The sequence below is a fragment of the Phascolarctos cinereus genome, unplaced genomic scaffold (assembly GCF_003287225.1).
Source record: "Phascolarctos cinereus isolate Bilbo 61053 unplaced genomic scaffold, phaCin_HiC Scaffold_7;HRSCAF=346, whole genome shotgun sequence".
Taxonomy (NCBI): Eukaryota; Metazoa; Chordata; class Mammalia; order Diprotodontia; family Phascolarctidae; genus Phascolarctos; species Phascolarctos cinereus.
Genome location: NW_027556180.1, coordinates 166,262,177 through 166,384,072, shown reverse-complemented (window position 1 = coordinate 166,384,072; position 121,896 = coordinate 166,262,177). Strand labels below are relative to the sequence as shown.

Here is a 121,896-nt window from a genome sequence, read left to right as displayed (position 1 = left end):
ATTACTAAGCAATCAGGCACTGTGATGCTTAGAAAGCTAGCCTCCAAATCAAGAAGACTGGGTCTGACATAACTGTTTGTGTGACCATGAGCAAGTCAATTGACTTCTCATTGCCATAAGCCAGAGGTGTCAAACTCACATAGAAATGGATCTCTGTGGGTCACATATTAACTTAGAAAATTTCAAATTATTGTTATCTGTTATGTATTTAATTAATTTTGTTAAATATCTCTCAATTACATTTTAATCTGGTTTGGGCCCATTTGCAGGTACATGGGAGAGGAGTTTGACACCTCTGATCCAGGGAGACCTAATGCTGTTATATAAGCTCCAGAGAAGGTACTGAACTGCACAGATAGAGGGAATTTCCTAAATCATTGCAATTGCAAATCTAGTCCACATCCTTAGCCCTATTGTCTTAGTCTAGTAACAGGCTTCCTCCTAAGGATCAAGTTTTCTCTCTTACCCCTTCTTCCCCGCCCTGCTGAGTGGTATCCTGTTTGGTTTGGCTGTTGGTGAGAGTTGGGCTTCTCCTTTGTATTTTCTGGATGGGATCTTTCCTTACTGGCTCCTCTCCACCTCTTTAATAATCAAATTTTACATTTCACTTTTGTAGGAATTTTAAGACCAGAGGACTTCACTTAGTGAACTGATGTGGAAAAGTTCTAGGCCATCCCACCTCATCAGCTTCCCCTCCCCAGTTTACCTTTGGATACTAAATGGCCTTGAAGTCAGTAGAAGTGCCCTTCTTTCTCCTCTGGCTAGGTTAGCTGCCTCTACCATTTTGGCTTGCTTCCAGGGTTCGGCTGTTTTATCAGATGTATCTGGATCAACTACTGGGAAGGTAGAAAGACTGGGGGAGATAAGGATCCATATAGGCACAGGCACAGCCTTAAACTCAGCAAAGTGACTAGCTGCCTATTTGGTGGGATTTGGAGGACTGAGGAAGGCCTGCCTGATTAATTGTGCCTCCCTTTCCTGCCCACCAGGTTGTCATGCTTCCCTCATGTTTTACCTTAAAAATTCACTATGATGGGGCAGCGAGGTGGTGCAGTGGATAGAGCACTGGCCCTGGATTCAGGAGGACCTGACTTCAAATCTGGCCTCAGACACATAACACTTACTAGCTGTGTGACCTTGGGCAAGTCACTTGACCCCATTGCCTAGCCACAAAAAAAAAATTCACTATGAATCACTTTTTAGGTAAGGCCACAAATGCTCGCTAGAGACACTTGCGAAGGTGGGGGGAGGTTAAGGGAGGAAGATTAGGGGAGTTTCCTCCAGCATTCTTCTATTATCAGGAATTCATTGGTCATATTAACTAATCTAGTCACTTGAGGAAGGAGGGCAGTCCCGTGAGGTGCTCTGGAAGGCAATTTTTCTTGATAAATGATCTGTATGGTTGGGGAGGGCTGAGGAGGAAGAGGCTATAGATTGTTGTGGTTTCATGGTGTGTTGTGGTGGGGCTGTCTCAAAGAATTCAGTCACATCACCTTTAATCCAAGTATAAGCATTTTTTGGAATGACATCTCCAACCAGATGAATTTCAAGAGAAGCCAGCAACTTAGTAACACAGGCAAATTTATAGTGTAATGATGCTGATTATACAACAGAAATTATGAATATTAAAAAGGCAGAAGGAATTTGTTAAGGGATATAGTAAGGGGGAAGGGTCTCAGCCTAGTTGGAACTGTGCATGCAATTACCCATAATACATACAGAAAAACTCATTTGGAGGGGCCCATATGTATGATAATGATATTATAATAAGCCTCCCTATGCCCTAAGTTTATCTAACAAACAGTTTTTGCTATTACTGCTCAGGTGCCTACTCAGGAAAAGTCCTTTCTATTGTTATGGGGTCCACATCCTGCTTGGTCATCCTGATGGTGCTGCTTTCTGATTGGCTGACTATTGTGGTCCTGTCTGAGATTAGATGGATGAGGTTGTGGTTGAGTGGGTGGACACACCTGCTGTTTCTGTGGGAAATATGAGGAATAGGTCTGGGGGCAGTGGCTAGCTAGAGGCAGTGGCTGGGATCCCATCACATGGACATGCATGATGTTTCTGTGAGAAATATGAGTCCATGAACACACCTGTTGTTCTGGTGGGGCATATATTAGGAAGTTAGGATATTGAGTCAGATGGGGGTGCAGTGGCTAGGTAGGGGCAATGGCTGTATTGAGTCTGGGGGAAGCTTTATTAGGATTCTATCAAGATGAAGGTGGTTGACCAGTGGGGTGTCCTGGGGACACAAAACCAAACCAAACCAAAACAAAACAAAACAAAAACTTAGTGGGGCTTTGGGGATGAAGGAGACACAATTAGCTGCCCAAGAGAAAAAATAATTTTGCCTGGAGAAATTTTGTTGGGAGAGGTAGCCTTGAAATGAGAGATACTTAGAAGAAAGAATAACAAAATCTTGTAAGACTCTGAAAAGGCAAATCTCCACAATGGATCTTTTTTCTCCTGAGATAGAATACAGCTCTTCCAACTTTAAGCCAAAGTGAATATTTATAGAGCTGAGGAGATCGTTAGAAAGTACTCATTCTCTCTGCAATAAACTGCTGTTTATTGTCTATGTCCCACCATAGACTGTAGATTGAAAGTGATTTCATTGGCATGCAGTGGAGGGAGAAGCTGGCCCTTCTGACCTGGAAAGAAGCTGGGAATACTCCTTCTATTTCTAAGAGGAAGATTGGTTTGTATCTGTGTGGATTCTTAGGTTCAGCTATGAACACATCCTACAATCCTGGGGGAAACATCACTAATACAATACTTTCAAGTAAGCTAGTCACTCATTAGGAAGGTGGGCATGGGGCTGATTTGGGGTTCAGGATAAAAGTGAGCCACTTTCCTTACTCTCTGAAATCCTCAGTGAGTGGTTTTGGGTTCAAATCCTGGTTCTGCTACTTACAAGCTCCATTAAGATGATGGGATCAGAACTGGAAGGGACCTTAGAGGCCATCAAATCCAACCCCCTCATTTTACAGATGAGGAAACTGAGGCACAGTGAGGTTAAGTAACTTGTATGAGCTAGCAAATGTTGGAGGTGAGATTTTTAACCTGCATCTCCCTTCCTGGGTTCTAACCTATTTGGTATTATCCACTACCATAGGTTCCCAAAGTGGGCAATATTACCCCCTGAGGGACACTGAAATATCCAGAGGGGCAAGAAGGCTCAGGTCCAATTAGGGGGCATTGAATAAAAATAAGGGAGGGGGTGGAAGTGTAAGGAAAGAAAAGAAGAAAATTTTGAAAAGCTATTCATACATATTTCATCTGTTGTGTAACATAGTTAAAGTCATAGTGATCACAATATTTTCCAAATACAAAATGTAAGTTATAATCAATCAGTGGTCAAGTCCACCAACAGGTCTTAACAAGCAAGTGTTGGCGGGCAAGTGTGTTTCACATTGATGGGAAGTCCAGCATGTATGGGCAGGAATATGTATGTGTAATGACTTATTTACAATATGATACTATACCTGATGCAGTATTGTGTCATCAAAATTTCAGTGCAGGAAAAACCTCACAAATTTACAATAAATTATTTAGTATAAGATGCATCATTTAAAAATATTTTTATATATTTTTGAAATGATGCAAATTTCAAAAAAAAAATTAAATGGTTAAAGAAAGTAGATTTCCATGGGGGCACTGAATAATTTTTTTGAAAAGCATATGGTAGGCTAGATAAGTTTGGGAACCTCTGCACTATACCACTCTGTGATCATAAATTCACCTATTTCAGCCTCAGTTTTCTCATCTGTAAAATGAAGAGGTTGGGTTAGATCAGGAATTTTTAACCAGAGATCCTTGAATTTGTAAAAAACAAATTTAACATTTATTTCAATATAATTGAGTTCCTTAGTATTTTATGTATTTAAAAAAATGTTATTTTGAGAAGAGTACCATAGGTTTCACTAGATTGTCCAAGGGGTCCAGGCATGTATGAGACAGGTTAAGAACCTTTGGATGAGACGACCTCTGGTTCTCAATCTTGTATAACTTTTCTATTTATATAACCAAGGAAGCAAGCATTTACTAAGTGCCCATTAAGGACCAATGAAGAAACCCCACCCCATTTAGAAACCTGAGCCTGCTTCCTTGAGGCTTAGTTGGGCTGTTAGGAGAAGTGGTTACTTCCAACTTCTGCTGGGACATTCAGTTTCTTTTGAGGCGGGGACATAGTTTCAAAGATAAACAAAACTGTGGCAACAGAAGCCTGTCTTGTGTGCACACTTCTTTAGCAAGAAAGTCCTGCAGCATTCTGGGAAATGGGGGTTCTCAGGTGGGTTGGAGAGAAGATTGATTACTTTGAGACTTGATTCCTCATAACAGATGTGAGTGGGCAGATAAGTTACTGAATGAAACTTTGTTTTGGTTTTGTATCTTGATTTTGTGAATCCATCTGTGTGGGGAGCTCCCAGTGAGAGAGCTTCCTCTCCTGGGTGCCTGGGGTACTGGGTAGTAAGGATGTTTCAGAGCCTTGCCTCAACCCCAGATCTTTCTCTCTCCAATTTGGATTTGGAGTCAGGATAGACCTGGGGACAATTCTCACCTCATATTAGTCATATGACTCTAAGCAAGTCTCTTGGTACCTCAGAGTCACAGCTTCCTTACCTGTAAAATGAAGGGGCTAGCTAGCTGTGATGGCCTTTAAGGTCCCATCCAGCTCTTCGAGATCCTGTGATCTTTTCAAATATAACTCCTCACATTCCCCTCTCTAAGCCTAACGGGTTTGCTCTTCAGCCTTACTGTAAAATGGCATTCATAGGTCAGAGATTCCACGGGCACTCTCAACATCTGTAGGATTTCACTCAATACTGAAGCTTGGTGGTTAAGTTAGATCACAGATTAACTTTTTTTTCTCTTCCTCTTTAATTTACTTAAGACATTTTTTCATGACCAATGTCAAATCAGTTGTCTCCTGTGAAAGATTCTTTGCTTCATACTTTGTCTTCTGTAGAGACTCATTTGCCGGGAAGGTGACAAATTAATCTCAGTGGGAGACTCAGAGAAAGAGTTAGAGGGGTGGGTAACATTTAGTTAACAACCCTTTGGATTCATATATGTATACTCCTCTGTTCCACATGGATGTCCCTCTCTGGTGGTATAGAGAGCTCCTCTCTGCACCTAGGTAGATGATCACCTAGAGTTTTCTGCCACCTTGATGATGAATGTCCTTTACTTGGGATTTGTACAATAGTCATTCAGCTGGAAACCAGGCCTGCACTGGAATCCCTGGTGGGAGCTGCCAGAACTTGTGGTCCGCTAGAATTATCTTCAAGAACTTAGGGTCACCTTCATGAGGACAGGACTGTTATGATCATTTCTATGATGCTCAAGCATTCCCTACTCTAGAACCGCAAGAGTAGGTCAGGCACTGTGGATGAGAGGGAGGAAGGAGTGAAATCCCCTTCTCTTGTTTGTCTGAAGAGACCTTTCAGATCTGGGTGCTGATTTTGTTTTTTCTTTTTCTTTCTTCTTGTTTTTGTCTGACAAGCCTGGGTGTTTTTACAAATACGATCTTGAGAGTGGCTTCACCCTTCTGCCTAGTTTTCATCCTGGTGCTCTTGGACAGGCAGAAGAAAAGAGGAAGTGGAAGAGGAGCCAAGGCAGAAAACTCCATGAGCAAAGGGGGAGGGATGGCTTCTGCCCTTTCTTTTGTCATTTCCCACTAAATATTTTTAAAAGGTATTTAAAAAGACTGTTCTGCAAAGTACTCTTTTTTTTTTAAAGGCAATTGGGGTTAAGTGACTTGCCCAGGGTCACACAGCTAGAAAATGTCAAGTATTTCATCTGAGTCTAAATTTGAACTCAGGTCCTCCTGACTTCAGGGCTGATGCTTTATGCATTGCACCACCTAGCTGTCCCCTGTAAAGCACTTTTTCAAAAAAAAGGAAAATGCAGATATGTGTAGCCTGGCCTACCCTTTGTCAATTGGCATCTGTTTAAAAGATTAGCAGAATAAATTACTATGAAAGACAAAAAACCAACAAGAACCTAGGATCGTTTTCATGCTATAGCTAGGTCATTTAAACAGAACCTGAGTGGAGGTTGCATGTACATATATACATACCTGCGTATGTAATACATTCATTGAAAGAAATAGAATGCTGTCTTTTATTGGTATGTTGCAGTGGATAGAGGGCTGGCTTTGGAGTCAGAAACAAATTAATCAACACTCCTATCTCCAGACTATTGGCATTTTCACAGGTATGGAATGCTCTCCCCCCTTATCTCTGCTTCCTGGCTTCCCTGCCCACCTTCAAATCCCAGCTAAAATCCTGAAGCCTTTTTCTACCTCTCCTAATTCTGGTGCCTTCCCTCTAATTCATTATTTCTAATTCATCTTGTATATAACTCATCTGGATATAGTTCTTTATATTTTGTCTCTCTCATTGAACCTTGAAAGTGCCTCAAAAACAGGCACTGTCTTATTTTTCCTTGTATCTTCAGTGCTAAGCACAGTGCCTGGCACCCAGCAGGCACTTAATGAATGTTTATTGACATACCAAGTTCCTAGTAAGTGCCAGGTGCTGTCCTAGGTACTGAGGATTACTATCCAGTGAAACTTCTGGACAGCTGCATGAGAAATTACTTACATTTGAATGCATTCTATTCAAATAGGTACTACATACAGGGAGTGTATAAGACTATACAGACTTCTATAATAGCTAGAATTTATGTAGCAAAGTACTTTATAACAATCTCATTTTATCCTCATAACAACTCTGGGAGATAAGTGCTATTATTATCCCCATTTTACAGATGAAGAAACTGAATCAGACCGTGGTTAAGTTCTGTGCTCAGGATCATACTTCTAGTAGGCATCTGAGGTCAGATTTAAATCTAGAGGTTCCTGACTCCAGATTCAGCAGTCTATCCATTGCACCACCTAGCTGCCTCATATATGCACATACATTCCAAGAAAACTTGGGTAGGTGTTTTGACTCTGACATGTTAATTATGTGACCGTCTGCTAGTCACTTAATCTCTAAGTGTCCCAGGTAACTCTCAGAGACTTTTTATCATACAGATTTGCATCTGTAGAAGGAATTTATACATCAGGATTTCTTTCTACTCAAGCGTATAGCAAACCATCCCCCACAATCCATATATGCACATATATCCTACATTGTTATGTGACACATACGAATATATACAGTATGTCTGCGCAAAATGTCCCCAAAGTCTTAGTGAAGTTTTCATAGACACCATTTTAATATTTAATAGATACTATTTAATAGACTACTTAATAGTCTATTATTTATAGACACTAATAGTTTATTATTTAATAGACAGTACTTGATGGTGTCGATTAAAGTTTTAGAAAGATTTTGGGGACACTGTGTATAACAAGGGTTCTTAATCTGGGGTCTGTGAACTTAAAAAAAATTTTGATAACAATTTCAATAGAATTGACTTCCCTGTAAATCATATAAAATCCATAGGTTTCAACAGACTGATAGAGAAATCTACGTCATAAAAAAGGTTTAGCATCCTTGCTCTCTGTCTCTCTCTCTGTCTTTCTCTGGACAGGCACCCATGTCTAACTTTAATGTATTTAAATGTGATATGTGACATCTCAAAACACTGTTCTCATGTAGTTGTCGAAAAGCATTGCCAAAAGGTGATTCTCAACTGGAGAGAACCCAACTTTCAGCTCCAGTAAGCAAGCTTCTTCATGAAAGTCCAACAAAAAGCAGAGCCATTCTGGCACAAGGAGCACTAACTGTTAATATACCGAGAGAACATTTAACCTGGAGAGGGTCATTCCACTCCCGTAGAGGTCACTGCTTCAGGTCCCAAGAGGATTGTAATGGGTTTCCCTGCATTTGGCAGTAAAGTCTATTTTCTGTATTTAGAGAAGTTATTTACCACCATCCCTTCCAACACCGGCTGGATTTTTGTGAGCCTGACAGAATGAGACAGGTGAGCAGAATGCTTAATATCACTGGACAGTTGGGTTTAGAGGAAAGACGACTTTTTGAAAAGACAAGACCTGAAAAAGAAAGAAAAAAAACTTTTCTGGGAAGGCTATGATAAAAGCAAACATATGACTTCACTATTATATTCAAGCTTTTAGTCAACCTAAAAGCATTTCTTTTCATTTGAATGATTTTTAAAATCCGCATAACTTGTACTATATCCTCCTCATTCACTCTAGGTTATGTCTTCAGATAGGACATGAGCCTCTGAGGGCAGGCAGTAACTATTTGAGTCAGTCAGTCAATACTCAACGAACATTTATTAAGCTCCTACTTTGTGCCAAAAAAGGAGTAGTTAGCAGGATAGAGTGTTGGGCCTGGAGTCAGGAAGACTCATCTTCCTAACTTCAAATCTTACTATGTGACTCTGGGCAAGTCACTTATCCACATTTGTCTCAGTTTCCTCATCTGTAAAATGAGCTGGAGAAGGAAATGGCAAACCACTCCAGTATCTTTGCCAAAAAATCCGCAAAGAGGGGGCAGCTAGATGGTGCAGTGGATAGAGCATCAGCTCTAGAGTCAGGAGGATCTGAGTTCAAATCCAGCTTTAGACACATAGCACTCATCAGCTGTGTGACTCTAGGCAAGTAACTTAACCCCAATTGCCTCGCCCCCCAAAAAATCCTCAAAGAGGGTCATGAAGAGTTGAACACAACTGAAATGACAACATGTGCCAAAAACCAGTCCCTGCCCTCAAGGAGCTTACAATCTAATGTTTTTGTATGGATAGTGCTTCTAGGAATTTAATAAATGCTTGCTGATTGGCTAATTCATATGTTCTCTTATTCTTTTCCTACATTCCAAATACTTATGAGCCATTTTAATTTCATCTGCATGTAGTTTCTGCATCTCCAGTAAGAATGCACATCTTGTTTTGGCCCAGACCTGTGATTTTTATCAGTGCCAATAAATTCCTGGGCTGGAGATTTCCTACACAGATTAGCAACTTATTTGCAATTTATGTAATCTAGAGAGTTGTTTAGAGCACCGAGAAATGAAAAGACTTTTCTGGGGTCACATAGTGAAGACGTTTCCGAGACAGGATTTGAATTCAGTTTTATTTTGCCTCCAAGGCCAGCTTTCTATCCGCAAACAGGAAGAACACAACCAAAACATCTTGCATTGTATATGTAGCAGATTCTTAACATATGTCTTTGTGTTGGCTTGAGTCACATAGGTACAGAGCGTGAATAAGTCTATTTTCTCTCTCTCTCTCTCTCTTTTGTTCCTTCTTAGAAGCTTCTCTCTTTCTGAAAAAAGGCCAGAAGGGAAAGCTCCATCAATGGTTGCTCTCTTACAATAGATTATTACTCTGTGAATGAATGCTCAGATGAGCTCTTTTCCCTTCAACATCACACTCTCTATAACCTTTCCTCCACTTGATTGTTTATACTGGATATATTTAGCTTGGCAGTTTTCCTGATTCTTTCCCACTGGAACCAAGCTGAGAACTTCTCTTTACTGCTACATAGTTGTCTGCAGAGAGACAAATGACTGTTTTCCTAAGTATTCCCAGCAGACCATTTGCCTGGGATGAAGACTTTGTATCCATCAAATTCAGGGAGTATAGAAAAGTGGAAGATGCTGAATTTGGAATCAGACAAGCTGGGTTCATGTGTCAGCTCTGTCACTTCCAAGTCTAGGTCTGTTTTCTCCCTGTAAAATGAAGATATTCAACTAGATGACCCTTTCCAATTATATCTATAATCCTGAGAAATTTACCTTCTCATTCCTTCTAATATTTTTGTGGTATTTCCCCTGCTAAAATAAATTGACTTCATCACTCCCACGAAATCAATGCTCAAGGCTTTTTTTTTTCTTGCCCCAACCTGTTTTAGATCTTCAGAATGGCAAATAATAAGCAATTGGTTTGTTAGGTGAAGTCAGTAAGCATTATTAAGTGCCTACTATGTGCCAGGCTGGGTAGCTAGGTGGTGCAGGGGATAGAGTACTAGGTCTGAAGTCAGAAAGACTCACCTTAAGTGTCTGAGGCCAGATTTGTATTCAAGATGAGTCTTCCTGACTTCAGGGTCTGGCACTCTATCCCCTTGCACCATCTGGCTTCCATGTTATCTACAGCATGCTTTTCAATTACAATAAATTTAAGATTCAACTTTCAAAGTTGTTCTGCTTGTCTTGTACATGTATTTCAATAGTACCTTCTTTTGTATACCTGCTATACCTGTCATCATCTAGCATATTTGCTGCTCCTGCATCCTGGTTCAGGATCAGTAAGTGGACTTTATTGCTAGTTTTGTGAAATGGATTTGGGAGAAAGAGGTGATTTGAAACTTTGTGAATTTATTCCATGGTAAACATGGCACAAATTACTTAGCTTTCAGGCGGGGTTAACTATCATTCTCAGGGCTTTACTTGAGTGTCGAGATCCTATTCTAGCAAAACTTCATATACTCAAAAACATAGGGGACCAGAAAGACCTGTCTTTTGGATGGCCAGATTCAGATCTTACAAAGTTTTTAATGGGATATTTGGTCCTCTAACACAAGGGTTCTTCGTCTGGGTCTTATGAACTTGTTTTCTTTTTAAAAATATTTTTACAACTGTGTTGTTGTTCAGTCATGTCTGACTCTTTGTGACCCCATTTGGGTTTTTCTTGGCAGAGATGATGGAGTGGTTTGCTGTTTCCTTCTCCAGCTCATTTTACAGATGATGAAACTGAGGCATACAGGGTGAAGTGACTTTCCCAAGGTCACATAGCTAGTAATGTCTGAGGCCAGATTTGAATACAGGAAGATGAGTCTTCCTGACTCCAGGCCAGGCACTCTACCCACTGTGCCATCTACTTAGTGTATTCCAATATAATTTCCTTTGTAACCCGATGCATTTTTTGCATTTAAAAATCTGAGAAGAGGTTCATAGGCTTCATCAAACAGACACAAAAAAGTTGAGAACTTCTAATCTAACAGTTATTTTAAATTTGCATAAACAAGAAGCATAAATTTACAACTTTGGGTCAGTGGGATTTTATTGTTTTAAGTTTACATTTTGTAGTCCAACTCTTTTGTCTAATAGAAGTTCAAGCATAATCTCGATCTTGTGCTTTTGACCTTATGAATTCAAGCTTTAAGGGGGAGACTGCTTTTTGAATGGAGCACTCTTCCCATTAACTATAAACCAAGTCAAATTAACAAGCATTTATTAAGCACCTACTATGAGCCAGCAAATTTGCTAAGAGCTGGACCACAAACAGACATCAAAAATCTAAGAACCAGACAGGCAAAAATGTTCAACCAAATTTTTTTTGTGCCTACTTTAGCTTTAGGGGAAATTAGGAGCAAATATTGTTTTTGATGGGATCCCTTGGAGAGTTGCTCCATCAATTCAAAATATAATGGCAAAGAAGCTTAGTCAATTCCCTTATTTATCTCTCCAAATAGATTTTTTTCTTCGAAGAGATTTAACATAAAGTTTTCTTTCAGAGGCTGAAGATAATGTTCTTTGAAATTATTTCAAAGCATCAGGACCAAAAGAGGCTATCATTAGGGCTGTGTGCCTGGGTGAGTATTTCAATGAAAACTTATTGCAAGGGAAGGCTCTTTTTTTTCCTTCCTTGGGTTGGTAGGAGGTATGATGAAAGAAGCAATATTTTAAAATAGCGGTAATGCATCACTAAAACTTAAAAGAAGGAAAAATAAAAAACTTGTCATGGTGTTCTCTGCAGAAACAACTACTCTGTTTATACTTTTTCAGACTCTTTTATTCCCTCCAATGAATATATCGATGTTATCTGATTTTAAGTTTACATTAATTTCATGTGTATAGTAAAGGGATTAATTAATGACTTTCCATTGCCATAGGCCAGAGCTATGTATAGGAAAGAATTCTGGTGCTAATACGGGGATGGGGAAGCTGTGGCCTCGAGACCACATTTGGCTCTCTAGGTCCTGAAGTGAGGCCTTTCACTGAATCGAACCGCATAGAATAAATTCCCGTTACAAAAGGATTTGTTCTGTAAAACTTGGACTGAGTCAGAAGGCCGCACCCAAGGACCTAGAAGGCCACATGTGTTCTCGTGGCCACAGGTCCTCCACCCTTGTGCTAATAGTTTGGCAGCATATATTCTTTTTCCCCAAAAAATCCACATTAGTAATGGTTAGAGCATTTCTCACAAATTCTAACAAGCAACAAATTTTAACAAGCCCCTCCCCCTTCTCTTTGTCCCTGTCTCTCAGTTTCTGTCTGTCTCAGCCTTCTCTATCTCTTTATCTTTCTCAACCTGTCTCTCTATGCCTCTCAATTTTTGTATCTTAATCTCTCTGCCTCTCATTTTTTCTGTCTTTCATTCTGTCTCAAGCTTTCTCTGTCTCTCAATCTCTCTCTCTTTCTCAATCTGTTTCAGTCTCTCAATTTTTCTGCATCTCAGTCTGTCTCTCAGTTTTTCTCTTTTAATCTCTCTCTCTCTCTCTCTCTCCTCTCTCTCTCTCTCTCTCTCACACACACACACACACACCACACACACACACACACACACACTCATTTTTGTGAATGGTACTATACTGGAATTGATGAGTAGTTTTAAAAGGGGAAAGAAAACTGTGGCCCAGAGGTATACAATATAGTCGAAGCTTGGGTGTATATTGGGCATAAAAGCATGAGAGAGAGAGAGAGAGAGAGAGAGAGAGAGAGAGAGAGAGAGAGAGAGAGAGAGAGAGAGAGTATTCTTAGTAAGCATAGGAGCTTGTTTATAGGCTCACCAGTCTCTTAAAATATCAAATGTACTATGCTGCATGTATTTATGTAAATTTTTTGATCTACAAATATCAGAAAATCAAACACAGTCAACAATTTAGGATTTAGAAAATAAATCATGAACACTTTTATTTTGTTATAGTTACAGCCAAGTTAGAACAATCATAAAAAGCACAAATTACTAAAAGGAATGAAACGCAACATTTTCATGATAACTTGTGGTAGTGGAAGACACAAATTAAAATTGTGGAAGTTCATCCTTCCAAAAGATATTGTTGGTAATAAACATGTCTCCAAGTGGAGAGAATATGGAAGAAAGACTACTGAAGCATTAGTCAGAGTTCTGGATTCCAATCTTGGCTCTGTTGTGTGGTGGCAAAGAATTGGAAATTGAGGGGATGCTTATGAGGGCAATAACTGAACAAATTGTGGTATATGATTGTGAAGGAACACTACTGTACTATAAGAAATGATGAGCATGACGCTCTCAGAAAAACGTGAAAAGACTTACATGAAATGATGCAAAGTGAATTGAACAGAACCAGAAGAACATCATACACAGTAAGAGCAATATTAATCAACTATGATCAACTGTGAATGGCTTAGCTGTTCTCAGCAATACAATGATCCAAGACAATTTTGAAAGACTGATGATGAAAAATACTATCCACCTCCAGAGAAAGAACTGATGGAGTCTGAATGCAGATCAAAGCATGCTATTTTTCTTGTTGTTGTTTTTTTGTCTGTGTTTTCTTTTGCAACATGGCTAATACAGAAATATGTTTTGCATGACTGAACATGTATAATCTATATCAAATTGCCTTCTGAAGGAGGGGGGAGCAGAGGGTGAGGGAGAGAATTTGGAACTCAAAATTTTAAAAAATGAATGTTAAAAATTGTTTTTACATCTAATTGGGAAAAATATATAAAAACATTAAAAAAGTGTGTCCTGTATATTATTTTCCCCTGCAGAGCTGCATTAAACATTTACCAGCATATCCCTGATTGGAAAGGATAGTGAAATCATCTAATCCTGGTCACTTAATTTTTTTCCCTAAGCAAATACTTTGGAGAACAGAGAGTAAAATTCTTGTATCTCAAAACTGACTAAAAATAGCTGTCATTAATCTTGGTCAAGGAAGCTGGGAATTATGGAAAGATCCTTAGGATACGGAACATGAAAATTTTGGCTAGACAGTTTAGATATTAACTCTTATGCTGTGATATCCTCTGATAGAGACTCATAATAAAACTTAATTTTCATTTTTCAAAGAATTCCTAAAAAGTTTTTGTTCCCATGGTCACTTAAACCATTACAACTGATTCTGATTGCTCCAAAAAGAGCTACAAATTTCACTCTGATCTGAAAGCAAAAGTAGTAAGAAACTTTTTGCCAAGTTCAGAAATTTGGGAAAGAATTTCCAAAAATAGTCATATTGTTCTCCTTTGGAATAGAGGTGTAATGTCATTATGTAAACTATCATTCCAATTTTGTTCATTTCACTTTGCATCAGTTTATACAAGTCTTCCAAGGTTTCTCTGATGCTGACTTCTCCACCATGTAGAGGTGCCATGTCAGAAGAGGAAGGAATATTTTGGAGGCATATAAAGATCGGTTTTTTATAGAATTGTAGCATACCATTCAGGACCTCTGAACTCTGCTGCTATGGACATTAAGTATTTTCCCATAATGTACTTCTCACAGGAGTCAAAATTCCTGGTGCATTGGTCTAAAGTTTCTCAAGAAATCTACTATTTTCTTTAAAAAAAGATTATAATTTGAGATGATCCTTTAAAAATTTCTAACCTCATCTAGCCATGTGGTGGCCTGAGCTCAATAATAATAACAATAATAACAATACATATATTTTAATATTCTTCACAAAATAATTTTGAGAGAAGACCACAACTCAAGAGGCTCTGCATCTTCTGGATAGTAGAAAGATATGTTGTATTTGGTGCCTGGAGAATTTAGTTTCAGTTCTGTCTCTGCTATTTATTTAGTGCTTATGTGAACTTGGGAAAATCATGTCACTTCTTGGACCTCAGCTTCCTCCTTTATAAAATGTTAGGTTGGCCTAGATGCAACTTGCAGCCCTAAATTCTAAATTGAGAATTCTTCTCGGAATGCTTCCAGGCCAGACCCAGCTGGTTCTCGTTTCTTCATTAGTGTCTTATCCCATTCTTGATTCTTTTTGCTTCAAGTACTTGGAATGCAGACTATGTTAACACCAATTGGGTAGAAAATGTAGGAAGTTCTATAGACGATGTTTGTTGCTAGGTGGTATAGTGGTTAGAATGCCGGACTTGGAGTTAGGAAGACTTGAGTTCAGATCCTGCCTTAGGCATTCGAATAGTTGAGGGACTATGGATAAATTAAGGACAATTTCTCTGTGCCTCAGTTTCTTCAACAGAAAAAATGGGGATAACTATAGCTCCTACCTAATGGGTGGAGGAGGGGCTGGAAGGAAGGAGGGAGTTTGGAAGGCAAAATAAAAAAGTGAAGGTTAATTAATAAATAAAATAATAGTACCTACTTCATAGAATTATTGTGAAGATAAAAAGAAATAACATATGCAAAGTACCTTCAAACCTTAGAATTCTATTTAAATGCTAGCTATTATTATTGTTGTTACTATTTGATACAGATGATTCTGATTAAATATAAATTGACTGACCCTCCCCCATCTATAAAACTGTTTAAAAAGATTATGGACTGAATTAAAAAATAAATGTTATTCATAGAAAACAGTTATTGTTAACATATAGGTGTAGATTTAAATAAAGGTTAGACTAAAATTTATTATGCTAGCATTAGCTGAAATCTGCAGTTTCAGTGATGATATTGGACAAAGTCTAATTCAAACCATAGAGCATTATAAGAGGTAAACAAGAAAATTATAATTTGCTAAAGGCATGACTGAAAATCAGTTTATAAATTTTGAATATCACTATGTACCAAATAATGTAGCAATTAAATTTATAAAGGGAAAAAATTCACAGTATTGCAAGAAAAAATAGAAATAATAATAGTAAGATATTCAATATCATACTAAGAATATAACAAAAAGATAAGTAAGAATTTATAGATTTAAATAGTATTGAACAAAATGGGTTTAATGCAGAGAAAATTTAATGGTAAATGCAGAAATGTATATTTCCCAAATATACATGCAATATTTGGAAAAAGTGATCATAATGCATGTATTTATATGTGTATGCATACATCCCTATCTAAACTGTTTCTCTCTCTTAGCATTTAACACAATGCTCTGTGGAGTAGGCACTTTATTTAATTTAATTGCTGAATTAATTGTCAAACATTCTCAGTCATAGAGAAGTTTCTCTGGCTGTCTCGCATGGATGTAATGTCCTCCCTCCTCTTTTTCACCTCCCTGGCTTCCTTCAATGTCTAGCTAAAATCTCACCTTCTATAGGAAGCCTTTTACAATTTCTCATAATGCTAGTGCCTTTCCTCTCTTGATTATTTCCAATTTATATTTTATGTAACTTGCATATAATAGTTTGCTTGTGGTCTCCCCCATTAGATTGTGAGCTCCTTGAGAGCAGGGACTATCTTTTGCCTTTTTTTTCATCCCCAGCACTTAGCAAGGTGCCTGGCACAAAGGAGGTGTCTAACAAATGATTACTGGCTATCTAGAAAAATCCTAGCTAAATTTAGAAAGTCAGAAACTTATAGATAAAAGCATGATGCTAGATGTAAACAATAAGGCAAAATAAATGCAGGTCTATATGAAAATTATTAAATTATTACCTGGGTTGTGGACAAAATGATAAAAAAAATTAGACTACCTCCAAGAAAACAACCTAAATGTTATATTGTTTGAAAATATGAAAAATGCTATTGTATGTATCCTAAATAGCACTCAGATTTAAATTTATAGTTGTTGAATGCCAGTATTGACAAGAAAGAAGAAGAGAAACCCAAGGAGTTGAATCTTCATTTAGAGCAATCAGATAGGAAAAAAGCAATACATTAATAACAGAGTATAAAAGAACAAGGGATATAAGGTAACAAGGCATTAAAAATACTAGCAAGTTGATTAACAATGAGCAAGTTTGACTAAGGAAGACAAAGAGAAAATTAAAATGACCAAAATTAGAAATTAATAAGGAAATGTCACAATGAATACAAAACTAAGAAAATGATCAGAAATGACTATGTACAATTTCACACCAACCTGAAAACTTAAATAGGTGAGAATCTACAAAGATATAAAATACAAAACAGGAAATAGATGACTTAGAGATTATGATACAGGCCAATAAATGAGAGGAGGTATAGTGGGAAGAACACTGGATTAAGAGTTGGAGGATGTGAATTCAACTCTTAAGCTCTACTATTGACTATCTTTGAGACATTAGGCAGGTCATTTATTAAACTTCAGTTGGACTTCATTTTTCCTCATTTTAAAATGTAGGAGTTGGACTATATGACCTTGAGTGTCCCTCCCAGCTCTAAATCTATTCCTCCACCTTTGAAAATACTTCAAAGGTCAATTAATATTGAACATTCAGATAATCTTTGGCATTCTTCAAATTCATCATCTACTCATTGTAACTAAGGGATCACAGAGACCCTAGAAATCATTTAGTGTAGGGAGTCTTAGCCCACCAGGAGGTCAAGGGATACATTTCACGAGGTCCTTGAATTTTGATGGGGAAAACCTACATCTTTATTTCCATATAATTGGTTTCCTTTGTAATCCTGTGTGTTATTTTTTGCACCTAAAAACAGTATTTTACTATTGTGCTTATGAGGTGGATGATGTCAGAAAAAAAAACAAGACTTACATGAACTGATGCAAGGTGAAGTGAGCAGAACCAGGAGAAGATTGTACAGAGTAACAGCAATATTGTAATGATGATCAACTGTGAAAGACTTAGCTACTTCTATTAATACAATAATCCAAGACAATTCCAAAGGAACCATAATAAAAAATGCTATCCACCTCCACAAAGAGAACCAATGAACTCCGAGTATAGATTGAATTACACTTTTTTCATTTTCTTTATTTTTCTTGCTTTCTTTCTTTTCCTTTTTGGCAACATGGCTAATATCGAAATGTTTTGCATGGCTTCGCATGTACAACTGATATACTACTTGCCCTCTCAATGGGTAGGGTGGGGACTAAGGAATTGAGAGAATGTGGAACTTAAAATTTTTGAAAAATGAATGCAAAACTAAATAAATAATAAATTGAAACAAAAAATAAAAACACTATTCTGAGAAGGGGCCTATAGGTTTGCTACAAGCCCAAAGTGGTTCATGACACAAAAAGTTTAAATGCCCTCTGATTTAGCATTTTATGGAGAAGAAGTTGATGCCCAGAGAAGTTAGGTAGTATTAACCTTAAGCGTTCTGAATCTATCATAAGCTTCTTGAAAGTAGGGACTATCTTCTGCTACTTTTTGTGTCTCCAGTGCTTAGCACAGTGCCTGGAATATAGTAGGTGCTTATGTTTATTGATTAAATGTTTTATTGATTGATACAAGTTTGGAAAAATAATACCCATTGTTTAAGGATATAAACAATTTTAAAAGAAGGATATTGTTAATTATTTTAAAATGTATTTAAACTATAATAATCTGATAAATGAAATTTAAAACAATGTTAGGTGCCACTTTATGCATTTTGGGGAAAAAAACCTTAAAATGATAAAATTCAATGTTAGCAAGATAGCTAGGAAATAGGTTTTCTATTATATTTTTGGTGGAACCACAAATCAGTGCCATCTTTTTTTTTTAAAGAATTCTGGCAATAGTAAGAATTATAAAAACAGATCATACCAAAGGAGTCTCACTTGCCTTTTTACAGAGGAGATGGATTCTGGGCTCAGAATACTGCATACATAATGTCAGATTTTTTGATACATTAGTTAGTTTTGCTGAATTTTTTGTCACTATGTGCATATAAATAATAGACTAATAACCTTCTAGTATTTCTGCTTCTAATATTTAGCAGTATAGTTTAAAAGTCTATGTACAAACCTTCATCCCTTTGGAATAAGAAAGGAGACATAAATCTACAAATTCCAGAATAATAATCCATGCCAAAAGAATGTTATAAAGATTAAAGTAAAGTTGGTAAAGTACCATGAATCTCAGAGCAGGGAAGGACCTAGACCCTAAAGTAATTTTAGGTGTTAAAGTAAAACTTCAAAAACTGGCTTCTTCTGATTGCACTCAAATATACCATGGGTAGAGCAGCATAATTGTAATAACAGCTGACGTTTAAATAGGGTTTATAAAATAATGATGTATTGATGTGTGATACATTTATTGCCTCATTTGGTTTGCTGTAAAAGCTTGAAATGACATGATTAGCTTGGAAGGCTGGGGGCTTATAAAGGGTCTTGTTTTGTGTATTACTCTTTTTCAATCAACAAACTTTAAAAAATACTTCCCCCCCCAATTTAATGTAATTTAATGAATTATTTTTTTTCTGAATTTGATGAACACTAAAAAAAAAAGGAATATTCCCATACACAAGGTAGAATAGGAAAAGAGGATTGTACTTCATGAAACCGTGAGATATGTACAACTTGCTTTTCAAAAAGTATATAGGGGCAGCTAGGTGGCACAGTGGACAGAGCTCTGGCCTTGGAGTTAGGAGGACCTGAGTTCAAATCTGGCCTTAGACACTTGACACTTACTAGCTGTATGACTTTGGGCAATTCATTTAACCCTTATTGCCTCACCAAATAAATAAAGAAACAAACAAACAAACAAATAAATAAAATATACATATGTATATATGTATATGTGTGTGTATATGTCTATATGTATGTATATGTCTATATGTCTATATGTGTGTATATGTGTGTGTGTATTATATATATATATATATATATATATATATATGTATGTATGAAATTCAGTGTCACTTTCAAAGCTTTCCTGCTTTCAATAAGCATTTATTAAACTCCTACTATATGCCAGTCACTGTGCTAAATGCTGGGGATAAAAAGTGCCTATCCTCAAAGAGTTTATTGTTTCTTGATCTCAATCTCTTTTCATTTCTATTGACAGGATACCTTTTAATAGCCAACAACTTTAGAGGCTGTAGATGCCAGGTTTCAGCAACTTGGAAACAAAGTAAAATGGTCTTTTTTCTGCTGACCAGCATGAAATTGAGAAGGTCCCACTATAGGATTGTAAGCTTTCCTAGAGAAGCTAAATAGGCCTGGCTCCAATCACTAAAGTGAGTCCTTAACCTCTCCTGTGTAATGGATCCCTTTGTCAGTCTGGTGAAGTCTGTAGACCCCTTCTCAGTAGAGTGTTTTAAAATGCACACAACATATAGGATTGTAAAAGTAATCAATTATTTTGAAATAAAGACGTATTTTTTTTTCTCATCTAAGTCCTCCTGAAATGTATTCATGATCCTCTTGGAGGTCCAAAGACCCTAAGTTACTAAGCCCTAGAATAAAGCAAAGGAGAACACTTGTGCCTTAGTGACTGCATGATGGTCACTGTATACAGCTGTAATGCAGAACATTATTTTGCCATTTAGGTAGTAGGGCCCTTTAAGCCATGGAAAGCAAAAGTTGGTGTTTAATCTTGCCCCAGACCTCTTTCTCCTAAATCTAAACAATAGTGAAATGTACTCTCGCATAGCTCAGCATAGCCCGTACCTCCAACGCAAATGGATAAGAAAGCTTGCAATATAATTGCTTTAGATAATCATATTTATACCAGAGACCAGGACACCCGGTCTGGTTTGTGTGATCTCTGACATATAACGATGGGGTGCTCGGGTGCTTGTGCTTGTCCTTGTGCCCCAATTTCTCCCTAGTCTCAGAAACACTGTCTCTAACAACCATTCCCCAGCCCAAGGACACTGTGCCTAGCAGTTATTCATGCATGGGCCTCAGCATGACCCTTATCTCTCTCCCCGGTACAGCTACACAGAGCTGGGCTGCTCAGGCCCCAGCCCTCAGATCATGTCTCTGGAAGCCTCCCAATTCCTTAGGAAGTTCCTGTGTTGTGAGAAAGCTTTCCCTTGTTGCAGAGCATTCTTTCATCAAGACAGAGGGAGAGAGGTGTCCTTGGCCAGTACTCCCTGTACTTTCCCATCCATGGCCCCCAAAGACACCTGCACCTTTGGATTACCTCATCAGTGTTCCCGACGTTTCTTTCCCATGCTCTTTTCCATATAAACCCTAGCTCGGCCCCTGATTGGGGCTGCTTGATTTGGATGTGCATACCCCTTGCAGCGCACTAATAAATCCACATTTTAAATTACGTCTGGGTCTCGCTCGCTGATTTCTCAGTACAACACAGGAAGTGGAGTTTCTTCACCTCCTCTCTGGGATATGCCTTGGGAGAGTGGTGATCCCCCTTAAATTTCTGTTCCTGGGTTCCCCTGGAGCTACAGACTCCATTAGGGCACCTAATGGTACCTGACAAATGGATACAGATATAGCTCTAAATCACCAAGGAGAAAAATGGAATTTAAAGGTATGTTTTCATTTGTTTCTATTTCCCTGTGTAATGCAGGGGAAACAGTGCTAGATTTGGAGTCAGAGGGCCTGGATTCAAATTCTGCTGCTACTCCCACGTGACAGTTAAGTGAGCACGCCTCTGAATTTAATTCCATGTCATTGGTTAGCTGGCAACTGTCCAGTTGAGAAGCATTTTTAGGGCCATTGTCTCTGCTGAATCTTCCCTTTGTAGACTCATCTCTGTTTTGTTATCTGTCTACCATGCCAAGAGTCATTAGTATGCAACAATAAACAGTATTTTGGTCAAGGACAGAAAAAATCACTGGGTAGTTACTGTACAGACAAAATCACTGACGGTTTTAGTATTTAAGACCCTACCACCTAGAAAGGCACACAAAGACACTCACAAATAGAGCAAACAGTAAACTCAATTTATCTACCCGGAAGGTTGACAGAGAATTTATCTGGAGTTCTGGGAATTTTAGGAATTCCAGACCTCATATACCATGTAGCCATCCCCTCCCTCAGCATGTTATCAAAGGACTTTGTAATCTCTGCCATGTCTTATCACTCTATGTTGTTTGTAGAAAAGAACATTCAGTCCGGCTCACTTTATTGGGATGTGTAAGCAGAAGATGAAATGTGCAAATCGTATTAATCTGCTCTAATGATATTAATTTGAAATGTAATTGGTAATGAGAAAAGGGGCTGCTCTGACCTTTCTTAGGATAATATGTAATTAGTCTTTCAGAAGGGAGGAAGCTCATTTGATTTTAAAAGTTTAAAATGATAATCAAAAAAAAAACTTAACAAAACCTGTTTCTTACCTATTTCACAGAGGGTTTGTGGAGGCTGACACCAGATGAAAGAGAAATCATTTTTGGAATTCCTTGAAATTAATATCAAATGATAAGCTCCTTGAGAGGCAGAAAGTTTGCCTTCTGTTGTACAGAACTTTGCATACTAATCACCCTGAACCAGAATGTATCTGTGACATAAGAGTATCAAGACTTGGACCCTCAATTTATTTGCTCCCTAAACAGATCTCCATCCTCATCTAGTTTTGATTAGCTTGGGGCCCACTTCAAATTTTATGTTCTTTGCAAAAAGAACTGATTTGGGGTTGTCAGCACTAAGAAATAAAGAATTACATTTCTTTCCTCTAATCTGTGTTTCTCTCTTCACTGTTAGTTTATATTAATTATATAATTATATATTATTATAATATGTAATATCATTACATAATTTTATATATTATATATGTACATTAACATATATATGTGCTAGATTAACTATATAATTTTAGGAGCAAAAAAAATTCCAGTAGCCTATTCCCCTTTAAGTAGGATCAAAACTGAAGCAGCCAAAGCTGAGGCCTGTCTTTCTGTATCTTACTATTAAAGGTTTGTAGGGACCAAAGGTATCCTCTCCTTCCTGCATAACTTGTTCCAATACAGGGTTATACAGGGGAAACAGGACAAGATTTGGAGTAAAAGAAGGTGGTTTAAACTCTTCCTTCTACTTTCCTGTGCTAGTTAAGTGGGCAAGCCAATAAACTTGTCTAACTCTCACATTTTAGAGATGAGAAAACTGAGAAAGGTTATATGGTTTGCTTAAGATTACTCTAAGTAGGGAAATTGAGGCTCAGACCCAGATCTGATTCCAAACCCTGCATTTCTGCACTCTACCATGCTCTTGCCTAACAACCCACCTAACATTCAGGCAGCTCTTTCAGATGCTTACCTAAGTCCATACTCCAACAGCTGCCTAGCAGGCCAGTTCCTGGCTGCTTCTCTCCTATATAAGAAAAAGCCTGTAAAAGCACCACATACCATGAGAAAGGAGTAGCCAATCCACAGGCTGCGCCACCCTGCAGGACAGTGGGGGATGGAGACATCTTGGCTATGCACAGCAATGGCCATGGCGGGGGCTTCACATACAGAGCAGCAGCTGATGTAGGGTTTGATTTCCTCTTCTGCCACAGGCATCATGGGCAGCGGCGCAGTTGTTGAGAGCCAGTAGGACTTGTCATTCTGGCTGGCATAATGGCAGACGTCTCCAGGGTTGCAGTACAGGAAAGGCATGGTACTGAAACGAGCCAAGCACGAGCCAGCCAGTCCTGCCAAAAGAAAGCCGGGCAGGGAGAGTTCAGGCGACCTGCTCTAGGTTAGAAGAAATTCTTCCCAGGCATGACAATACATGGAAGCTAGGGCTTACTATTCTGCCTTGCTCCAAATTTAAAACATGGTTTAGAGGGACATTGCAATTCTCTCCAAAAAAGTATTCTGTCTCCTGTCTGCCAATCTTCTTTAAATGATAAATTTGTGTATGTTCCACCTTTCCTTGCTAAAATTTATCCTTCCCTACTATGTCATCTTGTTCTCTGGCTCCCTATATCAATAGGCCTACAGAAAATAGTTCCCTGGGGGCAGCTAGGTGGTTCAGTGGTTAGAGCACTGGCCCTGAATTCAGGATGACCCGAATTCAAATCCGGCCTCAGACATATAACACCTACTAGCTGTGTGACCCTGGGCAAGTCACTTAACCCCATTGCCTAGCCCCCCCAAAACAAAAAAATTTAAAAAAAGAAAGAAAATGGTTCCCTGGCAAACATATATGAAAACCCCAAACAAGAGAGCAGGGACAAATTATTTTTAAAAATGATCCATAGTATACCCACTGCCTTATTCATTGGGTCTGCTGACTATTTTCCAAATAGTCTCAGGGGAAGTGATTATTTATATTTACTGTTTAGGAGAGACCCTGTCCAACTGCTTAGGCAGAATGAACACTGTCTGATAGAGGACAAGGATGGAGTAAGAAGGAAGATAATCAAGGTCATTTAGTGAGTCAATAAACACATCTACTACATGCCAGGTACTGTGCTGTGCTAAGGTGCCCCTTTGAAGGATCACTGGCACAATGTGAGACCCAAGCTGAGCACATCATACTGCTAGGATGGTTAAGAGCAGGCCTTGAAATGAAAAGTCACTGTGCCTTTGTATAACATTTTATTTATTGTAATTCTTGTAATAGGATTCATGTTTTTAGTTCTGCAATTCCAATTTGCCTGACTGGCTCTTCCATAGTTTAAGGCCTTTGTTTATGATCTTAGGTTAGCTGATTTAGCTCTCACACTCTTCCGCAGCCTACTAAGCCACACCTGCGGAAAAGGAGGGGTAACTGGAACAATCAGCAGGCATTGATTAAACACCTACTATGTGCCAGGCACTGTGGTAGGTGCCAGGGTTACAAAAACAAAAACGAAAGTCACCGCCCTCAAAGAGGCTATTTGCTACTGGGGGAAGTCAGGATGTGCAGCTGAGCTGGCCTGCCAGACTGGCACTTCCCGACAGCTTCAATCATACTTGATAGGTCTTCCTTTGCGTTTAGGGAAGCTGGTCATTCCTGTCCAAATCAAGCTCTCTTAGCTTCATGTAGCAGGACACTCAACCAGGGAAGAAGGCCACCCCCTAGTGACAATGTATAGTCTTCTTTCTTATTCCTGAAGTCAGCAATGCCTTACACAAAGGGTAAATTCAATTCCTCCTGGGGATATCTGTGGCACTGAAAACTATTTCTCCTGTTACTCATGGCTCATTTGTGGTACATGAGAAAATTTGAGAAGATGAAAAAATGTAAATGGGAAACATTAAAGGTAAAGAAGGGCATAGAGGGGCCACTAGGCTGCTAATGGACCCATAGAAGATGACCTTGGTATTAAAATGGCAGGGAATTATTTTGTGCCCCATTATGTTGTTATGAAATTTAGGATGTTTAAAGATTTTATTATTTTCATGATCAGTTATCTTATTTATTGTTTTAGTTTAATTTTATACTATCATTATTAATTATTATCTTGACCTTCAAATGTTTGTAATTACCTATGAAGATAACTGACAAGTGATGAAAGACCTCATTCAGGTCTCTGACTTGTAGCCCTTCCAGTGCCAAATAATTAAACAGACCACATAAAGACTTTGGAGAAACATTACAGAAATATGGAGACTGGATAGGCCCAGACTGTACCTACCAAGGTCTTGGTTGTGTGATTTTTCCTGGCCTTCAAAGTACAGCAGACTGTACCCACTCCAGAGTTTATTCATTCCAACTGGACACATTGGCTCTTAATCAGTCTGGCTGTGTTTCACCAGGAGATAACCAATGCTAACACTGCAGCCTGGCATGCCAGGTAGCCCGGGACTTCCTGGTCATCCTGGTTCACCTGGAAACCAAAAAGAAATCAGTCCATTTGCTTAGTGACTCTTTGAAAACAAAACCGATCAAATTGACAAGGGAGAAACAATCATGTCGTCTTGTGGGGTGCCTGGAGCACATTCATTGCTTACCTTCTTGGCCTACTACTGGTCCTTGATGACCCATGGGACCTTGGTCACCTCTGAATCCTGGAAGGGCTGATATACCACCTCTTCCTTGGGGTCCTGGTTTTCCAGGTAGTCCTCGTAAACCACCAAGTTTAGTATCAGTAAGAATCAATGGAAAACAAATAACTATGCTAGGTATGTAATAAGTGTGTGAAATCCTCATAGAAATTAATTTTTAAAAGACAAAAATTTCATCCCTCATAGCCCCCATAGTTCAATTCTAGTTCATGTTACTACCTGGATCACCTGGAGGGCCCTGGGGACCCATCTCTCCTTGTATTCCAGGGGGCCCACTCCTTCCATGGGGACCTGCCACCCCAGGCTCTGTGGCAATTCTCAGGGGGACTCCTGGAATCCCAGGAGATCCTATAGCACCAGGAGTGCCTAAGAAGAGGGGGAAAAAGGTACCAACGTATATAAGAAAAAATAGCTATTAATCTAAACCCTAGCCTATGTTCACTGGCAGTTGCTAAATCAGATCTCAAAGCTGTACCTGGAAAAACATGACCTTTTGAGAACCAGGCAGATAACAACTCTCTTTATCTGAGCAAGAACTTGGCAAACAGAATATGAGAACCTCTATCAGATATCATCAGGACTTTTCTCCACAGAGTGAGAGAGCAGTATTACTAGGTATCAAAGTACCAATCGTGTTATGTTTAAGAATGCACAGTTAAAGGGAAATGGCTTCTTAAGCAAAGACTGGGCAAGACTCACTTGTGTTGTTAATCAGATTCCCAGAGGTAATAATAGCATGCTTTTATCTACAGCAATTAATTTCAATAATTTCACCTCTGCTTCCTTTTATTTTAAATCAAATCTTCATTAAGTGCCTATGAACTATAAATGACTCTAAAGTGGAGTCCAAATGTGATCTCCTCTACAGTATTAATATTTGGTTATTTCAGGATGAGCTATTATTCATTGCCTTTTATAGCTATCACCACTGGTGGTCGGAATAGCAAGGCCAACAAGAGATTCTTGGTTTCCAGACTTCCATATTAGGAGGCCTTATCTGGTCTCCCTTGGCACCCCTCACCATCTAAATCACATCATATTTGTTCTGTAAATATTTTGCATATGCTTATAAGTGTACTTGTCTCCCTGCAAAAGAATGTAAATTCTCTGAAGGCAGGGACTTTTTTTGGGGGGGGGTTGTCTTTGTATCTCCATTATCTACATTGCCTGGCCCATTATAAGCATTCAGTAAATCTTGCTGAATTGAAATGAGGAACAATTGAGAACTCAGCAGATACACAGGGATGCCTTAAATTATTTTTTTTCCCCTGTAGGTCCTCAGAGAGTAAACTCACAGAGAGACTTAGGCCTCCGCTGACATTTTCAGTGTCCCTGGAGAAATCATTAGTTGTAGCCCTGACGACACATACAGGGAATCCTCTGTCTCCTTTGTGTCCCTTGGGGCCTCTGGCACCAACATTTCCTGGTATCCCATGGTATCCCATGAGTCCTTGCTGTCCTTTAGGTCCTTCAAATATAAATGGCAGTTTATGTTATGTATGTGTGACCTCTCAGTTGATCAATCTCAACTCCCCCAACCGACATTTTCCCATCTCAGGGCCATAGTACGGCCATGCTTTTGATCTCACTATCAATTCTCCCTCCAAGAATCAGAATTCTGAAATTCCTCTACTGGGTTCACAACCTCCTGTCCTTCCATCCCCCCCCCCCGCCCCATTCCTTGTTGTTTAGTCGTTTCAGTCATGTCTGATTCTTCATGACCCCATTTGGGGTTTTCTTGGCAAAGACACTAGAATAGTTTGCCATTTCCTTCTTCAGCTCATTTTATGGATGAACTGAGATAAACAGGGTTAAGTGATTTGCCTAGGGTCACACAGATAGTAAGTGTCTGAGTTCAGATTTGAACTCATGAAGATGAGTTCATGATTCTAAGTCCAGTGCTCTATCCAATTTGCCACCTAGCTGCCCCATTCCCAAGTCTATTTTTTTATGTCAATGTGACCTCCTTACAAGAAGTAAGGAGACCATCTAGAAGGCTATGACAGTAGTCCCCTGGAGACTTCTTGTATCTCTCTCCTCTTCAATCCTGTTGCCAATACTGTTGCCAAAACAATATTCTTAAAATACAGGTCTGACTATGTTACTTCTCAACTCAAGAATTCTATGGCTTTCTGTTGCCTCTCAGATAAAATACAAGCCCCTCAACTTGTCATTTAGAGTTCTGTACACTCTGGTTTCTGCCTCCCTTTAAAGACTTATTTGACATTACTCCCCTACATGTACCTTCTACTCCAGCCAAACAGTGCCTTGAATCTCCCATTCCTGTGCCATGGTAGACAATCTTTTCTTTCATGTCAGGACTGCATTGTCCCCTTCTATGGGGACTTTTTTTTAATTCCCTTCGCTGTCTGGGTTTTGTCCCTCTTCCATTTATCTGGCATTTGCTCATCTATGCACATGAATTAGTACACATGAAATGTCCCCCAGAGAGAATGCAAGCTCCTGGAGGGCAAGGACTGTTTCATTTTTGTCACTATAGTGTTCTGACAGGCAAGGTGGCCTCAGAGCCAGGAAGACCTGGGCCCAAGTCCTGCCTCTGACACAGACTAGCTGTGTAACCCTGGGCAAAGTCATTAATCTCTCAATGCTTTAGAAGTTCAAAGTTCTTCTAAGTTCAAATCTGGCCTCAGATACTTACTAGCTGTGTAACTCTGGACAAGTCATTTCACCCTGTTTACCTCAGTTTTCTCACCTGTAAAATGAGCTGGAGAAGGAATGGCAAACCACTCCAGGATCTTTGCCAAGAAAATCCTATATGGGGTCACATAGAATTGGACGTGACTGATATAACTGAACAACAATAATACTTCTACCCATGGCTTCATTTAAAAAAAAAATAAGTCTATGGGCTGCAGAGAAGAAACTCACCTACACTGGGAGAGGAAGTTCCTTACCAGCAGCTCTCTATGCCAATAAAATTGCAAGTCCAGTCCCTATCTGCTATCCCCAATGCTCAGAATAGTGCCTTGGCCTTAATCAATGCATAATAATTATTTGCTGAGTTGAATTAAATGTCTTTACACTCATAATGTTAAATAATAATTACCCCAGTTTAATTCTCCCTCTTCATCTGCTCTCCCCTCTTCCTCTCCATTCATGATCAAATCTTATTTGTCACCTAGATAAGACATTCATCCTTTTTGTGGAAAATTACCTTTTTCTCCTGGGAGTCCATACACTCCAGGTCTGCCCCGGGGTCTGGGATCTCCTGCCTATCCTTTGGGTTCCCTTTCTCCCGAAAGTCCTGGACTTCCTACTTCTCCTTTGATTCTGGGGGAAGATGATGGCCCAGGTGCTCCTGGGGGGCCTTGGTAACCTGTGGACATCAGCAATTAGATGTGAGGAAAAAGATAAATGATATTCTCTGTACCCAAAGGTACTCACAGTCACAGAAGTACAAAGACAACCTTGTCGATGATAAATGTTTGATACCAAGTCGACTTCCTTTTGCTACCTAACACATTCCACATCTTGCTGGTTAGCTGCTCAGGAAATGCAGACTAATTTTTAACATGAATCTACATAAGTCACAGTTAGGAAAGACAGATTTACTGGAAGAGTGTTCTAGAGTCTTTTCCAAAGTACGTGATTTTGGGAAGTATCTGCTCCTGGTGTAAATAGTCAAAAGTTGACTCTAACAGAAGAAGTCAGGGGATATCGCGATCACAATAACTGGTAGTCAATACGCTGTAAAAACATGATTAAGGAGAGACTTTTGTACTCTAAATGCACGTTGGGTTGGTGTGAGGTCCTTCTTCAGGTCCTCAAAGGTAAGTGTGGTTAGGAAGAAAGGAAATGACAAGTTTTTTGTTTTTTTGAGCCACATTTTTTTGACAATGGTCAGAAGATGGTGTGAAAATAAAAGATGTGTGAAAGTTTTATACCTGTATCAGACTGGTCAGTTAATAACTGTCCAACGATCTCAAAGCACAAATACAAAATATATAATTTACCTTGTAATCTGAATAGACCTGGTGCTCCTTTGTCACCTGGTAACCCAGAGATATTGGAAGGTGCAGGAAATCCTGGAAACCCTTGAATTCCTGGGCTACCAGAAGGACCTTGTGCCCCTGAGAATAAAAAAAAAGTATGCTTTTCTGACACAATAGTAAAAAAAAAAAACACATCATATGTATTACATTCTGTCAGTTCTATCTCCACACATCATCTCTCATACCTTCCTTTTCTCCATTAACCCTGTCATTGCCTTAGTTTAGGCTAACATCACTTCTCACTGAGGCTATCATACTATTGCTGCTAAAAATAATCGTACTAATGTACTGGCCTGACAATGTCAATCCCTTCTTCAAAAAAACTTCAGTGGCTCCCTATTGCTTATAGGATAAAATACAAACTCCTCATTGAAGGCCATTTCCTAATATGGCCCTTGTTTATCCTCCCCCACTTTGGGCAGCTGGGTGGTGCAGTAGGTAGAGCACTGGACTTGGAATAGGAAGATTCATCTTCATGAGTTCAAATCCAGATCCCTGACACACTAGCTGTGGACAAACCACTTAGCCTTGTTTGCCTCAGTTTCCTCATCTGTAAAATGAGCTGGAGAAGGAAATGATGAACCACTCTAGTATATTTGCCAAGAAAACCTCAAATGGCGTCACAGAGAGTCAGACACAACTGAACAACAAATATAATCCTTTCCATTACCATTTACATACTACATATTCCAGCCAAATAATCCCTGATCTTATCTAAATTTTTCCCATTTCTTTGCTTTCATATAGATGCCCCTCATGCCTGGGGCATACTTTCTCCATGTTGAAATTCTTCTTTTCCTTCAAGGCCCAAATCAGGCCCTGCCAACTCCATAAAAACTTCCTTGATTCCCCATTCGGTAAAAAAATATGTTATCTCTCTGAAATTTTCTTTTTTAAGTTAAATTAAATTTATTTCTGTTATATTTTAAGTTCTAAATTGTCTCCCCTCCCTCCCCACTCTGCATTAGAGAGAGCCACCATGTGACACAGAAATACACGCACACAGACACACACATGTAAAAACCATACTATGTACACTTCTATTTATCAGTTCTTTCTCTGGCGGTGGATATCATCTTCCTTCCTGGGTCCTTTGTAGTTGATCTGAGTATTTATAGTACTCAAAGAACATCACAGTTCTTCTTTGAACAATATTGCTGTTACTATATACAAATTCTCTCAGTTCAGCTCATTTCACTCTTCATTATTTCATGCAAGTCTTTCCAGGTTTTATTAAAAACAACCTGCTCATCATTTCTTATAGCACAGTAGTATTCCATCATGATCACATGCCACAATTTGTTTAGCCATTCCCCAATTGATGGGCATCCCCTCCACTGAAGTTTTCCTTGTCAAGAGTCCTCCTTTGATCTTATTGGGTTATACCTGATGTCATACTTATGTAGTGTCCTATTATGTGCTATTATTATTAATAATATATTATGTGTGAGTGTTGTGTTCCCCCAATAGGAATTAATTAGCTACCCCATTAATTAACCATTCCTCCATTAGACTGTAAGCTCCCTTGAGGACAGTGACTCTTGTTTTGCATTTTTGAAATTCTAGCAGCTGACACAATGCTATACATAGTGTATGTGCTTAACAACTGTTGGCTGAATTCAATTGGTAATAGCATCATTTTATAATGTACCAAGCAGTTAGAACCACTGAGGACTGGTTGATGAATGATGATAGTCTAGTGGGCCAGGATGAAGCAGGGTATACTATGGCTTCATTCCAGGAGTACTTGAACCCTACAGAGAAATCATTCTACATCCTTATTTATGCAAATGAAATGCACACACAACCCATGTTGTCCTCCAATTTTTTCCCCCAACCTTGGATGTGATCTCCTTGTTAGGGTTTCCTCTACTCATGAACATAACCTCCCCCCATTCCTACTTTCTCATACTGGTCTCAGCTAACTCTGTTTTATTCAAGAACTATCATTATTCAGATCCCTGGCCTGAGGGAGTCAGGCCTTGGTTTTTCACAGCTCATTAGCACCTCAACTCTAGAAAGCCCACTAAGGAAAGGAAATAAAACCTAAATGAGCTCTTTTTTGACACGACCACAGCTCTGGGTAAAGTTTTGGTGGAGGAGAAAGTTGAAACAAAGGCGTCAAAAAATGATACCTTGGGATAATCAGGGAATTTGCTTTATCCTTGTTCCTTATTATCCTGGACCAAGGTGATAATAGAGTTGACATGAGTTACTTGCCATTCATTGGGGGAGTGGTATATTGTAGAGATCCCCTTTAACAAGGAAATCTATTAAATCTCTTAAGATGACTCTTCTCCCCTCTCCTGAGCTTCTCACCCTTGTATGGCAACATTCTTCCCTCCTACTCCTTTCTTTTAGGTTCCACAACTAAGGGTAGGGACTAACCTAAAATACTGCCACCCAACTCACCACATCAAAAAATATCACACAAGTGCTATGTTATAATAGGCCTGGAGTTAGGAAGACCTAAGTTCAAATCTGGACTGAGGCATTTACTGGCTGTTTGATCCTAGGCAAATCACTTAATCTTTGTTTGCCTCAGTTTCCTCAACATAAAAGGGGGATAATAGCCCCTATTTCCCTGGGCTTTTGTGAGGATTAAATGGAATAATATTTGCATAGCACTTTGCAAACCTTAAAACAATATGAAAATGCTAGCTATGTGATCAGGCAGCTAGGTGGTAAGGTGGAAAGAGCATGTGGTTTTAAGTCAGAAACATGTGAGTTCAAATCTTGCCTTAGACACTTACTAGCTGTGTGATAACTGAGAAAGTCATTAAACCTTTCTGTGTCTCAGTTTCCTCATCTGTAAAATAGGAAGGGAATAGCACCATAAGTGCCAGGCACTGTGCTAAGTGCTTTACAAATATTATGTCATTTGATAATGTTATTTGATAATGAGGGTAAGAATAGCACCTACCTCATACAGTTGTGTGAGGATCAAATGAGTTAGCCTATGTAAAGTACTTCACAAACCTTAAAGCATTACATAAGTGCTAGCTGTTGTTGTTACTATTATCATCATCATTATAGGAAAGTATCTCCCTATAGGGGCAGCTAAGTGGTGCAGTGGATAGAGTGTCAGGGCTGGAGTAAGGAAGATTCATCTTCCCGAGTTCAAATCTGGCCTCAGACACTTACTAGCTGTGTGACCCTGGGCAAGTCACTTAACCTTATTACCTCAGTTTCCTCATCTGTAAAATGAGCTGGAAAAAGAAATAGCAAACCACTCTAGCATCTTTGCCAAGAAAACCCCAAATGGGGGCATGAACAATCAGACACAACTGAAAAACAACTGAACGATAAACTTCCTATTGTTAGGGACAGGGAGAGAAGACATTGGCATGGCACACTAGAATCTATAATTGAAATTGTGAATTCTGAACCTTGAAAAGCAGTCTGCCATATTTTTCCCTTTTGTCTTTATGACATGCTAACATCTATAACTGCAGAATTAAGAGACATTCAGACTTGTGAAACAAAGTTTCTGTTCAGGCATATTTAGAGCAGGAAGAAGGAAATGCATAATAGGAAGATTAGAAATATCTATACCTCTTCAATATGATCAATTGTGAACAGCAAGTGGTTGGATTTATTGAACCTAAATGTTTAAATGCCATCAGCTGCAGCGGGAGGAAAAAAACAACATCTAAGTCAGTCAATCAACAATCAGTTCTTAAAGCCCTTATTATGGGTCAGGCGTTATGATAAGCAGTGGGGATACAAATGCAAGAAAAAAGGCAGTCTGTGCCCTCAAGGAGCTTATAAAGTAACTCAAAGAGAATTTTAAGCTTCAGAAAATAATGGAAAACTTTTGAGTAAGATGATCTCATGACATCTCTGAACTGGTTGGCATTTAATAAATGCTAATTGCTTGCCTTCCTGGCTTCTTCTTCTTCTCTTCTTCTTCTTCTTCTTTCTTCTTCTTCTTCTTCTTCTTCTTCTTCTTCTTCTTCTTCTTCTTCTTCTTCTTCTTCTTCTTCTTCTTCTCTTCTTCTTCTCCTTCTCCTCCTCCTCCTCCTCCGCCTTCTTCTTCTTCTCCTTCTTCTCCTTCTTCTTCTTTCTTTTTAACAAAAAGGAGAATTAACTACAGTTATTAAGTCTGTCTTAATGACAGTATGTAGCAATCATGAGTCATTTGGTTGGAATTAACAGGAAAACAAAGGCATTTTCTCAAGAATCTTCCTACTGATCTTCATAACTATGGAAATAAGAAAAGCTGGAAAATGAATGCTTGGACTGCATTGAAAATCAAAAGGGAGCCAGACGTTAATGAAATATCTAACATATTTTCAGTAAGAAGAAACTGAATATTGAATGGGAATGTAGCATAATGTTATGAAATCAGAGAATCTGGGTTCAAATCCCATATCTGAGAATTTCTACTTGTGTGATCTTGGGAAGTTACTAAACCTTCTTGGGCCTCAGTTTCCTCAACTGTAAAAGTGGGGTTTGGGATTGGATTAAGTGGCCTCAGAAATCCATTTCTTCTCAGATTGGTGATGCTGTGAATTTAGGGCTAATCCAAGAACAAGCCATTTGGCAAAATCCATAGCTTAACTATCAACTGAATTTGCTTAAATTTCAGCAAAAGCACTGGATGACATTACACTTAGTAACAAAATGCCAGAAATGAAATATGTCAACGTAAAAGACTTGATGGAGTGAGTGGAAATCAGATTCACAATAGTTCCATGATCTTTTGTTGTTGTTGTTGTTGTTTAGCCGTTTTTCAGTCACGCCCAACTCTTTGTCACCCTTTTTGGGGTTGTCTTGGCAAAGATACTGGAATGTTTTGCTGTTTCCTTCTCCAGCTCATTTTGTAGATGAGGAACTGAGGCAAAGTGGGTTAAGTGACTTGCCCAAGGTCACATAGCTAGTGAATGTCTGAACAGTAAATATGAGTGTCACATATAAATTAATGTAAACTTTGAATGTGTTTAAAGAGAGTATCTTTCCTGATGTTATCTGGGCCATTTGGTTCTGTAAAGTAAGCAATTAAAAGATTGGGGTGTGGGGGAGGAGGAAACCCACCATAGAGAGCCTGATTCACTTGATGTTTTAAGAAACCAGGTTAGTCATTGGCTCTACTTATTAGCTACTGTCATTAAATAGTAGGTAACAACAAATACATATATGTCTGTGTGTGTGTATGTGTGTGTATATGTGTATATATATATATATATACACATATATATGTATGCATATACATATAAATGCTCGATAGGTTAATAACTGCAAGTACAGGGTCTACAATACGTCTTCTTATAGGTGCATGCATTAGACATTTGAAAGTTCAGAAAGAAAATGTTTGGTGGAACACTTTTGTGGTTGTTCAGTCGTTTTCAGTCATGTTTGAGTCTTTGTGACCCCGTTTGGGGTTTTCTTGGCCAGGATATTAGAGTAGTTTGCCATTTCCTTCTCTAGCTCATTTTCCAGATGAGGGAACTGAGGCAAACAGGGTTAAGTGACTTGCCCAGGGTCATAGAGCTAGTAAGCATCTGGGGCCAGATTTGAACTCAGGAAGATGAGTCTTACTGCCTCCAGGCCCAGTTCTCTATTCACTGGTAGAATACTGGGGAATATCTAAAATCATAGAATCTTAGAGTTGGAAGAATTAGCCTTTTTATGGAAAGCCTTAAATCCTGAAGCAGCCCATTTCATTTGGTGACTGCTCTAAGTATTCAAAAGACTGAGGCAGACTGCCTTCTTGTAGCTTCTAAATATTGGTTCCAGTTCTATCCTCTGGATCCCTGCATAATAATTCCAATCTTCTGTTCTATTACAACCCATCAAATACCTAAAGACAGCAATCTAGCCTCTTGTCTTTTCTTGTCCTTGAGTCAATCTACCTAGCTCCCACAAAGGATCTAGTTAGTAGTCACAAAGAGTTCATAGATAAGTATTGGTGCACATGTGAACTTTTCTCACTCAATTGCCAGGACTCCTATTAAGTTTCCCTGATCAATCTTCTGTTCATCTATGAAATCCACCCTAAATCAGGCTTGGCTCAGAAGATGTGATAGGACTGTTGCTTGGAGTATCCTGAAACTGAGTAATTAGCACTTTCCCCAGAGCCCTCCTTTGTCTTATCTCTATCCAACCCTCTGTTTACACAGAAAGGCACCTGGGCTTCTTCTCTTGAATTCAACCTATCATCGGGGACAACACATCTTTTGGCAAATTCAATGTCTCACCTAGGGTTCCCCTCTCTCCTTTCTGCCCTGGTGCTCCCAGGGGACCTGGAATTGTGTTAGGCTCTCCTCTCTCCAAAAGCACCAGGGAAGCCAAGATTCCCATAGCCATCTGCACCTATTGTGGAGTTGAAATAGAAACCAGATGTTAATACAACATGGGTATAAAATATTAATTTTCTTAAATCAAGTAAAACCAAGTCTATGCAATGCAGTTAAAAGCAGAGGAACATAATGATGTCTAAGGTTAGTAAATTTTGAATCAGTTCAGCCTCTTAGTTTTGTATTAGAAATTAAAACCCAAGGGGTTGAAATGGTCTAAAATCTAGTCAGGATGAGAAGGTAGTTCTCACCCTAAACCTAGAATTCCTTTTCTACTGTTCTTTCCACCCAGCTTTGTCTCAGTATGTTTATAAATAGAAGTAGCATGATGTAATAGAAGGAAATCAGGAGTTGGAGTCAGAAGAAACCTGGGGTTGAATTCCATCCACTTTCACTTAGTATTTAAGTGACCACAGGCAAGTCAATGGCTTCTTTGAGACTCAATTTCCATATCTCTAAAGTGGGAATAGTAATACTTGTGCTTATCTCAATGGATCTTTGTGAAGATTAGATGCAATTTTACATATGTAAAGCACTTTGCTGCATAAATGCCAGTTGTTATTATTAAAAATAAAGAGAAAATAAAATATTATTCAAAATCTTGTCAGTACAGCTCATCCATAAATTATTTATTATATATTATTTATATAATTTATATGTAAATTACATAAAATTTAAAATATATAAATTATATTTAAAGTATTTATTTATAAATTACATATATTTGTATAATAAATATATTATGTATCATGTATTAATTATTTACATTTATTATATTATTTGTAATGATAAATGCAGTGAAAATAAAATATTATTTGAAACCTTATCAGTACACATTTGAGTCACATTGTGACTATCTAACATCAATTGTTCCTGACTTTGTGACCTGTAATTGAAATGCTATTTAGACATATGCTCTTGTGCCTAGCCCCACATTTTTTTCAGTAACATTAGCCAACAAATGGAAAGGTAAAGGATGGCAATTAGAAAATAAATTAAATTTCCAAATAAGGAAAGTTTTTTCCAAGAATCTCCTCAGTCTTCCAATACTGTATCATGCAGAAATTTTAGTAACAATAATTTCTCAGGGAGAGTGATGGTGGATGGCAGCATTCCATGGTATAAGAAATGACTTCCTTTCTAGGAATAAATCCAACACAAGGAACAGCATTGTGGTGTCCCAGAAGGAACTAACTTGATGCAAATTTTATTCTATTATAGCTGCCTTTAGAAACAATGGGCCTTGCATCATTTTCTGTAATAAATATGCACTGATACTTTCAAGAATGTAGCAAAAGAGTGCTATGAAAAGCAGTTGTGTTTTTTGAGTCCTGGCTCTTAAAGACCCTTTAATGTCTCAATGCCTGGGGACAGATTAGACACCAACTGTTTACTACATGCTACTTTTAAAAAAATAATCAATTTTGGAAGAAGCCAATTTTTTTTTGACAATCACACTGTACAAAAACGTAAAAATGAACATAAAGATACTATTTTTAAAAAAAACATTTATTTTTCTTTTTTTCCCACAGACTCCTCATGAAAGGAACACAGAGAAGGCCTGGTCTTTGCTACCCAAGTCACTGAATACCTTTAGAATGATGAGGTTGATAGGCTTATTTAAAATAATCTCTAAATAGAAGGCTAGTTCTAAGATCTCTAGAAGTCCCAGTTTCTAAAAGCTAAGATAAGGCATCACAACTTGCACCTACAAACATTAACCCACTCAGCAATGACAATTGCTCCACATATTTCAACCCAGCCAAACACTTATATCCAAAAAAACAATTATAATCCCAAACAGAGTTCTTGTAAAATTTTCAGTAGAATTCATAGACTAACTCTACTACTACCATGTATATGTACAATGAGATGGGCAAATGCAGCAGGAGAGTACCTGGAGATCCGGGCAAGCCTTTAGTGCCTGGTAAGCCATGTAGTCCACTGAGTCCTCTGATGCCAGGGAAACCTGTTGGAATTCACCCACAATTATCTCATGTCCAGAAATGCCAATTATGTTTCCAATGACAGAAATCATTTAAAAGTATTTGATCTGAAATAGCTTACATATAACAACACACATTCACATAATGCATTAACCTTTTTTGAAAATATACAGCAACCGTACCATTTATCTTGGTGTATAAAATTACTGTTTTTCCTAAATCTCTATTGTAACTCTTTTATTAAAAAACGTGAAAATGTATTTGACTCACTCAAGTTATACTATGCAAAAACAAATAGCCTGATAGGATGTCCCATCCTTTTGGATTTCTTGAACTCCATATTTCCAAACTAGTGAAATGGAAAAGTACAATTCTTTCAGTGATTGTGGTGGATGAGAATGTGAACGAGAGACTGTATCATATCTACAGCCTTAGACTATGGTATCATGAATGGTGTGCCAAGATAGAGTATGGCTCTGCCTTCTGGAAGAAGTAGCTGATGGGAAACACTCATCTTCATATCCATAATACCCAGTGCAGTGTCTTACCTATAGTAAGTGCTTAATGTTTATTGAATTCATTTCACTATGAAGCTTTCAATTTCTTTTCTCAATGAGGAAAGAAAGTCTGACTTGTCACTTGCCCTTTCCATGGAATAGGAAATCATCAGAGATGAACAAGCAGAGATATTTAGCTCGTTTCTCCTGTTCTTGTCGTGTTCAACAACTAGTTATTTCAATAACTGATATTTCCTTTTGTTTTTATTTGGGAAGAAAATTCTGCCTTGCAAATGACTGTTGGAGTCATTTTTATTGGTCCAGAATAACCGGAAACAGTTCACATATCATTGTTTGCAGGTCTACATTTCACTCATAAGAAGACCAATAGAGTATCTTCTAAAGAGAGGCTAGAATGAACCTATCTCTCTGTCTTGTAGAGGTGGGCGACTACGGCTATAGAAGATGGCATTATACTGCCAGATTCAGCTGATGTGTTGGTTAGCTACAATGAACTGCTTCTCTTTTCCCCACCCCACCTTCTCCTCCCTTTATTTTTATTATTTGTTGCAAGGGATGACTTGCTGGGGGTTGGGGGAAGGAGACAGAGGGAGTGGATATATTCAGAAGGGAAAGTGATGTAAAAATAAAAGATATCAATTAAACTTTTTTAAATTAAGAAGAGGATGGAATGGAAAAAATTGGTTTTAAATAACGTGTGTGTGTGTGTGTGTGCGCGTGTGTGCGTGTGTGTGTTACCTGATAAGCCTGGAACCCCCGGCCATCTAGATTCTCCTTTTTCACCAGGAGGGCCAGCACAACCTGGGTCCCCTTGGGATCCTGGGAGTCCTGTCAGTCCTGGGAAACCTGTGGGACAAGGACATCATTAATTCTAAGTACACAGAGGGGAAAGTGATAGAATAATCACCCTTACATTAGACCAGAGGCTCTTAAATACTTTTTGGGACATCGATGCTTTTGACAATCTAGTGAAGCCTATGGACTCTTTCTCAGAATAATGGTTTTAGATAACTGAAAGAAATGCTAAATCGAAGTTAAAGGTTAGTGAAAATAAAGATGAAAATTTTTTTCCCCATTACGTTCAAGGACCTTTTAAAATCTCTCCCAGGTTAAGATCCCTTGTACTAGACCATTCTCAGAAACTGACATTTGTTGTTTTTTTTTTCCTGAAAGTGGCAATGTTATTAACAAAATGAAAAGAGAGTTCTTTTGGACAGCAGTTGAAAACGTGAGGGGGAGGTGCAGAGAATTATTAACCCTAGTTTAAATTTGGAAAACCCAAATGTCTTGTAAAAAAAATTCTGATTGTAGCAAGATTAGCTTATTTTTTTCTACTGTCTGGAGGAGAAAACACCTTGCACCTTTTCCCTGCTCAACGTGCAAGAAAAAGTCTTGATGTGGACACCATAGAGCTCCTAAAGGATTCTATTATATTCTTTTTCTGTTCAAAAGTTCTTAGATATGAATAAGGAAAAGTAGAACAATTTAATTCATCTTATTATTTGCCTTAGGAAACAGCATAATTAATTTCTGCAAAAGCAATCCATTCAAAATCACATTATTGACTTAGCTATGGGAGATGATTGCTTGGCTACAAAGAAGTCTTAAATATTTTTTAAGCTCTTCCTTGTCACCTTGTTCTTTTTCTAAGATTCATGTTTCCTTTAATCCCCCTGTTGACAACATTAGCAGCAGACAGGAAGAAGGGAATCGATCACTTTTTTGCTAGTACCTTTGAAAGTACTGAAAATGCTCGTATAGGCATGAATCGGTATATTTTGCAGGCCCAAGGTATCATATATTGTTAAGGCAACGTAGTCAGAATAGATATGTAATGGCCGCTTGTTCAGAAACAGGTGAATATTTTCCCCTAAGCAACAGGCGAGCTACCTGTCTGTCCTTTCAGTCCAAGAAGGCCTTGAGATCCTTTTATGCCCATCAATCCTGTGAAACCTTGGTCTCCAGGTGTGCCTTTTTCTCCAGTGAAGCCCTTCTCACCTGCAACAAGAGATTCTCTTTAAATAAGTGCTTGCATTCCTTGTGAGCTGGGTCAGTGGGAGAGGGGAACTGGATGGTAGACAGGCAGGCCTGCTTCTGCACTTTTATTTTCTGACACAGGTTTTTGAATGTTTTGGTGAGTGGCTAGTTTAAAAGTACAACAATTATCTTTTACATCTTTTGAGAACTTAAAAAAAACCTTTCTCACTTTACTTTTTTAATTAACATGCATTTACTTTTCTTCCCTTCCCACCTGACCCAGTAATTTAAGAGAAAAAAAGAAATACGAAGACCTCATGACAAATATTCATAATCAAGCAAAAACAAATTCTCACATTGTTCCTGTACAAAAATATATAAAGGTTGTATTTGTTAGAGAGAAGCAGCATGCTGCAATAGATACAGGGCCAAGAAATCCTGGGTTCAAATTCTGCCTCTGACAAATATGAATTGAGAGAACCAGGGCAAGTTACTTAATCTCTCAGTGTCCTAGGCCATTCACTAAGATTTTTTTTTCTTTCTGATGAGGCAATTGGATTTAACTGATTTGCCTAGACTCACACAGCTAGTAAGTGTTATGTGTCTGAGGCTGGATTTGAACTCAGGTCCTCCTGAATCCAGGGCTGATGCGCTACCCACTGCACCACCTAGCTCCCCCCATTCTCTAAGGTTAAAAGTTAAAAATGAACAACCAGTCCTCCACAGCTGAGATGCTTTTCCTCCTTATTTCTGCCTCCTCGATCATCTAGCTTGTTTCAAGACTCAGTTGAAATTTCCCCTTCCGCAAGACACCTTTGCCAGTTCCCTATTTCCCCTTCCATCACCCCTCTTCTCCACTGCCATTTGTGGTGTCCTTATGAGATTATCTTCCATTTACACTGTAGATATCTTGTATGTAGATAGTTATCTGCATGTTGTCTTCACTAGAACGTGAGATCTTTGAGGGCAGAGACTTTGTTTTTCTTTTTTAATCCCCAGCACTTGGTTCAACAAATGCATGGTGATTCTTAGTCTGTATCAGTGAAGGGGCTTTCCTCACTCGGAAGTACCTACAGAAAAGGTGTAGGTGGTGGCCAAGTGAAGAGAGTACTGGGCCTAATGTTAGGTGGACACATTTTTGTGAGTTCAAATCTGGCCTCAGACACTTACTAGTAATGTGACTCTGGGCAAGTCACTTAACTTTGTTTGCTTCAGTTTCCTCGTCTATAAAATGAGCTGGAGAAGGAATGGCAAATCACTCCCGAAAGGGGGTCATGAAGAGTCGGACATGACTGAAATAACTCAACAACAACAACACACAACTGGAATTCCTCCAGTTCCAGACCACTCCTCTAAGCTCTCCCCTGCCACTAAAATTACAGGCAGAAAAATAGACATCAATTTCTAATGACATACTCCTACCTTCAATTTATTTTTATGGTTTGTCTTTCTTCCCTCTCCCCACATTTGTGAAAACAGCCAAACTGTTGAGTATTCTGGTTCATTCAAGTAAATCTTATCACATTATCCTTATGTCCTCCTCTGCATGCCTTACAAAGCACTTTTTAAAAGAACTTCCTTAAGGTCAAGAGAGACCCCTTCAGTATTCAGAAGAAAATGCTATGAATGTCAGCACTTTGGGAAAACTACTTGGGAAAGTTTGCTTCTTTCTTATTGAGTTTTACAATATTTAGAATTTGCTACAAACAATATTTTTCATTTTTAATCTATTATTGAAAGCTGTTTTATTTTTCTCCTTGCAGACATTATGATTGGCCCAAGCTGTTGCTAAGGACAGTCCTTCACTCTCCATGTTCAATCCTTCACTGTTTTCTTTATGTCTAGCCAATCATTGGATTAAAAAAAATTCACTTCAGTCTCTTTATTTCTTAGCCTTTGCCATGTTTATATGACTCATCTGTCAGAGGAGATAAAGTCATCTCAAGAGAGCAAGTTAAAGAATAATTACCAATCTGTAGAGGCAGAGGAAATTTCCCCACTGGGAATTCCCTACACCATTGAAAGCACAAGGACCAATCTGGGTCTGTCCTTCCCTCTCATGTACTCTGAGCTCCAGATATTATAACCCCTGCTTTTCTGTCTCCATGACTTTGTTCATACTGTTCCCTATACTTAGAATAGCCACTTCTATTACCTCTCCCACCCCTGTTTCAGTCAATCAATGAATCAATGAATCAATCAGTCAATAAAGAAAAATTCACTTAGCTCCTGTCACCTGTTATATAGAATACTGTTCTTGGCTGTGATGATACAAAGACAAAAAATTAAAGTCTCTTCATGGAGCTACACACACACACACACACACACACACACACACACACACACACACACACACATATCTATATGGTAGTAATTGCAAGTGGGAGGGTAAGAGGTGGAGATATCTGGAAAGGCCTCCTGTAGGAAGTAGGTATTTGAGCTAACCTTTGAAAGAAACTAGAACTCTTCATTCTGTTGATATTCTATCCATTCTTCAAAGCCCAGATCAAATACCACTTCCTCCCTAAAGCTATCCCTGATCCCTGCAGCTGGAAATAATGCCCTTTCCTTTGCTCTGTATATATCTCTTCAGCATTTATCATACAGTATGGTATTTATCCATGCACATTTCATTTGTTAGTAGCAAATAATAAGCTTTGTAGTCTATTAAGGGCTCGGCTTTCTGCCTCAAATTTTTCAAATCTTCCCCAGAACCTAGTACATGCACTGCATACAGCAGGTGCTTCATAAATATTTATTGTGTGAATGGAGGAGCGAGTGAATATAAGTTTTTTGATGTTTTTTGATGATGTTCAGATTTAAAATAAAATACGTATCTGCAAGTCCAGATTTGCCCAGTTCTCCCTTCAATCCTGGCCTTCCTGTTAAGTTTATAGTGTCTCCCTTATCACCTGTTATATACATAAAGGATTACAAATAAGACTGGCTTCGATCTATTTAGTTTAAATTTATATATGCTTTTTTCCAAATATATCTAGAAGAACACTCACCAGTATCTCCTATACTTCCAGTCTCACCAAAAAGACCTTCTCGTCCAGGCATACCCTTGTCACCTTAGGAAAAGATTACATATGGAGCTTTCTTAAAACACAGTAAATAGAATGACAATATCACTTTGATCCCTCTGTTATTAAAATGCTCAGTGTACCACCAAAACCCAAAGCCTTGTGATCACAGAAATGATTACTTGGCAGTAGAAGCTTATGAAAGACTTCAACTTAACTTGGGGAAGGGATGATGGTGGTATGTTCATCTTCGAGAAGATAAACATGAACTAGGTGAAATGATTTTTATCACTATGAAAGTAATTCTATACAATTTTTATGTAAAACATTTTTACCTTTGAATATAAATTTTTTCCAGCAAAATGTCTAATGCCAACAATGAGGGGAAAATGACTAGCTGAACCAGCTAAGGAATAAACTTTGTGATTGCACATGAGCTAATGTGGACAGTCAGTTTCAGACTTCTATGTCTAATTGGGCTTCTTTCTTTCAAGTAGAGAGAATGGGCACTACTTGCCTTGTTTCAGGTGGTAAATACTTTGCAAATGACAGTATTTCCTTCAAGGAGACTCTCTTAGACAACCTATTAGCCCCTATTAGGAAGGCTTACCTTGTGCTCTCAAATCACTAATATTTTATCCTTTAGTGAAAGGTACAGAAAGGAGAAATAGAGAAAACCACTTTCACAATGGCATGTAGAAACCTCATGATTTCTTTTTCTCTCTTCTCTTCCCCACCTAGCCTAGAGACTACTAGGTGGCTCAATGGATAGAGTACTGGGTCTGGAGTCAGGAAGATCCAAGTTCAAATCCAACCTCAAGTACCTCCTAGTTGTGTGATCCTCGGCAAGTCACTTAACCTCTTTCTGCCTCAGTTTCTTCAATTGGAAAAAGGGAATAATAATAGAGCTCTTTCCCAAGGTTGTTGTGAGAATCAAAGGAGCTAATATTTGTGAATTACTTAGATAATCTCGCATGTATTGTTGAATTGTGTCCAACTCTTTGTGACCCCATTTGGGTTTTCTTGGCAAAGATACTGGAATGGTTTGCCATTTCCTTCTCCAGCTCATTTTACAGATGAGGAAACTGAGACAAATAGGGTTAAGTGACTTGCCCAGGATCACATAGCTAGTAAGTGTCTGAGACAAGGTTTGAACTCAGGAAGACTCATCTTCCTGACTCCAGGCTCAGCATTCCATCCACTGCACCATCCAGCTCCCCTGCCTGGCACACAGTAGGCACTTAACAAATGCTTATTCATTTCCCTTGTTCCCTTTCTATCTTGATATCTGCCTTTATTTTCTCTCTGCTTCCACTCCAACCCATTTTTAAATCATCAGTGTCTGAACCAGTCACAGGACTGATAGTAATAAGATTGTTGTGGAAGTATTTTTCCCCCTTTCACTCAGGGACTGATGGTTATATCTGAGGCCTTAGGAAAATGATGAGAGAAAAGAAAAAAAAATCAGGGGATCTTGAAGACTGGATGTACACCAAAGAGGGATGAACAGATAGGAGAGATAGGGCCTCATTGGTGAGAGCTGGCAATAAGGTTGCAATATGAGTCACTCCTCAAATGTGCTAGATTTTTCTGTTAGGTTCAACAGTAACATGCAAGCCCACTGCTCAATGTCGTGAAGTGAGAGGACCTTTACATAAAAGTGGGTCATCCTGTTCCAGATGATTTTTAAGTAATGAAGTGGCATGGGGTCCATAACAATTTTGACTTCAAGAAGTCTTAGGGGTCCTTAATGATTACAAAAGCATTGTATTCTCCCACTGCCTAATGAAGTTATCAGATCCCTGTTCACACACCAGCCAATCTTATTCTGAAGTGCTTTAGTCAATAAAACCACATGAACAGGACCTGGCTGTGATGTAGACACGCTGACATCTAAATCACTTTCAGATGCTGGCACAAGTAAACCATTTTCTGATTCTTATTAATGAGTTTATTGAAGACAAATGCCTTTGATCCAAAACTTCTCATTTTTATGATTTCTATCTTAATGAACTCAGAATAGGTCAGGGCTGGGCCAAAAGACTTTACCAACAAGGAATGAGATCTTGTTATTAAGGACAAATTCAAAGTTAAGCCTGGACCAGTACTGAGCAAATTTGCCTCTCTCCTTTCTTTGCAGAAGCCGGACACTGTGGGCATGGAGCACTGCAGATTCCATTAGACTCACTGAAGTTGGTTGGTTTTGCTGACCTGATTTTCCCTTACATTAAAAAACAAAACAAAACAAAACAAAAACACCTTTGATACAGAGGATAGCTTAGTTGGGAGTGAAGTGGGACTGAAATGAAGGTGATATAGAACTCAAATGATATAAAAAAAATTAAAAATAAAGCAGGGTTAACAAGAAAAAAATAAAAATAAAATTAAAGACTGTTATTATAGTTTTTTTTTTAAAGTACAGGACCAGGTGTGGTGATGTAAGCCTATGAGATCCTTGCTCCTAGAGAGGCTAAGGTTGATAAATCATTTAAGACTGGGATCTAAACTAGTATGGTTAAGGTGATCAAGTGTCTATAGAAAATCTGGCACCAAAATGGTGAGCCCCTGAGAGCAGGAGGTCTATTAGGCTTTCTTCCACTCCAAGTCAGAAACAGAGTGGGTAGATGCTTCAATGGTGTTTCAACTGTACTGTTGGCCCATGAATGGCCTCTGCACTTCTGTCCTGGTGAAGGTAGGGAGATCCAGTCTTGAAAAATGAAAAATAAAAAATAAATCCCACAAAGAAATAAATGAAGGATATTGACTTACCCTAATACCTACAAATCCAGGAAAGCCTCTAATACCAGGAGAACCAGTTATTCCAGGGAATCCTTGCAAACCAGGCACTCCAGGAACACCAATTTCACCTTTGGCCCCTTTGATGTAACCAGGCACCCCAGGTAACCCAGGAATTCCTGCCTGTCCAGGAATGCCTGGCATTCCTTGTCCACCTACAAGAAGACTTCAATGTAAAACTCTGGTGACAATGAGAGTGGTGCTCTTGGAAAGCTTTCAACTTGACAGTACAGTTCTCTTGTTGGAGAATGACAAGCAGAAAATGGGAAACTGAACCTGCTTAACAGTGAAATCAAATTGAAGATGTCAGGAGGAAAAAACCCCAGAGAACTTAAATATAGTTATGAAACAAGAGTACTTTTCTAACAGAGATTGAGCATTGCATCTTCTATGGCAAAAATAAAACAAAACTGTCTATTTTGATATCCCTTGCTTAAGGGACAAAGGAAAAGTAGCAGAGGAAATGAATTTTTTCCTTGGCCTTAAACGCACAGAGGAGAAGCTAGCTTCATGATGCTGACAGCACCTTACCTTTTGTGCCCCAATATCCTTTCCCACCAACAGGTCCTTCATCTCCTTTCTCCCCTTTGAAGTCTTTCATTCCTGGCAGGAATTTTGGAGGTGCTCCTGGTGGCCCTGGCTCTCCACGGCTACCTTAATATGAACAGAACACAGACATTTTTGGATGCCTCTGAACTATGATAAAGGAACAAAGGTGGGTACACACTCTAAAACCTTCTCCTGCTCACCTTCAAAGGCACTAAGTCTTGGGAGGCTATGAACTACTGGGCTGGTGTGCTGCCTGCCCTCTCACCAAAGCTTAAATAACTATAAGGTAAGTTATAACAAACCTTCCAGCACTAAAACTCTATTACTCCCATGCTGAAAGGCTTTTCATACAAAAGATGACTTAGGCTACTATTGTAGGCAGAAATGGTCTGTGGATATATACAGTGGACTTTGGCTACTCATATTGAACTGAGAATGCTTGTCATCTTTGCCACGAACCGTACGGCATATAAGAAAGTGGGCAATGAAAACATTCATCTAGGGGTGTACAGAGAAATGTTTAACAATCAGCTCACTGAAAAAAATGCATTTATGATACAGTGTACTTTTGAGTTAAATTTCCATCATTAACATTTTTTACACTACTTTCTTAAGTCTAGACAATCAAGAAAACAACAAATCAAGCCCTGATTTGTGGAATTTGCTTACTTCCAAGGTGTAAATCTTCACACTGAAAATTTAACACTTAGCTCTCAATAGCCAGTAGGTACTGGATCCAGTATACTCCTACATTCAACTCAGTTATTAAGCACCTACTCTCTGCAAGGCATCATGCTAAGTGTTGTAGATACAAACACAAGAACAACAACAAAAACAGTGCTTGCTCTTGAGTTTAATATTCTCTACTACATTGTAGGAAAGTTTTAGAGTGATGGCTGGGACTGAATTCCAGTGTGTTGGCCTGGCCCTGATGTTATACAGTACCTATATAATTCAGTACTAAAAAATACGCACTCAGCCCATAAGGACTTCAAGATTGAACGCAGGGGTTCATAGCCTTTTTTCTGTCATGGAATTCTTTGGCAGTCTGGTGAGATAAATGGACTTTTTTTTTTTACAAATTAAATTTTATTTTTCTTTCCCCCCTTACTGCATTAATAATACAAAGGAAAAAAAAACCAGAATTTTTGTACAAATATGCATAACTAAGCAAAACAAATTCCCATATTGATCAGGTCCGGAAACTATATGTCACATTTTGCACCCTGAATACTGTTTTTCTGTAACAGGGTGGAAAGCGTCTTTCATCATCAGTCTATTGGAATCATATTTGCTCATTGCATTGATCAGAATTTTTAAGTTTTTCAATCTTGTTTTTACAGCATTGTTGTTATTGTAGAAATTGTTCTTGTTCTGCTCTCCATCAGTTCACATATGTCTTCCTAGGTTTCTTGAAACCATGTTTTTTGTCATTTCTTAAAATACAATGATGTTCCATTCCATTCATTCATATCAGGGAAGTATGCTTAGTCAAGCATGGGAAGTCTCAGTGTTGGAAGATGCAGGAATTGAGAAAACCACGTGAGAATAAATTTAATCAGTTCGATCAAAGGAACTGGGAAGGGGCTGCACCAGAGACCACGGTAACATAAGTTGGCACAGACTTAAGGGGAACTACAAAGTCCAAAGTGAGCAGCTTTGGTTAGGGTTAATGTGCTTATCACTGGATGACCTCAACAAGGATAATGACATAGTTGGAGTAAAAGGAATGATCGGTTTGGCAGAGAACTATATAGTGTTTGAGCTAAATGATTGGGACTGAAAAGAGGAGCAGCTAGGGGTGGAGGGCAGCTGGGTATAGAAAACAAAAGGCATAACAGAGGCTGCTTCTAAATTAATTTACAAAAGTGGAAGGAGGCACAGAGGGAAGAGAGGCAGCTACATTGTGAGACAAAGTGATGCTCCAAACTACACCTTGTAGCCAGCCTCTTATGACCACCATTAAATATTGATAAGTACTCTTAGTGAACAGCTAAATGCTACAGAAAAATTTAAAAGGTCAACACGATCCAAACCTGCCAGAAGCCAACTGTGTAATTCAACAGTGCACTTGTGTAATAACAAAGGGTAAGGGAGCCTTCACCTGAGGTTGGCCATATTATCATACATGTGCCATTGTGCCTATTGATTGTGTGTGTGTGTGTGTGTGTGTGTGTGTGTGTGTGTGTGTATTTATTTGTGCTACTTTCTTCCTTCAACAATTAGGTTTGGTAGGGGAAGTGTCTTTATATCCATTTAACGGTGATGAGTCACTGAGATTTCAACTATTTTGGGATGAGTGAGCTGAACAGGACAAGAAAGTGTGCTCTCTTAGCATGAGAAGGGCTTCCAAGAACTGAGTCAATTGAAAGAGATACTTTGGAAGAAGGAAGCTGTGGGTAAGTCATCAGTGAATTATGTAATAAGGTCTTGATAGATTAACTTTCAAATGCACTCAGTTGATGTTTTAGTAGGAGAGGAATTCCTAACTCTGGAAACTGGCAAATCTAGCCTAAACTATTTATATATAACTCAATTTTAAAACTATATTCAAGATAGTTGCTTGGAACATAGCAGTTTACCACAAAAATTGTTTGGAAATATGCATGGTGAATGAAGTGAGCAGAATCTGGAGAATGATTTGTACAATGAATATAATAATACAAAGGAAAACAATTTTGAAATATTTAAGAACTTTGATCAATGAAATGACCAATCATGACTCCAGAAAGCTAGTGAGGCATGATTCTCACTTCTTGGAAGAGAAGTGATGGACTAAAGATACAGAATGAGACGTACATTTTCAGACACAGCCAATGTGTGAATCTGTTTTGTTTGACCACACTTATTTATTATCAGGAGGGCTTCTACTTGCAGAAGAAGAAGAATTGTAGGAGGAGAGTGGGCATGAAGTGATTGTGATGCAGAAAAAAAAAGAAAAAGAAAAGAGTCAATGGAACATTAAAAAATACACAGAAGGAAAGTGACAGAGGCAAACGACTTTTATTAATATTGGGCTAAACTGAATATAAACAAAAAATGAACTACATAATTGGAGTTTACAATTTCACATACATATCTTCAAAGGTTCAAATTTTTTGATGTTTAGTTTTATAATAAAAAAGAGAGACATACATTTTATTTATTTTAAACCCTAAAACTTCCCTGAGAGCTTTGGTCTCAAATTCTGGTTCTGCCACCTGAGTGACCATGAGTAAGTCACTTAATGTTCTGAGACTCAGTTTCATATTTGTAAAATGAGAGGGTACATAGCTGTTCTGTAGGAGCCCTTCTACCTCTAAGTATTTAATACTATGAGTCTTAAAAATAGCCTAGGCTAGACTCAACATTTTGTCATAGATTTGTGAGTCTCATTTTAAATTTTGGAAAATTGTTGTTTGTAGTTGCTACTGTGGTACATTCTTAACGATACAGTTTGAATGAAGTTATTAATATGCTGCTTATTAATGATGAAATGAACAAGGTCCTAAACATTTGAGTGCTCTCAGTCTTCCCTTTAATTCCTTAAATGCCACTGTATGGGCTTAATAATTGTTTTTTGAATTTAATTGTTAAATTGGGTCTTTGAGACAGATTCATTCTAATACTGATATATCCTTTTCTCTATTCATATCAAGTACTCCTAGCAGAAATGTTTCCCTATTCTTTTAGTCAAACTGTGTTTCTTTGCTCCTACAAATTTTTGCTTATAGTTCACCTTAGAAATTGATCTCATGTGGTTCCTTTAGGTTACTATAACCACCCTAGCAATTTCTGTTAACGCTTATAGAAATATCTATATCTCTCTACATGTGTATATACATAAGCACACTACGTATATACTCATATTCATACATATATAATCTTTAACTACAGTGGATTAAATATGGTTTTTACATTTAAATCATTTGTACTTTTACATGCTTTTCTTCAGCTTATATGCTTTCTTAATTTGACTGTCTTTTTTTTTTTGTTAAGGCGATTGGGGTTAAGTGACTTGGCCAGGGTCACACAGCTAATAAGTGTCAAGTGTTTGGTCTGAGGCCGGATTTGAACTCAGGTTCTCCTGACTTCAGGGCCAGTGCTGTATCCACTACACCATCTAGCTGCCCTCTGTAAGTATATTGAGGACAGGGACTATGTCTTCTCTTTTTTTTGGGGCGGGGTGTAACTCATTGGAGTCACTAGTAGTAGTCTGCATGTGTTGAGTGCACAAAAAACAATGATTCTGGTTCATTGTGAATATCATACCATGCCACTGTGAAAGAAACATAACATTGGTTTGACAATAAGTTGACATACCTTTCAAGCCTGGTTCACCAGTTAGACCTTTCAAACCAGGAATTCCAAAATCGCCAACCTCTCCTTTATATCCAATGATTCCTGGTCTTCCTTTGATACCCAACATGCCTTTGAAACCTTCCATACCAGGAGACCCTTTGAAACCCTGGTGAAAAGAATTGAAGTGCTGGGTTAGTCAATACTAAATGGTCAGTCAATACAAAATTCCAAGAGGTCCTAATGAAGATAACCTTTCAAATCATAGGAGAATTATGCATCATTTCCATCTTATAAGCAGTGGGAGTTTGTTTATGAAGAACTCAAGTCTTTGCTCTAACAAAATTCTAATTTTCTTCCTTTCTTTCTCTTTTTTTTTGGGGGGGGGTAGCTTTCTTTATTTACCAACTTGTAGTGAGGAGGTACATGTCTAGTTGCAACCAGAGTAGCCACAGAGGAAAGAAATACTTTTACGCAAAATTAACATAAACTTATAGGCCAGCCAGGAGATAATGAAGAGCTGACGGTAGAAATTAATGGAACATCAACAATACGCCACTCACAGAACTGAGAAGTGGAAAGAAAGAATTACCATTATACCGTCATTGAATTGTTCAAGGGACAAATGTGCTCTGATTCCACATGAAATGTCTGTTTACACGTAAATATCTTTAGAGTAGAAAAGTCCATTTTCCTGTATTTTATTTCTATATTTACTAAATTACTTTCTGACCAGTAATTCAGTCTCCTGAAAAGAAACAGGAAGAAAGTGCCCAATGTCCACAAGCAATTACTCTCAATTCTTGGGTCAGGTATACCTCTGCTGCAAATTTTAAAACTGGCATGTGGTAAAAAGCAGTCTTTGAGGGGTATTAAGTAATAGTAGATGACTCCCTCAGGACTTCAGACCTACTGACCTGACAGAGCAAGACTCTGGGTTGGTGGTGAGCCCACCAAGATTCAATAGCCCTAAGACCTGGTTTGTCTAAATCATCATCCTTATAAATGTTATTCTAGTAAATATATCCTTGGAGGTACCTTTTGTTCCTGGGATGCCAGGCATTCCAGGTATCCCCTGAAATCCAGGTTCTCCTCTTCTGCCTTGCTCTCCTATAAAACCAGTATCACCTCTGTCACCATCCAGACCTTTCATCTCCACAGGGCCAGGGACGCCTACATCACCTCGATCTCCTCTATCACCAGGTAGACCTATAAAAAAAGGGAAATTAAAAAGAAGACTACAAAAATATATTCACAGAGAGCAAAATGCTTTTATGATGATCTTCATGGAACTAGCTAAACATTTTCCAATCTAATTCAAAACAAGTTGTTATGAATGGCTTGCTGTGTGTGCAAGTCATATGCTAGATGTAGAAGAATCTATAAGATGATTTACACACACACACACACACACACACACACACACACACACACACACACACACCCTGCCATTAAGGAACTTACTGATAGTGGCTCCAGGAGAGAGAAAAGGTTTTGTACACAAATTACAATAAATAAGAACGTAATAAGGGAATGGGAAAAGCAAAAGAGTTAGGGATGAGGGTTTTCCAAAGGGAAAACTTCTTAGTAGTAAGATAGGAAACTATGGACATGTTGAGGAAATCTAAAATTAGCATAGAAACCTTCTAAGTTGAAAATTTCTAAGAGAATTTTATACTCACCAGAGGTTAGCAACCCATACTGTGCATGTCAAGATTGGCACGTGAAGTTATTTTGAGTGACGTGGCCAGAGCCAGTCCTGAGACAAAACTATGAAATCGATGAGGTTTATTTTGGGGTATAATTCTACCTCCCTTGTTAGTTTCCTTTCATGTTCTCATGCCACCTCTCCCATGTAGAAATTCAGTTCTCCTACCCTTCCACCCCACATGTAACTTGAAGACTAAAAAGTCTTCAATGATATTATAAATAATTATAGCTCCTCAAGGTAGGGGTTGACATTTATGAATGTGGTGGGGTTGGGGTTGCTGCCTGCTTTACCTGCTAGTCAGGTTAGGTATAGTGGTTCCTCTATGTTGGTAGATGGTACCTTGCCTTCTGGCTGTCTTTCCCCTCCTTCTGACTACCTCATATATGTTAATGGGGGTTAGAGGAGCTCTCCCCTCTGGTTGCCCTGACTTCTGCTTCAGTCCCTTCTCCATTTCTAATGTTATGACCCTGATTATAACCCTTATTTCCTCTCTTGGGAGCTCCGGAGCTGGCTTTCCCTGCCTCTCGTCTCTTTCTATTGCCCTCTCATATCAGAATAATCTTTCTAAAATGTCATGTTGATCATAGACGTTCCCTTCTCAAAAATGTTCAAAAGCTCCCTGTTGCCACCAGAATAAAGTTCAAACTCTTAAAGCTGGATACAACCCCTAACTCTTTCAATCCTGTCATTCATTCTACTCTAAACAGCCTTCTACTCTGGTAAGGCTATTGAGCACTCTTTAAGCATGACTGCTGATTTCTTTGATCTCCCAGTTCCCTTTGACTGGCTTTATCTTTCTTCTCTCTGCTTACCTAAATTCTACTTCTCCTTTAGAGTCTAGCTCAAGTCTGATCACAGATTTTGCACTGGAAGGGACCTCATTTTAACACCGTTTTACAAGGAAGAGGAAATGGAAGTCCAGAAAGATTAGCCGATTTGCTCTGGCCACACAGGCATGATGCTCCGGAGCTGAGATTTGAACCTAGGTACTGTCACTGCAAAGCCAGTGGATCTTCTCATTAATACAGACTTCCTAAATTACTATAGCTCTCAATGACAGCTTCCTTCCCTGAACTCTTGGAATACTTGTTTGGCATTCGTTTGGCTTGTCTCAATGCTGCCTTGCACTATCATTCAACATTTCCTTTGTACATTGGGTGCTAGATTGTGAAAGGATTTTTTTCAGATAAATTTTGTGAACATATTTTTAGTTTTCACTTGCCAAAATTTCCCACTGTACCTTCCTCTTCCTGAAATATAATAAATATAACAACAAAACAAAGGATTATTTAAGAAGAAAAAGAAAAGAGGAATAAGAAGGAAAATCAGCAAAACTATCACTGTATTTTAAAAAATGACAACATGCTCAATGTTTCAGACCCAGGGGCTGCCCTCCTACCTCTGCCAATGAATGGACAGAGGTGTTTTCTCTTATCACTTTATTGGGGTCCAGATTGTTCTTAATAATGTTGCAACATTCCTTTCCAGGTTGTTCTTTTCATTTACGTTGCTGAAATCATTGTGTATGTTCTTTTCTTGGTTCTGCTTATCTCACTTTGCAACAGGGAAGGGCTTTAAATGCAGGCCAACATTGGTTAGAAATAAGAACTTTCACTGCTTAAAAATTGACCAGAATCAGAAAGGATCAACTCTTTTGGTGCAGGAGCCTTCCCAGTTGGATACTTGACCAGAGGACTTTTTGGGGAAACTGATTCCACCATAGTGTGGTCTCCTGTACTCTTATATCTCTGAAGACACACCTATAGGGGACTTTTCCACCTAGAGGCACCAAGAAGCATTTATTTAGAAGAGAGCTTCTTACCTGGGATCCTCAAACTTTAAAAAAAATGACAAATTTATTTCAATATATATATATTTTCCCTTCATAAGCCTGTGTATTCTTTGGGAAAGGAAATGTCAAAACATTCTAGTATCTTTGCCAAGAAAACCCTATGGAGAGAGGTCCATGGAGTCATGAAGAGTTGGATGTGACTGAAACACAGAACAATAGCCAAAAATTTCACGTCCTGCATTTTTTATATCTTTTTTTTTTTTACGCAATTGGGGTTAAGTGACTTGCCCAGAGTCACACAGCTAGTAAGTGTTAAGTTTTTGGTCTGAGGTCACATTTGAACTCAGGCCCTCCTGACTTCATGGCAGGTGCTCTATCCACTGTGCCACCTACCTGCCCCTTATGTTCTGCATTTTAAAAACATTACTCTGAAAAGGGTTTTCCAGGTTGCCAAAAGGGACCATGACCACAAAAATGTTAAGAATCCTTGCTTTAGACCATACCTGCACAACTTGTGGCCCATGGGCCACTTATGGCCCGTGAGCACACCAAAGGATTTTGAGGGGCCCACAAAAAATGCAAAGGATATTTTCCTCTACATTTTTCACGGGCCGCTTGAAATCCTTCAGTGGGCCTCAGGTTGTGCAGTCCTGCTTTAGACTATGTGCTGGGCACAACTAAGTAAAAAGAGTTCCCAGGATTTCATTTTCCATAATGTTAGGTATAGGATTGACGGAGAATCACCCACTGGAAAAAATTCCCTAGACTATACCTTCCCAAGAAGGTTGAATGCTTGGCTTCAGAGTGGTAATGATACCAGAAGAGGATTATGATTGGTGAAATATCTTGAAAAGGGCCAGGTTGAAAAAGTATAGCTGCTAAAGAGGGCAGGAGGGAGGGAAGAATAAGTAGGGATAAGGAGACAAGCTGTGGGTTGTTTTGAGAGTGAGGTATAGAAGAGTCCAGTGGAATGGCATTGCCATGGTATCCTCAAATACAGGAGTCCCAACAAGATCCTGACAACTCCAGATTCAAAGTAAGAGGCATCATAAATCTCCAGCCTGTCCTGAGAAGCCAATGCAGAACTCTAAAAAGCAGACATGTTTGTTTTCTTGGATGAACTAGTGTCCTGAGAGCAGATTGTTACCTACCTGCAAATCTTGAAGGGCCTGGGAGACCTGGTAGTCCTTCTTGGCTTTGAGGTCCTGGAAAACCATGTGTTCCAGGAGGCCCTGGTAGTCCAGGTTGACCTGAAGGACCTGGGAATCCAAGCTGACCCTTCAACCCAGGCATTCCAGACATACCTGGGCTTCCTATAGGAAATCAGAAAAATGGGTTTACATATCAAAACCTGCAAATTATTAATAATAAATTATAATAAATAACAATAACTCATTAATAACAAGCATAATTGTACACAAATACAATGATGTTATAAAAGAAATGGTATAACATATTAATATTATATTTAATATGATATATAACATTAATATAATGATATAATATGTAATTATGTTAATATATACCATATTATTAAATTACTATAAATTATTAATAACAAAATCTTTTTGCCCAATGTTTAACATTTTACCAGATAGAATCAGATTGGTCTCACAGTGGCCATTTGTAGAAGATATGTGACCAAGAATATAATTGCAATCTTACAAATGAGAAAAATGAAGCATGAGGTGAGAATAATATCATGACATAGTGGCTAGAGGGCCAATATTGTAGTCTGGAAAACCTGAGTTCAAGTACTATGTTTGATATGTACCACCTGGGGACTCATGGTACACTTCACTTAACCTCTTAGTGCCTTGAGGAACTCTCAGAGACTCTAAGGTACACTTGTACTTTACAAGTAAACTTGCTTATCTATATTAATGAAGGGAATTTCTACATTGGTTTCCTATACTGGTAAAATCAGAGTTCCAGACCAAAATAAATAAATACATAAAAGTAATTTAAAATGTTAAATTGTGACTTCAGGAGCCTTGTGGTGAAGCATGTTTCCCTTCTCTTAGAGGAGATATGGAATGAAGAAAAGAGATCTGGACACGGCTAATGCACTTATTTGGGGCAGCTGTGTTGCAGCAGATAGAATGCCAGGCCTGAAGTCAGGAAAACTCATCTTCAGGAGTTAAAACCCAGCCTCAGACACTTACTAGCTATGTGACCCTGGGTAAGTTACTTCACACTGTTTGCCTAAGTTTCCTCATCTGTGAAATGAGCTGGAGAAGTAATTGGCAAACCTCTAATACCTCCGCTAAGAAAACCCCAAATGAGCTCACAAAGAGTTGGACATGACTGAAAATGACTGAACAACAACAAATGTATTCATTTTGATTAAGTATATACTTCTTTCTTACAAGGCAGAGTCTTCATACTGGGGTCAAAAGACAGGAGGGGAAGCCACTGGGAAGTCAGAGGGAGAGAACAAAAAAAAAAATAAAAAGAATCGAGGTGATATTGACCAAAAGGACTCCTGGACTGAGAATCTAGCCTCCCTGACACTGAAGCCTGGGCTGGACACGCTGACTCGTGCCTACGCCCAAAGGACAGAAGCTTAAGCAGCTATTTCATGAGTCTATCAGGAGGCTCAGAGGAAATAGTGTACGTAAAATATTTTAGAAGCTTTAATGTGTTACATAAACATGAGTTATTATTACTATTAACATTAGTAGTAATAATAGCATTATGAGCAGAATTCATGTAACTACAGCATACTGTCACCAAGGGCACAGCTCTGCTGCTAAGGGCACCTACTCTTTTATCCTATCCTTTCTCTGTCTTCTAAGTTGATATCTGGGGGGCCATAGGGGAGGAAAAAGAGAATGAATGCTGACAGATTGTTAAATGACTTTTAAAAGTAGGCTGTGCTATGGGCTGTGAAGTCAAGAGGCTAAAACTGATGTCCCCCTGCCTCACAGATATCTGGGTTCCTCTAGAAAACCTGTGGAGTTAAAGACTGATGCACCAGCTTATCCAAGTAACATTTAGAGTTTGGCATAAGTTGAGGGGGCTAAGAAAGAAAGCATAGGCTTTTGAGGAAGATGGGGGTAGTGGTAGTAGAAGACAGCCTCTGGTTTGTAAAAATTTTCTTCTCTGTCTCTGTCCCTCTTTCTCTGTCTCTGTCTCTCTCTGTCTCTCTTCTCTCTCTCTCTCTCTCTCTCTCTCTCTCTCTCACACACACACACACACACACACACACACACACACACACACAGCTCTACAATGAGATGGCCCTGAACCACAGACTGTATCTTTGAAAACTATACCTTTTGATGCTGTTATGCCAGCAGAAAAGTCCATTTAGGTTAGAAATACAAAATAGAGAATGTTTTCCACTTTGCATTTGCTGCTACTATTACTGCTTTTTTATTTAATATCTTAGAAGATAATTTCCTTCCAGTTCTAGATTATGATTCCAAGATCCTCCAAAGGAATATCTCTTAATAGGGATTCAATGGCCTAGCAAAACTAGTAGTTTTGTGAGTGTGCTGGTAAAGCTTGAACAACTGGCTTGGGAAGAGTAAGGCTATATGCACAGTACACCTCTAAGTATAATCTGCATTACTGACATTCTCTCCATCACTTTCTTCATGCTCAAGAAAACAGTAAAAGAAACCCTGATTTGTAGCAGTTACTAATATCTGGGGTGTAAATATTCACACTGAAAATTTTACAATCTGCTCTTGACAGCTGGTTCAAGCTGGTTCACCCAGCACTCTCCTAGCTTTTTTGTAAATATACAACATTGAACTATAACCATCTGTACCTAGGTGCAAAATGGTTAGTGCTGAATCCAAGAGCACATTGTATATGTATGTGTTTGTATACACACAGATGTGTGTGTGTGTATATGTGTATACATATATGCATATGTATGTATGTATGTATGCACGTATACACACTTATACTGTTGTTGTTCAGTTGTTTCAGATGTGAAACATCTTCATGACCCCATTTGGGATTTTCTTGGCAAAGGTAGATATTGCAGTGCTTTGTCATTTCCTTCTCCAGCTCATTTTGCAAATGAGGAAATGGAGGCAAACAGGGTGAAGTGACTTACCCAAGGTCATACAGCTAGTATGTGCCTAAGGCCAGATTTGAACTCAGGAAGAGGAGTCTTCTGGCACTCTATTCACTGTACCACTTAAGCCCATGTACATTTGTAGTTACATGTTTCATATTTTAAACTATGCTCAAATATAGAATCCATCACACCAGAAGCAGGAAGAGCTATGTTCCTATAATATTGCTGAACTTCCTCTTGATCACATGCAGTTGTACTCTAAGTTCTGATGCGTTGGAAGTTTGATTTAAAAAAAAAACAACTTAAGAGCTCTGGCTACATAAGGCTTATAAAACTGGCCATAAAGGTAGCACTAGGAGCTAGAGATCCTTAAACATCTAAAATAATTCTGCAGACATTTTTAAACTAAGACAACATAAAGCCTACAGGAAATATTTAAGTTTGTTTAAAATCAACAACTACCAGGGACATGATTGTCTAGGAGGGTTGTAACATAGACTGATTATGGGAATGCTGATACATTTGCCCTGTTCTGCTTTTCTTGAGAATTTGTAATTTTCACTTTTATTTAAGGGATCCCATGACATCTTTCACAATACTGGACATTTCTTTGTTTCATTATTACCATCTCTCTCCTTAATTGGTTCTCTTTCTGATTGACTCTCGAATATAGAAACCTACAGATTTCTAATATATTGACTGACGAGGTGACAAGGGCTAGGCATGTAAACTTGGTAGTTCCTTTCTCTAATGAACTTAGGTTACAGTGAGGGCAAGTCTCAGCATGTCCAACTGGATGGAGATTCAGTCTTAGAGTTAGGAAGAACTAGGTTCAAGTCTTTGCCTTGACACACAGAAGCCACATGCTTCTGGATGACTCACTTAACTTTTCAGTATCCCTGGAAACTCTCTGAGCCTACTGGAGATAAAGTGTTGATCTGTATTGGTGGGAGAATCCCTTATTCCCATGAAATCATAAATTCAGTAAAAACAAACAAAAAGCAACCCCCCTCTAAAATCCTCCAGAAAAACCAAACCAAACGAAAAAACAACAATCCTAAAAAAAGTGTCAGGCAGCTCTTAGGTTAAAAAGTGAAGTAAGCTAAAGTGGTTTTGTGGCCTCCCTGCTCACTAAGGTTCTTTTCTTGGTTCTCCACCTTCAATCTCCTGGATACAAAATATTCTCATGCTATTCTGAAGAGGAGTTGGCAGCTCCCACTCTGGCATTATTTCATCCTCCCAACCTGCTAACACTTTATCTCCTCGATCAAAACTTACTTGTACTAAGTCTCATTTCCTCAGAAGTTTGCTTTGTGAATGACAAAAGGCTATTTTGTATTTTAGTGTTAATGGATACAATCAAGTTAATGGGTTATTCTAGATAACATTTGACTTTGCTAGAAGATACTTCAGATACTTCAGCCAGGTGATTTGATGTGATAATGGAGCTAAGGGATCATCTGTTTCCTTCCAGTCATATCATAAATGCAACCTGCCACTCTGTCTATGACTGGGACAGCTACGTGGCTCCTTACATCCCCTCTAAACAGAAGATGTCATTTGTAAACTCATCTTGCTACAGACCAAGTAATGGTGGATACATTCTATATTTCAATGAGCTATATAGATGTCTTTGGCATTTAGTATGACTATGAATGCTTAGTCTTTATGTTGCAATCCCTTATTAAGTGCCAGGGCTTTTGACTCTAAATGCCAATCTAGTATACATTTGCATGTTTAAATTGACCCCAGGTTCAGACTATGTCAAATAAAATTAATGCAAGCTAACTTGTCAAACCAATATTAATAACATTACATGCAGCAAGCACATAATGGGTTTTTTAAAGCCATTCATTCGAAATGCATCTCAAATCATTTGTATCCTGCCTCTTAACTCTCAGTATAGACCTCTGAATTATTGGGCCAGACCCCACCTATCACTTAAGCCATATTCCCTTAGTAGGATCTTATAGCTGGATCTGGCTTAACTCCCTTATTTTAAAGATAAGGAAATTGAGGCCCAGAGATGTGAACAAATTTACTGAAGGTCACATATGTTGTAAATGGAGGGATTAGGATTTGAATTCTGGTGTTCTGGCTCTAAACCCAAAGCACCTTTTTTGTTGTTCAGTCGTGTATGACTCTTCATCACCCCATTTGGGGTTTTCTTGGCAAGGATACTGGAGTGGTTTGCCATTTCCTTTTCCAGTTCATTTTATAGATGAGGAAACTGAGGCAAATGGGGTTAAGTGACTTACCCAGGATCACCCAGCTAATAATTGCCTGATTTGAACTTAGGTCTTCCTGACGGCAGGACTGGTGTTCTATCTGTTGTACCACCTAGCTGCCCAAAGCTCTTTCAGTTATTATATACCTAGGAGGACCAAGTTCCTTTCTTCCTCCTTCACCTTCAATTTAGAATAACAAAATGGACCATATTGAACTAAATTAGAGGATGCAAACAGACAATATTATCGTTATTATCATGAAAACTATTTCAGATGAATTCTGAAACTGAACAGGGGAACTCATTATGGTAGAACTCAGACAACATTTTTTGTATCCTTTTATCTACTATTAGAATTATAGCTGATGGTGATATAATGCATTAAGTTCTACAAACCACTTAACATATAATACCTCATTTGATCTTTACAGTAACCCTCTAAGGTAGGTCCGATAGGTATGGAAGAAAAGATTAGAAATTAGGCTTCCACAACAGAACAAGGGGATTCTGAGGACTTCTAAGATCTTGTGGGTAGTCCCTCAAACCACTCAGAAAGTGCCCCAAACATTCTGCAAAGAACCAGCTCCTTAACAAAGAGCCCTGGAGGCTAAACCAGTTGCTAACCATCGAGGTCAAGGATGGGGCCTCGACAGGGCAAAGGCTTTTCTCCACTGTGCTTGCTTAATAAGCTTATTGAATATTAACTGACACACCCTGATGGCAGAAATAGCTGCCATTTGTGAACACTGGATGCATAAAGTGGGAAGAGTTAACAGGACATGGAGGAACATGGGATGGGCTGTTCAGGAAGAGTGTAACTCAGATGAACTAGACCAATATTAGCCCTGATGGGTGGAGTATAGATCTTACTAACCATTTAAAAGTTGATTGTGCCACTGAAATAGCACCCACATGCCCACTTCTCTCATGAGAAGTGTATAGGCTTTCCTTCACTCACTTTTGTGGTAGATTTTTGTTTCAGATTTTTCTAACAGTTATTATCACCATCCTCATTTAATCTATGAGAAAACGGTTTCAGTAAGGTTAAGAACCTTGTCCATGGTTACATATGCAGACATGCAGACACACATACACATAGAAACTCCCGCTCCACCCCCCATACATACACATTCCAAATTATGTATAATGATGGACAATTTCCTGAACCTCACTGAGCCCATCTACATATCCATTTAAAATGATGTGCTTATGATATAGTTATACATACACACATATGTAACTATAGTTTATGTATATACATATTATATATATAAAACTATAGTTTATGTACATAATACTATATGTATTATATAAAACCACACACATATATAGCATTCAAGACAGGAACTGAGCTAAGGGCTCTTCTTATTCTTTCTATCTCACCATACTATCTCTATAATATATTATATTGCCTCTTTATACCCAACACAAGGAAGTTCAAAAAGTCCATTAGGATTAAGAGATCCTACTAATGTCTTCAGTAGTAAATGAGAGTTGCTGCTCTTACCCTCCAAACACTGATTTATTGAAAAGAGATTTACCTCTAAATCCTTGAGGTCCCCTGTTTCCTAGTTCTCCTTTCAGCCCTGGGATTCCAGGCAATCCAGGATCTCCTGGGAGACCAGTCTGTGCACCTAATACTTCTCCAGGTAGTCCTTTTTGTCCTGCTGGTCCTACAGCACCTGGTAGTCCTGTAGTTCCTGGGCTTCCATCCAGCCCAGGGAGCCCTGTTGCACTTTGGATCCTCTGGGTCCAACAAATCCTAAAAGAAAAAATAGATAACCACTGTAGCTATTGGTCATGAATAATATACTTTAAAAGTACATGATTAAAATGGAACAGCTTTGCAAAGGTCATATACCTTTTGGTGGAGTCGTGAATTAGTTCAACCAGGCTGGAAAGCAATTTGAAACTATGCCCCCAAAGTTGTTAAACCATGTATATCCTTTGACTCAAATATGCCACTACTAGACCTTTCCCCAAAGAGGTCAACGAAAGAGGAAAGGGATCCTCATGTACAAAAATATTTCTAGCAACTTTGGAGGTTATACAAAGAACTGGAAACTAAGGCAGTGCTCATCAGTTGGAGAATGCATGATCAAATTATAGTATATGAATGTAATGTAATTTTATTTACTGTGCCATAAGAAATGATAAAAGGGGTAGTTTCAAGGAAGCCCAGTTTTATGATCTGATGTGAATGAACAGAACCCAGTGTAGGAAGCAGACAAACCAGAGAGCTTTGAAAGTAAAGTATTATTATATTCTCATATACTTCCAAGGAAAAGTAGGCTGAATGAGACAGAGATTTACAGATTTCATGTTCAACTCACATTATCTGTTCTACTTTTTATATGGAAATTCTAATTTTATTTGTTCTTTGTTAAACAAACCAAAACCCCCCCAAAGAGCATGTCTAGACAAGGCACCTTTCCCCTTGATCTATCTTTGGGCCTTCTATAGCCACTTTGAATGAGACTTCTTATAAAATATGAGTGTTCTGTCCTCAGGGCCTCTTCTTGTTCCTCCTTTTCTGGTCATAATCCTAACATTTGTGGAAGATGGAGGTTTTTTTTTAAACTATCTGAATCTTATAAAGCTACTACCCACATTTTCTGTTATAAAAAAGTAAACAGAAAAGATAGAAACTTGGTATGACCTCTCTTGTTCTACGTGAAAGTGTTGCTTGCTATAAAACTTTGCAGTACAAAATCAAAGGGAGATGAAAAGGACCATAGAACGTAGAGTTAAAATATCTTGGATTATAGATTTCTGTCTGGTAACAAATCCCTAATGAGACAGCAGTTTTTTGGAGACCTTTGTTTCAATAAAGAATTAATCAATGGCCCCTTGTGTGAAATTTACTGTAAAAAAAAAGTCAGCTATGATGCACTTACATGGAGAGACAATGGATGTCATATGCTTGAGTGGTTATGCAATTCACTGCTACCAGTGGGTCAAATTACCCATCACATTACTTCTTTCTTAACGCCCTGAACGCTGATTGACCTCAAATGGAATGTAGTATCTGAATGCTGACAGAAATATATTTAGTAAGAGAAAAGAGGTTTGGTTTTTTTTTTTGGTCATTACTAACTGCTCTGTAGTATGTCATAATTACATCAAAAATTTTGCAATGTGCAAATACGTAGTGGGAAATTATTAAGTACTGAGAAGATGAAGTTACAGTGAAAACAGTGTTTTGTGCCCATTTTTAACAAAAGATGTGTAATGCATGATGTTTGGGGATTTTCTCAGGGTCCCATTACTCTAGAGGAATTGGCAGGTGGAAGATGAATTAACTACTAGACCAATAGGTATGCGTAAAAGTAAACAAGAGTAAAAGTTCTATTTTAATAGAGCATTAGTTAAGCTGTCTCCTATTTTTAAAAGTTTTAACGAAGTAATTCACTTGCATAATGAAAGAAATCACATTTTCTCTGCCCTTTATGGGAATGTTAAGGGCTATTAGCATCTAGTAAGATGGGAAAGTGAGGAACTTAAACTCATATCTATATAACTTTCATTGGCCTTACTGGATCTGATTTTCTACCTATGTTGTTAAAACTAGTTTAGACTAATGGGTCCAAACTCTATTTCACTTTGGCATGTAATCATGAACTATGACTCATGTCAACATAGCTTTGTATTTGGTCTTAATTTCCAAGTTTTCAGTGAAGGATATCAACAGAGAAACAGATATATGCTGGGGAAAGGAAGTGGGCTGGTCATGCAGCAAGAGTGAGGGAAAACTGATGGACAGCATATATGTTGCTTTATCATGTCTGTGAATCATCCTGAGCTTGCCATCCAAGTACTTGCTTTTTTTAAATTAAAAATGTTTATATTAAATTTTTTTTCAATAAATGAAAACCATCTTCTCTTCTTCTACCTTCTCCTCCCCTACCTTGAGAAGCAAGAAAACAAAGTTCTTGTTACAATATGTATAGGTGGGCATGACAAATTCCCAGATTGGTCACATTAAAAAAAAAAAAGAAAGCTTCAATCTGTGCTTTCTTCCTTCATGACAACCCTTCAAATATTTGAAGACAGCTATACTCTGCCATGTCTATTTTCTATTCTTTGGGATAAACATACCTGAACCTCATATGGCATGAACTTGAGACCCTTTACCATCATGGCTGCCCTACTCTAGAGCCTCCTAACTCTAGCAATGGATGTTGTTTCTAAAAATGGTGCCTCGAACTGGGGCAAAATAATACTCCAGATGTGGTCTGATGGGGTACAGTATTAGAATTATCAGGTCAAGTGAAGTCAAGTTAACAAGCATTTAGTAAGTGCCTGCTATGTGTCAGACATTGTGCTAAGTTCTGGGGATGTAAAGGAAGGCCAAAAAAAAAAAAACCAGTCCTTGGCTCTCAAGTAGCTCACAGTGTAATGGGGGAGATAACATACAAACAAGATATAAACAGGATAAATTGGAGATGATTTCTGAGGGAAGGCACTAAAGTTAATGAGGACTAGATAAAGGCTTCTTGAAAAAGGCAGGACTTGGTTCTGCTCATTTTACTCTTCATTATTTTGTGCAGATCTTTCCATGTTTTTCCAAAATCATTGAGCTCATCATTTCTTACAGGACAACAGTATCCCATCGCAATCATATACCACAACTTGTTCCACCATTTCCCAATTGACAGGCATCCCTGCAATTTCCAGTTCTTTGCCACCACAAAGGGAGCTGCTATAAATATTTTAGAACATATAGGTTCTTTTCCTTTTTCCCTAATCATCTTTGGAAATAGACCTAGTAGTGCTATTTGGATAGAAGTAAGGTAGATTTTGCTATTCTTTTTTAGATAACAATTTGCAGGATCCATGGCCAAAACAGTCTACTAGTTTTCAAGATTATAGATAATAGTTCCCATGGTCATGGCTTGTAAACAGTTTCTGCTGCGACTGTGCAATGAGATATAGGGATGAGTTAACATGAGTCTGTGAGCTTATTGTTGGTAAATTGCCTTCTTTGTGTGCTCCCCTATAAATCAGGGTCACTGGTCAGTGAGTGCTAATCAGTGAGGGGATTTGGAGAATGCATAAGGAAATGCCTCAACCAGCCCCCACTGAGGCCTGAGGGAATTTTGGGGAATGCACAAGCTGGAATGCTGTGCCCGTCTCGATTCACCTCCATCGAGACATAGGGGTTGTTGCCCTCGCTCCTGGCTCACCCCTGTGAGAAGGGTGATTAGGAGATCCTGTAGGAGTTGGTGCCTCCATTATTAGGAACCCATTGAGAAGACTAGACTAGAATAAAGTAAACTTATTTAACCCCTCTGAAGCTGTCTTCCTGCCTTTTTGGCTGCCCAGATTAAAAGTGAACCTGTTAGAGGCTGGAGTCCAAAAGCTCCATTGGCTCCTGTGATATATTGGGTCAAAGAGTATAGGCAATTTAATAACCGTTTGGGCATAATTAATTCCAAGATTCAAATGAAGTCAAAGAAGCTAGGAGGCAGAGATGAAGAGGAATAGGCTTCCAGGCATGGGAGACAGCTGATGAAAATGATGAAAAGTTGGGAGATGGAATATCTTTATGAGGAACAGCAAAGAAGCTGGTATCACCAGGTCACAGGCTATGTGCAGAGAAATAAGGCTTTAAAAGACTGAGAAAATAAAAATGAAAAATAAAAAATGAGGGCAGCTAGGTGGTGCAGTGAATAGAGCACTGGCCCTGGAGTCAGGAGGACCTGAGTTCAAATCAGCCTCAGACATATAGCACTTACTAGCTATGTGACCCTGGGCAAGTCACTTAACCCCACTGCCTAGCAAAAATAAAGAATAATAATTAAAAAAAGGCCAAGAAGATGGAAGAGGTCAAGTTATGAAGAGTTTTAAAAACCAAAAAGAGGATTTATATTTGATACTAGAAATAACAGGGAGCCCATGGAGTTTATTTAATAGAAGAGTGACACAGTCAGACGTGTGCTTTTGTAAGTTCAATTTGACAGTTGGCAGAGGATGTACTAGAGTGGGGAGAGACTTGTGGAAGGAAGACCAAGTAGCAGACTACTTCAATCATCCAAGTATGAGGTGATAAGGCGTGTACCAGGGTGGAGACAGCATCGGAGGAAAGAAGGGGGCATATGGGAGAAATGATACAAAGGTAAAATCAACAGTACTTGATTAGATATAGCAAATCGGGGGTGGGGTGGAGCAGGGACAGTGTGGAGTCGAAGATGACACCTAGATCCCAAGCCTGGGTGACTGAGAGGATGGTGGTACACTCCATAGTCATAGGAAAGTTAGGAAGAGGAGAAGCTTGGGGGGGCGATTAAAAAATGACTAGTTCAGATTTGGACATGTTGAGTTTAAGAAGCTTATGAGATGTCCATTTGAGGCAATTAAAGATTTGAGAATGGAGGTCAAGAGAAAGATTAATGCTGCACAAATAGATCTCAAAATCATCTGCATAGAGGCAATAGTTGAATCCACTGCAGCATATGAGATCACCAATTAAAATATGGTATAGAAGGAGAAGAGGGCCCAGAACAAAGCACAGGGGGACACCTATGGTTCAAGGGTGAGACTGGGATGAAGATCCAGTAATGGAGAATGAAAAGGAATGGTCAGATAGGTGGGAGAACCAGGAGAAAGCAGAGTCACTAAAACCTAAAGAGAAGAGAGTATCAGGGAGAAGAAGGTGATCAATAGTGTTAAAGATTGCAGAGAAGTCCAGAAGGATGAGGATTGAAAAAAAGGCGTTAGATTTGGCAATTCAGAAGTCACTGGCAACTTTTGAGGAGCAGCTGAATGATGAGGTTTGAAAGCCAGAGTGCAGAGACTTAAGAAGAGAGTGAGAGAGAAATGGAAGTACCAGTTGTACTAGACCTTCTCAAGATGTTTAGCCACAAAAGAGAGGCGAGATATAGGAAAATGGCGAGTGGGGAAGGATGTAGATGAAGTGAGAAATTTTTGAGGATGAGGAAATAAATAGGTGCGTTTGTAAGTAGTAAGGAAGATTCTCTCTAATCCTGGATGCAATGTCAGTCTTTCTTGCTTTTTTTAAAATGTAGCCTCAGAATACAATTACTTTGCTTTCTATATCACAACTTTGATTCATATTGAGCTCATAGTTCACTAATACTCTGAGATAATTTTCTGGTAAACAACTGCCAATTATCTAGTACTTGAGAAGTTTATTTATTTATTTTTGCTGTTCAATAAAGAAAACTCTGTATTTATGGGTAGGGGACCTGGGGCCTGGAGGGCACAGAAGAGATTCGTTCCGTGAAGTTTGGATTTCAGTCAAAGGGCCACTCTTGAGGACTTAGAGGGCAGTCAAAGGGCCACACTTGAAGACCCAGAGGGCCACATGTGGCCTTGAGGCTGCAAGTTCCCCACCAGTGCGCTAGATGCCAATCCCACAACATTGATATAGTAAAATGCTGACATGCTAGATTTTTTTTCCCTGGAAATCGGCAAATAAGTGAATTGCAATGGTAACAAAATGCAGACCTTTTTAAAGTAGTGTCCAACAAGTGGCTTGGCACTATTCAAAGTGATGAAAGGATTATTTGTACCATTAATATTAATGAACACTCAGAAGAGATTTATTTTTTTTGTTCAAAAGTTTAAAATTAACCAGAGGAACTTGACTTAGGGAAAACTTTTACCAGTTCTTTGAACTAGTGTTTTCTCTCTTCTGTATAAATTCTATAGGTATTCTCCATGAAAATTCAGAGCTAGGTAAAGGAAAACTTTACACACAGATCAATATCTGAGCTTATTTCATGAAGGAGTCAACCATGTTTACTCAAGAGACAAATAGTAAGCAGATGATGATATGTCAAAAGAAACATTTAAATGGTAAAGAAAAAAAATGGAGATATGTTTACTACAGATAAAACTAGAAATCATTTTTGGAGACCAATGGGTCAGGTGTGATGTGTTTCTTGTTACCTGGTGGGCCTGGATAGCCTTCACGACCTGCATCTCCTTGGAATCCTTTGAGCCCAATAAATCCATCTGCACCTGGGAATCCTGGAATCCCTCTTTGACCTTTAGCACCTAAAAGACCCAAATAAACACAAATCAGATTTGTATAAGAAAACCCACACTGGTAGGTTTGGAAGGGATGGGACAAAATGCAGTTCAACTTATGATTCTTAACATGATCATATTTCAATATTAGCAGCAATGTAGTTTAGTGCAAAGAGCACTGGATTCAGTTTCAGAGAATCTGGGTTTGAATCTTGACTTTGCTATTTGTTACCTGTATAATTTTGAACAGATCACTTAACTTCTTTGGGCCCTCAGTTTACTCACCTGTAAAATGAGGGGATTGGGCTAGGTCTAAGGTCTTTCACCAGCTTTAAACCTAGGATCCTAAGTAATCCTATGATGGAGGAGATAATGAGTTGTTATTCAGTCATTTCTCAGTCCTGTCTGACTCTTTGTGATCCCATTTGGGAGTTTCTTAGCAAAGATACTGGAATGGTTTGCTATTTCCTTCTCCAGCTCATTTTATAGATGAGGAAACTGAGGCAAGCAGGGTGAAGGACTTGTCCAGGGTTGCACAGCTAGTAAGTGCCTGACGCCAGATTTGAACTCAGGAAGATGAGTCAGCCTGACTCCAGGCCTGCCACTCTATCTACTGTGCCATCCAACTGCCTCAAAATAATGAGTAGCTAATAGTACTAAAAACTCCAGGATTTTAAAAATAGTTTCCAGCATTCAGAAAAGTATTTACCTATAAAGATTCCAGTAAGACTAATACCTAAACATAAATCTAACAATCACAATCAAGGCCTGCAAAACAACTACCCTGTTCATCAACTTCCCAGCTCAACTTCAGGAAACAGGTGCTAGGTGGGTGGCAGTGGCAGGGCCTTGGGTGCAGCCTACTGAATGCCAAAGCAGAAATACTATGGATAGAAAACAACCTCCAAAATTTCTATCCTCAGTAGGTGGATTGCAGTGAAGGTAGTAAGAGTAGGTGGAAATCTCCAGAAAAGAAGCAAGGGGCTCACTTCCTGGATCTGAGTATTATTTTCAATACTGAAAAGCACTTAATCTGATCACATTACTAGTGGTAACACATGGGAACCTGTGGAAGAGCATTCTATTATTTGGTTCCCTTTGTAAGAGGGATGAGAGAGAACATTTTTTTTCATTGGGGATAAGGATGTGGGTGTGAGTAGACCCCCTTTGTCTAAAGAAAACTCCAGAAATAGGTCTCCCATATAGCTGTGAATTACTTTACACATGTGTGCAAACTGCATGTGTATGACCTCACTCTGGAGCAGGCACAGAGTCCTGTTCCAGATATGGTACTTTTGTTGATGGGGTGCTTGTGCTTGTACTTGGACCCTAATTTCTCTCTAGTCTCAGAAACACTGTCTCTGACAACCACTCCCCAGCCCAAGGACACTGTGCATAGCAGTTATTCCTGCATGGGCCCCAGCACTACCTTATCTCTCTCCCTGGTGCAGCTACACAAAGCTGGGTGAGAGAGTGCTGGGCTGCTCAGGCCCCAGCCCTCAGATTATGTCTCTGGAAGCCTCCCAATTTCTTAGTAAGTTCCTGTGTTATGAGAAAGCTTTCCCTTGTTGCAGAGCATTCTCTCTTCAAAACAGAGGGAGAAGGGTGCCTTGCCCAGCCCAAGGAGTTTTGTTCTTGGTGGCCCAAGGACTCTTCCTCCTGCCAGACTCCACAGATCCATACCTCTGTCATCTTCCTCCCTGTCTGCTGTACTCCCTGTACTTTCCCATCCATAGCCCCCAAAGACACCTGCACCTTTGGAATGCCTCAGTACTATACCTGGCATTCCTTTCCCATGCCCTTTTCCATATAAAGCCTAGCTCCATCCTCAGTCTCTCGCAGGTTCCTTAAGAATCCTTGCCCACTGAAAAGCGTAGCAATAAATCTTTGCCACCTTGACTTGAAGAATGCTTGTGTCTGTGAATTCATTCCAGACGACCCAGCCTGTACTCTGGTCTTTGAGGGGTCTCATTCTCTCATACTGCAACATTGTCACCTTTGCATCTCAGACAAATTCTTCCTCAGCTTAATTCCTGGCTCTCAGATACTTTCCTGTACCATAGGGATGCTGATAGAGGCCTTAGTGGTGTCTATGACAGGAAGGGATACAGTTATACTTGGATTTCTGAGAGATTGGAAATAAACAGCATAATCGGTTGATAGCTTTAACCAATGATAAGATAATCTGGCACCTTCTTTATTTACACATATAAATTATTAGCTGTTGGGATAATTAAGGGTTGGATGTTTTAAGAGATATTTGGAATACAGAACAAAATTTCCTCAAAACTGGAAAAAAATTCCCAAGAACAAGAAACATTTCCATGAACCAAATTCATTTTATTGAAGATTCTCCCTGTATTTTAGTAAAAATAAATTCATTGGATACCTGGCTAACATTAAGAGAAACAAAAACAATAGCCCCCTACATGTGACTGATTGTAAAGGTTTTTTATCATAATTCCTGGACCCAGAACACCATGTAGGGCACTCAGAAGATATTAATTGTTTTTGATGAAGATGATGGCCCTAATTAGGTCAAGGAAGAATGTTGCAGGGTTCAACTACTATATTTCAAATTCACTGATAGTTATGCAAAATGGGAAAGAACTAGAGCCCTTTAAAATATCCTTATTTTATCCCAAATGCGATTAAGAACCAAACAAAGACTACTCTATTGATGCAAATCAGGCTGGCTCTCATACCATAACACCAGTAAAGAAGGCCAAATCAATAGAATTAACTGTAAGAACCATGATCTACCAATTAAAGATCAAATTCCTCTGGCTGAGATGCAAAGCTACCACAATCTGCTCCTCCTCTAACTTTCTAGTCGCATCTCATATTATTTTTATCACACATTCTGCGTTTCAGTCCAGCTAACCTGCTTTCCATTCTTTCTGAACATGCCCTCAGCTTTTCTACCTCCATGACATAAATCTAAAATGTCCTCCCTCCCCCACTTTGCTTCATTAAATCCTTTATCAAACTCAAAGCATTTGCCAATTCCCCCATGAAGCCTCCTCTAACCTCCTTTGTTAGTAAAATAATTCCTCCCACTTTGGATGTTACATAATATTTGTTTTGTACTTCTCTAATGTATTTTACATTATTTTGAATTATAGTTACTTAGGTATCCACCGCGCCTCCAATTGGACTATACACTTCTTGAGATCAGCACTTGTATATTAGTGCCTCTTTCTAGTTCCCTGGGTTTGGTCTTTACATTAGGCAATTAATTCTGTGTATATGGGATATAATAGAAAGTAGGAACTTTCATTATTCTAGCATTATAAACTGGAAAAAATGTACTTTGAGGCATGCTTTTATAACTTGTACTAGCTTTGGAGATTAAAAAAAATATATTTATGCACAGTCATGTTCCAAATGTATTATTAGAGTGGTTTGCCATTTCCTTTTCCAAATGAGGAAGTTGAGGCAAACAAGGTCACAAGGCTAGTAAGTGTCTGAGGTCCCATTTGAACTCAAGTCCTCCTGACTCCAGGCCCAGCATTCTATCTACTGTGCCACCTAGCTGACCTCCCCCCCAAAATCTGTTCTTTCTCTTTCCTCTACTTCAGAGGATTATACCAGCGGGGCAACTTTTGGCAGCAAAATTTTCCTAAAACTTTATTTATATTACAATGTTCTAATCAATTTTTTGGTTATATTTTCTTTATAATCAGAAAATTAGGTTTTCTTTTCCTACTTTAAGATAAAAAATATAATATCAAAAAGACATCTCCCTTTCTTCTTTGCAGAGGTAGGGGACTATGCATGTGAAACACTGCATATACATTCAGATTTGTTCGATGCTTTGGTTGGTTTTGCTGAACTACTTTTTTTCCTCTTTGTTATTAGGGATAGCTTCTTGGTAGCAAAGGGGGCAATATATTTGGAAATGAAGGTGATGTAAATGCGAAAGGTAGAACCAAATTTTTTTAAAGGCAAGGCATTCTCAAGCTCTTTATTTGTATTTATCAATATTTAAATGAAAAAGAAAAAAGCCACTTCAGTTTCTGTTGAGAGGGTTGCAGCTTTAAGAGCAAAACAAACACATTGCCCAAAAATGAGAGTTTATTACTTTGTTTCTGAAAGAAAGTTGTGTTTGCCCAGCTAATCCTGGCCAATCTCACACTGGTTCAGCACTTCAAAGCTCTTTCTCACATCCTCATTCTGTCTCTATTATCCAGAGTCAGACCTTCCAAATCTTGCTTTTTCCCTCTGAATAAAAACTGATCCTCAAAACAAGGGACCTCAAAGCACTCAGGCACATTTCAATCCTGGGAGGTTAGCTGTGCCCATTTCTGCTACACAGTTCCCTAAAATCAACTGGAGTTGTGTTCAAGAACAGGACATAAAAGGGTGTTAATCACTTACAAGGGGCTCCCTGACCAGGTGCAGGTGAATTCTATTAATCAATGGCAAAATATGGAGCACCAGAATCCCAAGACACCTGTACTGTGCTTAGCCTGTCCAACTGAATCACTGGGAGAAAGAGAACAGAGAGCACACTGAGAGACTCTTTGTACAGAAATAATTACACAGATCAACAAAGGCCCTAAATCACAAACCTCAGTGTGTACCTGGAGGCAGCCTGTATTTACACTGTGTAACCAACTCAATAGGAATGAGGAACTGAAGCAGCTCTCTGGGTATGCATGGATGTTATTGGTCTCTCTGGGGAAGTACTACTGGTATAATGAAAGGAAGCCATGTGAAAGCGATAAATCTTTGCCACTCTGGTAATTTCTACAGATTTGATTCAGAAAATTGACTAAAAAGATCTCTTTACTATCTGCAAGGACATCTTGAAGTCTCAGTTGCCTTATCTATAAAATGAGAGATATCTAAGGCCCTTCCTATCTCTAGAATTCTATGATCATAGGTAATTTTCAACAGAAACTTATAAACTTTTCCCTATTGTATTTTGCAAACACAAAAAAATAAGTTTTTTTGTTAGAGAATGTTACTCAAAAGCTTGTGATATACTTTATCTTGTATCAACCAATGCAACTATAATCAATATTGATTTCATTAATAAGAGATGAATTTGGGATAGAAATGCTATTCCCCTGAAAAAACTCTATAAAGGACCAATGGAATAACTCTTAAATTAATCAAGTTTGAGATACAAACTTTTACCCTTGTGAATAGATAATGAACCCACTTTTCTGAGATCTTCCTCTGGTGGTCTGATACAAATCACAAACTCTTATCTATATAAGACTCTTAGAAATCACAGAGAAACCTTTCCTTTCCCTTGCAGGGAAGTACATATTCTATTTCAATTAACCAGATGCTGTAAAAAGAATCTCTTTAGTTGTTTTAAATAGTCTTTAAGTATCAACAATGAATAAAAGCATTTTTTTTGGTGCAGATGGTCAATGGGGGCTTTGAGTGAGGGTCAGGGAAGTAAGTAATGAGTCTAAGATAAAAGATAAAGGCAAGTCACCTGGATTGGCTGTAAGAAGTAGAGCTAATAACTTCAGGAAGGTTACTGTGGGTCAGTGAGGCCTAAGGTCCAAAACCTGAATCTTTCACATTCTTTGCAAACCCTCCCTTAAAGTCCCCTGTGGATAGGACAAAGCCTGGAAACAATGCAGAGATTTCTGTTTCTAACCTGTCACGATGTGTGGCCAGGGAAACACTAAGTCATTTTACTAAAAAGATTCGCTTCTTTCTATGATCTAAACTATAGGAGTGCCTCACTTTGAAAAAATTCAATATGGCGTTGGGTAATAGAGACCTGAGACAGATAAAATACGGAGTGATTATTTGGAGTTTTCAATTTATAAAAGGATTCACCAAAGACTTTTTGTAGTTCACTCCATTTTATATTCAAGTGATTTAAAAAAAAAAAGATTATGACCCAGTCATAATTTGCAGAATGCATCTGCGAACACTTTTAACCTGAAGGGGTGGACAGATAGAGAGTTAGGAGTCATTGCCAAATGAAGATGAACCACAAATGAAGATCTTAATCTTCTCTGAAAATTATAATATAAGCTTGATAAGAAAGCAGGTTTTTGTTCCCATTTAACTTTTTAGGAGGACATCTATTTCAGAAAACAAACATACGTGAAAGCATAAGCCTAAAACAGTGTTCAGGGACATAACAAGACCATTTTCAAAGGAACTCTGAACAACAGATGTATTGGATGGGAAACAGACATGTACATTGGCCCAGATCCACTGGTCCAGGGTCTGAAAGGAAATAGGCCAGATTAAAGGAAGCAGGCTATGGGTATTTTTATTAAAATTGGAAATAGGACACATCGCACCAATATTTTGCCTTCTAAAACTATTATCTCATTGCAAAACTGGATTCATGACTTTTGTGATATTAGTACATCTAGGAAAACTGGATGATAGTTTTATGAGACGGAAAAGTTTTGGTCTTTTGAATCTGACTCAGGAATTTACAAACATCTCTGATACACAAATGAAACTTGCTTTTCTGAGATTGAAGGCCCTGCCAGAAGACATTTTTCCTGAGTTAGAATTAGGAATTTATTTGAGGCTATGTGAGGGATTAACTAAAAGGATGAATAAATCTAAGTTCTTCAACAGCTGCAGAGAGGACAGGAATTAAAAATGCTACACTTGTATGAGATGGGAAGAAATTTAAGAATTTGAAAATACTTTTTAATTTTCCAGGGACTTGAGGAATGCCACCATAACGATCATTGAGCAGAAACATTCAATGTAGAGGAAGGTGTTTAACATTAATGGCACTTTGGAAAACAATTAGCAGCTTATGCTGGTCACTAATCTTAATGCTTTTTGGTAGGGAGGCAGGGGGGTGCTGGAAGTCTGATTTCATATTTGTTTTCCAGGCCTACTTTTTAAAATAGTTTGGGACACATTAGCCATAGCTAAAATAACATAGATTTTTCAGTATTTCAGCTTAATACAACATGAGAAAATATTAAACTAATTTTAATAGAAGCTGGTGTTACATATGGAATTTGATTTGTATCACTGATTCCCAAAGTTTTTATTTTGCAGTTTCCTTAAAGTTTTTCATCCTCTAAAATTTCAGTTCATCTTGAGCAGGTTCTGTCTCTACCAAACAACTCTTAAAAGCCCAATGAATCCAGTGTCTGCTACCTCTCCAGAGAGCTCCCCTTCTTTACTCCTTAAAAAGGAGTTATATTCCCAATTTAAGAAACAGTAGAATAAATAATAGACTAGAATTCATGATTGATTGAAGTTTATCATACTGAAAATAATAAGCAAAGATCATATATGGAGAATTAGAAGGGACCTTTGGGGGGGGGGTCATCTAATCTAGGTCTTCTTAAATTTTTTCCACTCATGACCTTTTTTGAGTTTCAGCAATGTTCACTGGCATTGCATGGCCACACAGTGCAAAGTGTACATGCTGTGTGTTTAGTGAGGTTGCACAATGCAACATGGGTAAGACCTGCCAGAAACACCTCGGATTCATTATGCATTTGATTTTTAATTAATTTTTGGTCATTGTGCATTCAGAAATCTTTTACTGTTGCCAAGGTCGTGATCCACAGTTTAAGAAATCCTGATCTAATCCACCTTCCTTGTTTAAAAATGAGGAAACTGAGACCAAGAGAGTTTAACTGACATGCCCAATATCACCCAGACAGTAAGTGGCAGAGTGAGAATTCAGACCTATATCCTCTGATGGCAAATCCAGCACTCTTTCCATTGTAGCTTGATGATTTCTTTTGAGGTAGATAAAGGCTTGCTTCTTAAGGGCCACCTGTACCTTATGGGCCTACTTCATTTTAATGATGCAAATGGTTCTTTTATATTTTTATCCCATTGTTCCCATGAGATTGTATATCAGTGCTGCTTTTAAAGTTCAGCAAACACACACCTAATTTTTACCCTTCCCTAATTTGAGTGCAAGCTACCATTTTGGGGAAATGATCTCTATAGTGGGTTGGGAAGAATGTGCCACGTAGAGATTAGCTGGGTGCCCATGGCATTTCCCTTTCCCCCCTCTAGCGCACCACTACTGATGAAAAAGAAGAATATACTCTTTCATTTAAGCTCCAGTTGCAGTCTGAGGAATCTTGGTTTCCGGTGTGACACTAATAACATTAATTCCTTCCATAAAGCATTCCCAGGGCTGAAATTCAAATTCCATCCCCTGCCCACAATAATTAAGGACATGCCTGGAAGTGTCCTCTGCTTTGTGGTGCCAGCTCTTTATTAAAGCATGGCACCCAACTGAAGGGCTAAAGTCAGTGGATGGTGGCCCATGCTGCAACAGCTGTGGCCACCTGGGCCCTTCTCTGTGCAATGAAAAAACTGTGCCACTGAGTTAGCAGCTGAGCTGGCTAGGAGTTGAGATGTCTTGGAAAGGATTATGTATTCATAATGATCTGTCATCAGGACTTTGGACAGTGTGTCCTGTCAATGCCACGGTCAAAACCTAGACTTTAGAGGCAAAATGTTTTCAACCCTATTTGTTTCCATTTTCTCCCTGCCCAAAGCCCAAAGCTCAAAGAAAAGAAATATTCTCCTCTCTGTGCTTTTCATTTTGTTAGGAGATAGAGGGAAACCTCAGTAATAAACTTTCTTCTCTTACAGAGAAATCTGAGCTTGGAGAGGTCTTGGATGAAGAAGTCTACATGTTTCAGGGGGTGTCTACTACAGTTTGTATCCTTCTTCTCTCAGCTTCCTGAGCGTAAGCACTTTGTGACCAGGAGCTTCTCTTTCAGCTTGGCTTGCAATGTTGCCTTGGTTGTGACACGTATTTTGAAAAGCAATGAAGAAATGAATGAAACCAGGTCTGTGGAGGGAGCTACAGTAGCTTGTGTTCAAGATGCCACGAGAGTAGACTGACTTCTAAAGCAAGAGTAAATGAACCTCAAAAAGTTGAGAAGTATATTTATGATGGTAGAGGAAGGAGACCAGAAGTAAGAGGAGGAGGGAGGAAGGAAGAAGGAAAAGGGAAAAAGTAAAAAAAAAAAAATTGCAGTTCAGAGTTAAGGGCTAGTAACTGAGGGGAAAGGGTGGTAAAGTGAACGTTTTTACCTAGAGGTCCTGGCAGTCCAGGCAGCCCTGGAGATCCTTTAGGTGCTATTACACAACCTAAAAAGAAGGTGAAAAAAGATGAGTTGAAACAATCCATGCTGAATCTTATGGCTTTTAATGTCGCCCACATCAAAAGAACTAAAGATAAAAGTGGTTACCGCTATATTATTAGAGCAATTTAATGGTTTAATGATCCTGGCTTTCTGACATAAATGCATGCTTAATTTTATTATGTAATGAAATAAAAATATTAATTTCTATAAAATGCAAATTAAATAAATGTAGCCAAAAAAGAATCAAAACAGTACATGGGCAAATGACTCATTCATTTCCTCATTTTTGGAACAGCTTTCATTATAAGCTGAGATAAATGAGATCATTCCCAATGGGTGAAAGTGAATCCCATTTAAAGGATTGTGGGTAATAATAATAATAACTAGCATTTATTTATAGGGCTTTTAGGTTTGCAAAATACCTCATAAATACTATTTCATTTGACTCTCATAACAACCCTGAAAGACAGATGCTATTATTACCCCCATTTTACAGATGAGGAAATTGAGGCAGACAGAGGTAAGAGGTAAAGTAACCTGCCCAGGTTCACACAGTTCAGAGAGTGCTTAAGTCCAGCTTTCATCCCAGGCCTTTCTGGCTCTAGGCCAAGCACTTATATCCTTTTTTAAAATTAAATTAAATTTTTTTTTAGGCAAGTGGGGTTAAATGACTTGCCCAGGGTCACACAGCTAGTAAGTGTCAAGTGTTTGACCTGAGGCCACATTTGAACTTAGGTCCTCCTGACTTCAGGGCCAGTGCTCTATCCACTCCACCACCTAGCTGCCCCCCAAGCACTCTTATCTTCTCTGATACCTAACTGCACCTAGATTTCCTTGTTTTATAGATGAGAAAACTGAGACCACAGGGAAATTAAGTGAATTGCCCATGATCATATAGGTGGAAGAGCTACAATTTGAACCAGTGTCTTCTGACTACGAATTAAAACTTTGTTCACAGCAGGATGCAGCCTCTGCATTTTCGTTGTCTTTTAACTTTATCTTAGGATGTAACCATCTTACAATTTTTAAAAAATCTGCTTCTCTTTTGTGACTTCAAATACCTTCAAAATGAACAAACACAAAGTAACTGCTTCAATGCAGAGCAAGACCAAATAAGGATTAAGACCATCTTTGGTGAAGTTAAGGAGAGCAGATAAATTTGAGATAAGATATATCTTTTTGGTTGTTTCTGTTTGAAGAAAGCCTATTTTGAAGGACAATACTGCTTTTCATCTGTCTTAGGTCTGTTTGCCTGGGAATTCTTCCTTCTAGGTCAAGCTTATCCTTTCACCAAGACTAATAACCCAAGTCTGGAGAGAGATTTAGCCCTCTTTACTAGTCGTAAATGAACTATTTGTACACTGTCTTAGAATGCCTGGGTGATCTTTGCTTGTAAGTTCAAAGTGAGACTAGTCTATTGTTATGTCACATTTAAGCATCAGGCTTAAATAGAGTGCCCCACCTGGAGTCAGGAGGACTCATCATCCTGGATTCAAATCTCACCTTAGACACTTACTAGCTGTGTGACCCTGGACAAGTCACTTAACCCTGTTTGCCTCAGTTTCCTCATCTGCAAAATGAGCTGGAGAAGGAAATGGCAAACCACTCCAGTTTTTTTCCCAAGAAAACCTCAAATGGGGGTCATGAAGAGTTGGAAATGACTTAAAAATAACTCAACAACAACAACAAATCTGAGCTCCATAAAAGTGCTATAAAAACCATAGGTGATATGTTCATTATTTATCGGGAATTTACACTCTGAAGTGTGATGCACATGTCACATGTTTAACATGCATGTCATACTTGAAAATACAGTACACACTTTTTTTGGTCATTTCTCAATTATTTTCAGTTTTTTAGTTGACTTCTCATTGTAAAACACACCTACCAATCTCTGCCTACTGAAATCCTTTCCCAATTTTAGTTCAGTGGACACTTCCTCCATAAAGGCTTTTTCAGTCTCCTTCATCTGCAAGCAACCTTTTACTCCTGCCATTTGGCATTATACTTTTGCTTAGGACTCTGTCTGGTACTTCTCTTATTCTCCCTCTATTAAAGATAGGTATCCAGCCATAAGTCTAAACTCTTCTACTAGACTGTAAGTTCCTTAAAGGCAGGGAATATGTCTTATTTTATCTTTAAGTTCCCAGTAGCTCCTCACAGTGTATGCTTAATAAATGCTCCCAGTAGATACTTAATAAATGCTTACAGAATTGAATTATTTGCCAAAATAACTTGAGGCATACATTATTACCAGAATATCTGTAATTTTCAGTTTCATTCCAATTAAAAATAAAATCAGGTGAAATAAATATTTTTATTTTCAGCTATAAAAGGAAACTATGGGTCCTATATTATTTAGCTGTTCAACAATTTCAGGATGCACAAAAAGCTATGCATGCAACAAACGTTTTTTAAGTGCCAAATTTGTTCTACATTGTGAGAAAGACTGAGGGGTTAGAGATACAGAGATAAATTAGACACTTCCCCTTGAAATAAAGGAGATTATTATCTAAAGACCTGAAAGCCTTAGGCTAATTGTAAAGAAGCAATAATGGACTAATAGCTGATGCAAATGAATCACTGCAAAAACAACCATGAGATTGCAAAATCACAGACTCACAGGATCTAAAACTTGGAAGGGGTATCACAAGATATCTCTTCTAACCCATAGGAATCCTACCTACCTGCTCAAGTGATCTCCAGTGATGGGCAACGAATAGAGGAAATCCCTCATGATTCCTATAATCTCCTGCTCTCCTTAATGGCCCCTTTGTCCTTTAATTCTTAACAGAATTTGGATCTCCTACCAAGGGTTCAGGAACCTACACCCTCAAGGCCACATATGGCCCTCTAGGTCCTCAAGTGCGGCCCTTTGACTGAATCCAAACTTCACAGAACAAATCCCCTTAATTTTCTGTAAAACTTGGACTCAGTCAAAAGACCACACACGAGGACCTAGAAGGCCACATGTGGCCTCGAGGCTGTAAGTTCTCTACCCCTGTGACCTACACTAAGTCTTCCTATATTGAATAGTAGCTAGTTTTTACCTTTGACACTGCCAGCAACAAAACCATTCAGATACTGTTTTCACTCATGTAAAGATGTGCTCAGAATTAGGAGTCAGATCTGGGTTTGAATTCAGGTTCTGCTATGTATTCTCTGTGTGATTTTGGCAAGTCATTCCCTCTCCAAGTACCTCAGCTGCCCCATATGTAATATGAAGGGACAGGACTAAAAGTTCTTCCAGCTCTAACTCCTATGTTCCTACATGATAGGAATGTATTTAAATGTTTAAAGAGATATAAGCAAACATTCTTTTTAAAAGCATTGTTGTTGTATGGTTCATTTTCAAAGGTCAGGAGGGACAAGTGGACTTCCTTCCTTCCTTCTTCCTTCCTTCCTTCCTTCCTTCCTTCCTTCCTTCCTTCCTTCCAGCCCTTCCTCTCTCCGTATCTACCTATAAACACATATAGGCATGCAGTAATACTTTTTTTAAAATTCTTGTATATTTTAGTGAACCATACATATTGTGGGCATTCAATAAATACCTGCAGGTGGGCTGTCTATTCTATAAAACCAAAAAATTAAAATGGTTTTGAGAAAAAATTTTTTAACAGTACCTGGTTGGATTATCTCCTGGCCAACTGGTTGTTTCACACCTCCATCACAATGTGAGAATGAGACACAGTGAAGCAATAAGGTGATTAGGAAAACAACTATTTTTCTTTTTCTTCATTAAATTGTGAGGAAATAGAGATGGGCAGAGGCCATAGATATACATTGTAAAAATACCCATGCCTGCAAATTCACTTCAAAGCTTTGCCCTAACTAAAGATCATTTCTGGTAGTAAAAGAAAGCTGTAGGTGGGCACAAGAGAAGCTAGGCTCAGATAATTCCAAACAAAGCAACCCATAATGGGTATGTGGAGACAACCAGAACAATAGTGTTCATTCTGACATGTGTGGGCAAATTATGTGAAGCTGAAGTAGAGTCAGCTGTTGAGTATTGGGGGAATATTTTGTTAGTTAAATGCTTCCACTATGGTATAGAATATCTTTCAAAGAAAAGAGGGAACTCAACTGTACCTGTTTGGCCTGGAGCACCTGGGGGGCCTGGAGGGCCTGGGAAGCCAGGACTTCCACTTAATCCAGGGTCACCGGGGAAACCTCGTTCACCTTTAGGGCCTGGTAGACCTAGGCCCGGAGACCAATTTCTCCTGCAATGCCCTTTAAACCAGATATTCCTGGGAAACCTGGATCTCCTGGAAGGCTTTTGATGCCATCACCCTGTGTGAAATCAAATTTCCCTTTTAAAAAATATATACATGTCTATAACATCAAAGATACGCTTCCCTGACATCTTTACTACCTCTGTTTCCAATCTAATTATCCCTTGGTAGTTTTTCAACATGCTCATTAAACTAGGGGCTCAGTTACTGAAATGGTGCTTTTCTACTCTCTATTTCTGTGACCTTGGACAAGTCATTAATGTCTCTGAGCCTTGGTTTTATCATATATAAAATGAGACCATGTAGGAAATCATTCATAAGCTCCCTTCTAACTCTATGGCTCTATGAATAGTGTACTGGGAGGCCTATTTATATGTATTTACCTCCCTCCTTTCATTCATTCCTCCTTCTTCCCTCCTTCTCTCCCTCCCTTCCTCTGTCCCTCCTTCCTTTCTTCTTTCCCTCTCTCTCTATCTACAAACATATGCAGGTAAACACTAAGATACTTTTTTTGGCACTATGATTCCATGTATAGGGAGTTCCAACTGAAGAAATTCCCTCTACCAAAGCATATGCTCTGAAATTTGTAGTCTCAGAGAATTGACTGGAACACTGAGAAATTAAGTGACTTGCTGGGTCAGACAACACAAATGTTTCAGAAGGGGTATCCAGATCACCCCGACCCCTAGGCCGGCCCTGTATGGACACCAGCATGAATGGACACCTGAGTCTACAGACCTCTGTGGCTAGATTTCATAAGGTCTGTTAATTAGATGGGGGGAAGTTACTTTTATTTAAACATAACTGGTTTCTTTAATAATCCTATGTATTTTATTTTATGCATCTAAAAACATTTTTTGAGAGGGGTCTATGACACAAAAAAGGTTCTTAACCTCTGCTTCTTACATATTATATAATATATTTATATATTATGAATACAGATTATGAATAGTCTTGGTCATCTAGCAAAGAGGTGTCAAACTCATAGTGAGTTGTAGCCCTAAAATATAATTGGAAGATGTTTAACAAAATAAATGAAAATACAATACAACATAGATAATGCTAATTTGTCTTTCCTAAGTCAATATGCTAGATGCATATTGGGCAGATAAGCAGTGAAGTGGATAGAGTATTGGGCCTGGAGTCAGGAAGACTCATGTGGCCTCAGACATTTACTAGCTATATGATCCTGGACGAGTCACTTAACACTTTGCCTCGGTTTCATCATCTATAAAAATGAACTGGAGAAGGAAATGGCAAACCATTCTAGTGTCTTTGCCAAGAAAACCGAAAAAGGGGTCACAAAAAATGACTAAAAAACAACTAAACAAAAGTCAAGATGCAGGCAGCAGAGATATCTTTCTATTTGAATTTGACACAAAATATATAGAACTTCATCTTATTCTATGTTACTTTTAATGGCCATGGATGTAGGAACCCAGTGGTTTCAGATTACTACTAGGTAATAAGCTCTTTGAGGTTGAGCAGAGTCAAATCCCATGGTCAAATCCCATTTTGTGCAAAGCATTTTGCTAGGTACTATGAAAGAAAGTTTAGATAAAGTCCAATGCCTGTCCTTAAGGAATTTACATTCTACTGATCAATCGAAACTACTCCCTGTTATCAAAGAGAATGCAGGACAAAGTTTTAGATGGACAGGAATTAGCAAACATTCTTTTAAAAGTATTGTTGTTGTTGTATGGTTCATTTTCAAAGGTCAGGAGGGACAAGTGGACTATCTGCCCTCATGTGGTACATGTGTAAATACACATATGCTTAGTGATATCCATTTGAATGTCACATTAATAGTGCATCTGTTTAAAAGCAAAAGAAGATAAATGGATTCAAGGAAAGAAAAGATTCATGGAAGTATTTGGCAATGAAGCATTCTTTTAGTGAAAACAGTAATTAGATATATAATCTGGGCCCAGGAGGAAAACTGAAGAGGCAAAAGGAGGTATAGAGAGGAAGATGGCTTTGGAATTTCTTAATGAATCAGAGGAAGATGACAATTGGGGAGCTCAGAAAAGTAGGGTCTTGGCAGGAGTTAAATTATACTAACCAGAAGCTTGACCACCAAGTGATGAATTTTAGGAGCCACAGACTCATCAGTGTCATATAGAATGTAAGCTTGTCGAAGGTGGGTTCTGTTTTTGCCTTTCTTTGTAATTCCTGTGCTTTGCGCAGTACCTGGCTCATTACAAGCTCTTAAGTAGTTTTTCATTCATTCATGAAGATCACCTAATGGTTGCAATCTTCTCTGACAGAGGAAATATACATATTGATAAAATAACAGATCCTTGAAGAATTAAAAATGAAACTGAGGTAATAACACTATCCTACCTACCTCAACAGGGTTGTTACAAGAATCAAATGAGACAATAAATGTGAAGTGTTTAAGCAGTAGAACACTAGATAAATTTCAATTATTCTAAATGAATGTCATAATGAATCTGAAAATGCTTTGAAAAATATAAAGGACCATATGAAATACGACATTATGTAATGGGAGATTGTATTTCTTGAGGAAGGCTCGTTGTTTGCTGCCAATAAATGCATGGGTCAGTAGGGAAGTAGCCATACTGTCCTACTTGATGACTTCATACAACGAGGCTTCTTCTGCTGTCTTTGTGTTTTTACACTGGCTGTCCTACATTCTTAGGGCGGTCACTCTCCTCACCTCCATTAGTTGGAAGCTGTGGTTTTCTTCACAGCTCAGATCAAATGGCACTTGGACTTGAAGACTTTCCTGATCCTCCCAGTTGCTAATACCTTCCTTCCCCAAAACACCCTGTATTCATTTTGTACATAGTCTGTTTTGTTGTTCTTGTGCACATGCTGAATGCTGTCTCTTCTCATTAGTACGTAAGCTCCTTGAGGGCAGGAACTGTTTCTCTTTTGTCTTTGTATCCCCAGTAGTTAGCACAGTGCCTGGAACATGGTAAGTGCTTAGTAATCGCTTGTTAATTGATATAGCCTCTTGCTTTAATATCAAGAAGCAAGAGAAAGAGATAGTCGTGGTGAGGAGGAGAAGACAGTGCTTTTACTAAATGTGGTGATATAATTGTATTGGTTCATTGAGCTTTAAAAACTCTTTTCAAAGCCACCATGAAGAAGGAAATGACAAGATTTATGAGCAATTTAGGTTCTACTGAAGAGACTAGGAAAATCCTAGCATTGTGGACTTACAAAAGTATTGGTTTTAATTATCAAAGTTAAAGCATGCATCTTTTCTTTCTGTTAACGACTAGTAAACCACAGATGTACAAAGTGACATTATCAGTCATCATCGTTAGCAAGTTTTACTTAACTGTTGCAGGGAAATTTACTATGTGACTGGGCTTTGTTTGAGTGTTTCTTGGGAAAACCTGTCTGTTCTGTCAAAACAAGATATATCAATAAAAAAACTCCACATATAAATATAGCGTTTAAAAAGGAATCAACAAGGGAAGGGAAGGGAAGGGTGCTTTGTGCAATGTTAAGTATAAATTTTGGCAAACCACTTCAGCATCTTTGCCAAGAAAACCCCAAAAGGGGTCACCAAGAGTTGGACATGATGAAAAAATGACTGAAAAACAACAACAAGAGTATAAGTTCATAATTTCAATATGCATTTATTAAGTCCCTGCTAACTTCTAGGGATACAAAGATAAAATGAAAAAAAATTTTCCTGCCTTTAAGGAATATACATTTTAGTGGGCAGGGTACAACATTTAAAAAGAATAGCCAAAAGTTAGGATTTGAATAAGAAGGGAATGCTAACAACTAGGGGGTCAGGAAAGGCTTCTCATAGGAGGTAGTACCTTGAATTGCGACTTGATGAAAGCTAAGGATTCTATGAGATGGAGGTAAGGAAGTGTATTCCAGGCACAAAAGCCTATGCAAAATTATGGTGGAATGCATGACTGGGAACCGTGAAAGGGAGTAGTGTTAAACAGAGGTGAAAAATAGGCTGTTGAATGGTTGTGAAGGCTTTAGATGCCAAGCTCAGGAGCAATAAGGAGTCTCTAAGGGTTGTGAAGTTGTGAAGAAACTTACGATCATGAACCACAGAAAAGAGGAGGATGAAGCTTGAGTTGGAGCAGAGGGCTTCATGATGAAGACTGAGAAACATCTAAGGGAACGAGATCTGTGAAGGTGAAAGTGAAGGACCATGGAAAGATAAAATCACAAAATTCTAGGAAAGAGTGTCAGCTCAAGGGCAGGAGAAAAGTGATAACAGATGAAGGGAAGTATAGTCTTAGAGGAAAAGAAATGGTGACTGTCACTAGTGACTCAGGAAAGAAGTCTTTTGCTTCCTATCCACAATTAGTTTTTGCTTTTTGTTTACAGCAAAAGTGAAGACAGAAACTTCATGATTTTTAATGAAAAAAAAACTTCAATACTCGTCAAAAAAAACTCAAAACACAAGAAATCTATCTCAGTCTAAGCAGTTTATGTACAGAGGAACAGATGCCCTATGTTTTTTAATATCCATTGGCTTCTGAAAGGTTTTTTCTTTGTGTTCTAAGTCATTTGTTCTCTGCTCATTAAACTAACCTGGATGTAGCTTATGTTCAATAACTTTAGTGGTAGCTCCTACATCATTTGCTCCTACATACCTACTTAAGAGACATGATTTATAAGAAGTAAGAGGACTGAGTTAGAATACAGATGTCTCCAAGCCAGTTCAACAGCTTAGAAAAACCACAGAGACTTACAGGAAGACCCGGAAGGCCTGGAAAACCATCTAGCCCATCTTGCCCTGGAAAGCCATCTTCACCTTGCAAACCAGGTACGCCAGGATTGCCTTGATCACCTCTACTACCTGGAAAGATTTTTTTTTTTTAGAGCATGGAAGCCATTTTCAAAATGAGCACATTAAAAGTATAAGTGATTTTTAAAATATGGCTTAGTCAACGACATACATACCTTTTGTTGTAATTTCTCTAGAATCTCCTTTCTGTCCTTTAGGTCCAGGTAATCCAGGAATGCCAGGGTTACCCTGTGGAAACAAAATTATTTTTATGGTTAGACCTGGTGAACTAGAGGTTCAAACAAGCAAAAGCTCTAAGCACTAAGGGTAAACAAATATAATAAGAAGTAATGAAAATGGCTTAATTGCTAATTCTCTTGTAAACTGAAGGCAGGGCAGAACCTTAGCACTGTCCCCCAACCAGAGACAACACTTTAGAGATGAATCTTTATAAAACATTAGAGAATTCAAGCTTAAAACCATGGCATCTAAGTGAGACAATGACTAGAAATGAGGAGATTCATGATGTATGATCATTTTCTCCTGGTGTTGTGGCAAATTATGGCAGTTCTTTAATGCAGAGTTACTGAGATATATTTCTTAAAAAGAGATTTAAATTTTTTTTTTGATTGATGGACATAGTTCTTTGCAGACTGGGGAAGATATATCATAAACCGCAAGAGAGTCCTGAATAATTAATTGGCTACAAAAAAAATAGTTTTCTGGCAACTTTCAATTAAAAGAACTTACTACCTTTGCTAGAATAACGTATAATTCCCAGCACCTAGTGTTCTTGAATTCATCAGCCAATTTTACATACCTTGATAATCTGGATTTAGAGCAAAATTGCTTTTTACTGAAAAAAAGCACAGCACTCAGTGTTTTCTGCTTGACTGTCTTGTTTGTTTTCTTGGAAATTCAGTGGCACAGAGTCTATAAGGTGGGTGAGTTTAATTTTCTTTCAGAATACTCTTGTGCCACAAAGCAATTATGAGTATACAGTGACCTTGTGCCCTAGGAGAATTCTATCTTTTGCTGAAGTTCTCTTACAACATGAAGTGAAGCCAATTGGTTCCTGGCTCAGATACCCTTGGAATTTATTTCGATTTTTCAGAATATGTAAAACACTCACAATTTCATTTTGTAAGTCTTGCCATTCTCTTTTAATTAGGGGGAAAAAAGGAGCAGTTCCTGTGCCTAACATTTGAAATGAACATTTGAATTACTGGTCAATTAAAAACCTGCTGGTGCAGAAAGATGTATTTCAATGATGTTTTAAAATAGCTTGTAAAAAAGACTACCAAGCGGATAGGGAGAGCCAAAGAGAAGAAATTTCATACGTTACTAGACATGAAAATTCTTTTGAAGTTTTGCATGTGTGACATGAAAGGGTGCTTTCTTTATACTCATGAATTTTAGCCAGATTCAAAGGTGAATGTTATCTAAAGACTGTTTCTCACACTGGGCATAACAACAAAGGTGGTTCAGTCAATTAATATGTGCCTGACACTATGCTAAAGAGTGGGTTACAAAGAAGCAAAGAATAATTCCTGCCCTCAAGGAACTTACATTTTAATGGGTATAGACAACACAAAAAAAGGAAGGTGAGAAGGTGAGTAAAGAGGGAGAAGGGGTAAGGTATCCAGAGGTACATGATGGAGGAGTCCAGGGAGTACCAAAAAAAGCCCAAACCTTGCCATCAATCAATGTCAACAGGAATCCTAGAGGACCTTCCATCTACTCTATATATATTCTGCATGTATATTAAAAATAATATATATTATCTCTCCCATTACAATGTGAGTTTCTTGAGAAAAGGCATTATTTTTGCTTTTCTTTGTATCTCCAGCACTTAGCACAGTGCCTGACATGAGGTAAGTACTTAATAAAGGCTAGTTGACTGACTGAACATTTTAATATGTGAAGGAAAATTGAAAAAAAAAAGAATTTTATGGGATGGAGTATTATTGTGGTATAAGAAATGACAAGCAGGGTGGTTTCAGAAAAACTTGGGAACGTGCATATGAACTGATGCAAAATGAAGTGAGCAGAACCTCGAGAACATTGTACACAGTAACAGCAGTATTATAAGAATGATCAACTGTGAAAGATTTAGCTACTCTGATCAAGGCAATGATCCACGACAATTCCAAAGGACCCATGATGAAAAATGGTATCTGCCTCCAGAGAGGGAACTGATGAACTCTGAATGCAGAACGAAGCATTTTTAAAAAACAACTTTCTTTATTTTTATTTTGTGTTTTCTTTTGTAACATGGCTATGCTTTGCATGATTTCACATGTATAACTGATTTCAAATTAATTGCCTTTTCAGGGGGGGGATGGGACAGAAGGGAGGGAGAGAATTTGGAAATCAGAATTTAAAAAAATTTTAAAAGTCATTAAATTTTTTTTTACATACATTTGGAATACCTTTAACAAAATAAATAAATATAATTTTTTAAAAATAGGATTTTATATGAGAGTAAAAACTGCAATATACAGTTCAATTTTCCATATTGTAATGGATTTTTTGTTTGTTTAGTTCACATTTAACACAACATTTCCAACACTGTTCATCCTTTCTACTCTCTTTAATCACAAAGGTTTTTTTTAAAGGTCCTCTGGAAGTAGGTTTTACTGTCCACAGGGGCACATGGGTGTTATTGGCATAAAATTACATTAATTTAATCACTTGAAAGGCCATGGTACAAATAAAGATATAATAAACCTTTAACATCTGGATGAGAGGCTTAAGTCTGTGAGTATCTGGTTTCATACCTGATCTTACCAGCTTGGGTAAAAAAACAGATCTACCCCCTTACCTTGAAACCCGAGAAACCGGGAATGCCATGTGGGCCTGGGTCACCAATTTCCCCTTTCCTCCCAGGTTCTCCATTTGCACCAGGATGACCAGTGGGTCCTGGTGGACCAGGAAGGCCGCTGGGAAGATCACATTTACAGTCTCCAGGGTCACCTATGATGGCAAGGAGAAGGAGAGAAAAGGCAAACTTTTTTCTAGGAAAAAAGACAATTTGACCCCAAAATTATTCATTAATTTTTTTGCTTGGTATTGCAAGGGATAAAAAAGAAGCAGTAGAGCATGCTTCACACTAAGTTTCAGCCCTCAAGGAGTTTATAATTTCACTAGGGAGAGAACCAATTAGCATTTATTAAGCTCCTATTATCTGACAGGCACTAAGCCAAGTACTGAAGATTCAGGTTCAAAGAAAGAAACAATCAGGGTATACATATGTTAAGTAATTTTAAAAATTCAAGTGTATTTTATTTTCAGAAAGATCCACATTCTTTCCCTCCCCTAAGGCAAAAGAACCCCACCAAAACAATAAAAACAAACAAACAAGAATTCTGTTACAAACACACACAGTCCTTGGAAACCAGTTATAACATATGTTAACTAGTGTAATCAGCCGTGGTGTAGACCAACCAAAAGTGCTATAGGATTTCCAAGGAAAGATAGTTCAATATTGGCTGAAATTGAACAGGTAGAATTCATGGAGATAAATGACTTGATCTGAGCATAAATGGGCAGCCAAAAACAGAGAAGAACTTACAACAGGGCAAGGGGTGAGTTGGGGCAGGGGCAGGGAATGATGTAGTGAAAAAAACACTATATTTAATATCAGAAGGCCTGGGTTCTAGTCTTATCTCTATCGTAAAATAGCTGTGTAACATTGGATGACTTGCAAATTCTCTGAGCCTCAGTTTCTTCATCTACAAAAGGAGCAAAAACCACCTGTCATGCCTTCCTCATGGGGGCCTGGTGAGAATCGAGTGACATAATGGAAGAAAATAGTTCTCACAGGATAGCCTCCAAGGTAATAATAGCTCTCTCTCTCTCTCTCTCTCTCTTCTCTCTCTCTCTCTCTCTCTCTTTCTCTCCTCTCTCTCTCTGTATGTATATGTGTGTGTAATAGATATAAAACACATACATATATATCCATACATGTATACATGAATATATGCAATATATGTATATTTAATATGTATACATATTATATAATATACAATATATAATAATAAATAATGTCCAATATAATAATAAATTGCTTTCCAAACTGCTAAGCTCATAATAACCCTGGATGGCAGGTATTAATTCTCTTCATGTACATATGAAAAATGTGTATTGGTAACAACTTCCCCAAAGTCATAGTCCAGATTCGGTTCTAAATCTAAGAGATTCTGCCATAGCACTATGTTTCAACTCTGTACCAATGTGGGTTATTTTCACAAGGGTTGGTAACCTATTCAATAAATAGCCCAGCACTATGACATCCACTAAGGGTTTTTAATGAAAAATAATTTTTGACTGACTTGATCAAGCAAACTTAAGCTGAGAATGTAGAAGTGAAGGCTGACTCCTCTTTTGTATTATCAGTATAATTTCTATGGGAGAGAATGGGATAGTTTTTTTAAAAGACATTTAGGCTGAAGTGCTTTTTGTTTCTTTTCGACTTTATTTATTGGTCTGGATCTGGGATTGCATTGAAAGTAGGAAATTCCTAATATGGAAATTCCTTCCATCAACGCAGATTGGTAATTGTCTTAACTTAGAGTTGAGAGGTTTGAGGTTCTGAGAGGCTGAGTGACTTGTGCAGCCACATAGCCAATATATAACAGACACGGGGCTGGAAGCTGGGTTTTCCTAACTCCAAAGACAGCCTCCTGTCCAATATGATACGCTACCTTTATGTTTACAGGGTTGCCTTAATGCCAATGGGCCAGGATAGTTTTTATACCTATTTTTAGAATCCAGACCTATCATTTCACAAGTATTAAAAAACTCTCCAATGAGGAAATCCCCTTTACCAACATAGACCTGTACCTGTTCAGCAATTTGTTGTTTCCCCAAATTGTCTGGGGGCACTGAGAGCTTAAGTGACTTATGTATTATATATCCAGTTGTGTGTTAGAGGCTAAACATGGACTTAGCTTGTTATGCCTATAAGGCTGACTCTTCAGGGACACTACCTCTTTGTGTCTATACCACTATTATGTATCAGAGAGAGCTTACCTTTCCATCCTTTTTGTCCTCATGTCCCTGGGAATCCTGAAGGGCTTGGGTTACCCACCCCTCCCTCAGCTCCCTTAAGCCCTAAAAGAAATCCTATTTAAAAAACACACAAAAGAACAATAATATTAATACACTGTATAATGACATAATAATGTTAGGCTATTGCAATAGCCACTGTCTGGTCTCTCTGCCATAAGTCTCTTCCCACTCTATTCTATCTTCCATTCAGCTGTCAAAAGTGAACTTCTTAAAGTTCAAGATCAATCATGTCATCCCCCCTACTCAATACAGTCCAGTGGCTTCCTATCACTTCCAGAATCAAATATACAATCCTGTTTGGCATTCAAAGCCCTTTATAACCTGTCCCACCACCCACCTTTCCAGTTTTCTTAACACATAACACTCCCCCATGTACTCTGCAATCTAAAAACCCCAGTCTCCTTGCTGTTCCTTGAACAAGATAACTCTATTTCCTGACTTCGGGTATTTTTACTTCATGCCTAGAATGTTCTCCCACCTCATCTCTGCCTCTCGGCTTTCCTGGCTTCTTTCAATTCTCAGTTTAAATACCACCTTCTACAGGAAGTCTTTTCTGATCCCCTTTAATTCTAATGTCTTTTCTTTGTTGATTATTTCCAATTTTCCTGTACATAGGATTGTATATAGTTGTTTACATGTTGTCACTCCCATTAAATTGTGACCTTCTTGAGAACAAAGGCTGTCTTGATTTTTTTTTGTATTCTCAGTACTTAGCACAGTGTATGGAACACAGAAGGTGCTTAATAAATGTTTGAATGAATGAATGATGTCCCAATGTAATCACACTTCTAATGGTTTTCCATTGAGTAGCACACATTATAATAAAAAAAGTGAGTAATATATGCCCTTTATTGGGACCCCATATGGGATTGAGATCCCCACAGTTTAAGAAGTGCTGAAGGGGTCACGAGTGTAAATTTAAGAAGTCCTACTCTAGACCACGTTTTATAGAGAAACATAGATGGTTTCTGGCCCATATAGCTTGCAGGGCTAGAACAAAAGTGCAACTGTGAATCTAATTCTTTTTGAGAATCCTCATGACTAAATTCTTCTTGAAAAATATACCAAAAGTTTTTGTTGTATCCCTGCTGCCATCTACCTGTCCAAGTGAATGCTACTTTAAAAGAAAAAAAGGTATATGCTTTTATATACAAAAGCAGACTACTAAGTTCCCTTATAATAGGACAGAAATAAAGATACATCCTCCCCCAACTCCCAACAAAGCAGCAGCAACAGTAACACACAAGAGAAAGAAGGCGAATTTCTTGATATGGATCTGAATCTAGTTTTAGACTACCTCTGTGCCTTAGACTGGACAAGCTCCTTTGATTTTAAGCACCCAGACTTGTCACGTGATGGCAGGTAGCCACTACTTTTCTCCATCCCCTCTAGGAAAGACTAGGTTATTTATTCCCAATGTCTGATGTTACTCTAACAGTCCCATACAGGAAAATTTAGGAGAAGGTAGTAGAACCAGGTAGGGCCAGCATACAGATTTTAAAATTCACTAAACTGTTGGTTTCACTTTCTAGTAAACCACAATCTCCTGGTAGAAACAGTACTGCTGACCACATGGAAGTTCTGAAAAATACTGAACAGTTATCTCTTCCACATAATGACTTTCCCCATAGCAGTTTCAGTACATCATGGGTCAGCATAAGAAATTAAATGGGGATTTTGGGGAGAGTTTTGCAGATGATATGTGAAGGCCAGCAAAAGACACAGAAAAAGTTTGGAAACTCAGAAACACAGGATTGTTATAAAAACAAAAAAGCCTTCTGGTTGACTCTGGCATCATATGAGAAAAGGCTAAGTTCTTATATGATTTCCTAAAGGAAAATAAAGATGAAAGGTCTACCCTTATGAATTTTACATGGATTTTCCAGATTGCTGAGGTGCTATGCCCCTAACCCCTGTGATGTGGAAGGGATAACTGTATTAACTCATTCATTTTTCTTCATGTTTACATTTTCTATTCTTTTCTCAAACTCATTGCTACATACACAGCATCATAGAATCTCAGCACTGGAAGTCACCTACTCCAACCTACACTGAATAGGAATGCCCACTACGCTTCCGAGAAAGGGGTCACCCAGCCTCTGCTTGAAGACATGAAGTGATGGAGAGCTCCCCAAAAAGAGGACATTTTTCACATTTCTCAGTTCTGGTTGTTAGAGAAGTTTTTCCCTTAAATTGAGCCCAAATCTCCCCAATATTTGTTGCATCAAGTTCTTCCCTTGGGCCAAACAGAGATTAAACACTAGAAAAGTTATAATGTACTCCCTACGGTATTCTTTTAAAAGCTTCAATTCCCTCTTCCCTTCACCTCATGCTCCCATGGCATAAACTTGAGTCTCTCCATCATAAAAGTTCCCCTAATTTGGCATGCTCTGACAATGTCCTTCCAAAAATGAAGTATCTAGAACTGAACACAATATTTTTTTAAAAGGCAATTGGGATTAAGTGACTTGCCCAGAGTCACACAGCTAGTAAGTGTGAAGTATTTGGTCTGAGGCTGGATTTGAACTCAGGTTCTCCTGACTTCAGGGCCAGTGCTCTATTCACTGCGTCATCTAGCTGCCCCTGAACACAATATTTCACATGTGGTCTGACCAGGGTCGAATACAACAGCAATATATCTTCCCTCATTTTGTTTTTAATTATGCGATCTAAGATTGTATTAGCTTTTTTAGCTTTCATGTCATACTGTTGACTTGCACTCCAATAAGACCCGTGGATGTTTTCCTCTTTTAACACAAATTGCTGTCTAGCCATGCCTCTACTGCTTTATAGCTGTGAGGTCGATGATTTGAATCCAATAATAGGACTCTATATTTCAACTAACCATGATAGCCTGCTGTGATAGTACAAGCGTGTTCTGTCCTAACCTCCCCAAAGAGATTAGTCTTCCCTAAAAAGCAACAAAGCTATTCTACCCCCTGACTGGCTCATGACTCCCTTGATACAATTTCCTGGTCACCTAAGAGCATAAAAAAACCTACCCGAATGGAGTGGGGATCTTCGAACTTGGTGTATATTTGAAGACCATGGGAGTCATCACATCCTGCCCTGCAAGCCTGATGAGTTTCCATATGGAAGGAAGGTGAGCGCTGAAACACATCTACAGAAGCTAAGCACTATCATATCCTTGCTTGCATGTCCTTGCCATATTATTGTTGTTGTTTAGTTGTGTCCAATGCTGTGTGACCCCGTGGACATAGCATGCTGGGCCCTTCTATCCTCTACTTTCTTTCAATGCCTGTCCAAGTTCATGTTTGTTGTTAGGTTAGGGCTAAGCAAATCTCCTCTAGTTAATTGTTTGATGACTTAACTAGTGCCTCATTATGTTCTGAAATCAAACCTGAACTAACTGGGTAGAGGTGTCAGGGTCTGACCCTAACACCTGTCAAAATATTTTTGGGATGCTTAATCTGTTATCCCCACAACTAGCTGGTGCTGTGGATAGAGTGATATGCCTGAAGTTAGGGAGATTCATTTTCCTGAGTTTGATTATGGACTCAGACACTTACTAGCTGTGTGACACTTTGTTAAATGCCTTGCTGAACTCAAAGTGTACCATGTCAACTGTATTCTTCTGATCTACCAGTCTAGGAACTACATCCAAAAAAGTAATGGGGTTAGCTTAGCATGACTTATTTTTTATTAACTGATTAATGCTGTATCTTAGCAAGCTTTTCTTTTCCTAAGTGTTCATATACTATCCCTTCGGTAACACCTCCTAATATTTTGACAGGAGTAGAAGTCAAACTACTTGGCCTCTGATAGAGGAGGTTGAATAAAAGATCTTTTTTTTTAAAATAAGGACATTTCCCCTTCTCTCATATCACCTATTTTCGATGATTTTTCAAATGTGCTACTGGCATCTCAGACCCAACATGTCCACATTGGAATTTACCATTTCCCCACTTCACTCCTCTTAACTTCCCTTTTTCTATTGTGATTGCTAACTATCCTACCACTCACCTAGTTTCACAACATCAGGATCTCCACTGTTACCTTTTCCTTCTTCTTTATACCTCACATTCAACTTGTTGGCAAGTCTTGTGGAAGCTGCCCCCATAATCTCTCTCCCATCTGTCTCCAGTCTTCCATTCACAAACCCTAGCTTAAGAACATAGGACTTTTCCTCTGGGCTATCGTAATAGGTTCTTAACTGGTCTCTTGCTTTCAGTCTCTCCACTTACCAAACTGCTCTTTAAACAGTAGCCAAAGTTATTTTCCTAAAAGCATAGGTCAGACCACATGACTGCTTTGCTCAAAAGCATTCAGTGGGTCGCTATTGCCTCGTCAGCCTGGCATTTGAAGTCCTCTATGACCTAGCTCTGACCTACCTTTCCAGACTTATCTCACATTATTCTCTACCTCACACTCTATTTTCCAACCAAAGTAGACCACTAGCTATTCCTCTGACTTGACATTCCTTCACCCATGCATTTGTAAAAAACTATCCTTTATGCAGAAGTGCAGTCAAACCACTTCATCACCCCATCAGTATCTCCATCTTCCTTCAGGATTCAGACAAGAATACATAATTTTTGTGAAGGATTCTCTGACATGTCACACCAACCTTCTGTTCGTCTAGTTGTAAGTGCTCTCTCCCTCCTCAAATTATCTTGTATTTATTTATCTTTTTACATATTGCACCCCACCAACAGAATGCAATCTACTAGAAAACAAGGGATATTACATTTTTGCTTTTGTATCCCCAGTACAGTGTCTTGAATGTCACTCTTTAGGACTTGATTCTTGAGAGTGTCTCATCCTTCTTGAGTTTACTCTTGTAGAGGCCTTCCTATACATTCTTTGGACTCTTTAAATATATTCCACCTGGGTGCAAAGTCTAGGGTAGGCATCAGTCAGTCAACAACCACCATTACTCTTTATTGAGTATGAACTCTAACACAGCACGTTTGGCATATGGTTTCTCCTCATTGGTCAGATCGAATATATTTCCTCTTGACATCTCCCCACCCCCACCCCAGTCTTCATTTTGAAGAAAGAAGTTAGCGTTTCTTGGCTGCTTTGCTTTTAATGGAGAGACAGAGAGAGTGAGCAATGTTGAACAGATGTCTAGATAGTTGGAGTTCTTTATCGCTATTATATCTTGCTTCTGTACCAGCCTTGTGATTTGCTTCTGGAACTCACCCAGTTCCTCATTTTGGCTGGGTAGTTGGCAATATATTCCCACCACAATATCTGTATTTTTCCCTTCCTTGGTCCTAACCTAAATGCTTCGCATGACACTTCTCCATTCTGCATGGATTTCTATACAGGCAACTTCTTGAGATATAGCTCTGCTCTACTGCCCCTTTTATCTAATCTTTCCCCCTTGAATAAAGTATATCAGTTCAATGCCATATTCCATCCATGGGTTATATCCCATCAAGTCTCACTTACACCGATGAGCTTGTACTAAAAAGTAAACAACCCTACAGGAAAATGGAAAATACTTAAATATGTAAAAATGCTAAATATGCACCTTTCTGGTTGGATGATAATAGATGAGTAAGCATATTCAAGATTTGGAAAAGCAAGGAGGAAAGGAAAAGCCAATAACATTAAAGCTGATGTCTCTCCATATAATTCAGTGAATCAGAGATTTTTATCTTGGGGCCACAGTGTAACACACAAGGCACTACCTCTTCAGATGTTTCTGAGCAAGTAACTTTATAAATTTGGTATTGTAACTATGTGGATCAATTTAAGTCAGGGGTTCTGAACCTGGGGCCCATCAAAGGGATTTTGTATAGATTTTAGCAGAGTCCATGAACTTGGATGGGAACAAAATGACATTTTTATTTTCACTAACCTTTGTTTTCCTTTACAATCCTATACAGTTTATTTCATTCATTTCAAAATATTTTTCTGAGGAGTCCAGAGGCTTCACCAGACTCAGGCCCTTTAACATAACACCAGAAAGAGGTCCTTGTTTTAAGTCACATGGCAAGTCTATTTAGGGATATACAGGTCATCTGCAGTCGATTTCCTTCTCATCAGCTGCACATTCTAAGTCAGATGTAGCAAAATAGTGTTGGATTTCTTGGAGTTCTCAAACTCGTTCGTAAGAAGTGAACAAGGGCAGTAATAAGCCAAGAACCATTTTAGCTTAATCAAAAGCAGAATGGAGTTGATCTGCTGTTTACTCCTTATCATTGGCTTAAAAAAAAGTGACTCAGATTTGGAAGCAAGCAAAATTTTCTACATGGAAAGAAAAGTGTTTTTCCTGCATATGACTATGATAGAGTTTCAAAATGGTGGAAACTAAGGCTTTATTCATCAAAACATGAAAAGTTTATTGAAATCTTGTAATCAAGAAAAAAAAAGGTCCAATAATTTTATTCCAGAAGATACTGGGCTCTGAGAGAACTAAGTCAACTGACAGAATTATTCTATTTAAAGGGACAGTTAAATTCCTGTAAGAGACAGAAATGTTAAGGAGTCCATTAGGATTGACTATTCTTTGTACAATGTGATAGCTTAAAAATATTTTTGAGAAATAAATATGTGGGGGAAAAATGTCTATTGGGATGAAAACTTATGTTGAATGCTCTTTTTCCTTTATTTGATGAAAGTCATCTGATAGCATTCCATCTGCTTTACAAATTCCCTCATCAGCATCCAGTAGGGAACACAAGTAATTTAATTTCTGTTTGCAAACCAGTTATGTTAGCAAATCATAAACTAAGGCAAGATGGAATGCTTTATGCCCTTATCATGCTTAAACTGAGGTTCTGAAATAAAGGCAAAGTTAACTTTCAATTATGAGCTTTTAAAAGACATAATTCTATGTTCCACCTTCTTTTTGTCTTTTCTCAATTTACCATGCTCCAATGCCAATGAATAATGGACTCAACCGGCTTAGCAAACCTTGCTCTTACAAGAACCTAGATTTCCATAGCTACAGACTTTATAGTAAGTAAATATGGATGCTAGGATAGTTCTGAAATATCAAGGATAATTGCTGAAACCTTCAACAAATATATGAAACCAAAGAAATCTCAGTCTGTGTGGTAAGCCATGAAGTATACAGAAATGATAAAGGATTGGGATGAAGGGGATATGGATAGAAAGAGGGAAAGAATGGGTGTAAAAAGATTTGCAAAGAGGCTTTTGCAATAGTTCAGTGTGTGTTTTAAGCTAGGGAAAAAAACCCAAACTAGTAAAAATTAAGCTAATGAAATGTTTTATTCTCAGGACAATATACTTGCTTTCCATTATTTCTCCACTCACCATCTGGTCCTGGTGGCCCAGCAGGCCCAGGTGGTCCTCGAAGTCCTGGTTTTCCATCTGTACCTGGAGGGCCTGGGTATAGAGCTGGAAAACCTGGGTCACCTATGAAACCTTTGGCTCCCATTTCACCTGGAAGGCCTCTTCGTTCATCTGAATTCCATCAAACACAAACAGAAAACATCAGGTCTTTAAAGCTGCTTCTGAACATTAATATTTGTCTTTAGAATTATGCTCCTAGTGAGGCAGGGTGGTGCACACTGTGATCCTTTCTACTGGGAGAGACTGACCCTGGTAGACTAGAGTTTGAATCTAAAGTAGGAGCAAAGTTGCATTAAGTCTGGCACTAACTTGGTGAGTTATTGGGAACAGAGGGCCATGGGGCTGCCTAGGGAGGGGCACACTGGTCCAGGTCAGAAGAGTGGAGTGGGTTAAAGCTTGGGATTGGGCCTGTGAGTAGCTACTGTATTTTCAGTCTGGGTGAAACATATACCTACTTTCAGAAAAAAAATTCTGTTCCATAGAAGGCTATGAGTTACTAATTCCAAAGAAGGTCTAAATTTCACACTAGCCAAGTTTTATTATTTATTCACTCACTAATTATAGAGCCAGGATTCAAACAGAAGTTTTGTGTCTCCAAATCTGTTTTTTTTTTTATTAGACATACTATCACAATGGACTAGTTTTAGTCTATAAGTTTCCATGCCTTGAAATTTTTATCAATAACTTTATAAAAGTATCCAGAACAAACAAAAGTAAAACAAGTGTCCTGTGAATTCTTTGTTCTTATTTGAAAATGTATTAAAATAGCTATATGCAATTCTCTGGAACTGGATTTTTAGAATGCTAATTTTTCATTAATATGAATGTCTATTACCTCCATGTCCTTCTGTTCTGCCCTGGGGACCTGGCAGGCCAGGGTCTCCTTGTTGACCTGGACTTCTATCAGGGCCACAAGCCCCTGCATCTCCTGGATCACCTCTTATTCCTAAAACACCCCATAGAACAAGAATAAGATTGCTATTCTATAGATGCAAAAATTTTAAACAAAATACCAGCAAATAGATTGCAGCAACTTATCACAAGAATAACATACTATGACCAGGTAGGATTTACACCAAGAAAGAAGGGTTGGTTCAATATTAGGAAAACTATCAGCATACTTGAACATATCAACACCAAAACCAACAGAAACCACATGATCATCTCAATAGATGCAGAAAAAGCTTTTTATAAAATACAACACCCATTCCTATTAAAAACACTAGAAAGCACAGGTATAAATGGAGTCTTCCTTAAAATAATAAATAGCATATGTCTAAAACCTTCAGCAAGCATTATATGTAATGGGGACAGGCCAGAAGCATTTCCAATAAGATCGGGGGTGAAACAAGGACGTCCATTATCACCACTGTTATTCAATATTGTACTGGAAATGTTGCTTTAGCAATAAGAGAAGAAAAAGAAATTGAAGGCATTAGAATAGGCAAAGAAGAAACAAAGCTATCACTCTTTGCAGATGACATGATGATATACTTAGAGAATCCTAGAGAATCAAGTAAAAAACTACTTGAAATAATAAACAACTTTAGCAAAGTTGCAGGCTATAAAATAAACCCACATAAATCATCAGCATTTCTATATATTACCAACAAAGCCCAACAGCAAGAGATAGAAAGAGAAATCCCATTTAAACTTACTGTAGACATTATAAAATATTTAGGAGTCTACCTCCCGAAACAAACCCAGGAACTCTATGAACACAATTACAAAACACTTTTCACACAAATAAAATCAGATCTAAATAATTGGAAAAACATCAGTTGCTCATGGGTAGGCTGAGCTAATATAATAAAAATGACAATCCTACCTAAGCTAATTTACTTATTCAGTGCCATACCAATCAAACTACCAAAAATTATTTTATAGAGTTAGAAAAAATAATAAGATTCATTTGGAAAAACAAAAGGTCCAGAATATCAAAGGAACTAATGAAAAGAAATGCAGGGGAAGGTGGCCTAGCAATTCCAGATCTTAAATTGTATTATAAAGCAGCAATCATCAAAACTGCTTGGTACTGGCTAAGAAATAGGGAGGTGGATCAGTGGAATAGGTTAAAATATGCAAGACACAGTAGTCAATGACTATAGTAATCTATTATTTGATAAACCCAAAGACCCCAGCTTCTGGATAAGAACCACTCTTTGAAAAAAAATCTGGGAAAACTGGAAAAGAGTATGGCAGAAACTAGGCATAGACCCAAATCTCACACCATATACCAAAATAAAGTCAAAATGGGTTCATGACTTAGATATAAAGGCTGATACCATAAGTAAACTGGGAGAACAAGGACTAGTTTACCTATCAGATCTATGGAGAACAGAAGAATTCATGACCAAACAGGAGATAGAGAACATTATGAAAAGCAAAATGGATAATTTGATTACATTAAATTGAAAAGTTTTTGCACAAACAAAGCCAATGCAACTAAGATTAGAAGGAAGGTAGAAAATTGGGAAAGAATTTTTACAACCAGTCTTTCTGATAAAGGCCTCATTTCTAAAATATATAGAGAATTAAGACAAATTTATAAGAACACAAGCCATTCCCCAATTGATAAATGGTCAAAGGATATGAACAGAGCATTCTCAGATGAAGAAATTAAAGCCATCTATAGTCATATGAAAAAATGCTCTAAATCGTTATTGATTAGAGAAACGCAAATCAAAACAACTCTGAGGTACCACATCACACCTATCAGATTGGCCAACATGACAAAACAGGAAAATGATAAATGTTGGAGAAGATGGGAAAATTGGAACACTAATACATTGTTGGTGGAGTTGTGAAATGATCCAACCATTTTGGAGAACAATTTGGAACTATGCCCAAAGGGCTACAAAAATGTGCATACCCTTTGATCCAGCAATAGCACTTCTAGGGCTATATCCCAAAGAGATCAAACAAATGGGAAAAGGACCCACATGTACAAAAATATTCTCACAGCTCTTTTTGTGGTGGCAAAAAATTGGAAATTGAGAGGATGCCCATCAATTGGGGAATGGCTGAGCAAGTTGTGGTATATGAATGTAATGGAATACTATTGTGCTATAAGAAATGATGAACAGGCCGACTTCAGAAAAACCTGGAAAGATCTATATGGTCTGATGCTGAGTGAAGTGAGCAGAACCAAGAGGACTTTGTACACAATAACAGTCACGTTATGCGATGACTAATATTGTTAAACTGAACCCTTCTCAGCATTACAAGGATCTAAGACATCTCCAAAGGCCTTGAGACGGAAAATGCTGTACACATCCAAAGAAAGAACTATGGAAGTTGAATCGCTCTCACTTATTTTTACCTTAAGTTGAATTTTGTTTCATCTTTCTGATGGTTCCTCCTATTGGTTTTAATTTTTACTTACAACTTCACTAATGTGAAAATATGTTTAATGGTAATGTAAATGTGAAGCGTATATCAGATTGTGTGCATTCTTGGGAGGGTGATGGGGAGGAAGGGGAGAAAAATTTTCAACTCAAAAGCATATGGAAGTGATTGTTGATAAATCAAAATAAATTAATAAAAATTTTTTTTAAAAGATTGCTATTCTAGTTATTATGTACATGTCATAATGATACAAATCATATCATAGAAATCCTTTCAGTTTTTGCTACTTGTTGAGAAAGAAACAACTGGAAATTGCAGGGATCCTCATCAACTGGGGAAAGGCTGAAGAAGTGATGGCATATGGTAGTGATGGAATACTATTGTGCTATAAGAAATGATGAGATCATTGCTCTTAGAAAGGCATGGAAAGACTAGCACAAAATGATGAAGAGCAAAGTGAGCAGAACCAAGAGAATACCATACACTGTAACAGCAATATTGTTTTAAGAATGACTTTGAGTGACTAAATCATTTTGACTATTATAAATACCCAAATTAAAAATAAAGGACATATGAAGAAAGATGCTATCTACATCCAGAGAAAGAACTGATAAATGGAAGTATGTATAGGATAATTTTACATACACACACATGTACATATACATGTATATGTATATGTGTATATATGTGTGTGTATGTGTGTATATACATGTATATATATTTGTGTGTGTATATATATTACATGCCAACTGTTGCATATTCAGAGGGAGTAGCAAGTTGTACATTGTAGATTTGCAGTTTCATTGTGCAATTATTTTTTTATTGTACTATGTTATGGAAATGCTTGTTTTGTTCTGTGAATTGGATGTAAAATAGATTTTTTAAAATAATAAAAAAGAAAATATCCCAAAGTGTTTTTAACTACTCACTTTAAGTTGCCAGAACTATTTTAGTAGCAAGTAATGCTTTTGAATAACACAAGTCCCAAATAGGGATAAAATCCTACATAGTTCATTCATATAACGTACAGTAGATATTGTATTAATGTTAATGTGCATATGTATGTATATTATATATGCATATTTCTATGAATGTGTGTGCATTTATTTATTTTTCCCCATATGAGTTTGCCAGCAAGTGATCAGTTTTCTTTTTTTTTTTTTCAGTACCTTGTGAAACTATGTACTACAGCATTCTGGGAATACTTTTTGATATTTTAGTTCACCAATAGATTCATCCAATTACCATGTGGAAGAGATTAAACTTGTTCTGCGTGGCCCTGGAAAGTAGATCTAGGAGCAATTGATAGAAGTCACAGGGAAGCCTATTTCAGCAAAACAAAACCTCCTCACAATTAGAGTAGCCTAAAAATGGAATGTTCAGTTTGATGGGTAGTGAGTTACCTCTTCCTGGAGGAGTTTTAAGCAATGGCAAAATGTCAGGGATGAGATTGAGTGTCTGGTACGGGTAGGGTTGAAAAAGTTTAATTCTGAAGTCCCTTCCAATGTTCGAACTCTATGTTTATATGAATTCTTCCTAATAAAGACACGTTTTGAGGCTACTGAGGCTCATTCTTCAATTTCTGTCAGGCCTCAAGAAAAACTAACTTAAATTGACATTATGCCTTATTGATGACATAGGACTACCATCTAGTGGTCAAAAGTAGAATCACAGGCTTCCTACCCCATTTGAATTTTTTTTTTTTAACGGCCCCATTGGAAGACCTGGCAGGGATTTTAGAAATCATCTGATTCAACTTTCTTTCTTTACAAGTGAAAAAACTGAAGCCCAGATAATTTAAATGACTTATCCAAGGTCACAAGGTGGTAAATTAGAGTCAGAAAAAAGACCTGGATGCTGTTTTCATTATAAATCTTATCTGTCTGAAAACACTCATCTTGATAAAGATTCAAGAAATGTATTGTGGTAAAAAGTGGGTATTGTTCACATTTTGTTCTTACAAAATTAAGAATAATGGAATGTTTTAGGAAAATATAATAGGTCACTAATAAACATTAAAAAATAAATCCATTCCAAAAGCCGACAAGATAAATATGACAACTAAGATCTAAGAAACTTTTTTTAAAATCAAAAAAAGTAATGCTGAAATAATTTAATTTCCTTTTCATGATATAAGCTTAGTACATCAAGGGAGTAAGGTATGCTTAGTATATTTTTATTTCCATAACACATGTGATAATATCTCCCATGATAGCCTCTGGCAGAGGTGAAATACAAGTTGAATTCTAGCCAAAGTTCACTGATTAATGAATGGTTCAGTGTCAGTTTCCTAATCTGTAGAATGAGACCTGATTTCTCTAAGGTCCCAATGAGTTCTAAATCTATACCAATTAATGCCAACACTCCTATAGTGGAGTACTGTAAGGTTCTGTTCGAAGCTGCATTATATATTTAAATCAATGATTTGCCAAAATATAAAGAAAGAGTACTTATGAAATCTTCGTAAAAGAAGGAAAGTTAATCCTATAGATTACACCATCCAGATTCAAAGTTATTTTACTGGGGCAGCTAGGTGGTTCAGTGGATAGAGCACTAGCCCAGGAGTCAGGAGGACCTGAGTTTAAATTTGACCCCAGACGCTTGCCACTAACTGTGTGACCCTGGGCAAGTCACTTAACTCCATTGCCTGCCCCCCCCAAAAAAAGTTTTAGTAGCAGAAATTCAAGGATGAAACTAACAAGATGAAATTTAAAACAAAAGACATAAACTATCTTTAGGTTCAAAAGATCAATTGTACAAGAACAAGATAGGGGAATCACTGAATCAAAGGATCATTGATTTAGAGCTTACAAGGGGTTAAGAGATTGTCCATAATCACACAGACAACATTTAAGTGACTTGCCCAGAATCACATCACTAGCAAGTATCCGAGGCCAGATTTGAACTCACGAAGATGAGTCTTCCTGACTCCAGACATGACACTCTAACCAGTGAATCACCCAGCTGCCCAAATTTGAAATAGCTATGAGATATCTAATTCAAGATATCCTGTGCAGTGGATAGAGCACCTGCCCTGGATTCAGGAGGACCTGAGTTCAAATCCAGCCTCAGACACACACTTACTAGTTGTGTGACCTTGGGCAAGTCACTTAACTCCATTGCCCAACCAAAAACAAAAACAAGATATCCCAAAGGCAGTTGGATGGTGTGGGATTATATTCCAAGAGAGCTATATAGAGGATGTTGTTGAGTGACCAACTAAGAGGCTGCTGTAATAATTTAGGTCAGAAGTGATTACGATCTGAATGAGAGCAAGGGTTGTGTGAGTAAAGAAAAGGGGACAGATGGAAGAGATGTTATGGAAGCAGAATCAATGAGACTAAATAACTAATTGGATATGAGAGTGAGGGAGAGAGAATGTTGACTCCAAAGTTGTGAACCTGAGTAACTAGAATCAACAATAACTGGCGAAGTTTGGAAAACAGATGTGTTCTATTTTTTTTTTTTGTATGGAGAATGATACCTACAACATATCCAAGTGGAGATGTCCATCAGGCAGTTATTAATATGAGACCATAATTCAGATATGTTGAGAATATCGAAGGATATAGGGGGTATGGAAAAGAAAGAAAAAGCGTAGGAAAGCCCCACGTTTAGTGAGGAAGAGAATGATTCTAATCCAGGCAAAGACTGGGGAGTCATTAGACAGGTAGGAAGGGAAGCAAGAGACAGCCACATCACAGAGGTCATGGGAGAAGAGTGTATTCAAGAGGAAGCAGATCAGTATCAAACTGCAGAGAGGTCAAGGAGAATGAAGACAAAGAAAGCTAATTGGATTTAGCAATTAAGAGATAATTGGTAACATTAGAGAAAGTAGTTTCAGTTAAGAAGTGGGGCTGGAAGCCAGATTACAGGGGGATTTAAAGAGTCAATTCTTTTTATCACTTTGTGAAGATATGGAAAGTGAACATATCATTTTCCTAAGGTAAAAAAATGCTAAACAATCAGTCCCCTAGTATATTTAGGAAAATGCTTAACAAGTCTTTCTTTTTCCCATGCTCAATCCTCCTACCCCATTTTATAAGGAACAAATTTAGCAGAGATGACATACACACCTTTTATTAGAGAGGGGTGGGGTGAATATGAAGGTGGCCCAGGAGGACCTCGGTCACCTATGTCTCCCTAAAGATGGAAAAAGAGAGAATTGTTTATTTAGAGAAAAACTTTTTGAAGTATTTGAAACACACTTTCAAAAAACAAAGCTGAACTTAGATGTTATTTAAATAAGGCAAGATTTCTTCTTGCTGTCATTCTTATGATATCAATAGGTGGGCATGGCATGATACTCACTGTTATGTGTCTAAGCGAGTAATTCCATAGTATCTAAATTATTTTCAAGATTCAGTCTCAGGTCAACAATGTTTATTTCCCACATCTTTTCTAATTTTATTTCTCTGCCGGTTCTTTCTCTTTGGTACTTGGATCCTTGAAATTACTGTAAATAGATTTGAGTTTCTTCTAGACATCATTTTTTGGCCAAGACCTACATAAGTTTTTTGGACCATGCCCCACTGATTATTCCAGTTGTTGCCCGATTCTTTATCATTTTATACTTCCAGATGTGGTATGTGCTCCATAGTAGACAAATAAAAGTATAAAAGGTACCAGTAAAGGGATACTTCTTTTATTATACTCCTAACTCAAGGTTTTGGGTTCCTCTGTCAGCAATACCCAAGTAGGAACAAACTTTCTTTCATCACAGTTCTCAATGCTAATTCTTAGCTTTGGTTCTCAAAGCTACCTTTCTTCCTCATTCTTTTTAAGATCAGGAGACAATTTCTTGGTGTAAACCACTTCTTTCCTCAATCTCCATCCCCAACACCAAGTAAGCTAGTAAGAGCAGTGGAAGAAATTTTCCTATCTAAGGGTTTTCAGAAAAGAAATGGGGATCAGGTTATAATCATTGTTCATAGCCCCTCTTGAGACCACCAGCATGGGTGGTTCTTTTCCTCTGCGCATAAATTTTCACAATGTCTAGGTTGACTGCTGTTTTATTCATCCAATCAAAGATGAATTCTCAGATTTACGATACTAAGTCAAGGAGGCAACTGACAGGACTATATTCTAACCACAGGAATAAGGGACAGAAACTGAATCTACCATTTAATCAGTACAGGGACAGATAAGGAAACTCTGTCTACCAGTGCAGGCTGGTACCATTTCTGCAACTTAGGACCTTAGAGAGTTTCCTAGAGCAGTGGTGTCAAACTCAGTTAGAAAGGGGGAGGGGGAGGGTGTGTGCCACATATGGACTTAGTTTTAAAATATAATGTTATCCATATCTTATTATATTTTTATTTATTTTGTTTAATATTTCCCAATTACCTTTTATTCTAGTTGCTGGCTGCATGTGCAACCAGCTGGCTTAGAGTACTGAGAAGTTAAATGATTTGTCCCAAGTCACGCAGTGTCAGAGTCATGATCTGAACAAAATCTTTCTGGTGTCAAAAACTTTCTAGTTATGAAGCAATAAAACTTCTCAAATTTTAATCAAACACAAGAAAAATGAATTAAAATAACTTGATGAAAGATGAATATAATTTCTTGATACTTGTGATAAAGATATATTACCGGTGGTCCTTTATAGCCGTCACTTCCTGGAAATCCATCAGCTCCTCTTAATCCCTAAGGGAGAAGAAACCCCCCCCAATACCATCAATCATGAATAATCAACTATTCATTTAGGGATTTTTCCTTGAATATTTTTCAAATTTTTATGGCAATGTGTTTATATGGATTTCTAATTCCCTAGGGGCAGTTATTCACTACTGTTTTTGAAATAGTTAAGTTTTTCCTTACAGATGGGTATGTGTAAAAATGTGAAGTTTTTTTCAGTCTAGGAATTTAATTCGTTTTGCCAAAGGCAGATGTAGCAGAACTCTAAACAAACAAAACTCCATGGATCAATGAAACAAGCTATAAATTATTTGGCTTCAGATTAACTATTTAATAAAAAAAAATTAAGACATCTATATGCCAAGGGATGTATCTTTAAATTATATGAGCACTCAGTTTTAACCTGTTGAAACTTCAAGTTTCAACAATTAGTTTAGTATTGGGCTTTTAAAAGTTTTGGTTTTGGTTTTCATCCTCTTTGACACTAGATGGAGCTTAACATTTAAAAGAGAAGCAGAATTTTCCAAGTTTTCCTATTCTATCTTACTCTTCAAGCCTCTGATGCAGAGATAAAATTAGAATTTGTTATAGCTTGTACCTACACCAAAAAAGTGAAGTGGAAATCTGGAAATGATTCATTCATTTAACCTGGACAATATAGTCAATAGGATCACATAGACCAAAATATCAACCTAATTAAATCAGCATCAGGTTTAAAAAAAAAATCAGTGTTATTTAGGGCATTTTGATATATGTGTATCATAAGTATAGTCAGTTAGATGTCTATTGTTCTTTAGTGAAATCACATGGATAATACAAATCTAGGTAATTTAAAGTCTTCTTTAACTCTATGATTTTTGACTTGGAAACATTTTGATTCATTTCTTTTTTTTTTCCTCTTTGTGAGGACAGAACATTTTACCTTGTCTTTCCAGCTATCACACCAAAAGCATAGCTCTAATGAGAATTAGATTTCTGGTCATGATCACTTAATTGGAAGTTTATGTTTAGATCAAATAAATAGAAATGCACCAAATCTCCATGTTATGTTGTACCATGTAGACATAGCCAAAGTTACTCAGCTTAGTCATGTCGTGATAACAAATTCACCACTTCCTCCACCACCACCACTATCATCATACAAATGCATCAAGCTGTCAAGCAATCACAGTGTTCCATGATATGGACATCAAAAGGGAATGTACCAAAGAAGTTGTCCTTCTTTCTGGGAAGAAAGTGAATCTCCTATAGTGTATTTGAGTGGAGTGAGTGAGCATCAAGCTGTTTTACATAATCGAACATTGTGAATAACAAAGAAAGGGACTAAAAAAAAATTAAAAGATCACATTAAGGACTCCTCTTTGGCATTGGGACTCACAGTAGCAACAATATTTTTCAAATTTTTCAGTAATTTAAAAATTATATAGAGGATCCATCTTGTAACAACTATTACAGTTTTGGCACTCTTCTGTGAGTAGTCCCAACCACAGTTAAACCAATGAGAACTGATGGGAAGAGGGACAATGTGACAGCACCAGGATGGCACTGGAGAATGATCTGAAGAAATAGTTCTGTGAAGAGGAACTTTTGTTTAAAATCCCATTGAGATAAACTCAAGTTTATTTGTTCAATCAATTTATATTTAAATATGTATGGAAAATCAAAGTAAGCCCTTCCACCTATGAACTTAGATTCTTTGTGAATAATGGGAGAAGTGCTGTAGAACTTCACAAGAACAAATCTTGTCCTAGTTTTTAAGAAGGAAAGAGGATGGCGTCTGCAAGTTATACAGATTCAAGTTTGACATCCATTCCTGGCAAAATACTAGGGAGTATTTATAAAAGGTAATTCTTGTGTAATGATCACTAAAAGCCAGTGTGGCTTCATTAAGAAGAGGTTATGCCACACGAACTTTTGTTCCTTTTCTGACAGGGTAGCTGGACTGCATATCAAGGCAATGTTGTAGACATAGGATACTTAGATTTCAGCAAAGTAGTTGACTAAGCTTCTTGTCATCACATAAACAAGAGGATGGAATATGAGCTGACTGATGATATAGATATGGTGAATTTGGAACTGGTTGAATGATCAGAGCCAGTCAATAGACATTAATGGCTCCTTGTCAGCTTAGATGAAAAGTACCTAGTGAAAACCCCCAGAAACCTATCCTATACTATTCAGCATTTTTATCAATGACTTGAACAAAAGGCACAAATGACATACTTGTCAAATTTGTAGGCTGAAGAGATAGTTACCATGATGGATAGTTTTAATGTGAAACCCAAACTGAAACCATCAGCCTTCACCTCAGAATATTCATGAATAGCTTCAAAATTCTTTTCTTGAATCTTGTAACAGTGCATATGAAACTCATTTGGCTCAATAACCATGTCTAAATGTGACATCAGTTGAACTTCATGCTGGGGGCTTAGCCTAATCATGCTTATGAGAAGGATACATGAAGGAATGGCTATTAGAACCTTACTTGTGAGCTCAACACTCTCAAAGGACATTAAGCTCTCAAATGAAGATTTGTAACAGAACGACTGCAGTTAAATATCAATCAAAACATTTCCACAGCCCTTGCTTATTTTGAAGTAAAAAACCAATTTCAGCTAAGAAACATGTTGCTATTCTAGAAACAGAAAAGATAATAATATTTAATGATTTTTTATTTGCATATTAATGTCACAATTACTCCTGTGCCATTGGGTTTTTTTTCCCTTGAATTTCTTTTGGTATTTTTTCCCCTTTTGACCAGTCTTCTCCCATGGCTTAGGAATGTTGTTCCTTTTCAAAAGTATTTCCTTTTTTTTAAAAAATAATTAATTAATTAATTTTTAGTTTTCAACATTCACTTCCATAAGATTTTGAGTTCTAAAATTTCTCCCCTTCCCTTCTTTCCCCCCTCCCCAAGACAGTGTGCAATGTGATATTGGCTCTATGATAAGACACTAAATTCTGGATTTTTCTCTGCATTTCTGCACACTTGCCACAAGAACTCAGCACCATTTTGGGACTGATGGTCCTGTATCTAATCCTGTTGCCTTGCCTGGGCACATATGCCAACTCTACCACTTAATGGAAAAGAATATGTTTTTTCATTGTTTCTTCAATATGAGACCTTTCAAATACTTGGTAGCTTTTTAGACAGGCATGTTCTTGACAACTTGGGAAGTTAATAGGTTTTCTTGAAGTAGACCCAGAGATTTGAACTCATGACTCGCATGATTTTTGGAAGTTTTCTGGATCAAGTTCTCCTAAGTGCCTTGCCATTTAAAAAATTATCTGGGATAGATTAGAGGAAAAGGAAGAATTGGGGCTTGTAGGAAACCTGATCAGTAATATTTAATTTTAAAGGAATAGAGTGCTGAATTCAAAGAAAGTTTAATCACATACTTTTGGAAAGGGTACTGCTTGCAGAACTTCCATAAACTCATAGGAAGAGAGTGGTATGTATATTAGTGCTGGAAGCCAAAATCTATTCTTGGGAGTAAATTTTCTTTTCTTTTATGCCTTCTAAACGTACTTTTAAATTGCTGTTTACAATAGATCCCCTGAAACTGAAACTGATTTCTAGTTACATTTTATAATATTAAATGTCTGAACACAGCTGAAGAGACAGCAGGAGGTAACACCACTTGGCAAGACAAAGAGCACATGGTAGAAGTGGTTGTCATATATCACAATGTTATCTAGCAGAATGATAGAGTCATTTGTATGGGCCCCAGCTATTTCCTATTCCCCTTTATCCCCACTCCCTTATCAAGTAAACCTTGTCCTCTTAGCAATTGAAAGAGTCCCACTTGGCATAAAGTATCTATTGTTTCCCCAGCTGTTCCAACTGCAGAGAGCTATATTAAATTAGCCAGAAATGAACATCTGGGCCAGGCTCCACAAAATTCCAAAAGAAACAATGATGCCATGTAGTTGCAGCATCTGTCTGATACAAAATGGCAAATTCACCCAGTAGGGATTTGTGGCATTAGGACGTATTTCTCATGAAGTCACAATCAATGTTTTTTTTTTGAAGGACCATGAAGCTCAGATGAGGAAGCACAAGACTAAACGAGCAAAAGATGGTCTGATTTTCTTGCTTTCTTTTTTTTTTAAGCTAGGCAATGAGGTTAAGTGACTTGCCCAGCATCACTCAGCTAGTAAGTATTATGTGTCTGAGGCCATATTTGAACTCAGGTCCTCCTGAATCCAGGGCTGGTGCTCTATCCACTGCACCACCTAGCTGCCCAATGGTCTAATTTTCAAGAGAGGGTGAATTCCTTTGGATGTAGGCCAATAAGGTTGACTTTGGTTCATGGAAAAATTCTTTAACATATTAAAGGGGATGGTTTACAATCATTAGAAAAGGAAATTGATCACTAAGAGCCAGCATAGATTCAGCATGGTTTATGATAAACTAATCACATTTCTTTTTAGACAAGGGTACTAGAATTAGGTTACTGGGTCAAAGGAATGGAATAGGCCCTTTATGTTTAAATTTTAGTAAGTCATGCTATTCCTGTAGAGAGGTGTGAGCTAGATGAAAGTATAGTTGGGTGAGAGTAGTGATAAATGTGTTGATGACAACCTGGAGAAGGGTCTTTATTCGAGTGTTCCTGGGGAACTACTCTTTGTTACGTTCTGTTCAACATTTTCATAAGGTCCTTGGATAAAGGCATAGATGACATGCTTATTAAACTGGCAAAACAAATCTGGAAGGATGACAGAGTGGAGTTTCTGTTAGATCAGAGATTAAACTTAGTAGAGACAAATGTAATGACTGATGCTTGAGTTCAAAGAATTAACTTCATAAATATACGGGGCAGAAAATGTGGCCAGAAAGCAGCTTGTGTGAAAAAGATCTGGAGACTTATACACTCAATAAGTCGACATTATGACATGGAAGCCAAAAATATAATATCATCTAAGGCTGCATTAACAGAGGCATGATGTTCAGAATGACAGTCTGTCCCTGGCCAGAATTTAACAGGAATATTCTGCTCAGTTTTGGGTACCATCTTTTTGAAAGGCAATTGACCAGGTTGTCAAAGGACTGTGACCAAGATGTGACAGGACTGGAGAATATAGAATACCATAATCAGTTGAAGGAAGTGGGGATATTTAGCCTGGGAAAGAGAATGCTCTGGGGACGTGATAGATATTTCAAGTATTTAAACACTTGGGTGGATGAAACTTGTCCTGCTTGGCCCCAGAGGAAAGGACTCAGAATAATGTGTGGAAATTGCAGATAGACAAATTTTGGCTCGATGAAAGAGGGAAAAAATCCTTACATTATAGTTGTCTAAAAGTGGAATAGACTGCTCATGGAGATAGTGGATTTGCTGACGCTAAAGGTCTTCAAGCAAAGTCTGGATGACCACTTGTTGGAAATTTTAGTTCAGTCATGGGTGGGAATAGATAGCTTCTGGAGTCCTTTTCAGCTCTGTAATCCTGTAATTCTGGGACCTTCTCTATGTTTTAAAGCATTGATTAGGAGATGAACAGCAACTTTTGTCTCCATCTATATGTTATTGTTACTATCTGGGATATGTAAGTTCCTTTTATTTTCAGAATACTATCAATCATTAGGTATTGTGGATCTTTGAAGCAGTGTCAATGCCTCAGCACAGGTTTGGAGAAAACACAGGTTTGGAGAATGCATATAGGAACCAGTAAATAGGGAAGCAAGGGACATTATAGCATATAATCAGCTTATGGCAAAAACCAATGGTTTAAGTGAGAAGACATAAGAGTTAATAAAATCAAGATCCAAGCTATAAGTCATAAACCGTGGTATGGTTTCAGATCCCATTAGAAGCAGATGAAGGATAAGCCTGGAAGAATAACCCAAAAAAATGTCAGTTGTATTAGCCTTATTAATTAGAGGATAGAAATAAGGATCCTGACATGAGGATAGCTTTTGATGTATCATTAACTTTTAGTCATCTGCTAGTGGCTTGTTGACATGGCTCATAATGTAAATGTCTTGGAAGCCAATGCCCAGAATGGTCTCCAGGAGGGGACTTATGATTCCTTCCTAGCTCTGCTTGCAAAGAACTCAGGGGGCACTGAAGTGAGACTATGCCTCATGTCAAAGTTTCTTTGCACTTGGTAGCACACTCCTTGATTTGGCTATATATTTGTATCCTATGAAAGGTTCTTCTAGTGAGAGGGTAGGGTAGGGAGAAGGGATGGGAGAAGACTACATTACTAAATTTAGGTTAATGAGATTACATGTGGATTTCAGTTCTCTGTGTTTGTGCTCCCTTCTGTTAGCATGGAGAATTGAGAATGTAATGTAAAGACTCTGCAGTGCCTTTCAGAGTTATGTTTATGTCTGATTAGCACACTTGATTAGAGTATCATCCTAATGAGATTATGGATTCAATTTCATATGTGGCAGAATTATTACTGCTGTGCTCTGTGGTCAGACTCAATTCTTAGCCCCCATCCAGCTGTTTTTTTTTAAATAAATTCACAGTTAGTCCAACTGGGATCACACAAATGTGTATGGATACATTATTATTAGTAGTAGTAGTTCTAATAGTGACTTTTTTTTACATTGAAGTAATTTCCAGATATATTCCCTCTATTGCTACTACCACTCATGTGACTAGCTCCATGAAAGGCTGAGTTACTGAAACATTCTTTGCACAATGAATCGACTTTTTTTTAATGCTGGCTTATATGTGAAGTGAAAATAAAATAAATTATAAGTAAACTTTCCCTGGTACTATATATCATTTAAAAAAAGACTTTATATGAGTCTAGATATATCATGCTTTTTCCATATAGTGCTTTCTTTCAGAGAATGGCCAAAAATCTGTCCAAAGAACACATTTTAACATGATTGTCTCATTTAAAAACAAGCAAATAAAATCAAACATTAAAATGAGTGTTATGAATGTATGAGGTAAATATAAAGAAAAAGCATGGTACATTTTATTTTGGTGATATTATGGTACATAGTATTAAAAATCAGATTTGGCCTGGAAGAAATTTCGTTAATCCAAACTTCCCTTAGAAATTACCAGCATCTAGTACTTCATTGGACCAAGGAATTTACATATTAAAGAACAGTTTGATAATGAATGAGTGAGGTGGAAGAAAATGAGAAGCCTGGCTTATTTATAGAGTAACCTGGGTTATCCACCTAGGGCTAAAAAATGTAGAGCCTTGAACATGACCTCAGGAAGTTAGGAAAAAGAAGAAGCAAGGGGATAACAACAGAAGGACTTAAATGGCTGGGTTCATGGAAGTAAACAAATGGAGGATGACTTGATCTTGGTCATTCTGAAAGGGACTGAAGAGAAAGGAGCACCAACATTATTAAACATTTAAATAGTGTTTTAAATGTTTCTCGTTAATGAAAGTTTGACATAACTTTCGTTATTTGTGTTTGTGTGTGTGTGTTGTTGTTGTTGTTTGGTAATCCAAAACGTCTCACTTACAGAAAAGATTCATTTTGGTGTCCCACACTTCCTTTGTCTCCTGGTTCTCCTTTTGCACCACCGAGGCCTGGCAAACCCTGAATTGACAAAAGAACAGTTATCAGTAATGGTCTCAAATGAGCCTCTAGGGAAGCAACATCTTTACATCAGTGAGGCACTATTATAGGACACTCTTTCCCTTCTCCGTCAAAATACATTTAAACTTTTAAGTGACTTTTAACCTTAAAAAACATCAAAACATGATGTGTTCAGTATAAACTTAGTCCTGCACAGTGAGAAATAAACAGTAATGAGCTACTAGATGTGAGACACACCACAGATGTTTGTGGACTTTCACTTTGGTGAAGATATCCCAGTTACATCTAGAGGGACAGATGAAACTTATTTTCACATCCTGTATATTTTAATATAAGACTAGTGGATGTATCTTGGGAATTATTTTATTTCTACAGAAGAGGGCATGTGCCAAAAAAATCTTTAGCTTTACTGAGTCAAAAGTTTTTTGTTAGTTTTATAGTTAATATCTTGGTTTGCCTTTTCATTCATTTCTTCCAAAGACTTATATTTCATTCTTTTGTTCCAGTCTCCTCCACTTGGGAGAAAACTCAGCACAAATAGCAGTATATATCCATAGGGCATAATTGCAATTGTTCCAGTCTATATGACAACAGAGGTCTGGGAGTCAATGGTTTATGGGAATTATTCTGCAATAGTTCTTTATATATCAGAAGATAATATTCACATTCAAATTAGGAAGACAAACATGTAGTCACAAAGTAAATATATGGTATTGTTCTGAAAGCTGAGAATATTCTTCAGTGTGACATATTTTCCTGAGAAAGAAACCCTGTAACTTCTGTAAGAACAAAATAATTATTTAGGTCCCTTTTCCCTTTCATGTGAATTATCCCACAGCAAGCCACCATATGCATTCAATTAAAAGAGAAGGGTCCTAAGACTACCTGAAAAACTTCTGGATCAAATTTCTGTAGAATTCCCAAAGAAGGGCAAAGAACCATTGAGGTCAGCTCTCCCATATTCAGGGGGTGGGTAGAAGTTTAGGTGCATGGGATTGTGTGGTTACTTTAGGAACAAATTTTCACATAATCTACTCTCTCCCTACTTACATGGAGTTTAAGCCAATGTGAAGAGACCTCATAGCCTTGAAAATGTCTTTGAATTCCTATTTTTTAGTTGCAAAGCTAGAAAATCACTGGAAACACTTCTGCCTTTTATTCCCATAGATCACCAAAGTTAGATTTTAAGTATACACATATTTATAAAGTGAGTGACTTACCCGGGGTCCTGGAAAGCCCACTATTCCTTCTTCACCTTTTTCTGACAGTCCCTAGGGGAACAAGTATAGGTATGAATTAGTATACGATCTAGCATTTGGTGTTTATTCTAATTGGTAGTATGACTGACCTTTCACTTTTCCAGAAAATGCAGCCTTCTATTTTTTTGAACTGTGTTACCAACATAACTTTCATAATAACTTTCACATAGCCTCTCCAAGTTGAACTTCCAATTCTCGCTGTGTGTTTTTTGTTTTTAATAATGCCCCAGAAACTTCTTCCCCTGGATGTTCACTCCACTCCTGGACTCCATCCTGGACCTCACACATTGGAAATACTCTGCATCCCAGAAATCTCTTACTCTGGCTAGTTCAAGCCAGAACCTTCATTTTAAGGAGGAACCTCAGGCTGGCAATGTCTTCATTCCACTCCAGCCTTTACTCCTGAACCTAACAGATTTTCTCTTACAGTGCCTGTACACTGGGTACTTTTATCTCCTACACTATTGCCTTTTCAGCTCTCTTTTGTGTGTTGGATTTTTCCATTAGAATGTAAATTTCTTGAGGGCAGATAATTTTTCTGGTTGTATTTGTATTTCCAGTGCATAGTAGTGCCTAGGAAATAACATGAGCTTCATAAATGCTTGCTGATCTAACTTTACTATAATTCAGTGATGACAATAACACAATGATGAAATGATTTATAAGATAGGATGAGAAGTTATCTTGAAATATCACATGTGAAAGAAATATCACATCTTTCCTTTCACAGGAAAGACTTTCCAGTAGAACATAAGTTCTTTGAAGGCAGATTTTATAAGCCCAGTGCCTAGAATAGACCTCGGCACAAGGTACATACTTAATAAATACAGACTAAATTAAATCATTAAAAATCATCATGGAGTTAAAGGAACGTTGCCTTAGGACTTGCTGATCTATTGCAAATCCAAATGTAAGAAATGGAGCCCCTTCACCTGTACACGTTGTGAAGCATCTGGTGATGCTTTGCAAATGATGGAAATGTTAATTAGCTAATATTTAATATGTAGATCCATGTCTGAAATTTTTTTCAAATCTGTTACTTTAAAAAATTGAAAAAAGGGAAAAGATGGATGAGAAACAAAGGTGACATAATTAGTCTGTGATCACAGCTTCTAGATATTCTAATATTTAAACTAAGAAAAACCCAAATAACACAGTATTTTTCAATGGCAGGTCATGCTTAAGGATGTTTTACAGCTGTCTTACTTTCCAGCCTGGCTCTCCCTGGTCTCCTTTTTCACCCTTGTAAAAAACATGAAAAGCAAAAGTAATGAATAAGCCAACAACAAAAATATCTCAAAATATATCAGACTTTATTGTATGAAATGAAATGGACTCAAGAAAATGATTGTTTTGGGTAGGTTATTGTTAGCTCTAATAGTAACAAAAATTGAAAAAGTTTAAAATTAATGTTAAAAAGTTGATTTTTAAGAGTTATGAACATGATTTACAAGCTTTATGATTTTATGAGTTTATGTTAGTAAAATTAAAAATAATTTTGTTTGGGTATCATAATATATCTGGATATATCCAAACTTATAAAATTTGATGAACTATGTAACAGTGGCAAAATTTTAATACTAGTCACCTTATGCTCTTCTGGGTCTATATTTGAATCACTGTTGTAGCCATGTATACTCAAGAAAAATCAACTAATTTTAGCATTAGCTTAAATAAAACATAGCTTTAAAGGTTAATTTTTGGAAAGACATAAAGAATTCATTACTGCACTGAATATAAGTATTTTGAAATTAGTTTCTGTTTGAAATGATCTTTTTCTCTGTTCTCCAATAGTGGGGATAACTGAAATTTGAGGATTATTATTCTCTTGGATGAGGAATAGATTTAGTCTAAATAATGGTGTCATAATAATAACAATAATGATGGATATTTACATAGCATTTTGAGGATTTTTCAAAGCTCTTTATATATAATATCTAAGTGATGCTTACAAAAATTCTATAAGGCACTATACTGTTCCCATTTTACAGAAGTGGAAACTTGGGCTCACAGAGGTTAAATGATGTGCAGAGACATTTAATGACTTTTTTCCCAGGGTCATACATTGCTAGCAAATATCTGAGGTAGTATTTGAACTCAGCTCTTTCTGTCTCCGAGATTAGCAGTTTATCATTATAGAATGATGCAAATGTTGAATACTGATCTTACGGTTGTTGGTGGGTTCTTTTAACCAAAATTTCAACACTCATTTTTTTCCTAACAGCTTTGTTGAAGTCAATTGAATTTGACCAGTAATGACTTCTCAGACAGAAAGAAATGTTTTGATTTAATGGTAATTAAAAGTTTCATAAATGATAATTCTCTCACATCTTCTCTGAGCAGTTAGTTGTAAGAATGATCAACTTATGACCAAGAGTTAAATGATTATCTCCAAAATTTACATGACATTTCTCAACATGGCAAGAATAAAAAAGTATGCTAATTTTAATTATGATAATTTGATCAATCATGAATCTGAGTACATTTGTTCAATGAAAATATTTGTACTTTTAATATACAATTGTATGCCTTGTAAAAAGGCTTGACTTGGAAGATACTTATTTTATTTCAGATTCCAAAAAATGTCTTATTAGAATATAAATTGTTATTAAGAACTTTAGAGATAGGGTGAAATAAATTTCACTGGCCCTCAGAGAAAAAATATTGCTCCATTGACAACACTGAGAAAACAGAATTCCATTTTCCATCATAATAAAAGTTACACTTGTTCAATTCTTATAAACTAAGCTTAGAATCTATGCTGCATTCACTTTCCTGTGCCTCAATGAGAATTCTAGGTACACAGGAAATAATTCTTTCGGTTTTGGAATGTCATATTGCCTTGAACTTAACAAAATTTCTATATTATACTAGAGTGGCAGACATGTTTGATGTCATCACAATAATTGAGTGGTATGATATCTATTTGGTCCCTTCTTAAAAGCACCTAATGTCTCTGTAAAGGAAAGAACATTTTCTCTTTTGTTGTCAAAATTCTTCTGTTGAACACTATGTGTCCCTTCTCAAGCCCACAAAAGATTGCAATTTCAAAGTTTCTTATTTCAAATCATTTACTGAATTTCAATGCAGCACCTTTACCTTATATTGATTTATTTGTTCCAGCACATTTTCAGTAATGATAATAGAAACTTCACCCTCTGATAGAATTCCAGTGGGTCCGGGCCACCCAATATCACCCTATTAGGCAATGATAAAGAACAATTTAGCAGTGGAAGCTACAGTTTTTAAAGAAGGGGTCTTTGCTTGTAAACAATGGAATTGTTTCTCATGAACTTTAGGGATGACTTGTATATTTGAATTGAGTTATTGATTATAAATTTATGGGAATTGTCCTGATATACTCTGTTTTAGAGATAATATACTGTTTTCTTGCCTCAAGATCTAACTATATATACATGTATTCCTTTAATTGCTAATGTTTTCCTGAAGGTGAAATTCTGCTCTTTTCTTCCTTCCTTCCTTCCTTCTTTCTTTCTTTCTTTCTTTCTTTCTTTCTTTCTTTCTTTCTTTCTTTCTTTCTTTCTTTCTTTCTTTCGTTCTCTTTTTGGTTACCTCTTACAATGTGTCTCACAGTCTTCTATAAATTCTGCAAAGTAAGGATATGGTCTTGCTTTAGAGGTCTTATGGTCATCGATTAAGCTCAAATCTGAATGTTATGAGTGAATCAGACCCCGATCAAGCTTTTCATTCAGTCCTTTTTTTTTAAATCAATATCACCTAGAGTGAACCAAAAATGTGGGCCTCTGCATTGTCACAGTAAAGAACCAGATCCCTCATTTGAGGCAAACTGACTCAAATGTATATTATCATGTAATAAAGGTAATAAGTTAGTAATGAAAAAAAAATTGTTTTCTAAATGTTAAACATAAATAATTTACTTCCATTCAATGCTTTAATTTGTCATGGATCCTTTACCTTTTCACCTTTTTCCCCCATAAAAGCCAAGGCCTCTGTTGCCCTGAAAAGAGAAATCATTTTTAGTAGGTAGGTAACATTGAACAAAGGTACACGATCAAAATGAGGTTAAAAGGAATGTTCACCAAAGCTCTAGCTCTCTGAAACATTATTGGAGGGAAAACTGAGGTTACAGAATATTTTTACTTTACTTCAATAAAACCAACAGCCAGAAGAGGGTTTCTAACTCTTTCCACAAATACTCATGTATGCAGCATCAGTGTTTGAGCCCAAATGATTACACAGAGCTTATTCAGGAACAAAGACCCGCAACAAACCAAGCAGAGATAAACTATGTTCTAAATGGGGAGGACTGAAACTAGGAAGTTTAGAAAAATGGTATCATAACTAAATGTTCAACTACAAGGAAAACTTCTACCACTCAGGTCAGATGGGGTATTTATCTTTTCATTGGAGATCTTTCAGAAAATTCTATAACTTTCTTCTGAAAGTTAGTGTGTAAAACAACTTTATGGCCAGAAAGTTCTCTATTCTCTCTAAATTGCTCTTCTCACAGTGTAAACCTATTTCCTTTTATATATTCCTCCAAGAAGCTTGAGAACAGCTTGTACTAGTTCCATGATGAGCCTTCATATATCTGATGACCATTCATTACTTGTTCTCCTCTTAGCTGGTCTTCCCTTTTCCCAATATCTCAAAGGACCTGTGTTCTCATTCTTTCCTCTCTAAAAATATTTTTCCTCTTTCATATGCATGGGTTTTCCCCAATTTATTCATATTATTCTTCAATTATAGTACCCAAACTATATTACTTAGGTCATCTAATTCTAATTAGGTCACTCAATTCTAATACAAGGAGAGAATTCCATCAAGGTTCTTATGATGTTGCTATTCACTATATAGCTCATACACCACACACATATATACACACACACATACGTAAACATACATACATATAATACATATGTGTATATGTATAGGCATATATGTATAAATGTTTATTCATGTATAATGTATATTATGTATGTAGGTATATATGC

General features: G+C 37.8%; 2 protein-coding genes and 2 long non-coding RNA genes across 4 annotated transcripts; all 4 read right to left on the bottom strand.

Annotated features, from left to right (window-relative positions):
• Window positions 1–7,613: 7,613 nt before the first annotated feature.
• Window positions 7,614–25,417, bottom strand: LOC144454779 (collagen alpha-2(IV) chain-like). Its single transcript, XM_078147319.1, has 3 exons — window positions 25,209–25,417; window positions 23,008–23,294; window positions 7,614–8,011 (listed from the first exon to the last, which is right to left on the bottom strand). The coding sequence occupies exons 1-3, from the start codon at window positions 25,294–25,296 to the stop codon at window positions 7,961–7,963; spliced, it is 426 nt and encodes a 141-aa protein (XP_078003445.1). The 5' UTR covers window positions 25,297–25,417; the 3' UTR covers window positions 7,614–7,960.
• Window positions 25,418–29,556: 4,139 nt separating this feature from the next.
• On the bottom strand, window positions 29,557–37,862 carry LOC144454781 (uncharacterized). The gene is made up of 3 exons (XR_013483318.1): window positions 37,788–37,862; window positions 35,792–35,906; window positions 29,557–29,669 (listed from the first exon to the last, which is right to left on the bottom strand). It is a non-coding gene; the product is annotated as an uncharacterized LOC144454781 (long non-coding RNA).
• Window positions 37,863–45,986: 8,124 nt separating this feature from the next.
• Window positions 45,987–86,782, bottom strand: LOC144454877 (uncharacterized). The gene is given in 12 exon segments (XM_078147668.1): window positions 45,987–46,064; window positions 46,127–46,308; window positions 46,685–46,807; window positions 51,005–51,151; window positions 52,022–52,189; window positions 55,635–55,796; window positions 62,288–62,482; window positions 62,485–62,508; window positions 68,661–68,768; window positions 77,769–77,825; window positions 81,445–81,554; window positions 86,754–86,782. Coding segments are annotated over 12 exon segments (1,383 nt in total).
• Window positions 86,783–115,605: 28,823 nt separating this feature from the next.
• Window positions 115,606–118,174, bottom strand: LOC144454782 (uncharacterized). Its single transcript, XR_013483319.1, has 3 exons — window positions 118,127–118,174; window positions 116,882–116,932; window positions 115,606–115,661 (listed from the first exon to the last, which is right to left on the bottom strand). It is a non-coding gene; the product is annotated as an uncharacterized LOC144454782 (long non-coding RNA).
• Window positions 118,175–121,896: the final 3,722 nt, after the last annotated feature.

Bases quoted from the DNA above. Each gene is read 5' to 3' on its own strand.
- LOC144454779 (XM_078147319.1), bottom strand. From the start codon at position 25,296: ATGTGTCCAGTTGGAATGAATAAACTCTGGAGTGGGTACAGTCTGCTG. The intron at 23,295-25,208 runs GTAGGTACAGTC...TTCTTTTGGCAG, and splicing joins ATCACACAACCAAGACCTTG to GACTGGCTGGCTCGTGCTTG. The intron at 8,012-23,007 runs GTATGTGGTGCT...TTTCTTTTTCAG, and splicing joins TTGGCTACTCCTTTCTCATG to GTCTTGTCTTTTCAAAAAGT.